The sequence below is a fragment of the Phoca vitulina genome, unplaced genomic scaffold (genome assembly GCF_004348235.1).
Source record: "Phoca vitulina isolate PV1807 unplaced genomic scaffold, GSC_HSeal_1.0 scaffold56, whole genome shotgun sequence".
NCBI lineage: Eukaryota > Metazoa > Chordata > Mammalia > Carnivora > Phocidae > Phoca > Phoca vitulina.
In genome coordinates, this window is record NW_022589759.1 from 3,941,619 (window position 1) to 4,076,551 (window position 134,933).

The 134,933-nt window shown below is 53.7% G+C and overlaps 1 protein-coding gene across 1 annotated transcript; it reads right to left on the reverse strand.

Moving 5' to 3' along the window:
* Positions 1-53,335: 53,335 nt before the first annotated feature.
* On the reverse strand, positions 53,336-114,296 carry CRISPLD2 (cysteine rich secretory protein LCCL domain containing 2). The gene is made up of 15 exons (XM_032389935.1): positions 114,140-114,296; positions 98,896-99,210; positions 94,378-94,496; positions 91,745-91,877; positions 91,182-91,297; positions 88,047-88,147; positions 82,738-82,881; positions 81,300-81,360; positions 78,708-78,774; positions 78,118-78,248; positions 76,258-76,301; positions 74,249-74,321; positions 71,561-71,636; positions 64,871-65,004; positions 53,336-53,887 (listed from the first exon to the last, which is right to left on the reverse strand). Exons 2-15 carry the CDS (start codon positions 99,133-99,135, stop codon positions 53,833-53,835), a joined length of 1,494 nt encoding a protein of 497 aa, XP_032245826.1. The 5' UTR covers positions 99,136-99,210; positions 114,140-114,296; the 3' UTR covers positions 53,336-53,832.
* Positions 114,297-134,933: the final 20,637 nt, after the last annotated feature.

Consider the following 134,933-nt stretch of genomic DNA (forward strand, 5'->3'; position numbering starts at 1 on the left):
CCTTTGCTGTGTCCCAGGCATGACCTGCAAGATGGCCTACCAGCTCTGAAATCCCCTCTTCTGACAAGCGCCGGGCTCAGCATGCCTGTGTGGATGGACGGGGACACTGTCCACCTACAGACTGACCCTCTGACAAACCAGCTCATCTTCACCTGGCCAGTAGAATTGGCTTGAGTTCCAATAAAAGCTCCCAGGGCAAGGTTTAATAATGACAGTGACCACCAGGACACCATTTCGACACTTCCGGTTTCCAAAATGCCCTCCTGTCCATGATCTGATTGCATCTCACTATAGCCTTGAGGCAGATAACAAAATGCCCATTTCATAGACCAAAAGACAGGCTCCCTGAGGTTACTGAAGTGCCCCAGTCCTCACAGGGAGGGCAAGAGGAGGATCCCATATGGGCATTCCGGCTAGAATAAAACACTTTTTCTAATTTACCTCCTCCTCTGTTTTTATTTTCTAATTACTGAGTTTAAAAAGTAATTTTAAAAAACCCTTTTTGAGTAAATAAGTCAAAAACAGTAACATAAATTGCAACCTTCACTGAGGTTATTTCAGTAAAATATTTTTAGTAGCGTTAGAACTGCAAAGTATATCCTGAAAACTTCATTGTTGTTTCCAGGCTAAATCATGTCCCCCTGGGCACTGGAGCAACGCCTGTCCGTGTCCTCGTGACCCCTTCCCTCCAGGGAAGCCTTTGTGCTGGTCTTTATACGTTTGCAGGTGCAGGGCCCAACCCTGAGATTTCTGGGCTCCGCCCTGACATTCAGACCCTGGATTTTTAGTGTCTGGGATGTGTGTGTCCACAGCTGAACACTCCCTGGCTCAGACTCTAAACCTGCCTGATCTTTTCTCCATGAGCTTTAATGCAAATCCTGGGGGGCTGGGGGGATGGAGCTGGGTCAGTGGCCAGGACATGCCCACCACGGTGTCCGTCAAAGCCTGGAGGAGCCAGCTGCGGAGAGAGGGAGGGAACTCAGGCCCGGAGGGTCCCAGGCGATGACTGGGAGAGGCTGGTCTGGAGCCCACAGGTGGCACAAAATGACCATTTTATGTTTAATGTTAACATTGGCAGTTTAATAATAATGTGAGAAGCTGGCTGACCTCGCAACTCACCTGCTCATCCAGAAGCAGCTCACAGAACTCCAGGAGGACCAATTTCTGCCACTCACAGGCTCACGAACGTCACCTTGGTGGCCAGGGCCCTGCGCCAGTGGGCGACCCAGGGGTAGGGAAGCTGAAAGAGAAAGCGGTTGGCGTTGGCCCTCAGCCTGGCATCAGCGTAACGTCCACCAGAGGGCACCACCAGACAGCACATGTCCACACGCGGCTCTGGCCAGACACTCCTGCAGCCAGGGCTCATCCGGCCAGGTGGTCCACTAATGCTTACTGAATGCCTACTGTGCGCCCGTGAGGCCTCTGCCCTCAGTAGACACGGATACAAGAAATTAAATGTATAATTATATCCTGTGATTCGTGCTATAAATGAACAGCAGCAGGGAGAGGGAACACCAGGGTGGACATCATGGAGAATGAGGAATCAGGGAAGGGCCCTGGGGGAGGGAACAGCCTTCCAGGTGGAGGCAATAGCACATGCAAAGGCCCTGGGGCAGGGAAGGGCTGGCTGGTGGTGAGTTTTGTCTCTTTAACATCAGCCTGGAATTGGAGCTGCTTAAAACAAGAGAATGCTCTAGTGGAAGGAGCTGACAGAGCTCACGTGGCCCAGCCTGCTGGGCTCAGAGAAGGTGCCGGGGCTGCTCACACACGCACACGCCACCGGTTACCAGCCGAAGTAGGTTTCGTAAAGATCAGGCTAGCCATCTCCCCCAGGGCCCAGGAGCAAAGCAGATGGGCTTCTGAAGATGAGGGACTTCAGACATTTCCCTCCGGGTGGGTTGTTAGGGCTCCTCGGGTGGACAGGGGCGGGAGCAGGGGTGGCAGCTGCTGTGGAAAGCACCCTGGAGGTACAGGGGAAGGGGTCTGAGTAGCCGGGAGGCGTCTGTGCGTGGCCTTTCTCGGCACCGGGGACAATGGTGTACTAGGTGGCCTTGACAGCTATCCGGTCAGGGACTCTGTTCAACACCCCAGAAAGCTCAGCCATCAGGCGGCCTCCGGGAGGGTTACTCCACGGGCAGGTTTGGCTCCGAGTGCCCATGGGATAGGGCTGAAAGAGCCTGCCAGACGCGGCTGCAGTTCCCACACCTGCCACCCTCCAGCTGCGTGACTTGGGGCAGGCACCTTCCCCTCTATGCCTCGGTGTCCTCATCTGCAAAGTGATGCTGTCACAGTCCTCCCCTATGCAGCCCGCGGGAGGTGTAGGGCCGTAAGGGCTGGCCGGGATGCCCATGCGCCTTGGTGTCTGTTAGGGGGCGCAGGGCTTCGTGGCCACAGCAAGACCTCACGCCCCGCCCGACGAGCCGCGGGTGGTTGCACTCCTCGTCCGTGTCTTTTGCCCTTTTCTTGGTTTTTCTGGACTAACACAGTGTTCTCAGTTAAGATGGTCTTGCAGGCTTTTTTTTTTTTTTTAACACAAAAACTTAACCAGCTAAACAAAACCAAGTCCATTTATAACAAAGTCCCACCAGAGCAAACATTTGCAATCCCCCACAAATTTAAACAGGCTGCAGCTCATGTCTTTAAAAGCCACCAGCGTCTTCATGTTTGTCTAGGCCTTTCTCTCTGCTGGGAGGTACTTTTCCATCTGCCCTCCTTTCTCCCAGCAGAGCCCAAGGAGGTGGGGGCGGCCGTCCAGGCACTGGACCAGGGGTGGGCAATCTGCCCCTGGCTACAGGAGAGGCTGCAAGCTGGTGGTGTGACCTGGATGTGTCCCCGTGGCATTGGTAAAATACCCTGAGTCAGTCACTCCCATGTACAAATCAGGAGAGTTCACCTGGAAATGCAGATTCACGGGTTCCCTGGGTCCCCATTCCTACCGGCCACCCCGCCTGTAGCTGGCGGCCACCCCCCTAAATGCACGCACGCCCAGAACAGCATTTGCATCTTTTTTTTTTTTTTTTAAGTAAGCTCTGTGCCCAACGTGGGGCTTAAACTCACAACCCCGAGATCAACAGTCACACGCTCCACCAACTGAGCCAGCCAGGTGCTCCTTGTTTTCCTTTTTTAAATAACCTATTGAAGCGAGATTCACATAACCTAAAATTAACCACTTTAAAGTGAACAGTCAAGTGGCAGTTTGTGCCCTCAGCGTGTCGGGCACCCCCCCGAGAAACCCCGTGCCCACGAGCTGTCACTCCCCACTCCTCTCCCCTGGCAGCCGCGTGTCTACTTGGCCTCTACGGAGCTGCCTCTGCCGGGCATTCCTTACAGACGGGATCACACAAATGTGGCTGCCTTCCCTCGCTGAGCCTGTCTTCGGGGTTCATCCAAGTTGTAGCCTGGGTCAGAGCTCCCTCCTTTTCATGGCTGAGCGGTACCCCGGCCCGTGTGTGTGCACATGTTACACGCATCCACCACAGTATCACACCACTCCCGTTTGCCCCTCTGGGCCTTGCTCCCACCCCACCGAGACTTGCTGGCTCTCTGCAACCCTGAGGGCCACTCGGATCAGCAGCCAGCATCCTCCCCGGGAGCAGAGTCTCAGACCGGGGTCCACAGAGCCACTTCTCGGCCAGTCCCTGCCCTGGGCACCTCTCACACCCATGCACGCGCACGCACGTGTCTGCTGCATCACGGCTGCCCAATGCCGCTGGGCACTTTGCTGTCCTTCCCATCCGCACAGAGAGCTCCATCTCCTTCCCTGCTGCACACGACACCACGGCACGGCCCCGCAGCACCATGACCCTCAGGTGTGGGCCAGCCCGGCCAGCACTCCCACACGTGGCCTGGCCAAGCCCTGGGCCCCAGGCAGGCCTGGAAAGGAATATCCTCTAGTTTCCTGGCCTCTGACCTCCCAGAGCCAACACCTGACAGTGTTGGCCGCCACGGGGCCTCATGGACATGGGGGAGATGCCTGTTAATCGAATGAATGAAAAAGTGAGTGGCTACTTCTCACTCATTGTTTAAGGCCTAGAGCAGATGTCGCCTCCTCCAGGAAGCCTTCCCAGGGTCTCGGCCCTTCCTCTAGGCCCACAGGCCCATATGCACAGCACATAAGCCCACTGGCTGTGGCTGACGGGCACTGTGTTGGCAACCACCACACTCGCCTCCATTCCTCCTGGTACCTCCAGGAGTGGGCAGGACCCCTAGCACAGAGCGGTGAACAGTGAGCCCACAAGGCCTGGCACACAGCCAGGGGATGAACAGATGGCAAGAGTCATCTCTGCCATCATCAACGCCAAATCTAAGCACACCTAACAGTTTGTTTCCACACAGCTCTGCAATCATACCCATTTTGCAGATAAGAAACTGAGGCTGAGAGTCAGCATCTTACCCAAGGCCACACAGTTCGTAAAGTGGGAGCTGCCGACTCCAGCTCTTCCCCACTCTGAACCTTGCTCCCGCCCTCCTGTTGGGGCCGGAGGGGACACACAGGAGCAGAGTGTGCTGGGAAGTCTAGGGGGTGAGCTGAGGTTCAGGGGGAAACATGGCCTGCGTCTCAGAGATGCCAGCAGGGAGGGTGAGGACAAGGGGGAGAAGTGACCCTGAGGCAGTGTTCTATCTGCACACACACTGTGTGTCCAACCAAGGCCCTCGGACAGTGGGAGGGAAGAAACCCCCACTGGGCCCTCCCCAAAGCAGTGGGCTAGCCCCATAGCCCCCAGTCCCTCCTGAGGCTGGGGCTGCCATATTGGCCGCAAAGTCCAGGTTATGATCTGCCCCCTCTCACCTCTCCCTTGGGGAGAGGGAGGGAGACACATGTTCTCTAAGGGGAGACTCTGAAGATGTCAAGGGCTTCAGTTAAAAGAGGAGAAAAGCTGAGAGGAGCCAGGGGCTGGTGAGACGGGGACACACACACGTGAAGGGGCCCCCCACCAATTACAGGATGTCTTGTCTTCACCCACTCAGCTTCCTCCTTGCTTTCCAAACAGAATTCTGTTGTTCCCAGGCTGGTGCCAGGTCCTAGGCAGAATTGGGGAGAGATGGAGGGAGCCAGGACCTACAGAGGCAGGAGAACTCAGGTGAGAGCTCTCACCCTTCTTGCGGAGAATCTAGATCTTAGAGAAAGGGATGAGAAAACAAGCAAAACTGGGGACAAGAAGCTCATCTTCATCAGAAAGCAGGGCTGAGGCTGGGAGGGGGCGAGAGGTAAACACGAAAGCTGGATTTGGGGGGTGAAGTCTGGGGTGAGTGAATAAGGGAGGCATCCTGGGGTCGCTGCAGGATTTGGGAAAAAAAACTGTGGGTGAAAAAGTAGATTCCTTTAATCTTTTAGGGAATTGCAAGTAAAAATCCAAACTCCTTTGTCTCCCGTCTCTAGATCACACTTCTCTCCAACACTCTCTAGACTGTGCTGCCAGGAAACCTGGGTCATAGTAGGGTTACATCCACAAAGCCCATCTCACAACAAGGAAATAATTTAATCCTCATCACGGCTCAGAGGCCGGGGCTGCCATTATCCCACATCAAAGATGACAGAACAGAGACACAAAGAGGTCATGTGAGTTGCCCAAGGTCACAGAGCCAGAACGGGGCCATGCCGGGACAAAGCCCGGATTCTCCTGCCTCCAAATCCTGACCTCTTTTCTCTCCCCAGCTCTGCCCCTGGGGAAGGATCCAATGACACTGAATCGTCTCTTTTTCAGAGTTTAATATTTTGGGCCAAATCTGAGTGAGGTTTGCTGTTTCCTCTGAAAAGTTTGGCCTGACCTCAGGGCACCGAAGCCTGGTCACTGGCAAGAGTCCTCCACTGGCAGGGATGGGCTAGTGGGCAAGCTGCTCTGGACACGATTCAATAGAAACTCAGATAACCCAATAAAAGCTCTTATTTACCTTTGTGGTCAAAACACACAGGACAGTTTAAAGGTGTCAAGTAGGATAATGCCCACTGCGGGCATGGAAGTGGGCACCTCTAGTCTCTGCCGGTGGAAGGTTAAATCCGTACAACTTTTTGGAGAGCAACTTGACACTATGAATCCAGTGTCTTTAAAAATACAAAGTCTTTGACTCAGCCACTCCACTTCTAGGAACATAGCCCAAGGAAATAATCCTGTACAATGCAATTGTTCTCATTCACACACTGATGGAGTTCAGATGGAGGGTCCTATGTGGTCAATGGAGTTCACGTCTAATTGGTTAACTAGAACATTTGTTCTTCCACGGACATTTTGTTTCCCCTCAAAATGGAAGAGCACTTGGGCTATTTTTAAAAATAGCACCTAATTATGCATATAAATTTCTACTGATTTCATGGCCTGGCTTCCAATTCCAAAAGCCACAGGATTCTCAGTCTGGAGAGGACCTTACAGGTTTCTGAGTCCAACATTTCCCAAAGGGTATCACATAAGAGGTTAAAGCGTAGGTGAGAATGAATGCTTTTGCACTGGAATGCATTCAGGAAAATGGAACATGCTCTTCCCTGCAGGACTTCTCAGGGCCTTTGCTATATGATGGGCATTGCAAGTCTCCGCCATGCAGATAGAGGGTGCAGTGTTTCTGTGCCATGTTTGGCCACTGCATTCATTTTCTGGGGCTGCTGTAACAAAGTATCAAGAGCTGGGTGGCATAAAATAAAAGACATTCTTTCATAGTTCTGGTGGCTAGAGGCCCAAGGGCAAGGTATCAGCAGGGCCAAGCTCTCTCTGACAGCTCCAGGGGAGGATCCTTCCTTGCTCTTCCAGTTCTTGGTGGCCCCGGGCATCCCTTGGCTGTCTTCACATGCTTATCTGCCCTCCGTATCATGTCCAAACTTCCTCTTCTTACGAGGACCCCAGTCATCACGCCCACCCCTCTCTAGTAGGACCTCATCTAAATTTGACATCTGCCAAGACTCTGTTTCCAAATAAGCTCACACGCACAGGTTCCAGATGGACGTGAATTGTGGGGGGACACTATTCACCCCAATACAGATGGAAAGCCCTCGGAGGCTTCTAAGCAGGGGAGGCACGGGAGCATCCCTCCACCTGCTGCACTGGGACAGACCACAGAGGTGAGGGCGGGCACAGGGACAGCAGCGAGGAGCTCCCTGCAAGGTCCGGGCGAGAGGACGCGTGGCTCAGGCCAGGTGGAGGAGTACAGGTGGGGGAGGTGGTTGGCCTTGGGCTGCATTTTGAAGGGGGAGTAACAGGCGGTGACCCAACATTTGAATGTGTGACTCAAGGAAATGAGGCATCAATGTCACCCAACTTTCCGTGCCCTGCTGTGTGCCCTGCAGGACACACCTGCCTCCGTGTCACCATGGGAGGCTGTAAATACCAGGACCTTGAGCAAGCCGCCCCTCCTCTTGGGGCCCTGTTGTCCTCTCTTGAGATACGGGGCTCCAGGGCTCGAAGGTGGTCATTTGGCGGTTGCCCTCCCAGCCCCCACGGCTCTGCAGAAACAGCGCCCCGCCCACACGCACGATGCCCACGGGGCCCTCCCGGCAGCCGGTGTGTGCCTGGCGCATTCGAGGGAGGGGAGGCCGGACCCGGTCTGACCCTCCCTGGGATGGGCGCCGCTGTGGGTGCTCGAGCAGACTACAGGGCCTGCACAGTGCAGGAGAGGTCACCTGGGTGGGGAGACTCCTGTGGCTTCTGGTGGCTTTCGGTGGCTGTGCGGCTTGGGCTGGGCTGACCAGCGGGGCTCGAGGAGTCCGGCGGCCACAACCTCAGGCCTGGAGCCTGCTTCTGTTTCGACAGGGCTAAGGGTGGTTTGCACTCATGGAAACAGGTCGTGCTGCCCAGGCTCAAGTCACCTCCCAAGCTCTCCACGAAGCAGGTCACAGAGCCAGGCAACTGTCCTAATTTGAGCTCTGAAATTTCTTGCAGACCTCTCCCTTCTGCCGGGAATTTGGAGGACTTGGTCCAACATCTGGGCAGGAAGGACGCTGACCTGCTTCCATGCACCGGACTGGCCGGGCAGCAAGAGACGAGGCGGGGAGGTGTGGAGCGACTGCGTGGGCGTTGGGAATGCTCTGAGACTTGGTTTTTCCATCTGCGAGATGGGCCGTCGCTGACCACCTTCCCTTCACAAAAGGACAGCTTAACCGCCAACAACGAAGGAAGCACATAAGCTGTGAAGAAAGGCCACCCCTTGAATCTGGACATGCTCCATTGGGAGGACGCCGGCCCATTTTCTCGGGTTCCCTCAGAGCGCTGACTGTGGGGAATGGGAGACAGAGGCAGTGAGCATGTGTCCCGGGGCTGCTGTGAGAAAGTGCCACAAACTGGGAGCTTAACACAGCAGACATGCAGTTCCAGAGGCTGGAAGTCCAGAATCAAGGTGTGCGCAGGCCGCGTTCTCTCTCAAGGACCGTCGCCTGTTGTCCTGGCTTCTGGTGCCACCAGCAATCTTGGCGTCCCTTGGCTCACGGACTCATCCTCCCACCTCTGCCTCATCACCACATGGCCTTCTCCTGGGGTATCTAAGTTCCTCTCTTCTGATAAGGACCCCCGTCACTGGATTCAGGCCCACCCTCATCCAGCATGACCCCTAATTTAACTTGACATCGGCCAAGACCCTATTTCCAAACAAGGCCACTTACAGCTTTGGGGTAATGGATCTTTTCACAGGGCGTGTCCTTCCCATGCTGCCAGTGAGGTGTCAGAAAGGCTGGGTGGAGGGACGATTCCCTCTTGGCCATGTCTGGGGTTGGGGGACCACCAGGCACAGCTGGGGAGCCCTGGGCTGTCCCACCGCCCTCACAGATGGAGGTTCCCCATTTCTCCCCTGCAAGGGGCAGCCAGCCTGAGGTCAGCCAGCTGCCCATTGGCGAAGCTACGCCAGAATGCAGAGCTCCGGTGCCGGACCAGGGCTGGGCTGTGACCTGGGGAAGGAAGCTCAGCATCTTAGCCCCAGCCCTGCACACAGGCCCAGTGGAGAATGGGCGGCTAGAGTGGAAATTCATGGCGGAGAGAAATCGGCGCCTTTGCCTGTTGGATGGCAGAAGGCCTTGACCTTGCATCAGGGCCCCATGTAACTTCCCAGGCCGCATGCACAGACCCACAGCAGCTGCCCCCCTCCGGCCAGTCCTCTGGACGGGGACCGAGGACTGAGTTGGCTCACAGGCTTCCTGGAGGCTGGCTCTGCAGGGAATGTTTGCCAACCCAAACGACACACTTCCCAGAGAGGTGTGGGGACCTGCCTGAGGTCACACAGCCATCAGTCAGGGCCCACGTGAGGGGCTAGGGGCCTTGCCTTCCGTTCTGCCAGTGGGATCCTCATAGCCTTCATCCATGGAGTTGGCATCTGTCGGGGAGGTCTTCGCACAGGGGAAGCCAAGATGGACTTGATAACGGCTCCACAGTGGCAATCGGGAAGAAAGGATCACCCTCGCACGCCCATCCTACCTGTGAGCAGCCGGGTGCTCTGGGCAGCTGGACTCAGCCAAGGGTTCTGTCCCCAGTCAAGCCTCTCGGGTGTCCTGTCCTGTCACTGAGCCTCAGCTTCCAGAGCTGTGATAGGATCGCAAGTTCAATGTCATCGGTGGTCATGAGGATTCGGGATTCCCTCCCAATAGCACCAACACATAGTAGGTGCCCGAGAAAGGTGCCATTTCCATTTTTTATTGCTGCTGTAATCAATTTCCACAAACTCAGCAGCTTAAACAGCACAGATTTATTGTCTTCAGCCTAGAGGTTAGAGGTTCAACACGGGTCTCCTTGGGCTCAATCAAGGTGTCGGTGGGGCTGCGCTCCTTCTGGGGGTTCTGGGGGACAACCTACTCCTTGCCCTTCCAGCTTCTAGAAGGGGGTATTCCTGGGCTCAAAGCCCTCCCCCAGAGCTCAGACCCAGCTACACTGTATCTCTTTGAGCCTTCCCCTCTTCCTCTGGAAAAGTTGAGCCCATTTGGGCAACCCAGGATAACCTCCATATCACAAGGCCCCAAACTCAATCCCATCTGCAAAGTCCCTTTTGCCACGCGAGGTCACATACGCACAGGTTCCGGGAATTAGGGCAAGGACGTCTGGGGGGTGTTATTTTGCTGACCACAGGTGAGTGGAGCTGAATTCCATCAAGCAAGGGAAGCCTGGCCTGGTCTCTGGCAGTTCTTTTTGGACCAAGAGGATTCCACTAACACCAGCTCATTCCAGAACCATTTCCCATCGTTCTGCTGTTTTTGACTCTCTTCAAAGAGGTACTGTCTAGCCAAGGAGACTGGGTCAGAGCTGCCAAACCTTTGCTTCAAAATAAACCCTACTAGGAAATTTCCATGAGATCGGGCCCTTTTCTGCCCCCACAAACCTGCCTGAAATCCCAGACCCAGCAGGGCTTCTTGTGGAAAAACTTTCAGACTTCAAGCTCTCCCAGATGGGGCTTGCGTTGTTGTTTGGTGTTTATTTTCTTTTGTTAGTTTTCCCCTATCGAACTAAAGGGCACCAGGTACATCACCATGCAGGCAATATGAACCTGATTTAGGACATCACCAACCCGGAAAGGGTTCTGCAGCCCTCCTCCTCAAAAGGGCCTAAACCATCCCCACTTAAATTCTTCGGGGGTCCCTCCTCCTGGTCTTCAAGGAGTGCTCCGCCATCTTTACAGGGAGCGGATCTTATGCCAACACGGAGGCAGGCACACACATCCCCCCAGCCTAATACCCAGCATCTTTTGACCTTGATTTTCCCGGAAGTATTTATACACAGGCTCAGTTTCAGACGCTTCCACATGGAAGAAGGCCATTTGTTTTGGATTTCAAACAGCTTGCAAGGATAGACATCATCTCATGAATTCTCCCCATGATACTGGTGTCCCCACTTTCCTGATGAGGAAACAGGGTGGGACAGGGGAGGGGACTGGGTCATGGTCACTCAGCCGGTAGGTTGGCAGGGCTGGAGTTTGAAGCTGAGTCTTCTGACTTTACGTCTTTCCAATTTACGATGGCAACACGCACTCTCTATTGTGATAAGAAATATATATGTGGTCTTCGTCCCAGGTTCCCGCCACAAGAGCTCCTCAAACCCTGGTAACTTCCTCATAGGGGTGAGAGAGGCGTCTTTGTTCATCCGGAACAAGACCCCTTCCACCACACCTGAGTCGATGCTAATGAGGTGACCCTTGGTGGCCCTCAGATAGCTTCAGCATGGGGCTGGTGACCAGAGGAACCAACTGTGTGATTAGAGCACTGGAATTTGCAGCCCCATCCCCAACCTCCAGGGAAGGGAGTGGGGCTGGGGATGGAGTTGATCACCAGCGGCCAATGACTGAGCCCATCCCGCCTACGTAATGGAACCTACATAAACGCTCTAAATGAAGAGGTTTGGAAAGCTTCTGGCTTGATGAATGCACCCATGTGCCAGGAGGGTGGCACACCCCAAGCCCCAAAAGGACAGAAGTTCCTTCGGGACCTCCCCCGACATACCTCTGCACCTGGCTGTTGATTTGTATCCTTTATAATCAACCAGTAAATGCAAGGCAAGTGTTTCCCCGTGTGCTGTGAGCTGATACCACAGATTATCAAACCTGAAGGGGTCATGGGATCCCTCAACGTATAGCCAAGTCAGAGAAAAGTGTGGGAAATCTGGGGACCCACTACTTATAGACTGGCCTCTAAAGTGGGGGCAGTCTTGTGGGTCTGAGCCCTCACATGAGGGGTCTGTGCTAACTCCAGGGACTGTGAGGATTGAATTAAGTTGTAGGACACCCAGCTGGTGTCCACAGTGACCCGGGGAATGGCTGGGTGTGAAAATCCCACACATTTGGTGCCAGAAGCGTTATGAGTAAAAAACAGATCTTAGTCGTGTCTATAGTCATTGCTGCATTAACTCGTTCAGGGTCTGGTAGGTTTGTCAGGTCAGCTGTGTGCTGGTGACCAAGTGATGGACAAGAAATGTGCATCCCTTGCCCCATGGCGTACGGAGGAGAAGGGAAGCACCAGGACCCTGTGCACCAGGACCACTGTGGAACTTAGGAACAAAAACAGCAGAGCTTCTGGCTCAACTGGTGTGGGGTGGGCCCATCACACTGGGAATTCTTAATATATATATTTTTTTAATTTAGGCATGTGGCAGGCTGAGTAATGGTCCCCAAAGATACCAGGTCCTAATCCCTGGCACCTGTAAATGTTTCCTTCCGTGGCAAAGACTTTACAGATATGACTAAGGCTCTTGAGAGGGATAAGCGGGACCCTGGACTATCTGGTGGGAGCACCTGTGTCCCCACAGGGAGGCAGAGGGAGGTGTGACACACAGAGGGGAAGGTGGCATGACCCCAGGAGCAGAGATGGGAGGGATGTGGCCACAAAGCCAGCACCACCAGCAGCCACCAGAAGCCAGAAGAGACCAGAGCTTTCAGAGGGAGCACGGCCTTGACACCTAGATCTCACAATTCTGGCCTCCAGAACTGAGAGAGAATCAATACTGTTCCTTTACACCCCAAGTTTACGGTAATTGACGACAGCGGTTGCAGCAAACGCACACGAGGAAGATGCACAGCCTGATGGACGGTTAAAGGCACGTACACCTGTGTGGTCCCCTGTAGATCATGGCAGAACATCCCCAGCACCCCGGAAGGCACCCCAGAAATAACCGCTGTCATAAGAGATTCGTTCTGCCTGTTGTACAGCTTCATGCACAGGGGATTGTGCAACAATCATAATTTGCTCATCTATTCTCCATTGATGGGCACCGACCTGCTCTCAGTTATCTGTTATTATCAACCAAGCTGATCGGAACAGTGGCCTATGGTCTTCTGTGGAAGTATCTGTTCATCTGCCTCGGGCACACAGCTAGGAGTGGACGTGCTGGGTCTGGATCAGGAAGTTTCTGCAGCTTCCCAGGTGATCCAAATGTGTCATCAGGTGCTGAGACCATTGCTCTAGACCAACGGTTCTCAACTGGGGCCGCCTTTGCTCCCCAGGGGGCACGTGGCCAGGTCTGGAGACATTTTTGGTTGTTACAACTCAGACTGGGGGACGCTAATGGTCTCTAGTGGACAGAGGTCGGGGATGCTGCTAAATAAACATCCTGCCGTACATAGGGCAACACCTCCCCGCGCCCCCATGGCAGTGAATTATCTGGCCCCGATGGCCAAAAGGCCCGAGAAACCCTACTGCACACGGATGAGTCACGACCCTGTGCATGAGTAACCCACCTGCACGGAAGCTGCAGCTCCAAGAGCCCAGTCCCCACTGCGAGAGGTGCACCGGACAGGGTCAGAGCTGCGGGGGAGAGAGCAGGCTGTCTGCTGAGAACATGGCCTCCCCGAGCTGACCGCAGCTGGGGGTCGTTAGCCGGAGCTCCGAGGCAAACTCCTGCCGCACGGCTGCGCACAGTGGTTTTCCGACCTCACTGCCCTGTTCTGCAGTTCCTTCCTGGGTCTGTTGGCTCCAGAGACACAGAAGGCCCCTGGGGGGGAGGGCGCACGGTGGGAACCAGTCTGAGCCACGCTGCAGATGTTTGCTCAGTGAGGGGATGATGGTCCAGGTGCACGTCCAGGCAGCGTGGCCCAGGGAGCGCTGAGCGAGATTGGCCTTGTGCCCACGGGCCTCGGGAACGAAGGTCTAACCAGTGGGCTTCCACTCGGCTCCGTCTGCCGGGCAGTGTTTATGGCCTTGTACGGGCACTGTCATGGGGCCTCTGTGTGAGTGTGGGGGGCACTGGCTGGCTGTTCGCCATCCCCATTTCCTCTTCCTCCTGGGCCTGCTGGGCTACATTTCCCAGCATCCCTTGCAGTCAGGGGCGGCCCTGTGACTGACCGCAGGTGAAGTCCTGAGCTCCTCTTAAAAACCTCCCACACCCGCTCCTCCTTGCTGGGCGCCACCCAGGAGCCTGGAGCTGCAGGTGGGTGGCCGAGCCAAAGACAGGAAGAGCCTGGTCCCTAAGTCCCCCTGTGGAAAAGTCACCCACCACCTGCTTCGCACGATTGAGCGGAAAACAAACTCCAGTTAAGTCACAGAAACGTGGAGATTGGCTTGTTTTAGCAGGTCGCATGTCCTTAACTAGTACCCCGTGCTTCTCCAAACGGGGCGGGGGGGATAGGGTTCCAACTCCACTCCTGGTAAGAAGTGATTCCTCACCCCAAAAAGGACTTATAATGCGGAATGAGGAGGAGTTTGCAGAGAAAACACAGGTGCCAAAGGCCCGGCACAATGACGTAAGTCAGGAGCCGCGAGGGCTGTGACTGTGGGCGGGCGTTTCTCAACCTCTGTAGTCGGGTCGTCCAAACCTGCGGACGGGTATTCAGATGTGCAAACATGCGTGAATTATTCTTTGCTCTTGTTTTTTTACATTATAATATTTACACATAATTAAAATCATATTGGCTCTTTAGAAGTGCTTTCCACTCTCCCATTTCATGAAACCTCTTCAAACTGCTCTCAGGCCCCCGAGGCCGGACTTCGGCAGCCTCAGCACCACGCTGGTGTTCGGTCACTTGCGTTCCCTGATTTGAGCCGTGGAACTCTGATCTCAGATACTGTGTGGGTTGCTCCCCAGCTTGGTTGTTCTGTGATCCTCAAGTGGGGTCACTTTGCTCCTTGCATTGGTGACCCCTCTCCCCCACCCCAGGAGTGTACCAACCTGCCCGCTTGGCCATATCCCACTTTCCCCTCTGGGGCCCACGGAACTTCTAAAGCCCCACATGCTACACACACGCTGTGGGAAGCAGGGCTCTCCGGTCAGACTCCTTCCCGGGGCCCCACTCACGGCCTTTCTGCTCTAGCATCCAGGCCCGTGTGGAAGCGATGCTGGGCCGGGGGTCCTGGCCCTTCCCATCCTCTGCGTCACAGGATCCCCAGTGGCTGTGTTTGCCAGGTGCCTGGGTCCGCCGATGGAGGCCAAGGGGGGCACTGGAGGAGAAGCCCCTTCCCCCCTTGTGGCTACAGCTCCGGTGGCCTCTTGCGCTGGCTGAACTCAGGTCTCGGCCCAGCTGTGTGGCTTCTCAGCGTTCTGTGGACCGCACGGCCAGCTCCCTGCATTCGGTGTCCTCCGTCAAAGTGTCCAGAGGAGCGTGTTTCCCGGGCTGGACCCCAATGGCTACGCAAGCCTCCACCTCCCACGGTGCCGCCCCAGCCGGCCGCTCGCCTCTCCCGCTCTTCCCCTCCATGGACTTGTTTCTTCCCTCGGCTGCATCCTGCAGCTTCCCTTCAGATTCAGGCCGAGGTCGGTTCTCCACGTGTGGCTCTTCATGTGAGAACACCCAGGTCTGGGAATTCCAGAAACATTATGTACACTTGAATGCCCGACTTCCAAGACCACTGACTAAGGACTTAAGAAAACCTCAAAAAGTTATTTTGAAGCTCAAAACTGAGTGTTTGTCCGTTTGTATCTGTTCTCCTCCTCCCTGAGCGATAAGCTGCATTTTGTGGCTGGTCTGTAATAGCAGTAGGAGTGCTGATGGGGGGGAACCCCAAAAGAAAACCTCTGAGCTGTTTTATAATATCCTTCCCCTATGGAAGCAAAGCCAGCAGCCAGTAAGCGACAGAACGTGTTCACAGGAGCAAATTTTCATAGAAGCCAGTGATACGTTGTTACCCCTATGAGCCTGGCCTCTCTGGAAGGACAGAAGATGCTGCTAACTGGGAGGGAAATGGGGGTTTGGGTGAGAGGAAGGTGGGGTCCCTGACCGTCCCTTTGACTCTGTTACACCGGGCATGGGCGTTCCTTTCTGAAAATGGAGGAGGAAAAACATCTCATCCCTCTTTCCAAAAAGTCCAGTTGACTCAAGTCATCCTGTCTGAAATACAGAAAAAAAAAAAAAAAAAAAATGAAGAAAAACAGCTGCTAAAAGTCTCCAGCTTAAGGCTGTGCTCTGCAGAAATACCCAAACCACACTAACCCCTTGCCTGCCATTTGCGATAAACATTTGCAGGTTCAGGGAGAAACAGGTCACAAGTGTGCAAGGGAGGGCGTGGGCAGCAGACACCAGATCCCCGTCTTCTGGCTGGTTGGGGCTTATCTGCCTTGGGTAATGCAGAGGATTAGAGTTGCCATCATTCCATCTTTGCTCACTGGCTGGCTGGCTGGCTGGCTGAGCACTCACATGCCCACACTCATCTGAGGTCTGAAATCAAAGGTCAGAGATGACTAAGGGGACGGTGATCAGGACCCCTCCCTTCCCTGTCTCAAGTCAGACCCAGACCCGCACCAGTTGGAGGAAACCCAGGCCAGCCGGACCTGCTGTGTGCATCTGTTTCATGGCATGGTGGCAGGCCCCCTGGTGTCCCCTGGAGAGCGTGACTTGGTGGCCTGCCTTGGGAGGCTGGCCTTTATGAGCTGTTTCCACCAGCATGGACAGGGCGGACATCTCAGAAGGACCGTAAGGAAGACTTAGAACCAAGCCCAGGACAGGTCCTGGCCGCAGTTTCTACAGCCCAGTGCAGCCCACAAGCATTGAAGATGCCACCCCACACACAGCCACCAGAGGGCGCTGTCCATTGCCACATCACCACTCCCCTTCTGAAATCTTCCATGGCTCCCCATGGCTCTTAGGAGAAAGGCCAGATTCATAAAGCCATCTTGCAAGGCCATGAATGAGGTGACTGCTGGCCTTCCTGGCTTCTTCTTACCCTCCATGCTCTGCTCCAGCAATAAGGGCTGTCTCTCAGTTCCTGGGAAAGACGATACTTCCCGTGGCCACAGGGCTTCTGCAACCCCTCTCTCCCCAGCTAGGCTGGGCCAGGAAGGCCGGCGGCCTCTCCCCCACTTGGGCTTCCAAGCATCTTCCCCGAGCAGCGAGGCCAGCCTTGCTGCTGCCTGGATGGGGGAGTGGGGGTGGGGGAGACTCAGTGAGAAAAAATCCACATAAACAAATGCCTCCAAACACTACCTGGCCACACATGAATTGTAACACCGGGTTAGAGCCATTAGTTCTTTGTTCTGTTTATGCCTGTGAACTCCCCCTTGAAAGCAAGGGCTGTCGATGCCTCCTGTCTGTGTGCCCCCTGGCACAAGCTGGGAAATAGAACCAGTAATGGTTGCTCACACACCATGCTCCCTGTCCCATTCCCCGGGCCATGGCAGACATCACGAATGGATCACAGCTCTCCAAACAGGCATTACTAATCAGTCTGGGCATGTGAGAGGATCTCTGGCCTTTCTGTTTGACCTGATGTGTGTGGCACGGTGCTCAGCATGTACATTAAGAGCTTGATTAATATTTGTTCAATGAATACAGGATGATGTTGCTTGTTCCTAAGACCTAACATCTGGTGACCAGGGCCACCTCTCCACTCCTACAGCTGTGTAGTTTGTGCACTGAACAAAAGCACCTGGCAGGGACAACGGGGACTGAAATCCAGCTGTGAGCGAGCAGGGGCCTTGGCCATGGGGGACGTGTCTGGCCCAAGCATGGCAATCCCGTCAGATGTTCTGGATCTTACCCAACCCTGCCTGCCTCCAATTTGGGGGACGGGGCCCAGAACCCCAAAGCCAGAGGCTCCAGACAGTAGCCTCTGCCCCCGAAAACGGACTCTGGGCGAGGAGGAGAGTCCCCAGGCCCAAGCAGTCTCCTCCATCCGTGGGGCTCTTCGCTGGGCTGACTGCCCCTCACCCTCTTCCCTCGTGGCCCAAGACATTTATTGTGGAGGGGACCCCCTTTCATGTCCCTTCATTTAAATGCCTCTTCCCTTTTTCAAAGTCCGGGAGGGCTCTGGTTCACCCATTCAGACCAAACACGGTAGATTCTGTTTCTTTCAAACCTGACCCTTCGTTTCCGCTATTCCCACCGTTCCTGCTCACCTGGCCCGAGCCAGAGCCGGGAGAAGCCTTGCCCAAATCCAGCTCCAACCCCGAGGAGCAGCCCTTCCAGGCTGAACACGCAGCCTTCCCTCTCCTCGGGCACACACTTCCTCCCATCAGAGAGGCACGTTCCGCATCCTTAATGTCTCTGGATGGGTTTGCAAATTTCACATCACTGCCCCACAGGCGGTGGTCCCCATGCAGGTGCTGTGGCCCGAGAGGTGCACCTACCGTTTGTCCCCAGCTCCTCCCCATTCCACATCTCTGAAGGCAGGGCGCGTCTTGCACAACAGATCATGGTGAAGAGGGTTTAAGGCTTTGGTCCTGATGCGTGGACTCCTGTAAGGATGGCCGCCAGCCCCATGCCCTTGGTGACGCAGAGAAATCGGGGACCTCCATCACTCGGCATCCAAGGGTGATCTGGAAGAGCCAGACTCTGTGACACGCAGATGCACAAAGCCGGCCTCAGCACGATCCCACTCCGTCTGTGATCTGCACGGTGCTTACACGATAACACACCTAAATAAAAGCTCTGGGAGGGAAGACACTTAAACAAGTGTGTCCTGAGTCAGGAGGGAGAGAAGAGAGGGAATTGCCTGGCTGCCCCCGTTAGGTCAGGCAAGAGCCCTGGGAGCCTCGGTTTCCCCCTTCATAAATGCGTGATGACCCAGGCCTGGCCTGCGAGGCCGGCTGGGAGCCTCACACGGATGGGAGCAGGCCGGGGTAGTCTGTCAGCTGTGCGTATTAATCCATACCTGGTACCCAGGCGGAAGGTGTGCACCTTCTTTCTGGCTGGTTTGTGGGCCCGTCCACAGTGTTACATTAACCACATTCCTTTCTGACCAAGATGAGGTAGAATTAAAATATGATCAAGACAAAGTGCCAGCCTCTGGCTGGGCCCATCCCCAGAGCCCAGCTCTGCCAGTCCCACTGAGGATCTCCCCTGCAGCCTGGCTTCCCACTCTGCCTCTAGTTAACGAGAGGTAGGCAGTGGGCTGCCAGCAGGAAATGGCTTACACATGCCAGGTGGGCCCCGGGCAGCCGAAACTGGGCCAGAGCAGGGGGTCGCTTAAATGCTCAAAGAGGATGACACGCCAGAGCTGGCCCAGCCGGGGCCCCAGCTGAGCAAGCAGCAGACAGGAAGTGTGCAATAGCCTTCTTTGGGCTGGACAATCTCTTTTTAAGTGGAAATGTCAATCGGCTTTGAGAAGAAGACTCAGTCCTTGGAGAGAGGCCAGGTCTTTCCCTGGCCAACAGCCTCGGGCTGAGCGTGGGCTGACCCACATTGGAGACCAGCTCTCCTACGTGGCAGTAGGAAGTTGGGGGGACTTGGGGGCCCTCAAATGGGGCTGAAGAAGCTTTGGCCGAGGAGGAGGGGAGATTTGTGATTATTCCTTTCCCTCTGTCCCTTCCTTCTTTCCTCCATCCCTCCCTCCCTCCCTCCCTCTCTTCCTGCTTCTTTGATTTTGCCAAATATTTATTAAATGCCTACGATGTCTCAGATACTCTGCTAGGCACTGGGGATTCAGCAGCAAATGAAAAGAACAAAAAATCCTGCCTTTGTGAAGTTTACATTTTAGTGGGAAAGATGGACAAGAAAATAAATAAATAAAAATAAGTTTCAAGGGGCTCCTGGGTGGCTCAGTCGGTTAAGCCTCTGACTCTTGATTTCGGCTCAGGTCATGATCTCAAGGTCATGAGATCGAGCCCCGTATCTGGCTCTGCACTGGGCGTGGAGCCTGCTTGAGATTCTCTATCTCCCTCTCCCTTTCTAAAAGAAAATAAATTTCAAAAAACACTCTGGGGGAAAAATAATAAGGAAGGGAAATGCAGTATGTCGGCAGGGGTGGGGGCAGCTGCAGGACTCTCAGCTGGGGTAGCCTGGGAAGGAAGGTCTCACAGAGGGTGGTGAGGAGGTAAGGTTACTGGCGGAGGGCATTCCAGGGAGAGGGCACAGCAGGTGCAAAGGTCCTGGGGCGGCAGTGTGCCTGGCATGTTTGAGGAACAGCAAGAAGGCTCAATTCACCCAGTTCCTTCCCCGGACCGTCCCAGAACCTTCCTTTGTCCCACTTGTTTCTGGGCTTTATCTCTCTAACCCAAGGACAAGTCCCGAGCACCCATTTCGTGTGTGACGCTGCTCTCAGTTCTGGGAACTTGGGTGGGGAAGCTGAGATGGGCCTGCCCTTGCATTGGTTACAATCCAGTCCCCATACAGAAACCTGGCAGCTCGTGGGCTCACCTGGACCAAACAGCTCATTTGCTTTGGCCAGCACTGAATTTTTTTTTTTAATTGGGGACTTTTAAATTGGGTATAATTTCAAACTCACAGAAAAGTTGCAAGAACAGCACGTGGACCTCCTGTGTGTTCTTCATGCAGACTCACCAACTATTTGGGTTTTGCCCTGTTTGCTTCACACCCACGTGTTGCTCTGGGTGGGTGTGAATGCATGTCCCCTCCCTGAGCCATGTGACCGTAAGTCACAGCCAGCAGACGCTGTTACCCGTACTCACTTCAGTGTGATAGAAGCAACCTACGTGTCCCTCAAAAAGAAAATGTGCAAATATGTGCCACGGACGATTACAGAGCCCGAAGAAAGAAGGAAATTCTGCCATTTGCAGCCACATGGATGAACCTGGAGGACGTGATGCTAAGAAATAAGCCAGACGCAGAAAGACTAATGCTGCAGGTGACCATTTGCAGGATGAATCCAATAGTCAGACTCTTAGGAGCAGAGAGAGTCATCAAAGGGCGCGTAGTGTGCGCTCTGTAAGATGAGTCTGTCCCACAGCCCACCGCACGGCATAGAGCCCGTCGTCAAAAATGCTGTGCTGTGTGCTAGGAGGGGGGATCCTATGTCAGCGTGCTTACCACTGAAAGAATGAGTGAGTGAATGAACGCATGGATGGATGAATGAATGGAACTTTGAAGATGACGCGTATGTTTATGGCATAGATTATGGGGATGGTTTCGTGGGTGTAGCCTTATCTCCAAACGCATCAAGTTGTGCACATTGAACACGGAGAGCTTTTTGGATGTCAATCATGCCTCAGTAAAGTGGTTAAAAAAAATACTTTGTGTGCGATTCCCGAGAACAAGAACATTCTCTCACTTAATCACGGTGCGAAGATCGAAGTCAGGACATTCACATGGATACCATCCTCGTATCTAATCTGTATCACTTGTGGTTCATATTCAAATCTCACCAACTGTCCTGCTCGTCTTCTGTGGTTGTATTTGCTTTTTCTAGAACAAGACCCAGGACCTTGCACTGCATTTACCTGCCAGGTCTCTTGAGCGTCCTTTCCTTGTGAACGGGGTACTTGGCCTTTTCTTCTTCTTCTTCTTTTTTTTTTTGGTCTTCATGGTAACAGTTTTGAAGTGTATGGGCCCATTATTTTGTAGAATGTCCCTCAGTTTGAGTTTGTCTCACACTTATACCCCGGTTCTGCATTTGGGGTAGGAATCCTGCAGAAGTGATGCTCTGGTCCCCTGAGTGCGTCTCCTCCGGAGACATGATTGTTGGTTTGGTCTAATATGGATGACATTAGTGTTTTTCAAAAAAAAAGAAATTTAGAAGTTTATTAGTTCTAGGAAAAAATAGACTCCTCAAAATCAATTCTTAAGTTGCCTGTAAAACAGTAAGCTTACAGAAAATGTCTCTCTCATGAACAGAAAATCACTATACTTTTGGTCCAAGATATGTTGCATTTTTTTTTCCTTCTACGATGACAAACAGATGGATGTAGCTGAATCTGTGAATGAGCATACTTGCCCCAAATGTGCAACATACATACAGAAGCGATGAACAGAAGACTCACATTCCATTCCGGAGCAGGGCCAGCTTCAAGCCCAAGTGAACCTTCTAGATGGAACGGCCACATGCCCTGGGCCTGTGCTCTCCGATCCACAGCTGGGGCGTTCTCTGCCCGGGGGGCAGTCCCGCTGGGCTGGGAGAGTGCTCTGCAGAGCCGCATGAGGGCCGCCGGGCTCGGACCCCACCTGCCAGGGGTGGCAGGGGCTGGCGTGAGTGACTGGGAGGTTGCTGATGTTAGTTTCAACCACTTGATTAAGCTTGTGTCTGCCTGCTTTCTCCACTGAAAAGTTACCATTTTCTCCTTTGTAAATTATAAATAATTTGTGGGGAAATACTTTGAGACTATAAATATCCTGCTCCTCCAAACATTGTCTCTCGTGAGGCTTTCCGCATCCACTGATGATCTAACCGCACCGTTCCTAATGCATTTATTTGTTGGCGGATCCATTACTTGGCAGATTTATGGTTGTCAGAGAGCTGCTTTTTTTCCAAAGAGAGCTTTCTCTTCTCCCTCATTTATTCATTTATTCTTTCCTTTTGTTTCTGTCCATGCGGCATGCATGTTTCATCCATTGTAGCTGCTGTGGGGGGAAGGCCTGGCTGTGGGTGGGTGGATTAGCCAGACATTGCTGTGTAACAAGTCACCCCAACACTCAGGTGTAAACATTTATGATCGCTCAGAGTTTCTGCGGACCAGGTATTTGGGAACGGCTCAGCAGGATAGTTCTGGCTTGGGGTTTCTCAGGGTCAACACGCAGGCCTGAAGGCTCGATTGCGGATGGGGAGCCACCCATGGCCACCATGTTGGTGCTGGTTGGTGGCAGGAGGCCTCAGTCTCTCAGGCTGCTCCAGAGCAAGTGACCCAAGAGAGGGAGAGGCAAGCAGAGGGTGTCCTTCCCAGGAGCTAGCCTGGGAGGTGGGACAGCATCACTTTCACCACATTCTACTAGTTAGAAGTGAGACTTAGTGAGCGGGTCCACACCGAAGGGAGGGGAATTAGCCTCCACCTTTAAAGGAAGGAGGTCAAAGAATGTGCAGACACACATGGGCTCCTCAGAAAGTTACACACAGAGTCACCTTATGACCCAGCCTTCCCCCTCCTAGGTATATACCCAGAAATAGGAAAGCAGGGCCCGGAACCAGTGCTTGTACATGGATTTCACAGGAGGGAAAGTTGGAAACAGCCCAAGTGTCTGTCAACCGATGACGGACAATCCACACACGGTCTAGCCGTGCGGTGGAATTTCATTTTGTCACAAAGAAGAATGAGGCAGTGACGCAGGCCACAACGTGGATCAACCTTGAACACCTGCTGCCACGTGAAGGAAGCCAGACACGGGCGGTCACGCGCCCGCCTGACTCTACCTGTGTGAGATGTGCGGAACAGGAAAATCCAGAGACAGGGCCTGGGGGGAGAGGGGATAGGAAGCAATGCTTCATCGCGTGGGGCTTTACGTTGGGGTGACGGACCCATTTTGGAAGTCTGTAGAGCTCACAGCCATAGAGCATTGTTAATGTACTAAATGCCTCCAGAAGGCTCACTTCAGATAGTTAATGATACGTTATGTGAGTTCACCTCAGTTCATTATTTTAAAAAACAAAACAAAAGCCCCACATTGGGCAAGCCTGAACTCTGGGGAGACCGGCTGGAGCTGTGCAGTCTATCGGGGTAGGGATGCGGGCAGAGGGAGGGCCTAGGAAGGAACAGGGGTGTGCAGAGAGATTTTCACCTGAACGGGCAAGGAAAGGATAGAGGGGCCCCAGCTTCTGGAGGACTGGCGGGGGGACAGTGAGGATCATCAGGGTCCAGAGCACAAAGGCCTCCAGAAGCTTCTGGAAGAAGAGCAATGAGCTGTTTGTGTGTTGGGTTTGTGGTGCCGGGGGCGCCTCCTGGCGGGGCTGCTCACGGGAGCGTCTGCCACTAAGTGAGTCAGAGGGAGGGCATGCTCAGCATCTATCTGGGAAAACAGGCGACGTGTCTTGTCATCTGAAACCAGCCCTCCCCACCACATCCCGGGGGCTGATCCCCGATGTCAGAGCGGCCGGCGCCTCAGCTCAGCCTGGCGGCAGACTGGTGAATGTCTCTGCGTGGGGTGGCGCCATGTGGGGCCGGGGGGTCTCGTGGGCTGCAGGGGGGCTGTGCCACGTCAAAGGCATGTCCCGGAATCCTCTGCGCTTGGTGCAACTGCAACACGACCTCCCTCGAGTTTGAGGGATTTGCCTCTCTATTTCTCTTGGGGGCTGGAATCTGGGCACTTGGGTGCAGAACAGAACCCGTTCCTTACCCCCTGAGCGGGGAGCAGAAATGCTACGGAAGATACCCAAGGCTTGGAGAGGCCTTTGGGGATCAGAGTGGACGATATTGTAATCAACACCGAGCCTGGGATGTTACTAGCCCAGGCAATGTTCACGATTGTGTGAACCTGAGTCTCTGTTTAAGAAGGTGGGCGAGTGGACCATGGTAATCCCCGTGGCGGGTTTTGGGGGATTATCGCAGGTTACAAACTTGGGCTCAGGGTCGGATGGACCTGGAGTCAAGACTAGCTGTGCCACTCACTAGCAGTTTAACTGGGGGTCAAGTCGCCTGACCTCTCTGTGCCTCGACTTGTCCTTCTGAGGAATGGGGTGATAGCAGTCCCTGGAGGATAGCGCTGTGAAAATGTGTGTGATGAGCTGGGCCCTGCGCACACGGCCCCTGTGATTATCAACCATCATCTTTATATCACTGCGATACGCCCAGGGTGTTAGCCAAGCTTTATCTGACCCTCCTGCCCCATCACCTGTCTGGATCATGACCATTCTCCCCATCTTATGAATGGGAGAGACTGTTCGGTTGAGGGGTAGTTGGGGTGGGTCACATCCACATGATTTCAAATCGCACACGCTTTTCTTTCTTTCATGCTTAGCTTCTTACAACCTACATCTGTACCTTTCAGAAACACATTTTAGAAGGGTCCCCTTTTAAAACGGCCACAGGGTTTGGGAACTTACAGAGCCAAGCCTCAGTTGTGGGAACAGCCCTCTGCACAAAGCAGTGGGCTCTCTCTCTTGCCAGTGATCCAGGTTGGAAGCGGGTGGTCATGGAACAGGACTTCCCTGGGTTTGGCAGAGTGAGAGCCACTTCCGGGACAGCGGCCGGGCAGAGCAGCTCCCGCGGGCTTGCCCCCATCAGGATAACTGGGGGGGGGGGGCGGCGGTCCGGGAGCCATCTGTGCTCAGCGGGTAGCACGGGGCGGGAGGAAGGAGCCATCGGCCAGCCAGGGAGGTCTGTGTGCAGTGCCCAGATCTGCATGCAGTTGGCCAGGCCCCAAGACCCACGGGGAGGAAACTGGGGGAGTGAGTACCCACTTATCTCCTCCAGCTCCTGCCGGTGTCTCCCACCGGCCAAACCCCACAGGACCCGAGGGCGGCTGGTCCCGACAGGTGGGCCCCGGAAGGCAGAGGGTGCAGGATGGATGCGGAACAAGCCCCGCATCCTCAAAGGCAGCATTGGCCGGCCGGGCACTCCCTGGCTCCTGGCCCCGTCACGTGCAACCTCACGAGGGAGAGGAAGGGAACCTCATCCTGCTGTTTGTAAACCTCAGAAAGCCAAACAAACTGTCCTTCTTAGAAGCCAGGCCTGGATTTGCCTTGGACATCTGGAAAACCTTACCCGATTTCCCAATCTCCGCTGGCAGCGCTCGGCTAACTCGGGAAGGGGTCCAAGCGGACAGGGGCCAGGGCACCTGAGGAATGTCACATCTGATGGCCAGAGGGACAGCTGAGAGGAAGATCCCGCTTGGATCCTGTCCCACATACGGCCGGAGACGAGCAGGACGGGCAGGGTGTTCTGGAACCTTCTCGTGGTGCATGAGGCCTCATCTTATGCCATCTCACCAGACCCTCTACTGGCTTTGTACCCTAATATGTTCCAAGCCCCTTCCTACCACAGGGCCTTCCCTGCACTGTTGCCCTTGTTAGGAATGCCAGCCCAGCCCCCTTCACTCCACTGCCCGCCCCCTTCAGCTCTCGGGGGACACAGGCCCCAGCTTCCTAAACTGGGTCACAGCCCACTGTGAGCCCTCTGAGCCCCTGGTTCCATAATTTATCACACGGGGTGTCTCCCGGCCGTCGGGCCCCAGGCAGGCAGGGGCATGGCTGGCTGGCTCCTGTCCATCTGTCCATCCGGGTCTGCGTTTCGTACGTGGTAGAAGCTCAGAGAAGGGTTTGTTGGACGAGTGGATGAACCATGGGAGCCCCAGAGAAAGGGTTTGTCCTGACTCCAAGGGTTCCTTCTATTGTCTGTGCACTCAGAAACACGTGGATGACAGAGTTCCTAACTTTTCTTAGACATTATTTTTGATGTTTTGAAGGAAAAGGAAGTGGAAATGGGCAGAAGTGACTTCTCCACGCTGAGGTGATGATGAAGGTGGTCGTGGAATATTTGGAATATTCTCCTTTGTTCCCAAATCAACAGAGGTTTGCCCTGGGGTAGGCGTGGCCACCCAGCCAGCCGGGCCAGGGGTGCTGGAACCCTACACCGTTCTGAAGAACTGTTTTTTCGGGTGAACGAACCTAGGTGGAGGCCTCAGCAGAGCCTTCTGTCCACCCCGGCTTCCTCCCGGCGGGGAGCAGTGGGTCTAATGCGGGGCCAGGAATGCAGATTCCTGGGCACTGTGGCTTCGGGAGGTCTGGGCTGGGACCCCTGACAGCAAGGGGCTTGGCGGAGCTCAGTGGGTGCAACGGCCTGCGTCCCCTCTGTGAACCGCTCCCATGTGGACACCCCTCCTGGCCACCTCAGTGTGTGTGCCTGAATGAAGATACTCAGGAACCAGGGTGGACCTTACTGGCATTTAGATAAGCAGAATGGTTTAACTCATCAACAACACCACAGAGAGCCAGGTCTAGAAAATGTGCGTAAGAAAAAAAAAAAAAAAAGCTGAAATAAACAAGAAAAAGAGAGGAAAAATTTGTTTTTTGTTTTTTTTTTTTTAAAGGCTGGAACCAATTTCGGGGTTAAACCAGCTGCCCACACAGATTTATTTCAGCTTTTCAAGCGTTATTCTATATGATTTATTTCCTGCTAACGCATTTGACAACTATTGTGTAAATGGTTTCCATTTATTCTGGAAAGGCATCTCCTCCTGCTTTCGGGAGGTCCTACTAGGACCCAACTAAATCAAAAACAACAACAACTGGTTTTGATTTGGGAAAACAAAACCCACAAGAAGACAGAAGAGTACAACAAACACTGATTCCAAAAGCAATCTTCAGACACTCCAAAATGAATCACCAGGGGCCCCTCTGGCCCTCTCTGATAGATCTAGGTCTGAGTCCTACTGTGTGTCTTTGGGCAAATCACTTAAGCTTTCTGAGCCTCTGTTTCCTGATCCATAAAATGGGGACAGCCGTTGGAGCACCTCATGGGGAGGTTGAGAGCATGACGGAGATTGGGCATGGCACTTCGAAATCACTTAAAAATGGTCACAGTTACTACTCCTATAACATGGAAACATTCTGAACCACAAAGGGCTACTCCTCACTGTGCTTTAATATCTCGGCTCCGAGCGCAAGGGCCCCAGAGGGACCTGGGCGACACCTGGATTCCTGTCTCGGAAGCGGAAGTGACTTATTACAGAACAACGAGAGGCTGCAGGAGGGATAAGGCGTCCGCGGGCTCCAGGGCACACAGTCCACTGAAGGCAAAGTTGTCTTTTGAATCTAAAAGAACCTTTTCATCTAAAGGAAGGAACGGGGCGGGGGGGGGGGGGGCCACCTTTCAAAGAAAGCAGTTTGCAGACCTCACAATCGAGTTACTCTTGCCTCACTATGAGAGAAAAAAAAAATCTTGATTTGGCCAAGTGTGTGAAGCTAGTTGGAGAACAAAAGAACTCTCCGCGAGCTCATGGTAAGGCAGGACGCACTTCAGGCGTTGGGGGAAAGGGGTTTCCGGAATGGTCATTAGAGCGGAAAGGGCAGGTTTCCTTGCGGCCACCAGCACTGCGAACCCAGACTGGGGCAGTCGCAAGGCTTGGGTTTTGCCATGAGCGTGGGGAGGGGGCAGGGTTGCTCGCCGCCTGACATGCATCCAGAGGACGCGTTTGCGCTGGGAGCTGCACTCCAGCAGCTGCCATCCCATGGGAGGCGATGCAAGGGGAGTCCCCTGGCCTTGGTTCAGAGCAGCCGCAACCACCCGGCTGGCCCGAGAGGGTCACACCGGCCCGAGCGTGCGGGCGCAGTCAAAGTCCCTGCAGGTCAGAGCATGGGGAGGGGCCGCTGCAGCCCTAGGAAGGCCGTCAGCACATCTGGGCATCCCATGGCAAGAGGACTGGAGAGGCCGGGGCTGGAGGCCAAGAAAGGGATTCGAGGTCAGCACTAGCAGAGCCAAGTGAAGGAGAGAGGGAGCAAGGGCAGGCCAGGTCAGCAGGCCAGTGTCAGCTCCTGGGCTCCAAACCAAGCCACGGCTGAGCACACAGGCCAGAGTCAGCACGGAGATGCTGACTGGGCCTTAGAGAGCCTGGCAGCGGGCAGGGAGCTGCCTCTCAGCCCAGGGGTTCCTGGCAGTGACCCTGCTGCCTGAGGACAAAGACCACTCACCCTTGGCCACGAACTTGGCTGCCTCCTGCTGAGAAGGGACTGATGAAGGGCTGTTGGGGAGGCCAAGATGGCAGAGCAGCTGGGATGACCTAAGTGTCCGGGGAGGCAGCACGTGGTTCCGGCTTCTCAGCTGTAATGTGCGCTCTGACTCAAGGCCAAGCTCAGCACAGGCCTGGAGGGGACTCAGGACAGGGACAGCCCCAAATTCCAAGATCCTTCCCCACAAGACAGGGGCAGCTCAAAAGGGTGGCTTAGTCTCCCCACAGTATTCATTAGCCCCTCTGCCTTATGTTTCAGGTTGCATCATCCAGATGCAGAGCTTGAGACGAGGATTTGGTACAAATAGTTGATGGGGTATGTGTTCCCAGGAAGCACAAGGGAGGGAAGTAGAAGGGAGGTGGGGCAGGGGAATGACAGGCGTCCCGAGTGGGCATTCTGCTGGGGACCCCAGGGGACAACTTGGAGTACCCCGCATGAAGGGCAGGGAGCCAGGGTTTATATACCCACGCTTGTCCTTCCTTGCTAGAGGGCTGCTCCCAAGACATTAACTCCTCCATACGGTGACCAACCATCCCAGTCTGCCTGGGACTAAGGTGTTTCCTGGGCTCCGGGACTTTGAGCGTTAGAGACAGGAGTGTCCTGGGCAAACTGGCACAAGTTGGTCACCAGTTCTCTGGCTCTTCTGGGGCCCCTGATGCATGGTGAACTTACTCCTGCAGCCAGAGAATGCCTCAGACATTCTTCCCATGCACCGCAGCTAAGAAGCTGTTGGCATGAACAGCAATGGTGAGTTCAGAGAGGACACAGACAGGGGGTATCCAGCAGATCTGCTACACCAGCCTAGCCACCCCCATATACCTGTGATTGCTCCACCTCCATGCATCCTTCCTGCTGCCTCCCCTCACTCACAGCACTCCAGCCAGCCACAATGCTCCACACACTCTCCTGGCACCTCTGACCTCAGGGCCTTTGCACTGGCTATTCCCTTTGACTTGATGTCTCTTTCCTGGACACACATGTAGGAAAATGTGACCTCCACGAGGTAAGTTTGTTGGGTATAAACAGTGCATTATTCCCAATGCATAGTGTTTAACACACAGTAAACATTTATCCACTAAGCAAATGAATGAAAATGATCTAAAAACAACACTACATAGAAATAAGAATCTCAAATGCACCGGGAGATGAGACTCCAGGCCTTGCCACCCATGGAGATGGCCTCCTCCAAAGGAAATGGAGAAACTGTCCAATGAGGCCCAAGAGAGCCCTGGGAATCCAAACTCCGCTGTAGCAGCCTCTCTGCTGCCTCATGCCCTGGCACCTCTGGCAATCCCTGCAGGGGTCATCGGAGGGGACCCAGCCCAGGACCAGGACTTCCAGATTCTTCCGCTTTGGCCAATTAATCTATGCAGAACCTCCTCAAATGAAACAAAAAATGTGCTGTTGACTTTTTAAAGCAGGGGTGGGGAACCTAGACCCACCTGCTTCCCATTTCCCTCATGAGGAGCCCAAAGGACAACCCTAGGGATTCAGGGGCAGCTTGAACACAAAGCCCTGAAGAGCTAATATCAGACGTCCCAGGGTCTCGTTAAGTGCAGAGGCGGATGCAGAAGATGTGAGCATGTCTAACAAGCTCCCAGGTGATGCCAATGGCCTGTGGCCAGGGCTTTGAGCATGCAACGAACATTTGGCCACATCTCCTCTCTGCCGGAGTCAGGAAGGTTTGATGATCTTGCCTGTAGTTTCCACAAACTCAGCAGTGGTGAGGTATAAGACAGAGGAGGCAGAGGCCCTTGGGGTCACTGGCAATGTGAGGGTTGAGGCAGCCTCTCAGATATATAGGTCCATGTATCTAAGTTAGGGTACTGTGTACCCACAGCATTGAGACCCCCTAATACCTTTGGCTTAAACAAGATAGTATTTCTCTCACCATCTAGAGGGAGGTGGGTCCAGGGCTAGGAGGGCAGCTCTGCTAGCTTCAGCACAGGGCTTTTATCTCTGGATCCAAAGTGGTTGCTGCAGATCCTGCCATCATGTCTACATCCCAGGTAATGGGAAGGAGGAAAAGGCAAAGGGAGCCACGCTCATTCTTTTTAAAGGCACCACCCAGCAGTGCCACAAACCACCCCTGCCCCCGCTCCGCGGGCCAGATGAGGCTAAGAAATGAGCAGTCTTAGGCCCAGTGAAGCAGAGGCGTTCTATCATTCAAGGAAGAAGGGGGTGGATAGTGGTGGCGTCTGTAGGAAGAGAAGTTGTTACGTTCAAACCCTAAACTTGAAGTTATGTGAATAATATTCCGACAACTTTATTTGGTATGGACCATGCGGATAGAGAGTATGTGGAAGGTGGAATAATGGCCCCCAAAGACGTCCACATTCCAATCCCCAGAAACCGTGACCCAGAAACCATGTGGGAGCCAAGCGCAGACTTGGACCAGGCCTTCAGGGGTCATAAAGACCCCTTTTTGGAACCACCCTCCACCAAGCACAGACTTGGCTTTCCCCACGGTCAGCTAGTGACAGTGATATGTAACCAGATAAATCCGCAGACCCCTGGGGCTCCCCAAGTTGCTCCCTCCCTCAAAGAAACAGTCAGACCTTCCCTGTAGCCACCGAGGAGCTTTGAGAGTGCACTAAAGTGGACACGCCCCATCCCCCACTGTACCAGTGCACAACACACACTTCTGTCCTGTTCTCCCACGGGATGGGCTCAGCCATCCAAAACGGCTCGCTCTCAGTGACTCCCCCGGACCCCCCAAAAACCTCTCTCACCGGCCCCATCCCCCCACTCCCCTGGTGCCCCGGCTTCCAGCAGCACCCTGCCATCCACATCCTCCCTCACACAGGAACCCCTAATCCTCCCCATCCCGAAGCTGCAGCTTTCTCTCACTCTGCCTCTTCCCTGAGGACTTCGGAGGAATTTCACAAATAAGCAAACTTTTTATAAATAAGGAACATTAACCAAGGACTTCTGCGTCCAGGACTGTGCCCAACACTTCCCCCCATGACTGGCCTTCAGAATAAGGGCGTCATTATGCACCTCTTGCCCCTGTTTTGGGTAGGGACACGGGTGGAGGGAGTCCCTGCTTTCCCAAGGTCACCTTGTAGGGAGCAGCCAGGCCCCACTCTCTAGACCATTCCATTGCCCGGTCTGGGCTGTTGCAGGAGTTGGCTACAAAAAACCACGTCCTCTCGCCGGCCTAAACAGCTTGTCCACGTTTGCCTCCAAAAGGGTGGCCCTCGGGGTCCCCTAGGACCTGATGTCCTGCCGTCGGAGATAAACAGAGCAGGCGCGCTGGGTCTCAGGCTGGGCGGGGAGGCAGAGCGGCTGGTCCAGCCCTGGCTGGCTGCTCGGGGCCAGCACTGATCAATCAGCAGACACACAGCCTGAGCCCAGGGAGCAGGTCTGCCTCCGCCAAAGGACACGTGACCTCTTGCCCTGGCCGGGCCTGGCGGCTTCGCTTAAACGGCATCTGAGGAGCTGTGCCAGGCGCTACCTTGCACCCCCGGCCGGTGGCCCTGTCCCACTGTCTCGGAAATCCCAGGAGGCTGAGGAGGAGGAGGCCGGCCTTCAGCCCAGTCCCCTGAGGCTCAGTTTCTCAGTGGTCCACAAGGACTAATAGCCTGTTTCCTGCCTCCAGGGACTGGTGAACACCCAGAGAGATAATGGCAGAGAGAGTATTCTGGAGACTCACTCCAGGGAACACCTTCACAGAGAGCCCGCAACAGGCCAGGTGCAGGGAGGCAGGGCATGCTGGGGGGACTGCAACGGGAACCCAGCCCTCCAGGGGTGGTCGCTGTGACCAAAGAGCAAACAGGCCACCAGACTATCATAGATGAGCTTGGGAGCCCCACTGTGCCTGGACATTCTGGAAGGTTCTGGGGGTAAGGCAGGGGGGAAACTCCAGCTGGAAGGGAATGGGTGGTCAGCAGGCCGAGTCTGGAGGAGCCACCTCGTAGGTGGGAGCCAGTCAGAGTCATGTCCATCTGGGCATGCTTTACCAAATGGGTTCTTCACAAGCAGCCTGCTGAGGCTCCTCACCCTGCGGTGGGGACCGAGGCCCTGGAGGGAGTGACTTGTCCGAGGGCATGCAGCCAGGACCTGGTGGAGCCTACCCATGACAGTCCGTGCAAAGGCCCAGGGGTGTGGGCAGCGGGGAGAAGCGTCAGGGCTGAGGAGAGTCTGCATAGGCAGACAGGGGCAGGCTGCAGGACCTGAGCCCCCTGCCCCCAACAAGCCCGAAGGCCGTGGGAGGGTGATGGGAAGCCAGGGGAAGCTCTGAACAGCAGAGGAGGCAGGGAACAGAGCATCCTTCAGCCCCCGTGCCAGGAGCCCCTCCTTTCCCTGGTGACTTTCCCTCTGGCCCACAGCGGCTCCGCTTGGACCCTCTCCTTCTGGACAAACACTGGAGCAGGGTGGGGACATTTCCTTCTGGAGATAAGGTCTGGGCAAGCCTCCCTGCACTGCCTTCAAGGACAGCTGTGGATCTGGACTTGCCTTCCTGGGTCAGGACATGCTGGAATTTTCTGATACGTTAACCCCAAGACCCTGAAGATCCTAGGGGCTTAACCCTCCCTGGTCTGCACGGTGTTTACAGACAAAATGCAACTGGATGGTCCGCAGCCTTTAAAAACAACTCACAATTTGAGGGGCTGTTTCGCTCTGCTGTTATGGGGGCCTGACCTCGAACGAGGGGCCCATGACAGAGCCCTCTCCCTTGGAGACAAAATTGAGCTCGAATACCTTTTCTAAATTTTTTTGCTTAGCAATTTGGGAAAAATTAAAATGTTCACAGGATACCCGCCCCCCAACCCCCAATTAAGAACAAAAATAGCTTTAGGACATCTCATGGGGAAAATGTGGGGTTTTTAACAGCTCTTGTGAGGTCTAATGCACACACAACACAGCTCAGCCGTTTAAAGTGTACGACTCAATAGTTCGGGGCATATTCAAGAGTCATGCTAGCCGTGCCATCCATTCTAGAACCTGTCATTACCCTGTCCCCTTAGCTATCCCCTTCAATCTCCCGACCCCCAGCCCAGCCCCTGCAACCACGAATCTGCTTTCCGTCTCTGGATCTGCCTGTTGCGGACACTCCGTATGAATGGAGGCCTGGTTTGTGACCGGTGTCCTTCACGGGGCGGGCTGCTGTCCAGGGGTGTCCGCGGTGGCGGGCCTGCCTGCTCCTCACTCATCCTTACGGCCCAGGTATGCTTCCAGCAGGAGGGACCTCAGACCTCATCCTTGGGTCCCCTTGCTGGCTGCTCTGAAGAGCTCCTGGGAGCATCTGGAGGTGGGTTTCCGTGGGGACCTAAGTGGGTGTCTCCTTACACATGGAATCGCCGGGTCATACGGGAAGTCTGTTTCACCTTGGAAACCACCGGACTGGGAAAACACAGGTGTTTCCAACAGACATGACCTGTTTATTAAGAAGATTCACGGACACTTGTTGAGTGTCGACTATGAGCCCGGGGTCCCAGGAATTATTTAATTCCATCCTCACAGTCAGCTTATTTGGCCATGGGTACTGTTATTGTCCCCACTGTTCAGGGACAGGGACGGAGGAATCAGAGAGGTTGAGTCACTGAGCAGCAAGGCCCAGCTTGTAGGTGCGGAGCAGGAATTTGAACCCTCTCTTCCTGATGCCTCCCGAAGGGCGGGCTCTACTCGTTCTAGCTCCTGGAAAAGGCCCTGCAGCTCCTTTTTACTCCTTTTTAGCCGCATCTATGCTCATCGTGGAGAACCAGAACCCCGAGGCCACTGTCTCACTCCCCCTTCTGGAACTTGCTTGGGCTGGGTCCCGATGCTGTACGACCGTAACCGACTCGCTCATCCATCACAGTAACCGCCACCGGTGGATCCCCTGCTCTAGACCAACCACCTTGTAGCACGCTGCATCCCACCGCGTTCTTCCTCTCCTTCCCAAGGCCACATCGACATATGTCTGCAAATAAACCGCTGCTTTATTTGATGATGATCAGTACTGCTCCCAGTACTGATTCATCGAAAGCAGTACTTCTCAAGGCTGAGCTGCCTCCAGAGAGTCCCCGGGGGAGGGTCTGTTTAAACCCCCACGGCCAGGCCCTGCCCCCAGAGATTCTGAAGCTGTCAGTCTGGGGCGGGGCCAGAGAACCTGCATTTCCAACAAGCTCCCAGGTGAGGCCGGTGCTGCCGGCCGGGGTTCCCCGCTTTGAGAAAGTCTGCGGACTTGGGCTTTTCTGGAGGAACCTTCCTTGACTCACGAGTGAGGTGCTTTGGACCTTTCTGGACCTCCGCCTGGCATGCTACGGAGGATACGCTAATGAAGCACACAGTCGTTTGGAAGGAAGAAGAGGGGCTACCCAGACGGGCGTAGGGGAGGAGTTTTGCAACTTATCCAAGTATTAATTTGGACCCCTGGATTTAGATTTATGAATTGATTCCCTGGTGCTCTGCTGCCCCCTGGTGGTGGGCAATTCTGCACCCCCTCCTTTGGGAGGTGCCCCTTGATTGCTGACTGAAGCCAGGGGACCTGCTCCAGGGCCCCCCAGGCCAGCCTCCTCGTACTTGCTCTTTCTTGGTAACTCATCTGCTGTCAGTCATTTGTACTTTAGTACGAGTAAGTTCAAGTCCCTGATTGTCCCCTCCGGGAAGATTGCTCCTCAATCCCAGAGCTCATCACTGAAGGGCAGGAAGGCTCCCCCTTGGCTTTGTTTCATGGGCTGGAGAAGGAAGGGGCAGGGGTGTCTTTCCAGACCCCTGGAGGGCAACTCTCTCCTCTGAGCCTGGAATGTGGGGGAACCTGGCCGAGGTCCTGCCTCCCAGCTGCCCTGGGCTCCTGACCTGGAGGCGTGGGGTGTGGCTTCACAGCTGCCCAATAAGACACCAACCTCCGATTCTGAGTGCTTACCCTGTGCTCAGCTTCACCGCTTTATCTTCCCGTGAGGCCCTCCCAGGTCAGAGTTTCCACTAATCCTTATCTCGCGGACATGGCCATGCAGGTGCAGACAGGCTAGGAGGCTTGCTACCTTGACAACCGGTAAGCTGAAGGGTCAGGAAGGTGTCCAAGGGGACAGGCCAGTGGCCTGCTGGTCCTAGAAGGCTACGGACCTCAGAAGAGACAAGAGCTGAAGACGGTGTAGGGGTGACTCGCGTCAAGGGCACCTGAAGCCAGGGATGCGATGAGCTCTCCTAGGGAGGACAGATCCACCGAGGAGGGAAGGGACCCCGGGTCAGCTGTCAGAGGAGACAGCAGAAGAGCAGGAGGAGAGGCCGGGGAGGGAGGGAGGCCGTGAGGGTGGAGACGGAGCTGCTGACAGGCAGACACCAGCTGGAAGTTGTGGTCTTTAAGGGAAATCCACCATTTGATCAAGCACACAGCCGACTGCAGGGCATGGCCGGTCCGGTCCTAAGGGGGGCCAGGGGCGGAGCCGGAGGCGCCATCCCAGGGGGGGACCCGAGCTCAGGTGCCTTTCCTGTCCTTCAGCTCGAAGGCCAATTTGTGAGACACTTTGCAATTTGTATGTATCACATCCTGACCCCCAGAGCCCGTGAAGGTGCCTGATTTGGCAATAGGGTCTCTGTCGTTGTAACTAAGGACTCAGGACGAGATCATCTGGGTGGGCCCTAAACCCAAGGACAGGTGTCTTCCTAAAACACAGATAAGGGGCAGACATGGCCAAGGGAGAGGCCGTGTGAGGACAGGCAGGGATTGGAGGAAGGGGCCACAGTCCACGGGACACCTGGGGCCCCCGGGAGCTGGAAGAGGCAGGAAGGACCCTCCCCTAGAACCTTCAGAGGGAGGTGACCCTGTGACACTTGATTTGGACTTGTGGCCCGCAGAGGATGGGAGAGTATACTTCTGTTGTTTTAAGCTGTGTGGTTTGTGATCCTTTGTTATGGCAGCCATAGGAAACTCATACAATACGTATCAATATATCTACATACGGCTAACTACATAAATGTATCGAGAGAGAGAGAGATAAAATAGTACCCTCCCCCGTGTATCTATCACCTGTCATGTAAAGGGAGAATGCACCATCTGTGTCCGTGTTTCTCCAAGCGTGGCCTGAGGAAGACTTGCATCAAAACAGCCTGGGGACATTGTCCAAAATAAAGATCCCGAGCCCACTCCCAGACCTATGGGATCGGACTGCCTGGGTAGGGGCCCCTGAACGGACATTTTATTATTCTATTATTTCTTAAAAGATTTTATTTACTTATTTGAGTGAAAGAGCATGAGCAGAGGGAGAGAGAGAAGCAGACTCCTCGCTGAGCAGGGAGCAGGACGCGGGGCTCGATCCCAGGACCCCGAGATCACATCCTGAGCCGAAGGCAAACGCTTCACTGACTGAGCCCCCAGGTGCCCCCTCAGCGGGCATTTTAAACCCGCTTTCCAAGGATTCTGACCGACCTGGGGGTCTGGAAACCCATGCTCCCTGGACGTGGCCCTGAAAATGATTTGAGTGTAGGCAGGAGGAAGCTCATCACACAAGAGGGAACAGGAACGTGTCCAGGCAAAACAGGAGGGACAAGGGCGGACTGTTCCAGTGAGGGGAGGTCACCAGCGTGCCTTCCTCGAGGCTGGTCTGTGCTATGGGCCCAGATGTCCGGGGTCACAGGGACCTGGCTCTGCCCCTGGGCGCAGTTGCTCTCGGGGAGGGGGGGGGAGCACACAGAGGCTCTCAGGGGGCTGATGTGCGCACTCAGCACGCCTGCCCCCCCCCACCCAGTGTTTCAGCAGCTGCTCTGTGTCACACCGCTCCAGGATCTCCGGGCCCAGGAAAGTGGCCAGGGCCGACACCCGGGGAGCAGCTGGTAGGGTGGGCCGCACGGCCATCTGGAAGCTTCCAGCCTCAGGGAACACTTATGTAACTGGTTCCGAGGGGAAGTTTGGATGATGGGGTAGGTTGGAGCCAAGGATGAACTGAGTGTTCCACAGAATGGGCCAGGGGGCACCAGGCCTGACAAGGAGAACCCTCCCTTATTCCTCAGCCCCTTGACCCCCACAAAGTGCTCCACGTCCTCAAGGACAGAAGCGCAGGAGAAGGCAATTTAAGCTCTGCGAGGCTGGAGCATCTGCGTGGCTTTGTCCCGCACGGCGCTGGGCTCGGGGCACAGCGCACAGCGGTGCTCGGTGACGCGGGCGCGCTAGCACTACTCCCGGGGTACCGATCGGCCCGCTGCCCCGCGCAGTGGTTACCCGGCCGCTCATTACCACGCCCGCGCTGTCACTCCCACTACCTTCACTGCGTCTCTGGGACCGTGACGGGGCCGACAGCGGTCACTCCTCTCTCCCTGCTAGTACCCCAGCTGTTACTGCTGCGGCTGTGAATGCTGCTGCCGGTGTCACCCCACGGCCCTTCCACTCCGACCGCCAGTGTTGCCGCACCCGAGTCTGTGGCCAGCGCCGCTAGTTACTACCCCGTTCTTCCTGCAGGTTCTCCTCGGATCGTTCCCGTCAGGACTCCTCCTCGTAGCATTCCTGCTCCCATTCCTGCTCCTATCACCGTTTCAGCAAGGCAGAAGGACTTTGTCCTCCCAGCTTCTTCAAGGAGGGACGGTCGCCTCTCGCACCCGCTGGCTGCGTGCCGGGCTCCTGGCGCGGGAACCCGGCTCACAGCCCTGCACCCCCAGAAGCAGAGGCCGCCGGCGCAGGGCAGAGGGGGGCCCTTTCTCACTGTCTGGGGGAGCGGCGCGGTCCCTCTCCCCGGAGCGCAGCTAGGGCTTCCCCAGAACGTTCCCGAAGGTCATGGCCCCGAGGCGCCAGGCCCCGTCTCAGGCTCACGCTTTCCAAGCACCCCAGCATCTCGTGTCCCTCCCCCAGCAAACACGTGGTGCCTCGGTGGAGGTTTCCTCCAAGTGGCTCTTCCCACCCAGACCCTATCTCGTCGGGGCCAGGGATGAAACAAAACAGAGCTGTCTCCCGGCTTTGGAAGCCAGGGGAGGGAACGCCTCTCGCTTTTCAAAAGGCCCAAGAGCTGTGGGAAAATGTCCACCACGCCAGGCTATGGTTGGCTCTGCACGTTTCTTTGGGAGAAAGGAAGAAAACGTAAGGAGGAAGTTAAAATGCCACAGTTACACTGAGCTTTGGGAATTCAGACTGCAGTCGGCAGACCCGGATTGAAGGGCTGGAGCACCGTGAGGGCCGAGCCTGGTGGACAGGGGTGAGGTGCCACCGACGGCCACCGTGTCCCTGCTCCCGGAGCCCCTCTCCCGACTCCCACCAGCCAGTTATTCTTGGGGGGGGGCAGAGGGAAACACGACCTCCATCGGCAGCATGGATTTCATGGAAAACATGTATGTTTTCATGTGGTTCTTCCCTAATCATAGTATTAGCACATGATCATCAAAGACTACTCGGGAAGTAGAGAAAAGTGAAAGAGGACGATCTCCTGTTCACAGAGAACCCCTGTTAACCGTTAGCGAAGTTGTTTTCTGTGTTTTTTCTACATGCTGTAAAGGAAAATAATACTATACTGCAGATCACACTTTCTTTTTTAACTTATGATGATAAATGTGTTTTTTTTTCCTCTCCCTCCCCAGCCTAGAGTTACCTGGACTGACAGACACGACCATCCGTCCAGTTCAGCTAATTAAGTCAGACCCGCTGGAGGCGGCTTTGACCCTATTTCCTCCTCTCCCCAAACCCCGTGTACCCCAAGTCCTGTCACGCTGCCGCCCCAATCTCTCTCAACACACCCACTTCTCTGCACCCCCACGGCTGCCACCCCAAGTTGCCTACTGCCGGCTCAGACACAGAGGGAAGCACCTTAGAAATTCTTGGCTTTGGCGTCTCCCCAGGGCTGCGCAATGGCCACCCACTTGTTTTCTGGCTTCCATTCCTGATCCCAACAATCCACTTTTCACACTGTCGCTGGAACGTGCTTTCAAAATGCAAATCTGATCCCATCACCAACCACCCCCCCCAAGACTGAAGCTTCGGTGTCTGTAGCTCATTGCTCCTAGGATCTAGACCAGACTCCTCCTCCAGGAAGCCGCCCTGTCTGCACACACAAACGGCCCCCTGTGGCACCATGTGCCACCCACCACTGTGCTTGTCGGTGTTTGTGGGCCCGCCATCTGCCCTCCCCCCGTCACGGTGCCTCTGGGAACCACTCTGTCCGTGCAGAGAGCACACACTCTGAAAACGCACCGTGGATGGAATGAATGCCAACACTCAGCACCGCCCATAAACACGGTGTTCGTGTGGCCTTGTAATTCACATGGTGGAGGCATGGCTGCTTTCTTCAACCTTGCCTTCTCGGGAGAATTTGGGATCAGTGATCACCAAGCAACAGGCGATCACTCGACATACCCACGAAATTTAGGTGTTTGCCACCCTAAGTGCTGAGGATGGCGTGATCACCCCAATTTTCTTATCAGGGAGACAGATCTGGTGCTTGGTCTAGCAGATTCGGGGGACACAGCTCAGCAGGAAGTGGAGACTGGGGACAGCGGTCCCCCGAATCCCCGCTGGGTACTGTGCGCTCCCTGCTCCTGGGAATGGGAGGGTATCCGGGTTCCAAGCGGAGCCCCGCCGCGCTGTTCTCGCTCCTGGCTCGGTTTGGAGACACACTTGTCCGTGCCACGACTACAGCAGTCACTGGCTGTCGTTACCAGTGAGTGAGCTGCCTGGGGCCCCCATCTGGGCGTGCACGCGCGTGTGTGCATGTGCGTGCATGCACACCCACAGTTGACCCCACCTGGGGCCATTCTGAAAGACAGCTGCCGGGTCGCCTGAGGCCACAGGCCCAGCCCGACAAGGAAACTGCTGGTCTCTTCCACGTGGCCAGCCTCTAAGCCCCCTCTCCTTGGCTATACTTGGGGGTTAGGTCACGGGGCCCCCGGAGCCAGTGTCCAAAATGACACAGGAAGAGGCCACTGGGGGTGACACGTGGAGAGTGTGAGGCTGTCCCAAGCCGGGACCCATCGCTGCCCCCACCTCAGGGTTTCCTGCTGCAATCAGTGTTAAAAAAAAAAAATAATACTTCTCCTCTTACCAAGTGGCAGGTGGTGGAGTTTGCTACTCTGGCTTTTGGCAAAGCAACAGGAGGAAAAACAAACCCACACAGTCTGGAAGGAAAGGAGGGGGCCAAACGGTAAGATCTGGACCCAGTTCCGTCGCATCTGGGCCACAAATGGAGAGAATGATGAAGTGTTTCAGCCCCGAAACGATCGTCACTCTGCTCAACACCGCTGCTGTCGTTAGAACGCTTGTCGAGCACCCAGCCAAGGCTCTGTGCACTATCCGTGTCTGTTCGAGAGACAAGACCAGGGAGGCTTAGCCTCACCATCCGGGGCTTATACACCACGGAGCTGGGCCGGGCCACACCCAGACTCCGCACCTGCAGGTCCACACCTGCTGTGCTCCCCGCTCCCAGGACGTCTGAGCTGCTCCGGCAGGTAGAAGACCAGAGTCGAGGCGGCAGGTCAAGGGTGGAGCCCTGGGCCCAGTGCCCCCTGCCCTGGGCACTAGTGGGCTCCATCTCCCCGTAGACGTCACCCCTCCTTCTTACAAGAAGGGGGGTGGCAGCGTTCGGGTGCGAATCCCAGGGCTGCCCCACCCTAGCCCCGAGACCACCGGCGAGCGAATTACACACTTGGAACCTGTTTTCCCACCTATAAAAAGGGCTAATAGTACCTATTGCACAGAGCTGCCGGGATACACGTTGCCCCCTTCCGTCCTCCCCTAGCTTTCCCTCTCCTCCTGCACAACTGTTCCCACCCAGAAGCCTTCCCAACTCCCACCCTGCCCTAGGCCGGCGGGTCCCCTCAGCATCTGCACCTCTGCCTTGGAGCCTCCTCATCCTTGTCCTGTGTCTGTTGGTCCTTGGAGGGCAGGGGCGGGTCTGTCTCACTGGCCACGGGGCCGCCGGGGTCAACTCCAGCGCCTGGCACCCAGGAGATGCTTTTGTTTCCACTGGAGCTGGGGGGACGCGGCGAGGGTGTATGGGGCACCTGCAGCCTCTCGGACACCGAGCAACAGGCTGCCCACCTGAGCGTGATGATGTCCAGCAGGCGGGCTGAGAAGGTACAGACGTGCCTCCCCGTTGGGGACGTCCGTGCCCGAGTGAGAGCTCCAGAATGCACTTGTGATGACACGGATTCGGTGCCTTTTTTGGGGTTGTGCTTGGTTATTATATTCTGCAACTTCTTATTTTGGTAAAATTTCAAACTTACAGACAAGTTGCAAGAATAATAAAGGGAATTCCTGTGCACCCTTCGCCCAGATTCACCAGTTGTTTGCATTTGTCCTGTAGCTATAGCACTTTCTGTGTATGTGTGCGGGTTTATTCACAGCCCATTCGAGAGTCAAGTGCAGACACCAGTCCCTCCTGTTCCTGAATCCCTTACCTACAGTAGCACGATCCACGTCGGGACACCGAACATCTCATGGGGACGATGGGCCGTCAGAGCGTGACGGCGTCTTCAGTCTCCCGTGATGAGTATGATCACCCAGCCCGAGGACCGGGTCGCGGTGCCCAGGGACTCCGGGAGGCGCTCCATGGCCGTCCCTGCCTCTGGGGTTCAGGGCCCAGTCTCTCTCGTCCCCCTAATTTGGAACAGTCCTTCGGCCTGTCTTTGTCTTTCTTGACTTGTTGGTTCTGAAGAATGTGTTTCTTGTTTTGACCCACGAGTTGGAAACTAGGACAGCCATTCTGAGCCAAGTTTGGAGGATTAAGTGCGTGATGAAGTTTTTGCCCCCACATACGGTCAGCACTCACGTCCTGTCACGTGATTCTGACGGGTGGCCGTCACGAGCTCTTGGGCTCTTGGGTGAGGGTTGTGTGGACCCCCGGTGAGGGGCATGCTCCTCACCTGACTGCTCTAGGCTGTGTGACATGGGCTAAGTCGCCTACCCTCTCTGTGGCAGTCTCCTTATCTGTGAAATGGGGATAAAGACGGAACCCGTCTCATGGGACTGTCATGAGGATCGATGCGTTCCTATTTGTGGAGAGCTGGGAACGGCACCCAGCGCGAACACGTGACACAGGGAGCTTTCTGGAACAGGCTGTCTGGTTTCACTCACTGGTTTCATCACTCACTCTGGTTTCATCTTCAAGCTGCAGCTGCATCACACCGCTGCTGGGGACAGTGGCTCAGTCACGGGGGATGTGTTCACGCGTCTCCCACTTCCCTCCCCCGGGCTCTCCCTTTACTCACACGCACCCGCCCGCACAGGCACGCGCCCCCGGGCGCCCACACGTGCCTGCACAGCCCGGAGAGCAGAACCAGGCTGACGGCACGATCCTCGGGGCTGCCCGCCCTGTGCTCGCGCTCGCACACTCATCAGTTACCGGTATCGTGCTCGTTGTTGCACCGCTATTTTTACGACTCTTCGCGTGTTACTGTAATGTCAGCGGCACATTCGCAGGGCTTTGCCGTGATGACTCGGAGGCATGCACGTGCCCACGTGCTGTCGTAAGCACTTCCCACACACTCGTAGGATCCCCGTCACCACTGTCTGAGGCAGGTGCTATTCCTGCCCCCCCGGGACAGACACGGAAATAGGCACAGAGACGTTAAGGTTAAGGAGTGTACCCAGGGCCACACAGCTAGAAGGGGCCACGCTGGGGCTCTAACCCACGGGCTACTAGCTCTTCAGTTAGCCCCCCCCCCCCCCGATGATGTTGGATGAAGAAGAGAGTGCTGATGGCACAAGCTTGGGACGTGAGGATAGCATCTTCAGAAGGCAGCGCACTGAGATTTGAGACAGTGAGGGAAACTGAGTCTCAGAGGGGTCATGCCCCATGGGGGTGAAGCCCAGCTCTGGCACTTACCAGCCATGTGATGAGTCTCCGAGGCAGGGAGGTTCCCCACTGGGGCTCTGGGGGTTGGGGGGTACTGAGGCTGAGCGCACCCAACAAGGCAGGCGTGCTGGTCCCTGGCAAGCCCGACCGCCATGTTCACAAAGGGCAGCTGGATCTCTGGGGAGGCTTAGCCGGGATCTTGGTTCTGCGCCTTGCCTGCATTTCCTTGACCAAATGATGGAACTCCAGCTTCTTCCTGGACAAATGGGCTATCGCGAGACCAGATGGGGTGGGTTAGCAGGCTCGATTCAGCAAAGAGTAGCAAAGAGGCCCTTTGTTTTGACCTTGCACCATGTTTGCTCTCTTCCCCAAGTGAGCAGGGGAGGCCCTGGGAAGGAGCGGAGGGAGGGGGAGAAAGGTGGTCTGGTTCCAATTAAGCTGTTTATATGCATCCTTGTCCAGTGACAAATGGCTGCAGTGACGGAGAATCATGGTTTCAATTTTCCATTTGGGATCAGACGTCTCGTGGCGCTGCCAACCTCCTCCGGAAGTGGGCAGGTCATCCCAGCGGCCTTGGGAGCCAGGGAAGGTGGCTCTTGACCACGATGCGTGCTCCAGGCCTGGCCTGGGTCGGCCAGGGGAGGAGGACGGTCCTTGCCGATCTCGGCCTGGGGCCGCTCTGGACCTACCAGCTGTCCGTGCACTCCTGTGCTCCCCCCCACACCCCCGCATGACAAGACCACCTTATTTTTTGGGCAAAACCAAGTTAACACATGTCCACGCCCACCCGCAAATGCTTCCTTCTCAATTGACCCATTTGGCCAGAGCAGGCTGTTTCCAGGCCAACCCGAACAGGGAGGGTGGAGCGGGGCAGGCGGGTGGAACGGCCGGCTGGGCTCCTGGTAATTTCCATCTTGATTTTCAAAGTCCCACAGAAGGCGAAGGCGAGCCAGGGGCGACTCAGGTTGGAAGGAAGCTTGACAAGGGAGGTGCTCCGTGGGGAAGGCGGCCTGGGGTGGCCCCGGGCGCCTGGCAAGGCACTCAGCCTCACCGGGCCCCAGCTTGCCCACCTGGCAACGGGGACACCAGCACCTGCCTCGCAGGCCCGTGACGAGGAATACACGGGAGGAGGAACCTGAGCCAGCCGCCAGGAGTTTCCAAGGCACACGCCCAGGTTGCAAGAAAAGGCACACTTTTATTTCTCTATAGTGAACCTTGACCTTTAGCTCTCGAGGTTCCCCCCTCCCCGGCCCACCCCAATAGCTGACAAACTCAGAAGAAAACTGGCCATTCTGCAAAAAGCACCCTGGTTTTACTTGTTTCTGATTTAAATCAGTTCATTCTGAGAGCCCTCTGCCCCCTCCTTGAGCTCACACTCCTTGAGAAATGGAAGTCAAGGCCCATCTCTCCTCAGTCCAGAGCCCTCCATGGCTCCCCAGTTCCCTGGACTGGAAGCCCAAGTCCTCCCCGAGGCCTGATGGCCGCCCTCACCTGCCCCTCTGTCACCTCTCCCTCCATGCTGCCCTCCTGGGCTCCCTGGGGCCAGGCACACTCCCTCTGACACCCTCTGGCTCCTCCCACACCTCCATCCCCCCTTTACAAAGACCTGACCTCACCTTCCCTGAGCACCCTGTTGAACGTATCAACCACCTCTGCCTCTGGTACTCCCAGCCTCCTTTGTCTGGGTTCTTTTTCTCATAGCACTTCTTACACCTGACACAGAAGATGGTTACGCGCTCTCTTGTTTCCTGCCACCCCCCTACACTCCACCCCCACACAAATGTAAGCTCCACGCGGGAGACCACGCATCTGTGTGTTTTGTCATTTGTGGTACCTCTAGGACCTAGCACAGTGCCTAACACACAGGAGGTGCTCAATGACCATCAGACGGTTGGATGGATGGATGGATGGAGAATGGAAGGGAGGAAGGAAGGAGGGAAGGATAATGGATGGATAGAAGGAAGGATGGATGGTTGGTTCAGCCTGTGGGCTGGGGAATCCTGCAAGTTCTGGAAGGAAGCAGGAGACAAGTCCATTCTACTCTCTGGTTTCCCAGACCGATCTGGGGGCTTCCTCCCCTCTTCCCCACCTGGCTTCAGCACAGAGATGGGCACAGGTGGCCGTTCCCAGTGCTCTGCACTCATTTAAACAGAAAAGGGATTTGTTATGAGAACAGTGAGGATACCACAGGATCTCAGGGAGGGCTGGAGGACCAGGTGGGAAGGTTCTGCAGCCTGAAACAGCCTCCAAAATCACACCACAAAACTGGTCTGGTGGGACCCCCCCTGCTGGGCGGCTGAGCGCGGGCATGCAGCCCCCGGGGTGGGAGTCTGGACGCTCCTGTCAGCCCCACACCCAAGGTTGCCAGATAAAACACAGGAGACCCAGTCCAATTGGAGTTGCAGATAAACAACGAATAATATTTTAGTAAAAGTAGGTACCACACAATATTTTATTGTTATTATTATATTTTATTTTCTTTAAATCCGTCATCCCTACCCACTGCTCCCAAAGCTCCCACTGTTGCTCTGAGAGAAGAATTCTGGACACCAACTTCCTTGAATCAGGGGCTCCCAGTTCCAAGTATGGGAGGCATGCCACTTGCGTGCACCCTAGCTGCAAGGGAGTCTGGGGAAGTGGGTATCAGATGCTTCTAAGCCTCTCCAGGAGGAGGGGGCTCCAGCTCACGGGTTGGGGAGCCCCGTAGACGATGGCCGGCACCCGGCTTTAGGCTTCTCCTCTCCTGTCATCTGCAGAGCCCAGGAAGGCAAAGAACCAGACTCTCCCCATATCTGTTGTGCGATCCCTGAGATGTGGCTTTTGAGATACAAGCATCCTTTCCTTCAATCGGTTTTCTCTGTCAGAGAGTTTTGTGTCTGTTTAGATACAATCTCCACTAAAAGGAACCAGGGCTCCTTGGGGAAATTACTGATTCCAGGGTTGGGGAGAGGAAAGTACAGGATGAGCCGGGAAACATCTTGTTGTGCCAGAGCCGATGGGGCTCATGTCAAAGGCACTGAGAAGCCGGCCGGCCAGCCTCCCTCTGCTCCAGTCTGGGAGGGGCGAGCACCGAAACGGAAAATGTATAAGGTGGTGTGATCCCCTGCATGACACTAGAATCAGCCATACCAACGTGTGTGTGCAGGTATAATGTATGGACATCATATACAAAGTATATACAAATATATAACTTATTCATAAAACAGAAAATACAACATTTGTGTGTGTGAGTAAATGAAGAGGGGACGTGCCAGGGTTGTGCCAACTAATAAAGGTGGAAGGCAGAGGGTAATCAGAAAAGTTTCCATTTGACAACCACCCCAGAATACTTGTTTCAGGCGAGAATTATCAATGGAGGCGAAAACTAGTGAGTGAAGGTTTCATGGGGAATGGGATATTTACATAGCCTCAACCTATGTCTCCCCAAGATAATTATTTATTACAAAAAAAAAAAAAAAAAAAAAGACCTTGGCAGTGGAGAAATGTGGCAGACACCACCTTTACCAAGTGATCAAAGTTGACATCCATGGCAAGATCACGAACAGACGGGTGCCTCCCGCAACCCCCCGCACTGAGATAGGGACAGCACCACTTGTGGGAGATTCCTGCCCAGAATGTCTAACCAGAATCTCCTAATGAAGACACACCCAACAAACTCAATGGGAGGGATGCTCTACAGAATATTTGGCCAATAATCTTTATTTTTTTTTAAGATTTTATTTATTTATTTGACAGAGAGAGATGCAGCGAGAGAGGGAACACAAGCAGGGGGAGTGGGAGAGGGAGAAGCAGGCTTCCCATGGAGCAGGGAGCCCAATGCGGGGCTCAATCCTAGGACCCTGGGACCATGACCTGAGCTGAAGGCAGATGCTTAATGACTGAGCCACCCAGGCGCCCCTGGCCAATAATCTTTAAAACATCACAAAAGGTGAAGATACAGGGAGGTGCTTGTCCAGAGTCAAGGATACTAAAAAGACATGGAGGCTGAAGGAGATTTGTGATTTGAGAGTTTCTGTTACCACAGGGATGTTCCTGGGACGGTGGGCTCAATCTGAGCAAGGTCTCTATCTGTAGATTCGGTCACAGAATGTACCCACTTTAATTTCCCAATTGAGATAAATATACCAGGATTTATGTAAGGAAATCTCTCCTTCTAAGAGAATGCCCTTATTCTTAGGAAATACACACAAACGTGTTTAGAGACAAAGAGGGTCTCATGTCTGCAACTTCCTCTTAAAGAATCGAGGGGAAAAAAAAGGATCCAGCAAATGTGGTATATGTTAATTCATGTCTGGGGAATCCGAGTGGAGGCTATGTGGGAATTCTGGTAACATTCTTGAAACTTCTCTGCAAGTCTGAAATTATGTAAAAATAAAAAGCTATAAAACAAACAGAAAAGTCTGTCTAGAAACTTAAAAGCCAAAACTGACCCTCTGGGGCCTCCCTTCCCTGAGGTAGAAGCCAGGATGGTGGGGACTGCTGCCAGAAGGCCCAGGGGAGGGTTTTAGAGGGAAAAAAATCTTGGGGAAGCACAACACATTTGTTAAAATAATGGTATTTGTTGCAGTAACAACTAATATGTATAAAGCTTTAATTATGTGCCAGGCTTCCAAACACTTTTTTAAAAAATGATGTTAGGGACGCCTGGGTGGCTCAGTAGGTTAAGCGTCTGCCTTCAGCTCGGGTTGTGATCTCAGGGTCCTGGGATCGAGCCCCATGTCAGGCTACCTGCTCAGCGGGGAGCTTGCTTCTCCCTCTCCCTCTGCAGCTCCCCCTGCTTGTGCTCTCTCTCTGTCAAATAAATAAAATCTAAAAAAAAAAAAATTATGTTAACGTGTTTAAGCCTCAGAACAACCCTATTATCATCCCTAGTTTACATTTGAGGAAATTGAGGTACAGAGAGGTTCAGTAACCTGTTCGAGGTCTCTCAGATCATAAGTGGTAGAGCCAGGATTGGAATCCAGACCCGCTGGCTCCAGGTTCCTCTCCTGCCCCTCACAAGTGTCATATCAAAGGTTCAAGCCAAGAGAGGCTGAATCGAGGAAAAAGGGGATAGAGCAGAGACTAGACATTGAAGCCACACTACTCAGCAATCCTGGGAGCACGGCTCTGATGGAGAAGAGCTGCAAAGGGGCTCGAGCAAAATCCCAAAAAGGGAGCAGCAGTGCATCTACCAGCAAGGTGTCCAGAGAGATAAGATGCCCAACAGCTACTGTCACTCAGCCTGCAGGATAGGTTTCTACCTGTTGGATTGGGTTGAATAGTGTCCCCCTAAATTCATGACCTCCTGGAAGCCCCAAATGTGATCTTATTTTGAACTAGGGTCTTTGCAGATATAATTAGTTAGGGAGCTTGAGATGGAATCATCCTGGATTTAGGTTGGCCCTAAATCCATGACTGGGAGAAGGTCATGTGAAGATGGGGCAGAGACTGGAGGGGTGTGCTCACAAGCCAAGGAATGTCTGCAGCCACCAGAATCTGGAAGAGGCAAGGAAGGATTCTTCCCTAGAGCCTTTAGAGGGGGGTGCAGCCCTGCCCACATCTAGAGTGCAGATTAATGGCCCCTAGAATTGTGAAAGAATAAACTTCAGTTGTTTAAGCTGCCAGATTTGTGGCCATTTGTTACAGTGGCCCCAAGAAATTAATGCACCTGTGATAAGTTCCCAGGAGGGCTGCCCCTTGCTCGCTCAAGGCCCCTTCCCTCCTTCTCCCTCAGTAAGACCCCTTTCCAGGAGGAGCTACATTGTGCATGGTTAAAAATACACATATCTCCAAACTCCTTTATAGCTGGGAGCGGCTGTGGAACCCAATCCAGACCAATGGGGGTATAAGTCGAGATTTATTGGCCAAGACATCTGGGAAAACTATTTCTAAGTCACAGACTCAGGGGTTCTGCTTCCAGCAATGGCAGAAGGGCTATAGTCCAACCAACCATCCTATACATGGAGACCATAACCTCCAAAAAAATGTAAAATACAACTCCCTGATGCTTATCAAGAGAAGCAGACAGGTGGAAACGTAGGAGTCAACATTTGGAGGAAAGGAGATAGCACTGCATGAGTCTCACAGATTTTTCAACTTTTTGCCTGAAGACAGGCCCAGTCAGCACCATGCAGGGTTGGCTAAATGTCTGCTAAGAGCCTGAAGTCTTAAAGAACCAGAAAGCATAGCATCTAGAAAGGAGAGGGGAAACCCCAGAAAGGAGAGAGCCACAGGAGGGGAGCGTCCAAGTCTCTTGCTGACCCGTGAACCAGGCATGCAGAGAGCAGACTCCAAGCAGAGCAGCGAAGACCAACAAAACCTGAATGATTTCAGCTGCCAGACGTTGCAGTGGGGCAGTGTCTGGAATTTGAGTCCAGACAAGTTAATTTCCTACTCAAAGAATAACCATCTAGTCTCCATGATGCATTAGCACAATGTCCAAGATATAATCTGAAATTACTAGACATACAAAGAAATGTTTTTACAATGTCCATACTCAAGAGAAGGGGTCAGCAAATGATGCCTTGCAGGCTGGCCATCTGCTTTTAAAAATGAAGTTTTATGGGCGCCTAGGTGGCTCTGTTGGTTCAGCGTCTGACTCTTGGTTTCAGCTCAGGGCATGAACTCAGGGTCGTGAGATGGAGCCCTGTGTCGGTCTCCATGCTGGGTGTGGAGCCTCCATAAGATTCTCACTCTCCCTCTCCCTCTGCCCCCCCCCCCCGCCACGTGCACTCTCTCTCAAAAAAATTAAATTTTACTGGAACACACTCACGCTCATCCATTTATGCCTATCTATGGCTGCCTTCACACCACAAACACTCGGTTGAGGCTTCACGACAGAGATGCTACAGCTCATGATCCTAAAATATTTACTGGTTGGGTCCTTTAACAAAAAGTGTGTCGACTCTTGCTCAAGAGAAAATGCAATCAATGGTGAGTGATCCCACAATGACCCAGACATAGGAATTAGCTGACATATCTATGCTGAAGTCATAAAGGAAAATATCTTCAAAATAAATGAAAAAAAAAGAAAAATTTCATGGAGAATTAGAAAATTAGGAAAAGAACCAGATGGACATTCTAGGATGGAAAAATATCATATCTGAAATAAAAGGGACCAAATCAGATGCAGGAGGAAGAGGCTGCAGATCTGGGATGGGGGTGGCAGGAGAGGTTCCCCCCCCCCCAATGCCCTGCAGGGAGCTGCCAACAGGGTCATTTCCGTGGACTTGACCATGCACTTGTCAGAAACCAGTGTGCACCAGACATCAGTCATCCAATGTCTGTGATTTTTGCAATCCAGCTGCATAAGTGCTCATGCAATATTTTTAAATCCACATTTTCAAAGCCTAGGTATACACATTACAGAGAAAAGCTATCCTCACCATCAATGGAAAGAACATAAACGGGGTGCTGGGAATACAAAGGCTGAAGCGTTAATGGTAAGACGTAAAGATCAGCCAAGACCCTGAACCTCCCCCCATGGCTACAGTGACTTGGGACACCCGGGGACACATGACAGCAATCACCAAAAGAGGCTGATGCCCCCCCCTCCCCAGGTTCAGATGTGGAAGCCCTAACTCCCAACATGATTATATTTGGAGACAGGACCTCTAAGGAGTTAATTAAGGTTCAATGGGGGTCATAAGGGTGAGGCCTTGACCCAGTAGGACTAGGGGTGCTCGCCCAAAGTCCAGGACTCAGGGAGAAGGTGGCCATCTGCAAGCAAGAAGCGAGGCCTCGGGAGAGACCGACCCTGCTGCCACCTTGATCTCGGACTTCCAGCCTCTAGAACTGGGAGGGAATAAATCTCTGTTGTGGAAGCTGCCAGGTCTGAGCTGCTTTGTTGTGGGCGCCCGAGCAGACTCCTCGCTGACACACACGGTATGCTGGAGGGCCAGCAGCACTCGCGTCACTAGGAGCTCGTGAGAGATGCAGACTCTAGGGCCCCAGACCAGAGCCGCTGGACCGGAATCTGTATTTTTTCTGTCTTTCTTTCTTTCTTCTTTTTTTAGAGAGAGAGGGAGAGAGAGAGCGTGTGTGAGCAGGGGAGGGGCAGACAGGGAGAAAATCTCAAGCCGACTCCACGTCCAGCACAGAGTCTGACGCGGGGCTCGATCTCACGACCCTAAGATCATGACCTGAGCCGACATCAAGAGTCGGACGCTCAACCGACTGAGCCACCTGGGCACCCCCAGAATCTGCATTTTGACAAGCTCCCCGCCCCCACCCCATCCATACATAGTCTGCACACATTAAACAACATCTCTTCATCTCTTCCTGCTTATCGGATGGAGGTTTCCCCGAGGCGCCAGAAAATACTGCAGGGGTCAGCATCTCCCTGCCTCGGTGTGACATTCCTGGTAGAAGTTCCGAAAATAAAACAGCCAAGAGCCTTCGAGGGGGGTTGTAAACGTTTTATTTCGCAAACTGTTCAGATTTGTCCAAAAAAGATACGTCACAGAAACACTTTAGAAATCAAACCAGTTTTATTGAAACAACAGCAACGTGGTCCCTGTTCATGCAAAGCACACACACACACACAAATTTACAATAAACTTTTGTACATAGGAAGTAGTAAAATACATCATTTTTCATAGAAAAAAGCACACATGTAAGCTGTGGGCTGAGTGAGCCTACAGACAATATGAAAACCAGAACGTGATGGGGTAGAAATCTGAAGGAAACGAGAACTTTCCATTTTGGGGGCAGGAGACCCAGAAACAGTGTTGGCCTGATTTGTCATCTTTCTATGTGGGTTACGTGCCGATGGCATGATGGGTCCTGTTAACACACAAAATGAGAGGTGGTCTCTAATTACAGGGGGATAGACTTTGCAGCCTTGTTTCCATTTTCAGAAGAAAAATGGTTCCAGTTGCAAAATGTTGGTGAGTACGGAGAGGAGAACGAGTTCTGGCTCTGGGTGAGGACTGCCGATCCCGTGAGACCGGCTGGTTACTGAGGCGTCCAGCAACCGGGGGACTTGAGTTGAACGTGATGGGGTCCGCTCACACCAGACGTTTCAGGTTCTCCCTTGGGAAGGATGCTTCTGGGAAGAGCCCCTGGATGGTCGCGAATTCTAAAAACCCCAACCCTGCAGTCCCAACAAAGCCACAGACCACAAAAGGCTGGTGGCAGAACAGGGGCTGAGGAAGCAAGCGTCCAGCAGCACAACACCTAGGATCCAGAAGTTTCCAAGTACTCAGATCTTTGGGCTGTCACGAGACACATAACTGACAGGCTGACCAAATTCTTGTGCTCTGACATTTGGGGCTGAATCGTCAAAACCTATGAATTACTACGAGCCCACAGTGCACGAAGGAAAAACAGCTCTGCTAAGTTCAGCTCCGTTCAGCTAAGGGTAGCATTGCTCTTACCCAATTCCTAAAGGTGGAGGAAGGAAGCTATTTACCTCCAGTGTGTGCACGAGGGAGGAATGCTCTTGAGAACACATCAAGCTTACTTCCCCAAGTAGACTTCCTTGTCCGGACCATCTTGGTTTTGCTTTGTTTGGTTTGGTTTGTTTTTTTTTTAAACCCTCTGCTAGTTCCTTTGCCTTTGAAATATCTTGACGGAGGGTGAAATCAAATGTAAACCCGGCGTTCACAAAAGTGAGAGATCGGCCAGCCTCGTGGCGGAGGGTAGAATTTTACCTTCGGCAAAGCAATGCTATTTACAAAAAGGTATTTTATTTCACTGTGGGTTTTTGGTCTGGGCTCATGAAGAACTTTTATGAAGTGGGACCCAGAGAGCACCGCGCTCCTCGGAGCCCGAGGAGGATTTGGCAAGAATTGTTCCACAAAAACAGGAAGAGAAATCCTTCTAGAGTGTTACCATCTCTTGCTATTATACCGCAGGCTGGTTTCATAACCACAAACTGTTCTTCTTCCCAGAGCTGCTAACCTGGGCGAGGAATGTACTCAGGAATCCATTCCTCCCACTGCTAAAAACTAGGTCATCCGACGCATGGGGACTCTGCATATTTCATTGTTGCTTTTTAAAAGCAGCAACAAAACAGCCCTCCTTTGGCTGTTTGTAGACACCTCAGTGGAACCAACAGACACTAAGAGTTGAGAAAAAAAAGGGGGGAGGGTGTTGCCAACTGGCTGTTTGTAGACACCTCAGTGGAACCAAGAGATACTAAGAGTTGAGGGAAAAAAAAGGGGCGGGGGAGGGTGTTGCCAACAGAACCGCTGGCAAAGCAAAGACCCTGGTGGGGAAGGTGATGCATAAACCAGTCTGGGCTGGGCCAGGAGCCACACGGGGAGGGGGCAAAGAAAGGATCCTGGTTCATTTGTCCTCAAGGAGACCAAAGGTCACGGCAGCAAACAGACGGGCCACGTGGACAAAGGGAAGGACAAAGACAAGATAAATCTCTGGAGTTACTGTGGAACTCTAAATAAACCAGCACTGCTGTCTACAGAACCAGCCTGCTGGAGGCGGGGTGCTGGCGGGGGGGGGCGGGGGGGGGCCCGGGCCTCGCTCCCCCACCCCCTGGTTCCAGCCCATGTGTCTGACCAGCAAACATTACACCCATTTTTCTCCATTGGTAGGGATGGACTGTGTTTTCAAAGTTTTTAAATAACCACCTTGTACTCCATTCCTGAAACTCACCTTGCAGGCTCTCACTCTACCTCTTCCCGCCCCTGCATGCCTCCCCGGCGTGAGCTCCGAATCCCTCCATCTCCGAGGGCCTGGAACCCTCTCCCCACCGCCCACCTAGAAGCACCAGGGAGGAACGCCTTGGTGACCGTCCGTGCAGAGAGGGCACACAAATGGAGACCCTCGGCCTCAGCAGGACCAGTCACCAGCTGTCCGGCCGGGACCCCAAGGACGCTGTTTCTCCATGTGGTTCGAGACAAAGGCACAGAGGGTGTGACACCGAACGCCATTCAAAGGAAGTTTCCTGCCTCTCTATATCCCCAGCCCACCCCCCTCCCAAAATGACAAAAATAAAAAGCAAAACCCTGAAGCCCTCTTGAAGACGCACGCCCCCTTCTCCCCGGCGCTGGAAATTCACTGCCTGACAGCAAAGATCCGGAAGGCCTTTCCGTCTCGAGGGGTCCTCAAGCTGAAAAAGAAGGCAGAGGGCACATTACTGAAAGATCAGGAGGGCCTTCTACAGAGACCGGCTCTGGGAAGGGAGAGCGGGGTGCCCCCCATCCCCGAGGTGGGAGAACCGTGGCCGAGGGACAGAGGGACACCTCCCCGCGGCTGCTGGAAACACAGCTCCTGTCCCCGGGGCCGGGAAGAGCCGGCAGATTCCATTCTCTTTGCGAACGGGCCTGGGTCTGAATCTGGGTCAGGCCGGGCTGTGAAGTTCTTTTCTTTGAGCTCCATCTGGGTTTCGCTGGCCCCAGTCCGTCTGAACCGAGGGCACCCTCCGAGGCCTCTGCCTGGCGTTGGCTACCACCTGTCGACCTCCACGGTGGCCATCTGGCTGACGCTGAGCCGCGGTGACTGAAACAGCGCACGCCGACGGGGCCAGGACGCCGTGCCGAGCACCGCGCAAAGCACTGTGTACACGCCTTTTCACCTTCTTCCTCTGGTGGGTGCCATCAGTGACCTCGTTTTGCAGGTGAGAAAACAGCAGCAGTAGAAAGCAAGGACTTACTACCCAAGGTCACGCAGCTGGTAACAGTCATTCTCTCAAGGCAGGAGTTAAAGCCTTCGGCTAACTGAAGGCTTTAAAAACAAACAAACAAACAACTCTACTGATGGGGGCAGCTGGGTGGGTCGGTCGAGTGGCGGACTCTCGATTTCGGCTCAGGTCATGATCTCAGGGTTGTGGGAGCGAGCCCCGTGTCGGGCTCCGCGCTGAGCATGGAGTCTGCTTGAGATTCTCTCTCGCTCCCTCTGCCCCTCCCCTCCCAGCGCATGCACACTCAATACAGAAATACATAAATAAAAATTAAGAAACCCCAGCTCTACTGAGGTATAACATGCCATGAAATTCACCCTTTTTAAAGTGTACGATCCAGTGATTTTTAGTTATTTTATAGGGTTGTTCAGTCACCTCCACAAACCGGTTTTAGATGATTAGAATCACCCCAAAAGACTGTTCATGCCCAGTTTTAATCTGTTCCCCTCCCACTGGCCCCGGCAACTTCTGTCCGTGCAGATCTGCCTGTCCTGGACGTTTCACGTGAACGGGATCATACGATATGCAGTCTGACCGCCAGGCTTCTTTCGCTCAGCAGGATGGTTCTGAGGCTTATCCCATTTGGCAGTGTGATCCGTACTTCCCTCCTTTTTATGGCTGAATAATATTCCATCATAGGGATAGCCCACGTTTTCTTTAGTCATTCCCCAGCTGACGGATATATAGATTCTCTCCACTTTGGGCATCTATGAAAAATGCTGCTGGGAACGTTTGTGGGTGCACACTTGTAGGGACATGTTTTTCTTTTCGATATAGAGTGGCACCGCTGGGTCCATAGGTGAAACATATGTTCGCCTTTTTAAAAAGCTGCCCAACTGTTTTCCAAAGTAGCTGCACCATCTTACCTCCCCACCGGCCACACGTGAGGGGCTTGTGGGGGCTCTGCGTCCTCGCCAGCCCCCGTTGTGAGACGCACAGCTTGCGGTACACGAAGAGCCTCCCCATGCTTTGTATTCAGCAGCACAGTATCCTATCATATTAAAGTATTCCAACAGAGCTAACTGGGTCCCTACTCATGGAGCCTTAGTAGCTCCTAATATTTTGCTCTTGCAAACAATCCTACAGAGCGCAGCCTCGTCCTTGGGACTTTCCACACATGTATGAGAGCACCTGCAGATCGGCCCCGAGGAGTGGGATGGCTGGATCACAGGACACACGCATTTGTGATCTGGACAGCTTGCCAGACTGCCCTCCACAAGGGCCCCACCAATGGACAAGTCCTATCAACAGCGTGTGAGGCAGCCAGGGCAGCCCACGAGCTCGCCAGCCCGGCGTGGTATCCAGCTTTTGGTGCTCAGCCATTCAAAAGTGGGGCATGGTATCCACACAGAGTTTTCACTTGCATTTTGCTCATTATGAATGAGTTTGAGCATAAGATTAACAGCCGAGCCTTGATTTAAGCATGATTTCCTGTAAGAGTCTCCCCTCCAGCTGCAACTGCCAGACCAGACAGATGGCCTTTGCCCTCTCAGATGGCTCGGGAAGGGTAGCAATCCTCGGGAAGCAGGCTGCTTGGAATTCCTGGTTGTTTTCCCCCTCTCCCCATGGCAGCTCTGTGCTTCTGGCTACCCTGGGACTGAACTTTTGAAACGTGTATCAGATGGGAGCACTTGGCGAGATGGGGCCGTAAGCAAGAGCCAGGCGTCCAGACAGAGCAGAATGCTGGGCCGCCGGCCTCCGCACCCGCAGCTCCCCACCAGACCGCGGACGGAGGGAGTGGCCGTGCCGGGGCTGGGGTTACCCCGGCTGCCCTGCTGGTTTCTGGAAAGCTCAAGTTCCAGGGCCCTCCTCAGGCCTTTGGGCTGCAAGATTTCCCCAGATTCTCTGCCCGAATGAACAGTCTGGGAGAGCCACCCAGAGCCACAAGGTTCTCAGCTACTCCTCACGGTGGGCAAGCCACACTGGGGGAGAATACCAAGGTCTGTGTCTCTGACTTACTACTGTAAATTCTAGAGATGAGGCAGCGGCTTCTCCCCATCACAGGGCCCCAAACCACCCAGGGACCAGACGGCCAGTCAGGCTGTCATCCGGACAAGTGCCCCAAGCTACCTACGAAGCATCCCCATTGAGCAGCCCATCCACCTCGGAGGCAAAAAGCAGAGCCTGCTGAACGGGGTGTGTATTTCTTAACACATCAGACCAGTGGGCTGACACTGCCGAGGGTGTCAATGTGACAAGTGTCAGGCTCATCCACTGTCTCAGGCGGAGAATTCCTCTGGGTTTGGGCTACTCAAAAAGGCCTTCGGGTGGGTCCCCATTCGTTTGTACCTCAAACGCCGACTGAGCCCCGTCCTGCCGGCCGAGTCGGCGGCTGTGCGTGTTTGATGAAGAGTGGGTGTGATTGATAAACTGTAAGCCAGCCTTCCCACCCGCCATTCCTAAGCCTTGCCCTCCAGTCCCGATTCTCTCCTTGGGTTGGTTGTAACTACCACACACACAAGAAGGGAGTGTCTGTTGGCATGGCATTGAACCATTTTAATAAAGGGTTTAAATAATTTTCATAAAAAGTTTTGAAAAAAATCATTCAATGAGTTCTGAACAAATTTCTGAACTCGGCAATCTGTCTGTCATCCAACCGGTGTGCAGCTGAGCACCTACTATGTGCTGGGCTCTGGGCTGTGTGTTGGGGACATGGGTTAACAGAACTGATGAGGTTCTTGCTTTCACAGACCTTAGGCTGGGGGTGGGAGATAACAGCTAAATATGGGTAAGAGATCATCTCAGAGAGTGACAGGTCCTGGAAGTAAAACCACACAGGGAAAGGGGACTGAGGTGAGGCAGGGCAGGGATGAGGGATGCAGAATAATGGGGCCAGAGTAATGGGACCGGAGCAGGGCAGGGGTGAGGGATGCAGAGTCATGGGACCAGAGTCATGGGACCGGAGCAGGGCAGGGGTGAGGGATGCAGGGTGATGGGACCAAAGCAGCGTGGGGAGGCAGCAGCTGTGAGTCAGGCTGAATGACCAGGGGACACCCCCAGCAGCTGGGGGGGGGGTGGGATTCAGGGTCAGGTGACAATGGGTGCAAAGGCCCTGGTCTCAGTGCAACCCCGGAATGGAGAGGCGAGCCAGTGAAGGGTCTCAAGGAGGGACAACGCATCGAGAAGGTGGCGGGACAGGCAAGGATTGCATCCACTGTGACCTTGCGCGGTAAGGGAAGGGGCTTTCATTCTTGCCGCCAAAGAAGCCGCTGGGGGCAGATCTAACCCGGAACAAGCCATACTTCCCCGCGGAAAGAGACCGTCTGGCGCTGTGACCAATCTACTAAAAGGAAGTTATCTTAAGAAACTGTTGGGAAAGTACAGGGCTTGTGCAAAGATGTTCTCTGCCGTGTTGTTTATCACAGCAAAGCAAAAAAAAAAAAAAAAAACACAACCCAGCCCGGATGTCTGTCAACAGATGTGTGTCTGCCCACACAAGGGAAGAGGATGCAGCCACTGAAACATTGGGTGGCTACATGGGTCGTGGCCTGGGAGCACATTCAAGCGGTTACTGACTGGGAAAACCAGTTAACCTAACAATACACAGAGTCTGATCCCTTTTGGGTAAAAACAAAAACAAGAAGGTGTTTGTGAACAGAAAAAAATCTGGAAGGAAACACACCAGAATGTTGACACTGGGTGTGGGATTTTCAGTGATCGTAATCTCTTGAAATTATCTTCTTGAAGTTTCTTAAAATTAAGATTTTAATCTCTTAAAATTGATTTCTTAAAATTACTTTAAAATTAGAATTATTTATTGAGGTCTCCCAAATTTTAAAAAGAAGAAAAGGAAAGAAGGGAGGAAGAGAGAGCCCACACAGAAGACCCTCGCAGAGCTGGGGAGAACCAGCACTGGCCGGGAAGCCCCGAGGGGGGCCCCTCCAGCTGACTCCAAGCACGCAGAGTGCTCATCTGTTGGGGCTGAGCTGTGACAAGGGCGCTCTGGGAAACGTCCAGTGTCTGCAGCCTCAGGGGGTCACAACTCAGCCCTGGTGAGTGGTTTGCAGCGGGAACGCACCCCTGGGAGCCGGCAGCTCTGCCCCCCCTCACTGCCCGCCGGATGCCACCTAGGTCCTTATGTAATCTCACCCTGTGCACCCCTCGAGGCCATCCTTTGAGATCCCTAAGGTTCTCGCCGCTTACAGAAAGGGAACCAAGGCTCTGAGAGATGATGCGATTTGCCCCAAATCGAACACCTTGTTCCAGGTGCAGCTGGGATGTGGACCCAGGTGTGTCGAGGCCCCTAACCATGATCCTGAGCAGTCAGGCTGTGGCCACGCCATCTCCGAGGGCGACATCGGCCCACCCCAGGTCCCGGAGGGAGAGGGGAGGTTGCAGGTCCGCAAGGAGCAGCAAACATTGGACTGCGTCCCGGAGCTGCCGGTGAAGGTCACTCAGGGAGGGACTGATGGCCCTTTGGCGCCAGACCACCCAGACTGCAATGACAGTACAGCATGGAGCTCCCAGCGTGGGGCGGCCCGTCCTGGGAAGGACCTCGGGCTTGCCCACGAGCTGGCAGCTCGCTCCACAGAGTCACAGAACCCAGCGCCCAAAAGACTGCAAGAAAGGAACCCTTCACTGCCCTCCTGGCTTTTTAAGTGTGCGATTTCTTTTTAATTAAGAAATATCATTTCTAGGGGCGCCTGGGTGGCTCAGTCATTCAGCGTCTGCCTTCGGCTCAGGTCATGATCTCAGGGTCCTGGGATCGAGCCCCGCGTCGGGCTCCCTGCTCGGCGGGAAGCCTGCTTCTCCCTCTCCCACTCCCCCTGCTTGTGTTCCCTCTCTCGCTGTGTCTCTCTCTGTCAAATAAATAAAATATTTAAAAAAATATATATCGTTTCTACATATACGTGTTCATATACATATTGATACGTATATATGTATGTGTATAGATGTTTATGTGTTGTGTAGGTATTTTGTTTGTTTCAAAGATTCAAACCCTGTTCTCCCAGAGTCTCATCTGTTTACTGAACTTCTGAGAATTCAAGAGTCAGACAGACACAGCTTCAGATCTTATCTGTAGGACCTTGGTTATTAGTCCATTTCCCTGAGCCCGTTCTCACATCTGTAAAACAGCGTTCGTGGAAGCCCCACTCCTTAGGGACTGGGAAGAGGACGCGAGCTCGTGCAGGGCAAGCACCGGGGTCGGTGCGTGCATTCAGCACGAGCTGTTTCATCCTTCCTACGCGGTTTAAACCATGATCTCCCCTCAGGGAAAGGATGGTGTGCCTGGTGTGCGGCGGGGCCATGCACGGAGATGAATGCACTACACCCACAAAGCCCAAACCCCGTCAAACCCCTTCCCCTTATTTCATGAAATATAAAAATATCCTTTAGGGAAAAGAGTTTCAGAACACTGTGTGCAGCATGATCTCCGTCTTGATTTTTAAGCGTGTTGTATGTGCCCCAGGGGGAAAAGGCTTGGAAAGCTGTAAATGAGCAATTAACAGAGGTTAACAGGGCACCTGTGGGGGACTCTTATTTTCTACTCCTGAGACTTATTATTTAAATAGTAAGTACGTATTTCTTTTCTAATAAATAGTTTAAAGATAGAAACAAGTGCACCCTCGTACTGAATGCTCCCCTGGCCCCTCCTGGGCAGGGCCTGTGGCCCAGGCTCAGGGACCTATCTGTGGTGTGGAGTCACGTGTGCTGGGGAAGAGCACGGGGGCTGGGGTAGGTGGTCTGGATTCGATCATGGCTCTGTGGCTTGCTGGCTGGGTGACCTTGAACAAGTCACTTAACCTCTCTGTGCCTCCCTTACCTTGCTGATAAAGTGGGGCTAACTGGGGTCCCCACCGCATGGGGCTGTTGGGGGGATTCGATGAGCTACTGCGTGTGCAGATCTTAGAGGGTGCGGGAGGGGGCAACCCACCCATTTGCACAGCAGAGGGAACCTGACCCCCAGCCGCGGTCCAGCTGGCTTGGCGGAGAGGGCAGAGCTCATGCCATCTGGAAACAACAGCTTAATGGTTTCTGCTTCTCCGAGTTTCTGGATACACAGAGATTTTTAGACACCCAACCCTTAAGAGTCCCAGAGCTGGGCTGCCCAGTAGAGGAACCAACCAGTCACAGTGGCTACTGGGCACTTGAGATGCGACTCGCCCAAACTGAAAATGTGCTGTGTGTGCACCATACACACTAGATCTCCAAGATCTTATTTATTAAAAAAAAAAAAAAAAAGCATATTTCTTATCAATAACTTTCTATTAATACGCATTAGAATGGTAATATTTTTGATACACTGAATTCAATCAAATATATTCTAAATTTTCCCTTCTTTTTACTTTTTACTGTGTCTACTAGAACATTTAGAATCCCGTGTGGCTCACAGTTAAGTGAGTGCTGGACGTGTCCCAGGAGGTCTGCGCCTGCCACACAGAAGCTGCCCCACGAACGTGACACGAATAGCCCTCTTCTGGATGGAAGTCCACCTACATACAGACCTTCTACCTCTGTATTACGTTTGTTAAAACCAAGTGACCAAGAATGCTATCTGTCTTCGTTGGTCTATTTCCCAATCTCCTTATGAAATCGGTCTTAAAAAATGGTCCTGGTCTAGGAAAAATTCCTGAACTGATATTCATCCAGATATCCAGCTTCTTTATGAGAATATTCCGGCAAACCCTGGTCCCAATGTCAAAAGCTCTTCTTGACAACCTTTCCTTTCCTCTGCTATCCTTTGCGGATATGTGTGAGAAAGAAGATTCCTGTCCTCCCACAGTGTTCCAGCTCTGCATACTCGTCTTTCAAAACTCTCAGGATATCCTCTTCTAGAAAAAGACCACTGCTAAACCAAAGCCACTTTGCAGCCGGACTGACTTTTGGCCCATGTGCTGAGAATTCTTTTCAGGAGGCTTTTGTTTGCTCGCTTGATTGAAGGATTCCCTAAATTTAGAATGAAGTTTGCTGTGCACAGGTCCCAGAGTGTCCAGCATCCACAACTCCCTTGGGACCGACTGGGACCGCTCTCGGGTACCAGCAGACGTTGGGGACAGAGCCACCCTCTAGCCCCAGGCTTGGTTCCCACAGTCCCTAATGGGAACAGGCTCTGGGGAGATTTCTCAGTCCTGGTCTCGGTGCAGAGGGCTGCTGAGGTCCCCATCAAACAAGGGGCGGGTGGGGCATGGGTGGAATCACGTCACCAAGGAGGAGACTCCAGCTAGTGAGATTGGGCCCTGCTTCATGTGCTCAGCTGCCTGCCCTACCCCAGAACAGTGATGCCCGGGGCCCTGCAACGGCAGTGGTCATTTCTCTTGTCAGCTCCAACCCCACTGGGTGACACGCCCCACCTGGGCAGAGACCAGCTGCATGTTCCCTGCTGGATCCCGGTGCCTGGGACATCGTGCGTGCTCGCCAAGCGTATGACCCCTGATGGGTGAGCGTGCAATGGAAGGATGGATGCAAGGATGAAAGAGTGAGATCCTGCAAGATGTTTTCCCCCTTGTCCCAAAAGACAATCCACGCAGCCTATTTCTTACGTACAAGTCACTTGGCCCTGCGTGCAAGAACCACCTGCGGTGCGCAACAGACCTTGTAAGTGCTACCATAGCCAAGAGGGCCCTGGATTCATCGGGCACTTACAGTGAGCCACCAGGCAGTGCTCGGCACAAACCATCTCAGTGATCCTCACGGCAACCATGTGGCAGAGGAGAGACCAAAGCTTGGGGAGACTGCCTGCCCAAGGACACCCAGCTGGCGAGCAGGGGAGCAGGCTCCCAAATGCCTGCACCCTCCTGGCCTAGCCTCTCCCTTCTGTGTGTGCAGGGTGGCCTGTGTCATTTCGACACCCATGGACCCCAGCACTGGTCCTGGTAGCCCATGAGAATGAGTCCGAATTGCAGAGTATCAGAGTCCCCCACGGTGCCTGTGTGTGCAGGGGATGCGACCACCCTCACGTCATCGTCCCGCCTGCACCAGGACCCCTGGGAGTCGTGTTCACACAGATCGCAGAGCCCAGTCCCGGAGCTTCAGACTCCACAGGTCTGGGGAGGGCCCGAGAACCTGCTTTTCTAGCAAGCTCCGAGCTGATTTGGATTCTGCTGGTCTGTGGGGGCCGGTGTGAGACCTACTGCCTTACCACTAACCCCAGGGCGTAGGTGTTATCACCTTCCCCTTTATAGGTGGGGAAACTGAGTCACAAGAGAGCGAGTCCAAGGAGGAAGGGAAGCGGGATCTCAACTCTGGAGATGCTGGAGAAACTCCCTAGAACCCTTCTGAATAGCGCAGTGGGCAACGCCACTTCTGGGCCTGGGAAAGCCTGCCTGGAAGGTGTTTATAATGATGATGGCGATGCTGGGCGGGTCACTTGGGGAGAGAGAAAGAACGACGGGTCTCAGGGGGCAGGGAGGCTGACAGTGGGAAAGAAGCCACTCTGTGGACCCGTCTCAGACACCCACCTGCGGGGGCCACACATTAAGCCGCGTGGCTGCCCTCAGGGAGCCGCTCAGGGATGAGCTGGGCAGTGAGCCCGGAGGCCAGCCCGCCACCTTTCTCAGCAAGACCGTTTCCTCTTCGAGGGGTACAGATAACTCAACAGAGTGCTGTCCTGGGACTTCTTCCCAGCCTGGCCAGGAAATGCCACCTAATCAGCTGCCTCATTTCCCTCCCATTAAATCAGTGGAATTTCCCTTCATTAAGCTTTTCCCAAACAAAGATTGCCCATGCTGAAGAAGATGCAGACGCTGCTCGCTCTAGCGTCGGGGCTCAGGACAGAGTTCCTGTGTGGGCCCTGGGGGGGGTCTTCGTGCCACTATGCAGCGTCCCCATGAGCAGCACCATCCTGACGGGAGGATGGGGGGTGCCACGAAAGCCTAAGCTTCTGGGGGCCTGGCACGTTTTGTGTTCTTGATTTTATACTCCTTTTCAAAAGAAGGGCCCTCAAATATAAAATTTCAGCACTCCCCTCTGTTATGAGCTCAGCTGTGTCCCCCAGACCCCATTCCTGTGTTTAAATCCCAGCCCCCGATGCCTCAGAATGGGGGGAGACAGTAGTTGGAGAGGGTCTTTGAAGGGATAATGAAGTTAAACATGAGGTCACGAGGGTGAAGCTCGATCCAATCTGACCAGTCTCCTTAGAGGAGGACAGTAGGACACCGAAGAGCACAGAGGGAGGACCTTGTCAGGACACAGGGAGAAGGCGGCCGTCTACACACCCAGGAGAGAGGCCTCAGGAGGAAGTCCTCCCCACCCACGCCTTGATCTGGGACTTCCAGCCTCCAGCCCTGCAACGTCTCTGTACCTTGCCCCACCAGCCCTGAGAACAACTCTACCCCCAAGAGGGATCTGCCCCGGGGAAGGCGAGTCATGAGACCCATTTCACAGACACAGGAACTGAGGCTCGGGAAAGTCTGGTGCCTTGTGTGAGGTCATGGGGCTCTCAAGAGGAAACCCCAGGACTGGGGCCTGGATCCCTGGGCTGTGAGGCCTGGGAGGTGCTTCTGTGGACAACAGGGACACAGGTGAGGATGAGCAGCATGTGCCAGAAGATAAACTGGCAGCCTGAGGCCGTTCTGGAAAGGCATATGAAGCCTCAGACGTTTGCACGGTCTTTGATCTAGGAATGTCACTTCCAGGGACTTCCAGAAACAAGCATTGGCAGGTGCAGACATTCCCCCGTGAGGATGGTCATCACAGGGATGATCAGCCCCCCAGGATGGAAAAGTGCTGGGCTGCCCAACCAGGAAGTGAGGTGCAGGGGGCCCACTGGATGCGACTGTGTGGGGTCACCAGCAGGGACACGGGGGTGGGGGGTGGACTTAGGAGCAGCCTTGATGATCTATTCAGTGAAAGTACAGAGTACTAAACTCTCCTCTCCTTAGGGCCTGTTGCTCTCAGCTACCAGACAGCCACTGGATTAATCCTCAGGCAATCTGTGAGGCCGAGACCAGTGCTGTCCCCATATCACAGGTGAGAACACTGAGGCGCAAGGAAATCAGGTGGCTGGCTCTCGGGCACAAAGCTGGTGAGAGGCGGAGCTCCAGGCCCCTTGCTTTTACTTCTGTAACAGATGTAACTATACTATCGTTAACTACAGAGAACCACTGTGTCACCATAAATTGATCCCATTTGTTTTCTTTGCGTACACGCCAAGTAAAAGGACCAGAGGAAGACACACCACAAGTCTCACGGTAACTGCCCCAGGTGACAGGTTATGGATGATTGTTATTCTTTGGGCTTATGGGACGCTTCTAAATCTTCTACAAAAACATATATTGTCACAGAAAAAAGTTCTTAGTTTTAAAACAGAAAGGAAGAGAAAAGAACAGGCTCGTCTTGGGTATTCTGGTAGGAATGAGCGCAAGCCTGCCCAAGTTCTACTCCCAAGGTCAAGGTCATTGGCTTCCCTCCCGGCTGCCTCAGGGGCACCCTTGGTGGACCCTGGGTGTCAAGAGCCAGAGAACGCAGCCCTACCTTTCAGACTGGACTCCATTCCTGAGCGAGCCCACGTAGGTCTTCTTCTTATCCACGGGCATCACGTCCACATAACCCCCGCTCTCGTTCGGGATGACTCCCGCATGCACGGCCGTCTTGCAGACGCTTGAACTCTGAAAGCGCCAGAAGAGCCATGGTCAACGTCAAGGATGCCGCGTTCCCGGGCGAGGCCCTGCTGCTGCCAACCAGTTCTTGGTGGCCTGGTCGGGGATGAGGGGGAGTGTCAAGTCACCTCTAGGAAATACCCATCATCCCCTTGATTCCTTAGGGGTCTCTCCAGAGAGACCTGGCCTCCTTCATTCGTTCATGCATTCATTTATTCAGCAAGTATTTTGTGAGCACCTACTAGTGCCACGCATTGTGCTAGATGCAGGAAGACTCAGCAGGGAACACAATAAAGACTTGACCTTCATGCAGCTGAGGGAGCCTGACAAGTAAATACGCAAACAAGCAACTCTGCCTGTGAAGAAAATAAAACCAGCTCATGAGATAAAGTGACTGGGTGGAGACACTCTTAGAACATTTAATCCGGGAAGACTGCTCTTGGTGTGACAGTGGAGCTTAGATTTGGAGGACAAAAAGGAATGGGTCACCGCCTAGGAATATCTCTGGGAAGAGCATCCCACGCAGAGGGGACAGCCTGTGCAAAGGGTGTGGGGTAAGAGTGAACTTGTCATGTCCGAGGAACGGAGGGCGGGCCAGGGTGGCTGGAACACAGAGGCAGGTGGAGTGTGGCGGGACAGGTGGGAGAGGTGAATGGAGCCCATCCCGTGGGGCTGTGAGGACCGCAGGGGGAGTTGAGGCTTATTCTAGGGGCCAAGGGAGCCGCTGGCTTTCAAGTAGGGGCAGGGTGTGCTGTTTTCCAAGGTTACCAAGTAGTCCAATTCCTGGGTAATAAACCCTTGAGTTAAATTTTCATTAGGGTCTTTAGTTATCCAATAGAAAAATGATCCTCAGGATGGAATGTCTGAGACTAATTAATCACCATTTCTCAAACTGGGGAGATTCATTCAGGGGTTGGGCAGCCGGTCCCCACTCACCCTGACGGGCTGATTCAGAGTCACCCCCGACAAGGGCCAGGTGACTGAGGCACACTCAAGGTGAAGTACCACGTGGGGGACCCTCTCCTGCCACTTCTACGATCCTGTCATCCAGCCTGGGGTAAAAAGCCAACCCTGGCCTTGGCAGGGGGAGTCAGTCTTTACCGCAACCCAGAGCCCCTGCAGCATCTTTACATGGTGACGGCGCCCGATGCCACAGGGCTGGCTTTGCAGATGCGGGGCGGGGTGGGGGTGCACAAGCGGGGACTGTCGGCAGCTTCCGGAAAGTGGGAAAGGCACGGAAACACAGGGGGGGGCTCTCCAGAAGGAATGAAGCTCTGCTGACAGCCTGACCTGCGCCCAGGGAGGCCTGTGCTGGGCTTCTGACCTCCAGACCGCGCGAGAGAAAGGCCACGAAGTTACTAAGTCTGTGCTCATCTGTCACAGCGGCCATAAGAAACCCATACAGCTTCTGACCACTGTCTCATGACCAAAATGTTCCACTGATGAGGCCCCTTAAGTGTGATGACTTCCAAAGAGTCAGAAAACAAAGTCACCAGGAGAATGGCCCCTGAGACATCGATAACATGTTGAGTCACACTGACGGAACCAGCTGCTCAATCTAGCTCAGCAAGTTGCCAAATTAAAGTCAGACGGACGTCTGCAGGGCAGACTCTAGTCCTGCCTTCATTCATGACCTAGTGACCTGCAGCCGTGACCGTGGCCATCAGCAGGGGCTCAGCCTGCAGACTCCGTGTGTGTCGAGGAGGGGGCGGGGGGACGGTGCTTTGTGCAGGGAGTGGAGGCGAGGCCACGGCGGACCATGACCCAAGTTTGCAAACACCAACAGGTGATGGTCACTCTGTAGGAGGGGGGTCTGGGCTTGGCTGTCTCTCAAGGCCACCCGTCTGCACAGTACCTGGGACCCTGTAATCACCTGTGGGGTGACTCGGGTCCCAACCACTGGTTAACCCAGCCAGCACCTCCTTTGTGAAGAGAGTAGGCTGAGGAAGAATCCTGTATGATTCTGCTCACATGGGGCATCAGAAGTGGTCAAGTCCGCACCCTGAGCTGCACTTTGAGCGGGACAAGCAACCCGTCGAGCAGGTTCTTAACACCAGACGGGAGTGAACGGATTCAAGTGGGCTCCTTGAAAATCCTGATTTGAAATCTCACATGGATTTGAAATCTCACACGTTGGGAGCCCGGGGCAATCCCTCTCAGGGACCCCCTCCAGGTGGTGAGCTCCTGCCCCCTTCCTTCAAAACCAGGTCCTGCCGGAGAAGCCGGGTCCCTGGGAAGTGCATCGTGCTGTGCAAAGTGCAGAGTCTGAGAGCCCGAGCGAACTCTCACACCGAGGACCTAAGAACGGGGATGCTTGCTTTCTGTGACTGAGTCGCTTGAGTCACTGAAGGCAGGTATGACCCTGCGCCAACGCATCTTTCCTTCTCCGATAAACAAACGAATGAGGACAGGGCTCCTTAGCGAAGTGGGCTCTGGGGGATCTGGGAGGCCCCAGAGTTGCAGGTCAGCAAGAACTTCCCTGATTTTAGCGCCGAATGTGGGAAACCCCAGGGAAGTGGGGACAGTTGGTCACCTTGTCTGTATGAGGAAGCCTTTTTAACTATCCCCCTGGAAAAAGGATCCATAAGTTTCCAGTCCTCCAAAGGATTTGTGCCCCCCAAAGATTCGGAAGCAATCCATTTGCGGGCATCTCAGAGAGAAAGGGAGGCTTGAGAATTCCTCTAAACGCACTTCTAGGGGCGGTGAGCTGTGTGGGTACAAACGTGCTTGCTGTTCTCACCGGCAGGCATTTCTTCTGTCTCTCTGGCTATTGCTCACTCCGCTGACTGAGTTACCAGACAGGAGGCCTGGGGCCATTTCGGCTGCAGCACCCGGAGGGACCCGAGCCCGCCTCCAGCAGGCACATCCTCAGGACTAAACACTGCCAAGAGGTGCTACACTCTGGTTTTGTGCCCTCTGGGACAGTCCTTTGCCTCCTGTCCCCAGAGGATTTCTGGACACCAGTGGTACAGAAATTTTCTGTGATACCATCAAGCTGTGGGCCATGAGTATGAAAACCTCACGGGGACAGCCAGATCTTTCTCACGAGATAGGCACGGCTATCGTCCATTATCAACACACACCTCTTCAAGCAACTGCAACATTGGCAAACCCTGTCTTCCCCTTTCTTTTTTTTTTTTTTTTTAAGATTTTATTTATTTATTTGAGAGAGAGAGAATGAGAGAGCACATGAGAGGGGGGAGGGTCCGAGGGAGAAGCAGACTCCCCGCCGAGCAGGGAGCCCGATGCGGGACTCGATCCAGGGACTCCAGGATCATGACCTGAGCCGAAGGCAGTCGCTTAACCAACTGAGCCACCCAGGCGCCCTGTCTTCCCCTTTCTTACCCCTCCTCTCACTTCGTCCAACACATGAGGAAGCAAGCTTCCACAAAGATACAGGTTGTCCACTTTCTCTTCTTAGGGCCTGAGCAACGCAAATTTATTAACAGTTGCCATCAGCAGAAGTCTGGTCTGAGAGAGACTAGAGCCCATCCTGTCTCCACCACTTGTCTGCTAGGTGGCCTTGAATGACCTGTTTTAACCCCAAGAGCCCCTATTTTCTCAATACAAAGGGGGGGTCATCATAGGTAACATTTTCGAGCATTTACCAAGGCAGGCCCTGTTCTATGAGCTTCCCGTGTAGTGATGAAGAAATCTCTCAATAACGCTGCAAGGTAGGTATTATTATCCTCTCTGAACAGATGGGTGGAACGAGGTTCAGGGAGGTTAAGTGACTTCCCCCAAATCACTCAGCTGGCAAACAGCGGGGCCCAGACTGCCCCCACCCCCGAGCCAGCAAGCTGCCCACCATTCCTTATGGGACAGCAAGCGCCCAAGAGGACTATCTGGAAGACGCGACAAGCTCAGGGGCTGAATGCAGGCTTGCTGAGGCAGCACTCAGTAGATATTAGTTAACTTGTCACCATCACTCTCACCGTCACCATTATTGAAAACGCTCAAGGGACTTCCGTCCCGGAATACCAACATCAGCAGCATCTGGGAACTTGTTAGAAATGCAGATTCTCTGGCTCTGCTCCAGACTCCCTGAGTCAGAAAGGCTGGGGTGGGGCCCAGAAATCTGTTTGAACAAGCCCTCTGGGGGATTCTGATGTGTGCCCAAGTGTGAGAACTTATCCAGCCGCCGAGAGATAAGAAAACCGAGGCTCAGAGTAGGAGAAAGGCTCACCCACGATCTCACAACCGGGTCTTAAACTCACATCTTGTGACCCAGACTTTGCTCTTTGGGCTACACCCTGTTGCTTCTCCTGCCTGCAGCTCACCACGAAGGGAGCGGGCTGCCAAGTAATGCACTCCCGGTAAGCAGGCAGGAACGGCAGCACTATTAGGCCCTTCGAAGATCTGGAGACAGCTCTCCCAAAATAAATCTCTTAGCTAAACAGACATTTCCCAAAAGGCATCGTCATTTCCCAGAATACAGAGTGACCTAGAAACCAAGGCCAGAAAAGAACCTCCGAGATGGATGGAACTCCCTTCCTTCTCTCCGGACACCTCCCCTCTCCTCTCCCTGTCTCCCCTCTCTTTTCTTCTTTCTCCCTTCCTTCTTTTATTTTCTGAAGAGCTTAATATTTAAACATTAAGTATCTCATGTAGTATCTTCATTTATTTATTCCTTCAACAGTCATTAATTGAACAATCATTATGTGCCAAGCCCTGTGCTGAGCACTCTAGTTGCAAAAGCTCAAAACCCTAGTGAAATTAGGGTGCCTGGGTGGCTCAGTTGTTAAGCGTCTGCCTTCGGCTCAGGTCATGATCCCAGGGTTCTGGGACCGAGCCCCGCATCGGGCTCTCTGCTCCACGGGAAGCCTGCTTCTCCCTCTCCCACTCCCCCTGCTTGCATTCCCTCTCTCGCTGTGTCTCTCTCTGTCAAATAAATAAATAAAATCTTAAAAAAAAAAAATCCTAGTGAAATAAGTTAAAGACTGCACACAGGTCTTCACTTCCATGCCCACTCACATCAGTATAATTATGAGTGCAGGTACATTCAAGTAAGGAAGAACAGGGCAGGGAAAGAACAGAATCTAAAGTAAGACATAACCCTCATGGCATCTCATCCTGGCTATGTATTAGCTGTGTGTTTTGGGGGCAGGTTATTCTAAGCCTCACTTTGTTTTCCTATAAGATGGGGACAACAATACCTGAAATGGTGTTCTTAAAGAATGTAAAAGATAGTAAATTATAGTTTTATATTATTGTTAATTCTTATCAAGTTCTCCTTGCATTTCTAACTTTTAAAAAAAACTTTATATGTTTGGCTGCTACGTTGTTTGGTGCATACAGATGTGATCTTATACCTTCATAAACTTTTTATGCCATTCCACAATGAATGGTGGTGTCCCATTCAGTATGTTTAACCTTAAATTCCACTTTATCAGATAGCAATATTGCCACTGCTGCTTTATTGTTTCTCTGTATTTTGCTAGAATCACTTGGCCTATCCCTTTATTTTTAAGTCATTTTAAAATCAAAGTTTGGCTCAAACATTTAGTTTAACAATTGGTATACAATATTTTACTCCATTAAGCTTTTAAAACTCAATTTTGGCTGAATGGCTTCTGAGAAGAAAAAGACTCACTTAAAGAGGAAAGAAAAAAGATGGGGAAAAAAAAGGTTAGCCATGAGGGTTGCTTTGACTTTACAGAACTTAGTGACCTCAGATTTATGGGAATCTGGAACAAATGAAGCAGACGGAGACAAAGACGGTGGTGGTGGGTGGGAGAGAACAATTAAAATGAAGATGGAAAAAAGCTGAGTAAAAATGTTAGCTGGGGATGGGTGATGCTGATCTAATCAGGAAATGTTAGGTCTCGAAGATTCCTTGGACTAGAAAATCCCAGCTGGCTCATTCTACAGAGAGGTAAGCAACTTGACAAGAAGGCCACACAGCCTGGTGGGCAGGGCTGTGACCACATTCCCATCCTTTGGGACACCATGCCCCTTCACCCTGGGCAACTGGAGGGAACAGACTACGTTCTGGAAGATTCACTCAGAAAAATCAGGCTAAAGCTTCCTTGCTAAAGTTAGTAAGGAAATGTGGAAGAACAGACTCCAGCGTGATAAGAGTGGTTATGAACAAGTCGTCCATTAGCGTAATTTGTATTTCCTTCTGCGTGCTTTTAGCTAAGTGTGGACATAGCCAAAAAAGAAATGCAGTGAGTAGAGTGGACCAGTTCTTTAAATGTATCAGGAGAGCTGGAAAGATGATTAAATAGCTGGGGAAATGAAGTGTTAAGTATGTGGTACCTAAAAGCCTTCACATTAAAAATGCACATGAATGGGGAAGCAGGATTCCATTTACCCAACCATGAAAACATTTGCTAATGACGAGGTCCACCTTGCATCCGCATCCACAAGCACACACCAGTGGAAGTACTAATGCGTCTACACATGGGGAAACTAGGGCAAGGGTCGCAGAAAGAAGTGATCTAAATTTAGCTCAAAGCACAGGAATGAGATCTCAGGTGTCTGGTACCCAGACCTTGGAACGTGATTTCTGAGGTCTGAGCGTGCTTTGAGAGGCGGTCACTGAAAATGCCAGCATACTCACATCTGCATAGATGTTAGTTCCAAACACAGGAGCCCAGTAGGATGGCTCGTCTCTGCAGCGTGCTGGACAATGAACTCTGGAAAACCAGAAACATGTGTGTGATGGTTATGATCAGCAGAAGACAAAAGTTCTTGAGAGGGCACCTGGGTGGCTCAGTTGGTTGGGCGACTGCCTTCAGCTCAGGTCATGATCCTGGAGTCCCGGGATCGAGTCCCACATCGGGCTCCCTGCTCAGCGGGGAGTCTGCTTCTCCCTCTGACCCTCCTCCCTCTCATGCTCTCTGTCTCTCATTCTCTCTCTCGCAAATAAATAAAATCTTAAAAAAAAAAAAAAAAGTTTAAAAAAAAAAAAAAAAAAAGTTCTTGAGAAGCAGCTGGCTTTCCCTATTTGAATTTCAAGATTTAACTACTTTCACGGGAAAGGAAACTACCACACAGTTTACTCTTTAAGAAAAAAAACACACCTCTCCCACCTTAGCAGTGGTACAGATACTGTCCCTCTTCGTAATCAGTGCATATAGAATTTTCAAACTCCGTACAAAGGAGACATGCAGAAATAACAAGGTGAAAGAGAATAAATATGTAAGAGAGATGAATATGGGATTGTAAGAGATTGTACCTCCGGTTCTTGAGTGTTGGCCAATTCATATCATGGGTACATTATGGAGATTATAATTAATAGACTTTGTTAGAGGCCACTTTCCTGTGTAAGGGAGGAAAGGGTGGAGGGCCCTCACCTCAGTGAGTCAAACTATTACAGGGACGGGGCACTGATAACCTGAGGCGGAAGGGGTTAGATCACCACTGGTCAGTCACCACATCCCCGCCGTAGGCATAGAGGAGGAGGAGAGCACCTCAAACTGGAAATGGGTGGGCCCTAGCTGGTGTGAGAGATTCAAACCAGGAAAAAGCATGAACTTAAGAAAAGGCTTTTTGGGGCACCTGGGTGGCTCAGATGGTTAAGGGTCTGCCTTCGGCTCAGGTCATGATCCCGGGATCCTGGGATCGAGCCCCACATCGGGCTCCTGGCTCAGCGGGGAGCCTGCTTCTCCCTCTGCCTCTCTCCCTGCTCATGCTCTCTCTCTCTCTATCTCTGTGTCTCAAATGAATAAATAAAATCTTAAAAAAAAAAAAAGAAAAAAGAAAAGGTTTTTTGCCTTTATCTGGAACAGTACACCATGTTACTGGAACCAAGATGGCAGCCGGAAACCATCTGGCCCCAAGACAGACAGGATTCTGGCAGGGAAGCGAGCTCAGACAAAGGCATTGGGAAGTTAAAACAGTCTGGGGGTGGGCAGGAGGGGACAAGGGTGGGCGGAGAGGAGGAGGATGTCTGCGTGAGATTTTAAAGGAATCTGGGCAAGAAAATCCTTTCCTACTTTTTCGAGAATGGCAGGTCAGAAACCTGTATTTTCTATACTTGCAGTATGTCAAGTTTTTGTTGTTCATTTGTATTTTCTGACGTAATTTCCTTCTGCTTCTCTTTAAGATTTGGGTTAGCTATTTAATATTTAATATTTAATAAAAGGTTGTCATCCCTGATTGAACATTCAAAGGGGATCAGCGTGGTGGTGGCAGTGGGAGCCGTGAGAAAGCCCCAAGAGAAATGTGAGCCACAGAGGGGAGGAGCCGGGGTCCCCGCCCAGGGTCTTGTCCCTCACTGGCACCCTCCTGGGGCTCTTCCTTGCTCACACTTTGCGGGTGTCCACATGTTAGTTTTAAGGTCAGTCTGTAGGAAAATCCATAGGCCTCGACACCCAGGGGAAGGGTTCACAGCTTCCAAGAGGACCTAACAGGTACTTGAGAGGCAGATGTTACCAAATGTCACTTTACGTCATGATGCATCCTCCTCCAAAAATCAGCCAATTAAGGTTTGGGTAGACGCATGTAAGACCTTCTCCTCAGACAGACTGTGGTCCGTGCACAGACCAGAACCCCGCAGGGCCACAAGAGGGAAGGCACCAGCGACGGGCTCGCAGCACCGATGATCTCAGAAGCATTACACGGAGGGCAAGAAGCCAGACACAAAAGTCTACACCCTATGACGGCTCCGTTTACGTGAGATGCTAGAAAATTATAGTGACGGCACGTAGACCAGTGGCTGGCAGGGACGCGGGCGGGAGGCGGAGGGAGGGGGGTGACTCAAGGCAACTTTCTGGCATGACGGACACTCGATTGTGGTGGTGGCGGCCTGACGGGGTGCGTGTGTCAAGACACATCGAATTGTACACTTACAGTGGGTGGATTTTATCGTGTGCAAGTTACACCTCAGAAAAGCTGGGGTACAATGAGCCGGTTCTAACGTGACCCAGAGAAGATGGGGCACAAGAATCAAGGAGCTGCTTTAAAGGGGACAAATGGCACCATGAAGCTATTACGGGGATGCCCCGCTGGGCCACTCCCCGAGACTCAGATCCCAGTGGTCTGGGCGGGGGCCCCGGGAATCTGACCTGTTGATGCCCCTCAGACACTCCCACCCCACAGCCAGGGTTGAGAACCAGAGGTCGAGGGAGAGGTCCAGCGGGTCTGTGGTTCTGAGCACAAAGCGGTCGGTTTTCGGAGTGTCCGCACAAAGGGGCCGCACCTAGAACTCGGCTGTGCTTCGCCGCATGACATGACCCCCAACTCAGCACGATGCCTCCTCCTCCCCACCCCTCTGTTTGCAGAACCAGATGCCGGTGAGCCTTACCTGGGGCAGTGGGTCCCCGCCTTCTCGAACGGGCAGAGCTGAGCAACCGTCGTGTAGCAGTCCAGGTCCTGCACTGGGGACAGGAACATGGCGGGAAACGGTCAGGTCGTTGGCAAGCCTGGGTCTCAGGCCTCCAACCTGTGAGACGGCCCTTCGGACGACCAGGTCCTCGGGGCTCATGGGATCCTTGAACTGAGGTGGGATGAGAAGCCAGCAGGTGCCGAGCCCTGGCGCCGCGGGCACCTCACCTCCAGGCCCTCAAGGGATGAGAAGCCCCATGGCCTGAGCGTGTCTACAGCTCAGGAATGTTATCACCCTCAGTAGTTTCTCCACGGGACCAATGATACCTTTTATTTGCTCCCCTACCTTCTCCTCATGGCGAGTATTATTCTAATTATACAGAGGAGGAAGCAGAGACCCAAAGGCCGGAGACCACCCTGGGTCTGCACGGGACATGGTGGGAGGCTGGGTTTCTGATTTCGGGTCTAGAGCTCTTCTTCAAGGCCACTTGGTTTTAACAACAGAGGTAAGAAAGTGGCTCTAATACTGGCCACCTGTGGTCTCTGAGAGCATGTCCGCAGCTAGTCCAGGGCTTGGCAAACTTTTCCTAAAGGGCCAGAGGCTAAATATTTCTGGCTTTGTGGCCCTATGCACTATGTTGCAACTACTCAACTCTGCTGCTGTAGCAGAAACCAGCTAACAAGGACGCGTAAATGAATGGGTGCAACTGTGTGCCAATAAAACTTTATTTACAAAGACAGACGGCAGGAAGGATTTGCCCCTGAGGGTGGTCGTTTTCGACAACCCCTGGTCCAGCCTATCATTTGGATGGCCAGGGATCTATGCAGCAATCCAACAAAGGGGATTGGTTCTGTATACCACGGGACGCTATACAATGGAAGGCAGGGGAGGTCATTAAAATTAGGTTGAGAACACCACTTAAAGGCACAGAAGTATCTTCCTGATACATTATTATTTTTTTTAAAAATCCGGTGACCAAATTTACGTAATTCTATTTCAATTTTTAAAAGTGTATCAATGTATTACCAGTACAAATACTGTTAATCATAGGGAAAATAAACTATAAAGGTATCCACCAAAATGTTCACAATGTTATCTCTGAGTGGTGGAATCTGGGCCAAATCCCTTTTTTTTTTTTTTTTAATGCTTCTTTGTATTTTTAAATTATCTGGAATAAATAGGCATTATTTTTGTAAAATGAAAAAAAAGCTGCTACATGTTTTTATAGATATCTAACTAGATATTCCTGCAACCAGGGCCTATGACGACAAGAACTGCTTTCCCAAAGGAAAGGAAGGGTCTGTAGGTCAATTTCCTGAGGAAGGGGCTGGGCAGTGTCCCCCCGCATCTCCGTTTGCCTGAAACTTCCAGTCAAGTGCCAAGTCTGGGCAACCAGAATTCACAGCTCCACCTCTGCTTATAGCATGCTCTCCCATGGATGTACCCCACCCTGCCAAATGAATATGCCCTAGGCAATAGGCAAATACATAGGCAATATAAAATACAGGCAATAGAAAAACTAGGCCAGAGATGGCAAGTATGTGCCACAGGCTTCCTCATGTTTCCCTTTGATGTTCATGGCTGACATTACTGGTCTACCAAGCCCTGTTTTCTGATGAGCCAAGAATGGGGCTTCAGCACCCTTCTCAACACAGGGCTCCAGCTGCTACTGTCGACCAGTAGAAAGGGACTCTCCCTATCAGGTACTCTAGACCCAGGCATTAGTATTTCTGTGACACTCAGCTGGGAGCCCTGGTCCTGTTTCTGGTGTAGCAATTTAGGGCCAATATCAAGTTCAGATATGTTTAGAAAGTAGTTAAAGAATTGACTTCGTCAGGAACCCCTTTAAAAAACCTTTATAGTGCTGAGAACAGCAATATTAACAGGCATCAAACACATTCAATCAATAGCTAAGGAAAATGAAATGTCCAGGGAAACCCAAGGTAACCTGTGTATTACGATCACAAAAGAATGACTGGCCAGCTTACCTTTTACTTTTGATACCACGAATGAGCTGGAAGGCTTGTATTTGCTGGAAAAGAAAACATGAGGTAAATGCAAACATAATCATCTCTAAAAGTTCAAGATTGCTCTTGCGTTTTATTTTCCGCCTCAACTTTGTATTTTCCTACTCATTTCCCATCAGCCTGAAAGCCCCTTCCAGAGTGGGGCTTGTAACCTTCTCTGTGCCAAGACCCCCTCTGGCAGGCTGGGGAAGCCCATGGACCCCTTCTCAGAATAATGACTTTAAAATGCATACAATAAACTTAAAAGATAAACAGGGATCCGGTTATTAGTGACATTGTTATCCAAGTATTAAAATAACTTTGCAATAGTTGTGGTTCCTTGTGAATGCAGTAAACACACGATCGAGAGGCGAGTCTTCTAACCACTATCCTTTCAGGGTAATGATGGCAGAAACCGTGTTTTCAGATGTCTACAGCACAAGATTTCTCCCAGTGAGAGAGTCGCTGGCCCTGCTAATGCTACTCTGGTTTGGGGCCAACATTCATACCGGCAGGAAATACTACATTTCAATTAGAGGTTAGAGAAAATAAAGCTTTGATTTGCTTTGTTTCAATGTTTGCAGACTCCCTAAAACGCGAAGAACCCTGCTCCAGATACAAAGTTGGCTGCTGGGAGGGCCCAGAAGCGGCTCCAGGACAAGCGTGTCAGGCCATGTGGGGCCCAGACCCTGCCAGCCCGCTGAGCCCTTGGTGCCCGTGCTGAGCCTTGCGTGGCCCGCGTTAGGTCACTCGGCCTCCGACAATATGTTCTTTGCTTCCGTTTAGACTTCCTTGCTCGTGTTTACACAACCCCCGAGTCCCTAGCTAAGATGAAGAGGGAATTTTGCAAGACCTCTTGAAGCAGGCCTTTCAAAGGGGAATGACTCATGTGGTTTCTGAAATGTCCTGAGTGGAGCTCCTTGGAACACACACAGGGGCTCTGGTCACCGTGGTCCTTGCTGCAGACCCTGGGATGGGCACTGACACGGGGAAGCTCTCTTGAGGCGATGCGCCATGGCCCCAGGCTGTAGGGAGCTGAGGCAGGGTCCCCAATGTCCCTGCTGGGCTGGGCACTAGATCCTGGATGGGGCGGGGGCTCCTGGGCATGGGGGCGGCGCACGTTCTCAGGTCTCTGGGTAACAGAGCTTTCCTAGCAATGGCGGGAGAGTTGCATCATGTAAAAAATTGGCTGGCGGTAGCTCTGTGGACTAGCTGGGTGTCAGCCCTGGGTCCTACCAGGGCCCTCTTTAACAAGTGAGGTGCTGCACCCAGAAGGGATGAAGAAACTGCCCCAAGGTCATGGGCGTGGCGGGGGGGCGGGGTTAGTGAGAAAAGAGCCAGGTCTGTTTGGCCACTATTGGGCTCCATGCTCCCCGGTTCCTTCATGCCTCCCACTCTACAGAGAGACCACGATGTGGCCTCCCCCACCGCTCCCCAGAAAGTCAGGATGGGGAGGACGGCCTGCCCTGCATCCATCTGCAGACCTTACCTGAAGAACAGAATCTTGCCAATAAAAAAAAAAAAAGTCAATATATTTAAAAAATGAAAAGCCTCATTCTCCAGAAAGAAAAAAATGCTCATCAAGAATAAACCTATAAACTTAAGGATGGGAAGAAAAGCAAGGGTCAAAACTCGGCCCAAATGAAACATAGGAAAACCCACTCAGGGGAGAGATGGTAAATCGTCTGCGGGGGATAAATTCTGAGCTACGGAGTTAAGTTCATCTTTATAGTTTTTTTCCCCTGCTTCTTTATATTGTTTGGTGCTTTTCGAAATTTTGACAACAGTTTCATAACCAGAAAAAAAAAAGTGTTAAGGAATCCTCCATCCCACAGTAGTTACCTCAAAGACTCCACGCCATTCCTCTCAGACCTGACGAAGAAGGGGACCTTCCCGTTCCTGGTGACGTCCACCAGGCCACCTTTGCCGTCCAGGATTCCGTAGTGAATGGCGGCCCGGCATATGCTGGACGACTGGGGGCAGGGAGGGGGGCACCATAAGTACATCTGAATTCATCTTTGTCCGGGCTTCTTTTGAAACGACCGGGGTGTTTGTCCTCAACCCACAAAAAGCCGAGACGTCCGGCCAAATCTCAACCCACTTCTGACTCACCTTTCCCTAGAACATGTCTTTGTTCCCGGGGTTGCTTATCTCAGAAAACCCATCCAAGGGGCTTTACAAACTAAGAGCAGTGACAAACAGCCCTTTCTCCCCATCCAATGGAGCATGTTAACGCTCTGTCTAGGACAGAGACTGACCTTCACAAGGGTGAGCCCCAGGTCCCCGAAGTGGCTTTACTAGTCTGTGCGCCCAGAGATAGGCGCGGATTGGCTCTGGGACTGAGGGGCGGAAAGAAAATCCCGTCGTGTGAAAACCCCCAGCCTCCCTTACAAATTACAAGTGCACGACGGGCGTCCACACAGGGCACTTACACTTTCATAGAACAGAGTTCCGAAGACCTTTGCCTTGCTGTCCAGGCAGCCTGCAGGACACTGGTACCTGATGGAGGAGAAAGCAGACGGTTTTCAGAGGTGAACGTGGTGAGGGAATCTCACCAGGAATTCATCCGAGTTCGTCTCCTTCAAGAGCTCTACTATTACATCAGAGAGAAGCTTTGGTGACGCAAAATCCACGGTGTCCAAACAAGTCGCGATTTACCCAGGCTGGAGTTCACACCAACACCATTCCAGATTCAACCTGACCTTCTTTTCCCGTGTTTAAGATTCGTGTTGAAGGCAGAGATGCGAACAGAAGGACAATTCATAGAAGAAAGAAAAGTGGCTTTAAAGGCACCAAAAAAAAAAAAAAAATCCTCAAATATCCATCATCAAAGAACACACAACTTGAAAGAATATGCGTCTTTCTAGGTGTCGAACTTCAAGGGTTTGTTTTTTTTAAATAGAATAAAATCCAATGATGATGCTCCTGCCCATGAAATGCATAAATTAATCTTTCCAGAAAGCCTTAAAAATTCATATCCTCCCATTCTTGAACTTTCCTTGTGAGCGTATAACCCAAGTCAGAGGTTGGAAAGTCAGACTCATGTGTTATTTCAAGTGCTTATAATCGTGAAAAACTAGAAATGAACCAGCACTATCAAAGGAATTTCCCTTAGAAATGAAGTCTTTGAAAAATATTTGACTTTGGGGGCCCCTGGGTGGCTCAGTTGTTAAGCGTCTGCCTTTGACTCAGGTCATGATCCCCGGGGTCCTGGGATCGAGCCCCGCATTGGGCTCCCTGCTCTGCAGGAAGCCTGCTTCTCCCTCTCCCACTCCCCCTGTCTGTGTTCCCTCTCTCGCTGTGTCTCTCTCTGTCAAATAAATAAAACCTTTTAAAAAAAAAAATATTTGACTTTGGAAAATCTTAAATGAAAACCATCACGCACAACCCCACGGTGCACAGAAAGCACAAGGGAAGGGACTACATCAAATTGCCACGGATATCAAGGAGATGCCGCGACATTTATTTATTTATTTTTCCTTTAAACTTTGGTGGTGGTGTTGTTTTCCTGAATTACTTATCATGAACAAGAATACCTTTTAAAGTCAGTGGGGGAAACAGGCCCAGTAAATACTATTTTATTTATGGGCTGCCTTCGAGGAGACAGGCTGTGGACATGCTTGAGTCTGCAGGTGGGGGAGTTATAGGTCTTGACTAGAGGCCTCAAATAGTCCTTCTCCCTGTTTGCGGGGGGTCCCAGCTACCCCCGACTCTGGAACTTTCTCAGTGCTATCTGATGGATGTTCTCTGAGCCTTATAATTTCTTCCCACTGACTGCTCAGGGGTGATGCTCTCCTCTCCAGCTTGTGGTACAGAAATACAGAAAGGCACGTCATCACGAAGGGACCACTCCGCGTTCCAGGTGCCCTGGAGCCGTGCACGGGGACAGGTAAGCCACCACCCCTCAGTGCCACATGTTGCTGATCTCACCAGTAAGCTGGCTGCTTTTACTTCTGCAGGACATGCCGGCCAGCTGCTTGTGGGATGCGCCAGCCCTCGAGCGACCTCAGCCCGGGTCGCTCCAAGTCAGCTTCCGGACACTCCTGCCAGGGTCCAAGGGGGGCGCTCTCCCAGCAAACCAAATTCCAATGCCCCGTGGCATGAAGTGGGAGCTGCTACCTTCTCTTGTAAATAGCACGGTTCACCTTTAGAGGAACGGCTCCCAGAAGCCGGAGGCAGAGGAGTAAGGACCGCTCTCTACCGCGGACATGGTTTTCCGACCGTGAGCCCGAGGCTCTGCGTGAGGCCACCACACATGTTGGCCCTCTGCTGCCGGAAAGAGCAGCCTAGCAGCTGCCTGGCCAAAACCAAACCCGCCCTTCTTGGCAACCATTCTGCAACGTCTGAACGGACAATGCTGAGTGGGTCCATCAGCGAGCTGACCTCATTCGACTACCAGGGAACACCCGGGCAGGTCTTCCTCCAGCTTTGGGAAGATCAGGTTATATAGTGGGCCCGCCCTAATGTCCCCTGCACAGCACCCCGGGCCACTCTGTGACCCTCTCCACACACACCTCGTGAGGTCTCTATGTCTACAGCATCCATGATTCGGGCCCCTCCTCCCCACTGGGGACGAAACACTTAACTGCAATATATGTCCAGGTGAACGGAGACCCAGAGCCTGGGCCAACTCCCTAGTCAAAGGTTATTACCACCTGGGGGTGATTTTACCCCTCCAGGACGGGGGGGGGGGCAATTTCTGGCACCATTTTTAGTCATCACAGGTGGAGGTGGGAGTGCTCCTGGCATCCAGTGGGTTGAGGCCCGAATGCTGCTCAGTACCCTCCAGGGCACAGAACAGCCCCGCCACCGAGAATCATCCGGCCCTAAGTGTCAGGAGCGCCGAGGTTCCGAAGCCCTGCTCTGGGCTGAGACACACAGATCACCTTCGTGAGCCAAGCTCTTAATAAATGGTGGCAGTTGGAGGGACCTCGGAGACATCACGGTCAGTCTAACTTATGATCCGACCCACAACCCACAGCAGGCCCTTCAAAGGCGCCAGAGGGGCCCAGCCCAGACCTTACCTGTTGCACGTGGACCCTTTGCACTTGTCCTTCATCTTGGTGTCACATCGGACAACTTGGGCTAGGAGAGAAGTTCAAGAACGCATGTCACACAAACAGGGGATCGGTCTGAGGTAAAAGATACCAGCCCGCACTCCGACGAACTTTCCGGAACATCCTGGAATCCATGTCATAACCTGAGTGGAAGCACTGCCCAATGGCTGCAGGCATCAGCTGCGAGGTTCGAATCCCAGACCCGGCCCTTCAGAGTAGCCGTGTGACCTTGGATGAGTGCCTTCCCCTCCTCTGAGGTTCAGGGGAGCAGCGGGGACAAGTGCCGTGGGTGCTCTTTCTGTGAGCATTCACTGAGAAAGTCAGTGTGGCCCTGGAAAGGGGCCTGGCCCACACCACATACCCCGAAGCCCCAGAGGGTTCCAGAAGGCTGGGACTCACAGGCCTTCTCCAACCGAGAAGAGTTCTGTCGAGCTCTCCTTGTTTGTTTTCTAGTGACACATCAGAATCTTGGCATAGCGTTACAGTTTGATAGAGTGACACTGTCAGGCCCACGAGGACAGAGACTGGTCAGGCAGGGCAGGGACAGAGCAGCCCAAAAAACTAGGGGGGTGTGGAGAAACACGAGCACGAGCTCGGCCTTGCTTGGGATGGGGGAGCCCTGTTTTATGCTATTGGAGGCTCAGGGGACACGGAGAATCCCAGGCGGACAGCCCAGGCCTGTGTTGTGCCCATACAAAAATGCCCCCCGGAGCCCCGAACCTTCCATAAAGGGGCTACATCGGGGACATGGAACACTGCGCTCCAGCTGGGGCAGGTGAGGGCAGAAAGAAGGAAGCTGCGAGGTGAGCGTGCATGCAGGGCAGGGGAAAGCCGGGTGAGGGGTGAGCACAACATTCTGCATCTGGGGGCCTCCAGGAGCCTCGAGGGGAGCCCTGAGAGGCACCGTGGTGAGGAGCTCAGAGCTGATACTGGGTGGCCCCCACGACTGCACATGATCCTCACAGCAACCCCACATGGGCCTTATTGCCCCCTTGTATGGATGAGCAAACCAAGTCTCACAGAGGCTAGTGGGGGTCCGAGTCACCAGCCAGTATGTGGTGAAGAAGAGCCAGAGCCCACCAGAGCCGGCCCCGGGGATGCTCGTCCCACTGGAACCTCCAGTTTTAGCCCAGGCCCCCTTTGAAAGGCACTAACCTTGGGCTAACCTTGAAATGCTGCCGGGGGGCAGGGGGGAGAACGCCACCCAAGCACCACTCCTATGATGCTTGCTTTGGAAATGACTTAAAAATATCATTTTTTTTAAAATGTCTTAGGGCTGTGCTTTTGCAGCTACACCCCCCCCCACCCCGTTCCCCACTGTTTGCTGACCTGGAGACCTCTCAGGCCTCCCCCCAGCCCCCCCAGCAGAGGCAGCCCGAGGGCAGAGGACGGAGCCCCGACTCACTCATGTAGGTCACCGCGGGTGCTTTCTTGGGCTTCGTGGGTCTGACCACCCTCGGCTGGACCCAGACGTGCTTCTCATCAGGAATGGGAGCCACCTCCACCTCATTCATCTCGTCTGTTTCGGGTTTGGGGCTGTACGTCTCTCCTTAAGAGTGCAGAGGGCGAAAAAGAGAACATGGTGGGGGGAGGATTCAACAGAAATGCACTTTACGGGGAAAACGGCAACTGGGAAAGTGGACTGGCTTGAGGTTCACGGTCACAAAGGGTCGGTTCAGCGGCAGAGAGAAAGTTACACTTCAGAGCAGGGCCGGCCAGGGGGAGTTCTACAGCCAAGGCGAGGCGGCCGGGCTCTCTGCGCGCCGTGTTTGCCTTGGACCCAGGAGCAGCTGGGCCGCCCGGAGGCGCAAACCCCAGTGCCGCACCTGGGTGATCACAGCGGCTTCTCGTCCCTCCTCCCGCACGCCACCACCTGCCCGAGGAAGCGGCTTCGGGAGGCTGCCTCACCCTCTGACCCCAACCTAGCACCGTCTGCCCTGAGGTCCCTCTGGCCCCCGGTATTCACTGGGGGAGGGGTCTTCCTCAGTCCGATGACCCGCGTCAGTGTCCTTGGACCACGCTGCGCCCCGGCGCCGGGCACACTCTGCTCCCTTCTGCACCCCTGTGAGTCATCGCTCAACCAAGCCAACGCCTTTCTCTGCCCTGAAGCTTCGCTGCCCAACGTGTACAACCAGCCAAAGACCCAACTCCGGGTTAAAAACAGAGTTACTCCATCGGGTCCCAGTATGTTTCCCGCCCCCAGGATTATCTCTTCTCCAACCATGACCACAACCCCCAGGTTTAACACATGTTAATTAACCAAACAAATTCCATTTCTCATGAGCATCAGGGCATCTTCCAGTTTTTCCCCTGAGACACCTGTGGGCACTCATCAGCACCCACCTGTAGGCCATCAGGGTACCCAACTGTAAATTCAGCCAACGCACAGGAAAGTCTTGCTGTTTTTATCTGCCTGCATGGCCTTGCCAAGGACTAACTGATGCGAACCTTTGTGGGGCGAGCGGGGGGAGCCCTCTCACCTTTAGTGTGCACACCCATTCCCCAAGGGTGTCTGAGGACCAGAGCTGGTAACCCCTGCCTTGGGAGCCCCTCCTGGGCCTCTCTGTGGCATGGGATTCAAATTCAAGCGGCAGCAAGTGCTCATGAAACCCCTAGCCTCACTCCCACTTCTCCTTAGGAGCAACGACCTCCCTTCTCCAAAGGGGGACCAGGTGTTTTGTGGCTCTGCAAAACAAGGATCCAAATCGAGGGCCAATTCTCCAGGGCTTTTCAAGGCTGGGATGTGCTGCATCTGTTTCACGGGCCAGTGCCCCCGACCCCACGCACAGCCGCCAGCCCAGGTGAGGAGAGGGGGTGGGATTTAAGTGGGAGGCGGATGGCAGTCCTGAGCCCCAGTGCCATCCTTATCAGAGCTCTGTTGATAGCCATGAGGCCACCACCACCTGCCCCTCCCACCAGCTGCAAACTCCCTGGAGCCAGGAACCAGCCTGCTTCACCCACCCCCCTGCCCCCACCCCAGACACCCAGCTCCCATCTACAGTTTTGCTCAACAAAATCTGCTGAATGAAGGATGAGCTAACCCTTAAAGAATTCTCTGAGTTCTTTCGGGGAAAAAAAAGCGAGAAGAAAAGAGTCCCAGCTGAGTTTAAAGACCTTCACGATAAGAATTCTGAAAGCACCATTTGGAGCCAAAAGCTATAGGCGAAATCTTTATGAAGACGCTGGGTTTGCAAACGCCGTTCGGCCCACATCTTCTGTCTCTGGTCTGCTCTTCCTGTCAATGTGGCCATTCAGCTTTGCCCTTCACCGAAAGCCAGAGCTATCTCTGGAATGAGCCGGGTTTTCTTCCACTGGCCTTTAGGATTTTTATACCTCATAATCGTGGCTTTATTCAGCCGAATATAGTTTGGTAAAGCCGTCTAAAGCATTTGAGGGCTCACTATTTAAGAAAATGGGCAGACAGTCCTTGCCCTCAGACACACACATGAAAAGTGGAATGCTTACCCAGAGGACAGGCTGTATTTGAGCACATCCTAATTAAGATCCCCTGTGTGGAGCAGCGCAGGCCTGGGGAAATTCCATGCCCAAGTTCACCGCAAGGTTACTGTGCGCACCATCCAGCTCCGGACCAGGGGTCTCGGGCCCCACAGCATTGCTTACATCGGCCTGCAGGTTCCCACCTGGTTCTGTAGGTGGGGACAGAGCTCGTGGCTAATGTGTACGGGGCCCACACTGCATGATTCCCCGCCAGCTCGACACTTCCTTGGTGTGCTCTCCTTGCTCCCTTGGAGGCCTGATCAGCCCCATTTCACAGACAGGAAAACCGAGGCTCAGAGAGGCTAAGCTACCTGCCCAAGCTCACACAGCTGAGTGTCGAGCTGCCCGTCCAAGAAGCCCACACCCTTGATCACCACACGGTTTCACGGTTTCACGGTTTCAGGCTGGAGAGACGGAAACGTCTCGAACGGTCTATCTTTAATTCTGCTCCATTTTCATTATAGGTCAAGGCCTTGCCAGGCACCCTCAGTTGGTGCTTATTAAGTAGCTTATGCAGATAAGCTGCTTTACGGGAGACTTTCCTCCTGGTTAGCTGAGAAAACTGGGATGCCTGCCAAGGGGACTTGGGTGTTTTCCACCAAAAATAAACAAGCACAAAGGCTTCATTGGGTGGGTAACCCAGCATCTGAGGTGACTTTGTGTGCGTGTGTTCTTTGAAAATGACTGTGTGTGTGTATGGGCAGCATATGCATTCAGATGGCCTGCAGAACACAGCTGCTCCATGACCCTAGAGCCCTCCGAGCAAACTGACAGCTGGAACAACAGGTGATCAGGGTTCCAGGAGAATCTGGGGGCAGAAAGAGCACAGAAGCAGGTGCACTGCCTGTGCAGTCAGGGAAGGCTCCCTGGAGGAGGTGTGACAGGCTGTGTTTCCAAGGAGAGGAAGGTATCTGCCAGGTTCACCACATGGATGAGCCCCCAGGCAGGGAGAGGGCCTACAGTCCCCACCAGGGGAGGAAGGACCCCGTGCAAGGTGCTAAGTGCAGTCATACCTCCCCACCCCCACTTCTCCGAGAGGGTAATCAGTGTGTTTATAAGGCACTATGTGTGGCTTGCCGTGTTAGCAACGCACATCCTTCTCTCTGCGTCCTCCCAGCAAAGCTTCTACAGATGGACTCTTACTGCCACTGTTACAGATGGGCAGACTGAGGCCCAAAGAGAGCACGCAGTTTGCCTGAGTACGCACCTCCGATAACCATGGAGAAAAGAAAGAAACCCCGAGCCCGAGCAGCTCTGGCTTGTGTGCCTGGAGCCCCTCGTGGAGGAGCTGACGGGCCCTGAAAACAGCCCTGCACCGAGATTAGGCTGGAGCAAAGAACAGCGGGAGACCCAAGGAGAAGCCTCAACAGGCCTCGCTCTCCCACGGTCCCCAAGTCAGCACTCGGGATCTGACGGGGGACTTGCCCCTCCCAGGGGACTGGACAGGAGCCACAGGCCCTGCCTGCCAGGGACACAGGGAAGGGCCCAGACACCAGCCTCCACCCACGATCTCGTCCTGCCCTGACCCCCACCTCCAGGCAGGGAGACTGAGGCTCAGAGAGAGGGGGCGGCCTGCCCAGGGTCCCGCGGCTGGAATGTGGCCGGCATGCTGTTCCTAAAGCAGGTGTGCCGGGCTCTAGACCCCGAGTCTCATGAATGCAGGCTTCGGAGCGGGGATATCCGGGGGGCGGGTTCACTAAAGACAAGCATGTGGAGCCCCGCCTCGGAGACAGAGAAGAGGGGTGGGCCAACGGGAGAAATTACAGTTAACAAGCCTCGCTGTCTCCGGGGCTCATGACCACGCCGCCCTCGTACCTACGGGCGCCTGCAGGTGCTCCGGCCCCTGTGGGAAGCACCCTCCCCTGCTCTCACCCCGAGGCTGCATCTCCCTCCTCGACGGCCACCTGCTCAGGGGGCCTTCCCTGACCCCGCCAGATGACAGCCAATGCTCTTGCTGTAAGCTCCCTGGGAAGACACATGTCACTGCTCGTGGCCATGACCCCACTTGACCCCAGTCTTATGAGGGTAGGGCCTTAAGTGTCAGGTCCCATGATCAGCCCCACAATTACCACCTGGCAACGTCCTGCACGCGGCAGGTGCTAATATAACACATCCACACCGAATGCGTGGACTCCCTCACTGGAGCCTGACGTACCCAACGGAAGCCTGGTGTTGTCATGCCCGTCTTTGGGCAGAGCGACCGAGGGGTCTGAGAACCAGCCTCGAAATCTGCCCCCGGGACACTCCACTGCCCGTGGATGACACACGATCCAGGGAGCAGCACGAACAGGTTTGTCTCACGTCCGGATCCTTGCACCTCCTGCCCCTCGGCCCCCACAATGGGCAGAACCAGGAGTGAACAGCTAGCCGAGACAACAGGGCCCCTGGGCCACGACCGGGTCTGGGACCCCCACCCTAGCCCACCCGTTTCTGTACCCCAGAGCCCACCGGACTGACAGGGAAAGCCCGGCGTGGACAGCCACCCTCTTCCTGCATGGCCGTGCCTCGGGGAGACCCTGCCTGCTGTCACAGGGCCTGCCGGGGCAGCCACAGGGACAACACGTCCCGAACACGAACACCTGGTTAGCCCCTCGGGCCCAGTTCCGTCCCCCTGGGACAGAGCCCGAGAAAATACTGCAAAACGTGAGCAACACTTTAGGCCCCAGACACGTTACTTCTAGTAGCGGGGACAGTGGAAACGTCCCGAGAGGCCGACTAGAAACAAGGGGTAGGATACGTGGCAGATACACAGCCCCTGAAAGCGGGGCATCTGCCCAGGCCGCGGCGGGGAGGGAACCGTGAACATTTACGGCAAATCCAGGCGAGGCGTCGGCCAGAGGCAAACAGGGTGGAAGGAAGGAGGCCATCAAGGAGAAAGGCCACCCCTGCCCAGCCTGGAGGTCACCTGGCACGGGCACAGTCTGGTTTGTTGTGTATTTAAGCCGTGAGCGCCAATGACAGCAGGACGCGGGTGCGGCCAGCACCCAGCTCAGCGTGTGGCCACGGGAGAGGCCTCCTCAGGGGACACGCCAGCGCAGCCCCGTGTCCCCAGGGAGCCGGGGGGCTGAACCCCGGGACTGGAGGGGGGGATCTGCCCACCACGCACGGCTGCACAAGCAGGGGGAGTGGGCGCCTTGACTTCAGTGTTCCGTTTTCCCGTTTGACCCACAGACAGAGGGGACAGCCACTCGGGGCGGCTTCGAAGTCACTTCCTACCTCGGTAACACAGGTTGTTCTTACAGCCGCCTCCGTAGCTGGGCGGGCACTCGGAGCAGGGCCGGCCGGTTTTGTATGGGGCTTCTCCGATCCAGTTGCCCCTGCGGACACACCAAACACACCATCAGGAGGGGCCGCCACCCGAGGGCCGGGGGCCCCTCCTCTCCCCCTTCCTGGGCCGTCCAGGGGAGGAAGGAGGGTGTGTGTGCTGGGTAAAGGGGGAGAGGCAACTGCACGGAGCCTAGAGAATTCTAGAAGAATGCTGGTCGGGAGCTGTGACACATCCTTCCTCCCCAGCACCTTGGTCCCCTCGTGTTGGGGTGTTACCATCCCCCGGGCCCCACATCTGCCCGTGTCCTGCCTTACACAACTCTGAACACTGTCCCCCACCCCAGCCCCAACCCCTTTGTACTGGAAAGCTGCTGAGCTCCCCCCTGTTAAGCCGTTTCTCAAAGGAGTAAAAGTCAGCATGTTCTAGGGAGTACCTCATGTTTACTAAGCTCCTACAACCAGGTCCCCCCATCCTTCCGACACCCAGGAGGGATGTGCTGGAATTCCATCCTTTTTTAGAGGAGGCCACTGGGGCTCAAAAAGGTTAGGTGACCTGCCCAAGGTCACACAGCAAGCAAGCGGAGGGGCTCAGAGCCTTTGAGCACTCTGCCCTCGCGGTTGGGACCAAGGTCCCTCCTGATGTCATGGACACCGTCCCACCTCCCTCTGAAGTTCCCAGGCAGGAAAACTGGAGGCTGGTCAGGGCCTGGTTCTCCGGGGGCCAGGTAGCAGGTGCGGAGCAGTATCCCCAAGCCCCTCTCCCAGAGCCTGGGCCTTTGGCACACAGGCTGGAGCCATGCGTGACTGGGGAACAGTCTCTGTGACTCCTTCTAGAAACTTCCTTCGGGGTTGACCTGGTTGGTCACCCATCTGTTCATTCAGGAAGGCAATCCAGAGCCCCGCTACTCAGCTCAGCCCGGCCCCGGCCACCCTCAGCCTCCCTCCGCTGAGCAGTCCAGAGCGACTCCCCACGTTGGACCCCAGCCATGCCTGCCGTGTGACCCCACCGCTGCCCTCAGCCCTGGCCCTCTGTCTCCTTCTCTGTAAGAGGGGCCCCATCGGGAGGTTGTGTGGTGACAGAGTGATGGCGTGGAGGCCCTCAGACCAGGGCCCTGCTCATGGTGAAGGTCGCGTGCCCTGCGAGCGTTTGCTGAATCAACAAGCTTGTCAGGTGGCGTTTCTGACAGCTTTCCAGGGAGGTCGGGGGCCTGGCTCAGCGACCTGCATGGCCAGGGGCGCAGACTCTTGAGGAAAGAGGCCATGGATACCACACAGCAATCAAAACGGCCCATTGAACAGGCAACACTATGCACAAATCTCAAACGCACGGTGTTGAGCAGATGCTGGGCCCGAAAGAGCATACGTGTCTGGTCCGTTCGCGTGAGGGTCCAAACCAGACACTGACCAATGCGGAGAGATGTCGGATGGTGGCACCTCTGGGGGACATCCTGGGCCCCTGGAAATATGCTCCATCTTGAGCTGGGGGTAGTTACAGGGCAATATACGTACCATACGGACTGACTGTGCATCTCCCCCCCCACCCGTTAATTCCTGCGTTGAAGCCCTGGGGGGGCTGTGTGCGGAGACGGGGCTTCCCAGGAGGTAAGTGAGGTGAAATGAGGTCACGGGATAAGGCCCTGATCCCCCAGGACTAGTGTCCCTAGAAGAGGAGACACGAGGGAGTCTGAAGAAAGGCCACGTGAGGACACAGGGAGGAAGGGACTCGCCGGCATCCGGCCCCGCCGTGCCTCCTCCTGAGACGCGCAGCCCCTGGGCCTCGGTCATGGCCGCCCGCGCCGGCTAGCCCACGCAGACACGTGTGGGATTTATCGGGCCGCACGCTTAAGACTAGTGTGTATCATCCATACGTTATTCTTTTTTTCAAGAAAACAGCTGGGCGCTGAGAAAGGCAGAACTCTGTTTCTGACAGGATCTTCAGGTGTTTTTTTTTTTCTTTTTTATACAGAGTGGAATCGAAATATCCCTCACGCCCCAGCGGCCACTTTGCCGGGGATCCCACCATCGTGGGCCAGTTACTGCTCGTCCACGGGGCTGGCGTGCCCCCCAGCCGCAGCGATGACCTCATCCGCCTGCCCTCACGCCGGGCCTGTGGGCTGCCAGACACTTGACGGAGAGCATCTATTTTCCTCCTGACCTCAGCAATTCCTTCTCATCCCACCTCCTCACAGCCACTCCTGACCCAAACCAAGTAAGTGAGGTCATCCTCATGTCATTCGGTCACTGAGCAAATATGCCTCAAGGGCATACTGTGTGCAGGGCCCGGTGCTAGGCGACGGCCGGCCCCATGGCCAGCATGCAAACCACAGGCCATACACAGGGAGGGCAGTGCTCCAAGAAGCAGCACGTTATTTGATGAGCAAAGGAGGTGAATGAGTCAATTGAGGGATAGATGGCACACTCATGATATCAGGATGCTGTGAGGAGGAAGGGGGCTGAGACACAGAGGCTCCGTGTGGCCTTTTCTAGAAGGGAAAACATAAAAATGCAAAAACTAGGTCTAGCATGTATACGTTTCCTAGAGTGCTATCTGCTGCATATTTTCAGAGAAAAAAAAGAATATCGCTGTGGCACACCCCACTGGTTGGCCAGCCAACAGCTATTCTGGCTTCTGATTTGCTCAGGGAGTCCCAGAAGATGACTTGCAAAGCCAGTTGGGCAATTTCATTGGTTGAAGCCAATTAAGGAAATCTTGTGCTCCGCCCCCAATCTGTGAGTGGTCTAGTTCTGGCCAATGACATTGGGAGAAAGTGGGCCAGGGCTGAGAAAGGCCCAAGAGAAAGCCCTTTTCTACCATTCTCTTCCCTTGAGTTCGGGAAGATGTGATGCCCGATGCTCTGCAGCCATCTTGGAACCATGAGGATAGGCTTGTACAGCAAGGAAACAGAAAGAGCTTGAGTCCTCACTGACACTGCTGAGCTTTTAAGTTGAACTGGATGCATCAATCTCTAGATGTCTTGTTATGTGAACCAATGAAGAGACCTCACCATTTAAGCCAACTTTAGTTGGGTCCTCCATGCCAGGCAAACGCATCCCAACCCATACAACCATGTTCCTTGTTCTTACTTTGGAGAGTAATTGCAGACGAGGTAGACTGCATTCTCCCAAACATCTCCCCAAACGTTCATCCTCTCGCAGGTGTTCACAGCACAGCCAATCTTGTTGGTGGTGGCCCAGACTATCTGAAAAGATGACATCCACGTGTCAGAGCCAGGGACAAGGCAGAGCGGGACAACATAGTCTGGCCTGGATCTCCAGGGTGCTGGCGCTAAAGGCGTGTATGTTGTGAAGGGGTGAAGGACCAGATTTTTTCTTAAACCCCCTGAAGATCCATGTTTGTTAAACACACACACACACCCCCCCAAACAAAAACAAACCACACACGAGGAAAATGTGCTAGCGATGGAAAATTGCCATACAAGTTTCTAGCGCTTACTCCCCGTTTCTGTGCTTGTGTCACAAACCCAAGCTCAGCCCAGCAGCCGTACTTTAAATAATACCAAATCAAAGGAAAATATTATGGTGATGACAGAGCAGTTTTCCAACTGGGTAGCAGTCCTGCAGGGCCAGGTGAGTGCTGGGGTCTGGGGGTGCTGGGCTGAGGCCTCAGCTCGGGCCTCGGGGGTTACCTGTGTGTAGTGGGTGCACATGGGCCCAGAGCACCTCTCCGGACACCAGGGGTTGCACTCGTGGGGGTAGGGGTAGGTGTAGTCCTTCACCTCGTCATACCAGGACTGGACATGGAAGCCGGGAGAGCGGTACCTGAGAGGGCAGATCAGCTAGTTACGTCCCAGCCACCACACACGCAATAGACCGAGACCACAGCTCACGGCACAGCCACCCACGGGGCGGGCTGGAGAAGGGGCTGCTGTGGGCAAACAGCCCCAAATCCTGCCCAGCACCTGCTGTAAGTGCCTATGACCCAAACTTGCAAGGAGCTCACCTGGGCATCCCCGGAGTGCCTGGGTTCCAGGAATTTCCCTGGGTGGCCCACACGCCACCTGTGTGTGCAGGAGACATTTGCCTGGCCCCCAGTGAGTCATTGTTTATATTACAATTATGTATTTATGCCCATGTACATTTGGGGAAATACATGTAGCCCACGAACCCCCGATTTCTCAGATATGATTGTTAAAACACAACTTGATTGAAAACGTGAGTCCCTTTAAAGTCAGTGCAGAGAAAAACAGTGAGTAAGTAACTGTCCAGGTAATGCACAGAAGGGACGCCGGGGAAGGTCTGAAAGCTGCAAAATAGCCGGCTATGGGGGACAGGGCACATGGGTCCCCATCACCCCCGAACAAGAGCCTAGAAGCTCACGTTTCTCTATCATCGTGACTGGCTTCATTTCTCAGCTGCTGGTGGGGGGACCCAAGGACTCAGATACAAGGTAGAAAATGAACTGAAGATGCAGAAACCTGCAGGGATGCAGAGCCCTGCTGTCACGTGGGCAAATCCTTTCCAAAACTTCCTATTTAGGATCTGATCCCCTGAGCCCTCCCTCACCCCCACCCTGGTCATCACCATGGGTGGCCACGGCCCCCTCGCTCGGCCCCATCCACCAGGTTGGCATCGTTGCTTTCTTCCCAGGAAAGAAAATAAACTGAACACAAATCACTGGTCAGCGTCACCAGCAAGTGTAAACAAAGCGGTTTCGATAAAGAGAGAAGACACGAGGGGTCTGGCCGTTTCTGAGAGCACTGTGGTGAGCCGGGCAGTTAGAGGTCTTGTAACAATTACCATCAGAGCCCAGAGCGCATGGTGGTGGTCAGTGACGTGGCCGGGGCCTGCTTGGAGAAGGACGCTGGCAGCCACGGAACCACGGAGCCACAGGGCTGTGTGGGGACACCCGTGCCCGTCCGATCCCCCAGAGTGCCACGGCCAGGCTGCTGCAGGGGCCCAGAGAACGAAGGGGGCTCTTTGGGAAAGCAGGTCGGCACTCAGCATCCCGCAGGGGCAAGCCCTCTGAGCCCCCCGCCATCAGTCCCAGTACTAAGCCTGATGCAGCAACAGCAAGACCAGATCCAAGAATGGCTAACATTCGGCCTGTCGGCTCGATGGCCCGAAGGCAGCCTTGACAATGATCACCATGACGGCTACGGAATAGAAGAACTGTCTGATACCATATGAGAAGGGGGGAAAGAATTAAAAGCTGTCCTGGCCACCGTTACCACGAAGTAAAAATATGCCGGCCCACAGCCAGATGCTACACAGGAGTCCAGGAATATTCTGGCTGCTGAGCCAGGCCAAAGGAATGATGGGTTTTTTCCCTGTAGACATTTTCTTTTCATGCTACCGGAAGACTGATTTTACAAAAAGCAGAATTCACCAGAAGACAAAAAAAAAACAAAAAAAAACCAGGTGTTAATTCACTTCCGTGAAGTCTGGACCCCTCATGACACCTGCTCAGGTTCTGTCCTGGAAAAGCACTGACCAAAAGGAAGCTGACCATTGGCAGCCACACTGAACGCAGGCGCTTACGGAGCTGGGGAATATCTGGGCTGCAAAACAGGCACCCTGTGCTTTGAGGGGATACTTCAAGTCCGGTCCAACTTTTCAACGATGCCGGCAAAGCACAAGTGGGCCTTGAGCCCCTGGCCAGCCCTGGGTTCGGCCCCAGAGGACTTGCGTCCACAGCATGTTGTCTGGCTGGTTGATGAGTTTGCACCAGCGAGAAGGCACGTTCCCCACATCCCCTAAGGAAACCAGCCCTCAGCCGGGTGGGTGCTCAAGTGCGTGCATCTTAGAGACCATGCTCAAGAGCCTCCTCCGGGCAAGGGGGCCTGGGTGGTGAGGGCAAGCCTCCCCATGGCCAGACGAGGAGGGGAAGGTGAGGGACAGCTGCTCGCCAGGTGGAACCTGGCTGGGCCTGGAGAAGGAGCAGAACCCAGATGTGCCGGGGCAGAGAAGACACTCTAACCAGCACTGCATAAGCAACATCCCCGTGTTCCCAGCTCACCCGGCCAGCTCCCTGCTGCAACGGGCTCAAGAATCCTTTCAAGGCAGTGGGATGGAACCCCCAAGCTAGAAACCCCGAGCCTGGTGATCAGTGTCTGGAGCCAACAAGCAGCCTCGCATCCGTTTTGCCACTTACTTGGAAGTGGCCCTGGGCACTGAGCCTGTTTCCCCACATTCAGACAGGCACGGGGGATCCTGAGGACTTAAACGTGACAACGGACAGCGAGCACCAAGCCCAGCACACAGCAGGTGCTCTGCAGGGGCGGCCAGTTCACAAGCGAGGGGGGACCGCGGCGGCTCTTACCTGCCCCAGTGGACGGCCAGGTTCTGCCCAAGGGACACCAGCAGACTGGTGGGCCCGTGCTCCCAGAGGCACTCGTGAGCCCACGCCGCCGCCGACCGCTCCAGCTCCTCGTCCCAGGTCTGCAGGGAGAGGAGACACGGGCCGCCAGGGTCAGGGATGGTGTAAGAACGAAACCTGCAGCCACGGGCCCCGCGTGGACCCCACACGGAGCCCAGGCCAGGTCTCCGTTCTCGGACACTGGGGTCCACGCAGATGTTGGACGGGCTCCTGACCCGGCAAGCGGGGAGGGGCAGGGCAGCAAAGAACTCAGGGCAGCCCAGCCCATGGCGGTCCTCGCAGTTCCTGCTCTGGGCTCCCCCTTGGCCGGGATGCTGAGACAAGCCCCTTGCCTGGGGGTGCCCTCGGTGCAGCCCTGTGAACATGCTGAACACCACAGAACTGTATGCTTAAAAGTGGTTGAAAGGGTGAATTTTATGTTTTGTGTATTTTACTGTTCTAAAAAGAAAAAGGAGCAAGAAATGCCTCCGTCCCAGCCCATCCTGCTCTCCTGCGGCTCAGGCCACCCGGACCCAGGGGGAGGGGGTGGGGGGCAAGGGCAGGGTCTGGGCCAGAGGATCTGAGACAGGCTGCACCTCCCGTCCTGCCTCCCCACCGGCCCAGGAACGCACATAACTCCCCGGGAAGGAACACGGTGAACAAAGCAGGGGGCTCATTGCCCTCCGGTCAGCTGCTGTCCGTCCTCCTCCCAGTCGCCAGGCGGGCAGGCGCTGTTCCCTCTCGGGGCCGCCCCAGCCCCCGGCACACAGTAGGTGCTCATGGGAAGACGGTCAGGCAGAGCCCCAGGACCTGGCCGGGAACGGGACACTGACGGCGCTAACTGCGGGCCCCCAGGACGGAACATCATGAAGCCGAGCACCTCCCAACCTCCTGCCCAGCCGCCTCTTTCCGGCCTCAATGCCGGAGATTGAGGAACATCCAGGGCGAGTCCTGGCCTAGGGCAGACGCCCCTGCGGACCTGGGGCACACCCCTGGACGCAACCCCCGTTTCGGTTGCAGTGGATGTTCTGGGTACACTCGGACATCAGACTCCTCTCTTGACGTGCCCACCAAGCACTGTGTCCCTTCTGCCTGGGATCCTTCTCCCAAGCCCGGGACAGCCTGAAGTGGGGAGGGGACAGGCTGCCTTCGGGTGGGCGATCCTCCTGCTGCTCTCTTTACTTAGCAGATCCAAGCCCCCGCTCCCACCAGGAGACCCCGTAGTATACCGTGATGTTGGACTTCCTCCTCCCTGTCTTCTGGACTTGTGCATCACCCGCTCCCCAATAAACTACCCGAACCAACTTGGTGGCTCCATCTCTAAGCAAGCACCCGCTGATGCTCCATGAAGGAACAGACGCCATCCACTGCGAGGGGAGGGCAGTGGGGACAGGAGGGAACACCAAGATCCCTCTGGCCATGGCCAGCTAAGGCCCTTCCCAGAGTCCAGGGAGGCAGGGCAGAGTGCGTGCAGGTGCTGACCCCACCCCGAGGCTCACTAGCTTCTCAGAAGTTCACTATTTATTCTGATCAACGTGAACCTTGTGTGCCTTCGGTCCGCGTCCATAACATTTTCTACAGCTCAGCGGGGATGGCTGTAGGGAGGGCCCTGGCAGATCTCTGGGGGTTAAGGCTTCCGAAATTCTGGCTAGAGGTAGAGGACGCAGCCAAACAAGGACCTAGCTCTCCCCTCCCTGCTTTCGAGGCCTTCTTTTGGGCCCGCCCTTCACCTCCCACCCTTCACCTCCCACCCTTCACCTCCCGCCCTTCACCTCCCACCCTTCTCTTGGCTCCAGCTGTGCCTGGCACGTAGTAGGACCTCAGAGAGGCACAGGTGAACACTCTCTACCCCCCAAAGGGAGGACTGGGGCAAGAAAGAGGGAAAGAGCCAGGCAGTGGGGGGCACTGGTGAGAGTGTGGGGCCAGGCCCTGCCCCTTGCTCGCTCTGTGACTGTGGACAAGCGGCTTCACCTCTCTGAGCCTGTTTCCCCACCTGGGCTCATGATGTCGCCGGAATAGGATGTGGGGGACGGTTGAACGAGCAGGCATCAAGCCCCCAGGCGAGGTGCCGAGCAGCTCTCAGTAAACAGTACCTGGATATTAAGGAAATTAACTTTCTCAAGCACCTACTACGTGCCAGGGGCAGGGTTAGGCCCTGTACCTGAACACCTGCCACTTGCCAGAGAACAGTATTAGCACCACTTTCTTATTTCATTCTCAGAATAAGCCCTTGAGGTTAAGTTATATTTTCCCACTGTTGCAGACAAAACTACCCAAAAAACAAAAAAAAACCCTTGAGGCTAAGAGAGGTTAGGTAACTTGCCGAAGGTTACACAGCAGGAAGTTAGAATTTTAACAACCCAGCTTTATCTGGCTTCCCAGGGTCTCATCTTGCTCTGCATGCTGTCACCAAGGGCTGGTCCCACTCCACTAAAATAATAAGTCACTAAAATAGTAACAGCAACAGTATAGTTAACACTTATTTAGCACTTAGGCATTATCTCATCGACTCCTCCGAACAGTCCTATGAGAAAGGTACTTTTATTGTCCCCGATTGTGCAGGTGAGGAGACATGAACACAAAGAGACTAACTAATCTGCCTGAAGTCACCCAGCTCCCAAGCGGCAGGCTGGCTCCAGAGCCCGTCCACCTATAAAACCTCAGAATAGGGTGTCTCAACTCTTTGGAGTTTTAATGTCCGCCTTTCAGGGCTACGGCTATTTCAAAAGGACCACGGCCAGAGCCCCAGCAGCCACGGCTGAGCAGGAAGCTGGATTTTCAAGACACTTTCTCAAATGAGTGCCCCTTGTTTGGGTGGAGACCGAACAGATAGGCAGGCCTGGGGTGGAGGGGCTGGGCCTCGGGCTACCTCCCCTGCCTCGGGGCCCCTGCTCAGAGGGGCCAACACCACCAACGAAGGCCCAGCTCCCCTGACAGGCAAGCCATTTAGACCTAAGGACCCAGATCCCAGCTCCACCCCTGAAATAACACAAAATAGACAGGAAAGCATGGCAGGCTCGTGAGAGGCTGCACTGACGTTCCCTGCTGCCTATGTGAGCCCTGCTCACTGCACTGAATCTTCCATACAGCCTGGACAAGCACAGAGTGGAGACCTGAAGACCAGCGTAAACTGAGCCTGTTCCCGATAGGAGGCAGGAAGCAGCCAGGATCCCCGGGCTTTGGGGCTCAGTCAAGCTCCCTGCTCCCTGCTGGGCACCATATAGGGCCTTGGGGTGGGAGGCGGCCCAGGAGGAAGGCCGACCTATACAGAGAGGTGGAGAGTGTCCTTTCCCCCCCGGGGACCGGGCCAGGTATCAGGAAGGATGGGGGAAGAGTCCACACCGAAAGCCACCAAGAATTCTACTCTAATTCTCTACGTCTTTAACCCTAAAAAGGCCTGCACCAGCTGCTGATGCATTAGTATTTTGAAAGGGTGCCCGCTCTTCCTAAGATTAGCACAACCCCTTCAGAGTAAATGCCTGGGCCATGTTCTTGAGGGAAAGAAGAAATGGTTTCATAACGAGTTCCCAAAGGACAGCCTTGCTCCAAGGGTGTTTGCCCAGAAGGGCAAGCCTTTCATCTGCCCTATAGCCGGTGACGGGCCACCTCGTGAGGGCAGAGACGGCGACACTGAGGGGCTCCCAGGCACTCGGGGTGCTCCCTGATCATGAGCACCACCTACATCAGAGCCCAAGGCACCATGAAACGGGACAGTAGAGTCCAGAGGAGGGAGAGGAGCTGGGTTCTGAGTGAGGCTTGCTTACGACGGGATAAGGCATGAGGTGGGGACAGGACTCCTGGGGGAGGGAGGGCCTGGCGGCATCTTCGGGGAACACCGAGTGGCCTCTCAGGACAGATGAGCTCGTGATCGAAGGCCTCCAGAGCCAGGCAGGAGCATTTGGGCTCCATCCTGGGCACAGAGGGCCCTGAGGCTCCTGAGCAGGAGACAGGCTTGCTGAAGGTCAGGAAGGGCGCAGGAGGCAGGGCTCAGGGCGGGCCAGCAGGGGACAACGTGGGAGGTGAGAAGCCCCAGGGCTGATCGAGGTGTTGGGGGGACAGGCTGGGCAGACAGGAAGCAGGCAGGGGCAGTGGGGGTGCCAGGGTTTAAACTGGGCGCGGGATGGTGGCTGCGAGCCTGGGTCCTGCGGTCCGTTCTGCCACTACCGTCTCTGACCTCGGGCCTCAGTTTCCTAGTCTATAAAACGGGAGAAAAGCAGCAGGTGTGTCACGGGGCTGGGAGGATGGGAAGCGGTCCTGGCAGAAACAGAGGGGCGTGCGTGGATGTGGGGCCGGAGGCATGGGCTTGGAGGGCCGGCTGCCCCTCTGCTCCTTACGCATGGGATTTCCCCAGGCTCACGGGAGACCCTCCGCTGTACCCTCTCTGCCAGCCCCTCGCTGACAGACACCCCATCTCTCATGGACTCGGCCCCGTTGCTGCTCAGACGGAGGAGGGCGGCGGATGGGGCTGGATGAAGCGCTTACCATGTACTCCATGTTGGAGGCCGGGGGGTACACCTGGCCCCTCAGTTTGTTGTGAAGCATGAGGATCTCCTCCTTGTCTGACCTGGGGATGGCCCTCCGGACCCGGGAGTGGGGCTTGTCCTGCTGGTATTTGCTGAGCAGCTTCTCCAAGTGGGTGACGTTGGGCAGGAAAAAGCCTTGGGCTCCACAGACCAGCAGCACCAGCCCCAAGGGGACGACTCTGTTCAGGACACAGCTCATGGCGCCACGCAGGGAGCGAGGACCAGGGGGACCAAGCAGGCTGGGCTCTTGAGGCAGCGCTGGGGCGCGGAAGCTCTGAAGGAAAGCAGAGGGCAGTGGGGGGAGAAGTCGATCAGTCTTAAACCAGCTCCAGCGTGAGCTTGAGCAGTGAACAGCTATCCCTCTCCCCACTTTGCAGACGTGAAAACCGAGGCTCCCAGAAGCTCAGTAACCGAGGTCCCACAGACAGGAGAGGTGGAGCTACCATGGTTCCTCTCTCCCTAGACGGTCACAGAGTGTCCGAGAGGACAAGGCAGGGCTTGAAAGAGTGTGTTTATTCACACATCTCGCCTCTGCTTCACCTCCAAGGGAGAGTCCGTCAGTCACAGGAGCTTTCCTGGGCATCTAGTTTGTGCTATAGACACTGCGCCTTGCCCCGGGGAGCTCCCACTCGGGCTGGGGCGAGAGACGAGGAAAACCACAGTCCCCACCTGCAGGGCAGTGCTGACCGCGGGCGAGGAGCTGGAAGAAGGGGCTGCGGAACCCCGCCAGGGTGCTGACCCGCCTGGGACCCCAAGGGGCCGTGTCCTTCCATCAAGGCTCCTTCGGTCTTCCCCCACACAAGCCGCAACCCGCTCTCATCAGTTGAGTTGGCTAGGTTTGCAAGACAACATCCAGCAGAGGCATCGGCAGGGGCACGGCGCGGAGGGGCAGGGAGGCAGAGTGCGAGGCTGAGCATGGCCAAGGAGCCATGGGAACCGGGCAGTTCCCACTCTGACCCTGGCAACTCTCCAGGGTCCTGACCGAGCTTCAGACAAAAATAGCCACCATCCAGCAGGGAGGCCCGGCATTCTCTGGACTGGATGAGATGCAGCCTCCCTCCGGGGGAGTTCCCTCTGGGGCAGAGTCCCGGGGACGGGACGGCACAGAAGGCCGTGTGTGCGCTCGCCTGCCCCACTGGGAATCAAACCAGTAATGCAGACCCCTGCGGTCCCGACTCCTCTCCAAGATTAGTCGCACCGCCATATATGAACATTTCCCAGCTGCAGAAGGCCAGGCTGACGGAGATGCCAAGACACTGACGCTGGACTGCCTTCGGTGACGCAGCAAGAGCAGAGACCCACGTCACGGAGCACCCACTGGGCGTCACGATGGCACGGGGTCTGCGGCACTCTCCGCCTCAGCAGCTTCAGGGCCAGGTACCCCCGAAGGCATGAAGCAGAACTGCTCCTAGGACTCAACTGTGATTCCACTGGACTAAAGCCTGGGTGGGGTTTAAATCACCAGTGGGCACCATTCAAACGACTCTCATGGGGGGACAGGTAAATAGACGGTGGGGCAGTCGGGTGGAGTATTACACAGCAGGGAAAAGGAACAACCTAGAGCCATGTGAACGTCAGCATACATAAGTCCCAAATCCAGTGTTGGGTTAGAAAAGTAAGTTGGAGAATATAACACTAATGGTCCTATTTACGCCAACTTTAAAACATACAGACCACAGTTTGTATAACTTACAGGTACACATGGATACAGACACACACACATATGTGTATATTACATGTGCATATCGTATACATATATAATACACACATATACATGTGTCTGTTTGTGTGTACATATGTGTACATAGGGGTGTTTATATAGTAAAACCACACCTGAACCCCAGACCAAGTTCGTGGTGCTGGTTGACTCCAGGGTGAGGGATGGGGAACTGGGAAGGAGAATATGAGGGACCTCATCTCAATCTTTAACATATTATTTGTATTTTTAAAATCTCAAGCAGATAGGGCAAACTGTCCACCTCTGTTCACTTTAGGGGGACAGGCTGAGTTGGGAGGAACGGCAAAGCGGTAGCCCAAGGAGGGTGGGTGCAGGGGCCGGACCTGGGTGGGGAGCCCATGCCATCCTTTGGACGTCTCTGGTTTTTAAAAATTTCAATTAATAGAAGAAAACAAAACGCCGAAGCATGAAAAGACAAGGAAGCAATTGCTGGTGCCACGTGCATCCTTCCGGCGTGTTCTCCTGAACTGGTGAGACCTTATTCCAAAAGACAAGACAAGCCGCCTTCACTGTGCACTTGATGGGGCCACCTGAGCCCAGCACTTGGAAGCTGGTCCTTGTCTGCATGGCCCCACAGAGAATTTGTAAAGCCTCAAGGGCAGCTTTTGAGTTGGGAGCACCGTTTCCGGGGTTTAGTCCCACGCTCCCCACAGAGAACACAAAGGACAGGAGACGAGACATTTCTCCAAGGGCCTCCTTGGCCTCACCTCAGCCAGTCACCACCCGGGAAACACAGATATGCCCTGGGTCGTGCCACTCACAGCGTCGCAGGGGAAGCATGCCCATCACACTGTTGGTTCTGAGAGTGGCCTGGCCTGGCGAGAGCTCAGGGGACCTGGGGGTCCTCGCTGGGTAGGAGTGAGGCCCAGATCATGCCGCTCCTGCTAAGTCTGGGCTGCAGGACGACACCAAAGGCTTTAGCAGAACCATGAGGACAAGGTGGCCAGAGGCTCTCCTCCCGGGACCCTGCGCAGTGCTGCTCTAGACTGAGCTGTGGTCCCCCAGATTCACAGGCTGGGGTCCTGACTCCCAGAACCTCAGAATGTGACTGTATTTGGAGACAGGGCCTTTAAAGAGGTCATTAAGTTAAAATGAGGTCACTAGGTGAACCCTGATCCAATCTGACGGCTGTCATCATAAGAGAGGGGATTGGGATGCAGACACCCACAGAGGGAGGATCCACAGGGAGAAGGCGGTGTCTACAGCCCACGAGAGAGGCCTCAGGGGACAGCAGCCCTGCCCACAGCGGGGGCTCAGGCCTCCAGAAGTATGAGAAAATACTGGATGAACAGGACTGCGGTCCCAATACCCCACTGGCCACTGTGGGAAGGAGGTGGGGGGGGTGCAAGGTAAATCAAGAGGCCAAGGCCCACTTCCCAGGGGCATCACCAGCACCCTGGGCCTGCGCGGCCCCTCCAGCCTCTGCCGCCCCAACAGCTCAACCAGAACTTAGGGCCTAGACACTCCAGCCCCTTTCCCACCCACCATCAGACAATTTAAACCCTTTCTTATATGAGATGCGTGCACTGTCCGAGGCTGCTCGGGGCTTCCCAGGGACAAGTACAGTCCCCGACAGACTGACCGGGGAGGCTGACACTGAGGGGGACCTACTGCACACCAGTCCCTGGATTTCTCATCTCACCCACCTGATGATCCAGAGGCTTGGGTTCTACTGCTTCCATTTTACAGAGGAGGAGACTGAGGCCTCTGCAGTGTCCGGAAGAGCCCAAAGTTGTACAGTGGGTGAGCAGAAACTGAGCGCTGGGACGCAGCCCATCCCGCCCCAGGACCCTTTCCTTACGCTGCCCTGTCTCCCCGAGAGTGGGCTTCCTGGAGTGCCCGGCACCAGCCTGCAGGGGAGGGGGCCCCGCAGCAGCCCCGTCCACGCTGGCCTGCAGGTCAGATGGTGGTTCCTGGTGGTTAGAAGACACCTGTGTGTCACCCCCAGGGGACTAAAACCTTACATCATGGTGACCTTTCACCAAAACACGCCTCCATCACCGGGCCTGCATGCATCCAGCCTCCCTCCATCGCTGCACCTGTGACTCCCACGTGGCGAGCTGACCTCCGACCCCGGACATCGACGGATGCTCTCTGAAGAGCACTCTTTGGACCCCTGGTTCTCCGAGGCTCGCCAAGGGCAAACCTCATTTCTAGAGAAGGCCTCCTCCACTCTGTCACCCCCGGCCTGTCTCCGGTGGCTGGAGTCACGCGTCGCGGACCACTGAACAGCGCAGCCGAAACGCTCCCCGGAAGCTCCAGCGCTCCTTTGCCACAGTTGCAAACCCAAGCCCGTGACCATAGACAGGACTCCTGAGAACGGGCCAGATGTCAGGCCCCCAGGGAGGTGGGGAGGGGGACCAAGGACGCTTTCAGGCCCCAGGGCCCGTGGCAAGACCCCAGCCTGGCTGACGAAAGCCACAGGGAATCAACTTCCTACAACACTGCCCAGGGCCCCTAAACGCACCTGGAGCCCACCAGGGAGGTGGCGGTTTCTGACCCCATTTTACAGGAAAGAAAACTGAGTCCAGGAGACACTGCCTGGTGTTGGTGAGGCCGTGCAGCCCGTTGGAGGTGGAACCAAGACGTGAAATCCAGCTTTCTGAAAGCGTGGGGGACTTTCAGCCCATGGCCGGGGTATCCGCTCTGCAGCCGCCCCGCCGCCCCGCCGGGGCTGTGTGGGCCCAGAGGGGATCAGCAGACCCCCATGTTCCCAATCTAGCAATGGCGCCTCCTCAGGGTCACCTCCTGGGCAAGGCCGCCCGCAACCCCGCCTCTTGGGAGCAAGTGACAGAAAGGGAGTGCGCGTGGGGCTCCGTGCGTCACGCCACCAGGGCTCTGCCCGTGTTTGGGAGCGTCTGCCAGGAAGATGAATCTCAGCAGTGCGTTTGTCGGCCGGCAGCTCTGAGCTGTGCCAAAGCTCTTCCCTCTGGCACATGCTGTTCTCACAGCTCATCCCACGGCCCCAACCTGCCCCCTCCTCGCCCCGGGCCAGCCCCACGGATTCCTGCTCTTCTGGCTACGATTCAGCTCCAGGGTCACGGCTGAATCACGCCCCAACCACACCTGTCGGGCTTGTTCGCCGCTGAATCGCTGACATCTGACACGTCGGTGTTCAATAAATATTTATGAAATGAATGTGTGGGTTGCATCCTCCTGAGGAAGTCAGGAGAGCCGTCTAAGGACGGTGCAGGGTGCAGGCCCTCCGGGAACACCGAGCTGAGTCAGCTCCTGACGCGGCCCCTCGCCGGCTGCGTGGCTTGGGCACGGCGTGTCCCTGCTCTGGGCCCGGGCTGCCACGTCTATACGGTAGACGGGAATCACGGGGCTCGTCTGACCTCAGCGATTCAGCGGTCAATAAGCCAGACAGGTCTGCGGACATGCTTCAGCGCCAAGAAGCTTCCAGAAAGCAGCATCCTTTCATCTGAGGAGCAGGGCTTCATCCGCCTGGCCTGGTTAGGGTCAGGGGATGAGCTGTGTGATGAGCAGTGAACGAGATCATGAACATGGGTGCTTCGTAAGCGTTAGCTCTATTAATGAGGATGACAACACTACGTGCACCGCAGAGGCAGTGTGTGAAGAAGTTTCTAGAAGCCCGGGATGAATGACGGGGAGTAAACACCATTCTCTCTTCATTACAGTATTTCACAGCCCCACCTCTGCCTTGATACAAAAATCTAATTTTTAAACATCATATTAAATGTGTAACGCGTGCGGGGTTTAAAAACTGTCCCCTAAATTCGAAACACACTTTACTCAAGACGTGCCTTGAGCCATGGCCACTTTCTCCCCAGCTTTCTGGGGAAGCAGGTTCCGAGACATCATGAACCGTCGTGAAGCCTGGCCGGCTCGGGGTCACGAGTGCGGGGCCCCACGTTGGACTTAAAAATTTTAAAAATCAAAACAATAAAAAGGAACCAGGTCTGGGGCATTAATGTTGACTCTCTGGGCAGGAACTGCTCATACGTATGTTCATGGTCATTTGCACTGATGACAATGACCCAGTTCACGTGCCATGAGGGCCGACGTGCTCCTTCCGGGGCTCAGTCTTAGCTGAGTCAAGAAGCCCTAGGTGCCCTAGATCTCACCACGGCCGCATCATGTCTGCTCATACTATCTGCCTTTCCCACCATAGTGTGCACCTGCTGAGGGCTGGAACCAGTGTATGCCGGTAAATGTCCAAACACCGAAACTCCAAAAAATAAAAAAAATAAAATCACCCTGATATGTAGTGTTTGTCAGGTCCCTCGGGACAAACATTCCCACGGTGGCCAATTTCAAGCAACCCGTGTGAGATCACTGATGGTGGAATTTCTGGAAAGACGCGAGATGGCACATCATTGTGTGGTCTTTCCGCCACAGGGATGGGACAGGCACCGATCACCTCACGGGCAGAGACGGCAGTGAAGTGTAGGAGAAGGCTGGGACAAGGTAAGTTCTGAGTTTTCATTACCTTCGTTGTAAAGAGGACTTATGTTAACTGTAAGTTCATGTCATTTGATGTTTAAGGGTGGTCTCTGAAAATTTAACAAAACGCAAGGAGCCGGTCCCAGCCCACCGCTGGCTGGCCCTGAGTCGTGTTCCAGTTCACAGCCCAGTGAGTATTAACTGCTCCACAAACATTTGTCACAAACACCATAGCCAGCCATTCTGGATGCGACCCTGCAGTGGGTCCTCCACTCCCGCACTCCACAGGCTGATGGGGTCACGGCCTCTATGGGCCCTGTCCTACAGGTGAGGGAACCGAGGCTCCAGACAGAGAAGCCACTTGCTCACAGTCACACAGAATGTCTGCGAGTGCCGATGCATCGTCACACTCTTGCCGCTGGCCCGAAGGTGAGGTCTCCGAAACGTCAGGGCAGCTCTAACCTCCCGCCCATGTCAGCCGGGCTCATTCAGGAACACGTCCGCCCCATGTGACAGCAGCTAGCCCAAAAGGCCAGGGGTGCCCCACGCTCTGCTCTTCCTCGGAAGCACAGAGGGGAACACAAAATGTGAGTGGGGCCAAGGGCAGATCACAGTCATACCCACAAACCACCCAAAATTCCAGGAATGAAGCCGTGGCTGGGAGGAGGGAGGAGGGACACCCCAGCATGTCTGGGGCAGATCCCGGGACTGGCCAGAACCTCCAGGGACGAGCATCTGGGTAAGCACCAGACACCCAGGATGTGGGGGGGGATCTCCCCTCCTCGATGGGATCCAATCGGTTTTCCTTAAACTCTTCCCCATGGAATTAGGGCTGGACACAGTAGGAGGCAGGCTTTTCCCTTCCCTGCAGCCTCCCCACCCCCAGCCCTGGTTGTCCGCAACTGAAGACAGATGGCCAGCAAGAGCCTATGCGAAACCCATCGATTTTTTTTTAAAGATTTTATTTATTTATTTCAGACAGAGAGAGAGAGCGAGAGTGAGAGCGAGAGAGCATGAGCACAAGCTGGGGGGAGGGGCAGAGAGAGAAGCAGGCTCCCAGCTGAGCAGGGAGCCCGATGCAGGACTCAATCCCAGGACCCTGGGATCATGACCTGAGCTGAAGGCAGATGCTTAACCGACTGAGCCACCTGGGTGCCCCTTGATTTTTTTTTTAAGATTTTCCTTATTTATTTATTTGAGGGAGAGAGGAAGAGCAGGGAGAGGGGCAGAGGGAGAGGGAGAGAGAGAAAATCTCAAGCAGACTCCACCCTGAGCATGAAGCCCAAAGTGGGGCTCAATCTCACAACCCCGCGATCATGCCCCAGGCCGAAATCAAGAGTCAGACGTTCAATCAACTGAGCCACCAAGGCATCCCTCAATTTCTTAAATACTATGTGGAGAATATACAAAATCTTAGGCAAAAGGAGAAGAGAGCTCATTTTGCAAAAAAAAAGAATTAAAAACCAGATGTGTTTAATATAAACCAAGATCATAAATAAGCCATTTTAAAGTGACTGGATAATAAATCAATATATTCTCAAAATACCCGATATCTGACTCCAGGGGCCCCTCGCCTGCCTTCTTGCCCATGTGTGGATGTTTAGCAAAGCTTCAGATAAACATCAGGAAACCACGGGCTCCCAAGGACTGCTCCAGGGCCGTGAGGAAAAGCGTGGATGTCAGGTCAGACCCAGGTTCGAACTGTGGCCTCACCATGTAGAGCCTCGTGCTGCCCAAAAGGTCCCTTGGCCTCTGATTTTCCAGTTCCTCAAGGGGGACAATGAGGCCCTGAATTGCTCACAGGGATAGAGGAGGGAGGGTAAGAAGAGGAGGAGAGAATTAGTGGTTCTGGAGCTGTCTACTGACGGTCCTTCCTTTCTCCTGGGTGAGTTCAGGCATCTCAGATCCTCTCTGCTCCGGTACGGGGCTGACAGCACCGGCACCAGCCTCCTGCCTGCAATCCCTGATTCATGGTATCCGGTGGTATCTGTAAGGGTGAGTCACGGCCCCTGGCTCTGAACCAAGCTCCAAGACACACGGCTCAAGAATCCTGCAGCACCAGGGGTGCCTGGGTGGCTCAGTCGTTAAGCGTCTGCCTTCGGCTCAGGTCATGATCCCAGGGTCCTGGGATCGAGCCCCGCATCAGGCTCCCTGCTCGGCGGAAGCCTGCTTCTCCCTCTCCCACTCCCCCTGCTTGTGTTCCCTCTCTCGCTGTGTCTCTCTGTGAAATAAATAAATAAAATCTTTAAAAAAAAAAAAAAAAAAAAAAAGAATCCTGCAGCACCAGGCTATGGACCCTCCACACCGCCGTGCAGACGGAAATCCCAGGGCAGGCCCCCGGGTGGCCACGGAGTCCCTCGCATGTGCAAGCAAGCAAGACAGTCTGCCTCGAGAGAGGGAGGGGACCTCACAGCTAATAGACAAAGACAGAAGGCGTGAGAAAACCGCCTGGGGAATGGGATGGTAACTCCAGGCAGAGAAAGGACAGGGACCGCTCTGGCTGGGGTGAACAGCAAGGTCTCGCTCAAATCTCAAGGAAGGGGAACCCTAGACAGCAGGAACCACAAGGTCAAAGGCTCCAGGATGGTCCCCATCTTGGCATGACCGAGGACAGGCACAAAGCTGTGGAGCTGGGAGGAAATGGGGTCACACAGGAGGGCAGCGCCAGGTGGCCAGGGGCCTGGAAGACCATGGTGAGGAGTCCTGCTTTTACTCCAAATGCAAAGAGGAGCGTCAGTTGGGGGGGGGGAGGTACAGCCGAGGTGACAGGGTCTGACTTAGGCTTTGAAAGCCCATCAGCATGCAACGACACAGGGCAGAGCTCAAGACCGAACAAAAGAAGCCAGACTCCAATGATTAAACAGGCTCCGTTCTGTTTACGTCAAGTTCAAAACAAGGCAAAACCAACCTATGCCATTAGAAGTCAGGAAATGGTTCCCCCCCCCGGGGGGGGGGGGCAGGGCCGGGGGGGGGGCCGGGGGGGGCAGCTCAGGCTCCCTGCAGCTTGTGCACTTAGGGAAAAGTCACCCGCCAGCGCACCAGTGAGCGCGCACTCCTCTCTGGTAACGTGAAACTTGAATACAACTTTTTTCAAGTTTGAAGTCGCTCTGGCTTCTAAGAACGGACCAAGGGAAGTGTGAGACGCAGCAAGGAGGAGGAGATCCTCGGGGCTGTCCCCACGGAGTCTCAGGGCTGAGGCAGGTCCAGGGCCTGGCCTCCGACAGCCCTTCAGACTGCAGCCCAGATAAAGCCCCGCGCCCGGCGGGGGCCTCCCCCTTGGACCAGACAGCGACTCTCCCAGACAGGGCCCGGTTCATCCCGAGTCTGAGAGGGCACTTTGTCCGGCGGTGCCAAAGCTGCAAATGCCTTCCGCGCCAGTGAGGCCCAAGCCTTGAAGGTTCCCGGGAATAAACAGGGTTTTCAGCGGCCAGGCGCTTCCCCGGCAGAGAACAGACGGGCTGTGTCGGAGCTGGTGTGGGGCAGAGAGGGGGTGGCGGCGACGCTGGACATACACTCAGAAGCATTTTCAGCGCTGTTGAGGGAACTGCTCATTGTTCCAGAGGGGGCGTTTGGGGCTTACAAACAGATGTATTTTGAAAGCTCCTGGGCACACAGGGGCAGGGAATGTGCTCCGAAGGAAGATGCTAGACTCCTCCGGACACTTGCTCAGGCCCCAGAGCAATGAGTGCCAACAAGCTGAGTGTTCTTCTGCAAGAAAAGCCATGAATCTGCCAACAGCTTGTGAAGGGGCCTCTCGACCCTGCACGGAGGTGGCCATCCCAGCCCCCAAGGCTCTTACTCCCGTCTGGCCGTGTGACCTCTCTCTGGTCGCACCAGGCCCTATATCCAAAACCTTCCACACAACTTCACACCCACCCCCACCAGCCAGCCATCCCCACCCCATGTTGGTGCCGGGGCCCCAAGGCAAGTCTTCATCAGCTGTATAGGGTGGCAGGGCTCACCTTCAGGCCTGAGCCAGAAAGTGCCGGAAGCCTCATTAAAACAGATTGCTGGCCCCAGCCTCGTAGCTTCTGATTCAGGAAGCCTGGGATGGGGCCTGGGAATCGGCATTCCTAACAAGCTCCCAGGTACTGCTGAGCCCCCCTTGGAGGGGGGCCCCACTTTGACAGTTGTGGCCCCAGATTGTAACGGTCTCAAGTCTCACGCCCCACCCGAACACAGCACTTCCCAAACTCCCACCCTCGGCACACCTACCTCCCCCCCCGCCCCGCCCGGCTACCTGCGCCAGTCCATACTGTGTACTTTCATGTAAGGTGGCCCGCACCCTCAGTGCGGACATTTCTCCTTGGAAAAGGTAACTTTCCATCCCCACCATTTGCAAAGAACGTGATCACTTCTGCCTCGAAGGGAAGGCAGGAGTAAAACGTCACGTGTTGAAAACAGAACAAAGCGAGGGCCTCCCAGCTGGCCACGGACGCCAGCCACAGACTTTTATGCCGAGGGCGCTCTGTCTTTGCCACAAGGGGGGAGCATGGTGTGGGGCAGCTGTTGGGCTCAGGCAGCATGCCCGCATTCGCCTTGACTTAAAAGGTCAGCTCCTGGAGGGGGGGCCTCTGCGGCTGGGTCTGTGCACAGGCTCGGTCGGGACCAGTGGGGATGGCTCCCCACACTTTGGGGAACACTGCTCATTTCACGGTAATCTGTTCTCAAGTGCAAGCCCCACAGCCCGTGACAGGAAATCCAGACCCAGGGGGCACCAGGGTGGCTCAGTCAGTTAAGTGCCTGACTCTTGATTTTAGCTCAGGTCATGATCTCAGGGTCGTGAGATCGAGCCCTGCGTTGGGCTCCGCGCTGAGCTTGGAGCCTGCTTGGGATTCTCTCTCTCCCTCCCCCTCTGCCCTTGCCCCCCAGCCCCCCCCCCAAATTGCACACATGCTCACTCTCGAAAAAAAGAAAAAAAAGGAAATCCAAACTCACCCTACCCTCAGGGCAGACCCTTGCCACTCTGGGCCTGGGGGCCTGATGCTCAGACTCTAGCCATACGGAACTCCTTGCCATTTTCCACGGGTGCAGGCCCCTCCCCATCTCCAGGCCTTTGCACACACATGGTCCCTCCACTTGGGGCACTCTCTATCACCTTTCCTAGCCTCTGCTCTAGAAGGATTTCTCAGGCTCTTATCAAGTTGGTCCCAGCAGGTGCCATCCAGCTCCCAACCCTAGAGAGATCAGAGTGGGTTTTTTCCAGTCTGGAAGAACTTTAGAGCAGGCTCGATTCCAGGACCATTTGACTACGAATGAAATGGAAGCTCTATTCTTTTTCCTTCTGGGATACTGCCCTCCCGCACTCACAATGGGACACGGTTCAGAAATTTGGGTTGAAAATGTGGGATTTCCTAATTTATAATATTTTTTAAATGATGGTCCAGAAGTTGCATGATCCGCATTATGAATTTCTTTTTCCCCGGAACCTGTGGTTTTTGTCTAAGCTGACACAGCACTTGAGACAATCAGAGAAGATAAATCTCCCTGGGGCTGAACCACGAGAAACTGTCTGTCCTCATGGCCATGACGGGGGGTGGGGTGGGGTCTGTCCAGGAACACCCACAAGTACACAGCCTGGGGCAGAATGCCTCAGACGGGATTCTCCACCAGTTGCCCTGGGGAGAATGCCAACACCTCCCCCAGAACACCCAGATTTCCCTGCGTCCATGGCGGAGGGCCCTGATCTGTTCTGCAGTGAGATGACCTGAGTCTATGCTTCTTCAAGAAGGAAGCCAAGAAGGGAGAACACGGTTTCCTCCATAAGTTAACTATGAAGTGACCATGTGACTTGGCAATCCCACTTCTAGGTGCGGACCCAAAACAACACAAAGAGCTGTTCCAACAAAGATGTGTCTACACGTGTCCACAGCAACGTTGTTCACAACAGCCAAATGGTGGAAACAACGCAAACGTCCATGGATGGAAGGATGGATAAATGAAATGTGGTCCATCCACACGGTGGAATATTACTCAGCCATGAAAAGGAGCAAAGCGCTAATACATGCTACAACATGGAGGGACTCTGAAAGCATCACACTGAGTGCAAGACGCCAGTCACAAAAGGCCACATATCACATCATTCCATTTATATGAGATTTCCAGAATAAGCAAATCCACAGAGATGGCAAGCAGACTGGTGGTCGCCGGGGGGCTGGGGAGGAGAGACCGGGTAACAATGGCTACGGGGTGTCCTTTGGGGGTGATGAGGACATTCCGGAACCAGACAGGGGTGCTGGGTGCACAGCATTGTAAACATGCACAATGCCACTGTGCTCTACGCTTTAAAATGGTTAAAATGGTAAATTTTGTGCTTATGCGTATTTTACCACATGAAAATAATTTTTTCAAGGAAAGAAAGAAGAAGAAAGATTATGGCGGGTCCTACCAACCACCACCCAGATCTGCCCTCGCCTTCCTGTTCCAGAACGCGGTATACCTCAGTTAGGACTTTCAGAGAGGCTCGGGGTCCCTGTCCTCTCAGAAGAGCTGAGCAGCTACTCAGCTTCATTAACTGAAGATGAAATGAAATGATGCCCGTGTTGTATTTTCCTTTCTTGACAAGCCATCAGCCCCTTTGAGTGATGCTGGGTTTGCACATCTGGGACTGATCAAAAACCAGTGAGTTTACAAAAAAAAAAAAAAAGCCTCCTAGGTCTGGAGCAAGCAGACACAGAGGCACCTCCCATACGTAGTAAATTACACTGGTGACAGAGCAAAGAAATGTTCCAGCTCCCACAAGGCCAAAGAGGTCAGCATTTGAGGGTCCCGCCTCTAAAAGCCAGTTTTCAAATGCAACCTACAAAAGGCCAGATATCCAACGAGGGGTCTTGGAGGGAGGGATGAAGTGTGGGACTCCCAGAGGCCTCGTGTTCTTCTGCCAAGGCTCCAGGCCCTCCCCTGCCAAGCCAGCTCTCCTCTGCAGTCCAGAGGCTGATCTGGGTCCCAGAGCAGGGCTGTCCACACGCTGACACTTGTACCTGTCAGCAGAGTAGAGCCCCGGCCCCTGTGTCAGGGCATCCCCTGTCCAGGCCCACCCCTAAGTCGGACAGGGATCCGGATCCCACATGGCACGAGAAGCCCTCTTAGCCAGCTCTGCTGTGACAAACAGTTGGCCAGTGGGCAAACGCCTTCTTCCAGAGTCTGGGGTGGGACCCAGCCTGGAGGGCCGCTCTCCCCTGCCCTGCCTGTGTCATGTCGCATACATGCCTTCATCACTCCGAGACTCAATTTCCTCCTTGTAAAAAGGAAGACAGCCCAGTGTCCGCCTCCTAAGGAAGGCCGTGAGATGACCCGTGTAAAGCCCGGGCACATCTGGCTCATGCTGAGTGTCAGGTACACGTCAGCTGCCGGTATTACTATAAATGTTACTCCCACTCCTACATCTGCAGAGACTCTGAAAAGAATCCAAATCGCTCTCTTTCTCCTCCCCGGGTGCATATTATTGGGAACCTGGGGGCTTGGGCTTAACTCTGCTGAGAGGTTTTCCTGGAACCCCTCTCAGACAACACGAAATTTTGTGTGCAGGTCAGGTCCGGAGGTGGAGTTAGTGGTTGGGCAAAGAAATGTCTTAAAGGAGGCAGGACCCAGCAGTTAAGAGCACAAGGTCTGCAACCAGACAAACCTGGAGGTGACAGCATGGCATATCAGCTAGGAGACCTTCTGCATGATCTTTACCTCTTTGAGCCTTGGTTTACTCATCTGTGAAATGGGGATCAAGAGGCCGACTGCCCAGGTGTGTGCAGGGATGAAAACGCAGGGAAGTGGCATGGCCTCACACCTGTCACACCAGCAATACAGCTCCCACACCTTCTGCTCCTCCTTCCCGTGTGGAAACAGCCAGATAGAGGCAGAAGCAGAAAATGAGGTGCACAAAACACCAAGAACCTTCAAAGGCCCCCTCTCAGTCTATTTGGAGAAGAGGGCATGCCTCTCATCTTGTTCTGCTGGACCCTGGGCTCTCACCTGGCAGATTTAGACCCTAGATGACCCTACTGGGGAAGGCAGGGACGCCAGATTCTGCTGGAACATGGCACCCAAATGCTCAGGGTGGAAATGTACAAACCCACTTTGCCAGGCAAGCTGGGCATTTGCACAGGCTCCCAGCTGCTCCTCTCAACCGGAGCAGCAGCTCAGCCTTTGGATAAAAGATGCCCAGCTCAAGTTAGATTTCAATGAGCAGGCATCAGCTAAGCCTTTTCTGACTCGTCCACCAGCCAAGTCCTGGGCAAGGGAGGCTCTGAGTCTGCACCACACAAGGGGTCTGCCCTGGCCCTGTCCATCTAGGGCAGCTGATCTCCCTGGGACCACAGAGCCAAGTCCTCAGCTTCCAGCACAATTCTTCCCCCACAAGGAGTGTATGCAGATGTCCAGTCTGGCTGAAGAGACCCAGCATGTGTTCCCAAGCCTGCAGGAACTCTGGCATGCCCCACACCTGGACACGGAGCTTCAGAGGCAGAGAGAGCTGGGTTGCTGCCCTGGCTCTAACTGGACAACTCACCTCCCCTCTCTGACCCTCAGTATCTTCATCTGAAATATGGGAAGAGAAAGGCTACCTCACAGGTTTGTTGCAAATAAAATCATAAAGGGGCGTGGCCCTGTAAACCCTAGCAGAATGCACACACCGTTAGGATCACCCTGACCATCCACACGTGGATAGACACATTCAAACCCTTGCCACATTCACACCATCAGTTTTCCATTTATTGACGCCCACTGTGTACACAGGAATGCAACAGATGCTAGCGAACTGCAAAGGGAGGCAAGAGTACCCAGGCTCAAGGAGCAGGAATCTGCAGTTAGACCGGCTTTGAGTCCCGACTCCCTTGCTCCCTGGTTGTGAGGTCTTGGACAAGTGCCTTGGTCTCTCTGAGCCTCAGTTTCTCCATCTACGAAGGGCCATGCGGCTGAGCCCGGTTCTGAGCCGCAGGGAGCGCGCCCAGCACAGTGCCTGCACAGAGTAAGCCCCAAGACATGGTATCTGCTCTGGTTAACTCAGCTCAGAGATTAGTGGAGTGGATCGCAGCCTGGAGAGGGGAGGAAGCGAAGTCACACTTACCTCCGCAGGGCTCTCCAATCACCACCACGCCGGTGTCTCCCGTGTCGTGCAGCGGCAGCAGCGCGCACACAGTGGACACGGTCGGCACAGCGGGTCGCACAGGGGGTCTGTCGCAGGCACCACACACCGGGGGCAGCGGAGGGATGCGGTGGATGCAGGGGCCTTGCGCGCAGCCTCTTATAGAATCTCCGCGCCACGCCCCCGGAGGCCGGCGGCGCTGATAGGGCCGCGAGGCGTAGTCCCGCCCCCGGCTCCGCCCTTCTCCCCTCCCCGCCCCCCGGGAGTCCCGCGGGCGCCAGGAATGGGGGTGAGGGGGCAGGGGGCGGCGCGCGCAGGGCTGGACCAGAGCGTCCTGAGATTGGGGCTTGAGAAGAGGACGCGCTCGCTTTCCTCAGCGTGACCATGAAACTATCGTTTCCTCTGAGCGCTTACTGTGCGTCCGGCGAGGTGCCAAGCACTTTCCACCAGGGGTTGGCAAATTTACCAAATCCCATCTCTCTGTGCCTCAAATGGAAAATGGGAATAGGGAAGTGACCTCCCGGGATTGTAGCAAATAAAACCGGGAAGGGTGTGGGCTCTGTAAACTGTGGCACAGAATACACACTTGCTATATTTACTCCCATCCTCTACACGGTGGCAGAAAACTCCACTCGTCACACACACACACGCACACACGCACACGCGCATTCCCAGTGTGCAGACCAAGAAACCGTGCTCCAGGCTAGGCGCTTGCCCCTCATTATCCCAGTACGCCTACACAGGAATCTGCTATGGGGGAAGTGATCCCATTTCGCAGATCAGACACCTGAGGCCTGGAGAAAAGAGTGTCTGTGGCCAGTCCCACAGCTGGGGTGCAGCAGCCTTGCTCTAGTTACATTTTGCCCACAGGCATTTAGCATCCTTAACCTGTGCGGGCAAATACGAATCCATTTAGAGCCAGAAGGCACTGCCTTTGAAACACGTAAATCCAAGGCCCTTGCTGGCAGGTGAAGAAACCAAGGCTAGAGGGGGTGAAGGACTAGAGGAGTGTGTGGACCCCCCGCGGGCGGACAAGGGCAGGGGGAGCCTGTCCTCACGTGGCGCGTCCCTGCATGAAGACCGGGAATCATCTGCTCCTTCCGCACACTCCGACCGGGTCACTCTGCACCAGCCCCTGCGCTCTGCAGCTCCGGCAGGGCGGACAGGGCCCCTCTGGAATCTCAAGCATCGGGGGCATCCAGAGGGTCAGAGCAGATGGGGAGCCAAGATGGACAGCGAGTGGCCGGGAAATGCATGGCTCAGTTCCGAAAGCCCAAACGCTTGCCAGGGTTTCGGTGCCGCTCAAACGCCAATAAAAAGTGGCACAGGCACCTTTATGGTTGTTATCTCTGTCTGTTCCCTTTACTTTTTTTACTTTTGAAGCTTCATGCTAGCTCCACATTCATGCAGAACTTATTAAGCACCTACTGTGTGCTGGGCTCTGTTCCAAACACTGGCGTATCCCGTGGTCCAGAACAAGTCCCTCATTCGACAAAGGACAAACCCGGACGGAGAAGAGATGCTCATCAGGCACCGGGCTTCACATGCATTATCCTGTCAACTTCCCCCCACACACACAACCCTCCCCCCGCCCCCACAGTGGTGCTGTTATCATCAGGAAACTGGGCACCCGGTGCAAGTAGTTTCCAGAGGCCACACTGCTCCTGAGGGGAGGAACTGGGATTTGAACTCATGCTCTCGTCCACTCAGCTGCCACTGCCCATGTACCAACAAGCTTTGGGTTCGGGGGAGTGGAAGAAACTGGGTCCCCACCCAGGAAAAGAGGAGAGGAAGGAAAGCTACACAGGATCAGGTTTCACATGGGGGTGGGGGTAGTTCGTACTTAAATGTCCAGAGCTCTGCTAACTTGAACCCCCACCTCCTTACCGTTGCTTTTTATGGTAACTCAGTGGGCTCCCTGTTGGTCCAGGATGGCTCTGGGGACACCCTTCCCGGGCCAGGCACTCCAGGGGCACCGCTGACACAGCTGCCACCGGGGGGCACCTCTCAACAGTGTCATCCCCTCACCAGCCTCCCGGCTCCTGTCCAGCCTGGCAGCCCCTGCCCCAGTACCCTGCACACCACGGAACCTTCCAGACCCTTACCCCTCTCCTTTCCCTCTGTGGTCCTCTCCTTATCTACCCCCCCCACCCCCGCTTCTTATCTGACCCACTGAGCCTCCAAGGCCTGGCATCTGACCATGCCCACCCCTGCCCACTGACGTCCAGCAAGCACTTCCACGTGCCGGGCCCTGTGCCCAGGGCTTCCCTGGCATCTGCCTGTGACCCTCTTACAACCTGAAGAGCAGAGGAGCTTTAGTTGGCCTTGTTTTATAGATGGGGAAACTGAGGCTGAGGTAGGTGAGGGTCACTTGGCTATTGAGTGCTGGGGTTGGGACTCCAACTCAGGCGGTGCAGGACCACAGCTCATGACCTTGGCCTCTAAACCAGGTGACCCGAGGGGATTAGGGAGTCTGGGTTTGCTGCAGGGTGGATCCACTGAGCGTTTCTGAGCTATTTCGTTTCTCTTTGACATCCCAGTCTGGCAAACATTTCTCAGATGGGACATTATGGTTACTCTTGCTTTGTAACAAATTACCCAAAACGTTGTGTCTTAAAACCACCATTGTATTTTGCTCATACTTTTGTAGGTCAGGCATCTGGGAAAGGCCTGGTTGCATGGTTCTTGCTTAGGGGTCTCTCGTGTGGTTGCCATCAGATGTTGGCTGGGGTGGCAGCATCTGAGGGCTCAGTTGGGCTGGACATCCAAGCTGTCACCCACGTGGCGGGAGCTCAGCAGGACGGCTCGACTGATCTGCCCCCACGTGGTTTTTCCTGGAAAGCAGTCTCGGGATAGTCAGAATTTTACTTCCCCCACAACAAGCCTCCCAAGAGAAGCGGGTGGAAGGTGCATGGCCTTTTATGACCCGGCATTGGAAATCAGAGAACATCACTTCAGCTGTCCTCCTAGTTGAATCACAGAGCCTGCCGAGGGTCAGGGAGAGAAGACACAGATCACCCTTCTCAACAGGTGAAGATCGAAGAATTTGCAGACAAGATACGTGGAATTTGGAGACACAGCCTGGCACCGAGCAGATACTCGATAAAAGATAATCCATCCTTCTTATGGGCCTAAGCTAGGCAGTCCAGGGGAGTGAGCATCATCCTTGCATGTCCGTGGAGGAGTTCCGATCCTGACTCCACCATGCACCAGCTGTGTGTGTCTTTTCTCAAGTCACCTGACCTGACAACAGCCTCCCAGGCTCCAAAGGGGCAGGCTGAGTCTGCAGCCTGCTGGTTGGTGCCACCGTTTGGCACCAGTCAGGATGGGACCCAATCCCAACTCCTCTACCTCCAAGCCCCTGGCCTGTGCTCAGCTCCCCATCTGTGAACTGAGGGTAACGACAATGGCGTCTTTCTATGGGCTGCCTTTAAAACATTAAATGGTTTAAAGGCATACATTAATTAATGAAAAATTAGAACAGGGTCTGGCACATGGCAAGAATTAGTTAGTATTATTGTTATTAGAGTCAACAAACTAAGAGACAGATAATTTTAATCTTGATCAACAATTTTCCATCACTGTGCAATCTTAGAATCCAATTTCCAGAAAGTAATATTTGAATTCGAGTAAGATGATGTGTCACGGGGAATGTGGGTTCCTGAGAAGCTCTGAACATGGGAAAGGGCCAAGATGCACCCAGGAGTCCTCCTGGGAAGGGAATGGCCACTTGGATCCTTGGAAATCCCAGTAAAGGATCCTGTCTGCTGGCCAGGCAGGAGTCAAGTCATGGAGCGTTTGAGACAAAGGAAAAGGTCTTTGTGGTTAGAACGCAGCCCCAGCCTGGAAGGGGGAGCACACAGGCCTGGTCTCGACATCAGGGAGAAGTTCCAGCCCTCTGTCCACCTGCTGCCTCAGAACCGGGGCGGGAAGCTGACAGGAAGGCCACACGAAGAAGTGCAAAACAGTGGGTGACACCAGATGGTCCCGAGGATTTCACCACTTGGAGCACAGACCAGGTCTTTCTCTCCTATCTCGATGAGGCTGCCACAGGACTGGTGGGTCTTGGACGCACACCAACATCTTCTTCACCAGCTGACCAGCTATTTTCATCAGAAGATCTTGGGCTGGACATCAAGTTCCAGCTTCTCTGTCTATTCCTGCCACACCCATTCAGCAGCTACAGAGTGTTGGTGAGCCTTCATTTGCATGACTAACAATGTGAGACAAGGAGACATGGGTGGGGGTACCATTTTGTGATGGGCATGGTGTAGAAAGAGGAACCAAAAGTGGGAAAGAGGTGTCACCGTCAGGAAAGACGGTAACACCTCTGGGTTAACAGGTACCAATCATGGGGTCCTCCAGGATCTGAGTGGGATGGGTTTGCTTGACTTGCTGCTGAGGAACGGTACGGGGTGAGTTCCACATCTTCTACTGGTGGGCAACTCTTTGGGGGCAGTGTGGGCCCTGCTGGTGGGGAGATCTGGGGCAAGGTCTTGATCGATTGAAGTTGTAAAAGAAATGCCCCCAAGTTAGTGTAGGCAGAGAAGAGGGCTTCTGGAAAGAAGGTAGCTTAATGTGGAACCCAAGGACAGTCCAGACCCTCAAAGAACTAGAATTAGCTGTGGAGGGTGTCAGGACTTCTGGCAGTCCTTTGTGGGCATTTCTCCGCACTGATTTGGGGTCCCTTCCTTTTTCCTCTGTGGCCAGGTCTTGCCCACTCCCTGTGGACATGACCATCCCTCCAGCATGACTTCACAACCGCCTAGTTCCACGGACCAGCTCAGGCTGTGCCCGGGCACCTCCCAGTTCCGGTTCCTGGACACAGAACCTACTTGGCCCTGTCGGTAGCTGATGTCCACCCCTGGTCAATCACGTGCGACCCAGGGGGCATTGCCAGGCAACATGAGCGTGACGGAAGGCACTGTGAGCTGGGGAGGAGGGGACGCACCCAAAGGTCAGACTGATGGAGATGGCTCAAGGCTGAGTCTTCACATCCTTACGAAAGGGCAGAACCCCACTTTGTAATTTCATGGAACTCCTTGCTCACGCTGCTTTGAAGCCATTAACCTGGGTCAGCCCAGACCGATGTCCAAAACACGCCCGCGTTCCCGCGCTCCCAGGGGTTTCTGCACCCTCTGGTCTCCCCGATCTCCAAACACAGGAGCCAGAGAACACCGAGGACCATGACTGGAAACTGCTCAGGAAATCCAGCTCTTTTGGCAAACGCTGCCACGGTGATTGCTTTCTCCCTCAGTGACAAGCAGGCTTTTCCAGAGGAGGCCTGGCCCTGAGTTTCACGCCCAGGGTGTGGTGTTTCCGGAAGATTCTAAGCCTTTCTGTCTGCCTGGGAGGAAGCCAAGTCTCCGGATGCTGCTCATTCTCCCATGTCCCCCAGGGCATGTGCTGGGTCCTTCTGTGAGCTGGAGCCCTCCTCGCTGAGGCCAGGAATGGAAACACAGCACGACTCCCCTCCTGCTGGGGAGGGGCCCTCACCCCCCTCCTCACGGCACTGAGCTTGCAGATCCCCTGTGGGGCCTCGAATCCAAGCTCTGTCACACCTGCCTTGACCTCTCTGTCCCCCAGGGTCCTCCCCTGTAAATGGCAGTAGCAACAGGCCACGTCACAGAGCTGTGGCGGGAAACAAGCTAACTGCTGAGAATCCTTAGGATCATCCTGTCCATGTTTGCTCTCCAAGTTGTCCACACTCCTGTTTCTATGAACACTGCCCCTGCCAAGCATGACCTCCTCCGGGGCACCCTCCCTAATCACCCCCGCCCCAGGAAGCAAGCAAATAAGGAGTTTGTGGTCAAAGACTGAAAAGCAGGGTACATGGATGCACTGGTTTCCTGGGGCTGGTAACAAATGACCACCAACAGGGGACTGAAAGCAACAGGAATTTGTTCTCTCCCAGAACCCAGAGTCTGAAATCAAGGTGTTGGCAGGGCCATGTTCCCTCTGGAGCCGGAATGGGAGGATTCCCGCCTCTTCCAGCTTCTGATCTGTCCATGTCTCCTCTTCTTAGAAGGAGCCAACAGCCAGCACCAACGTGCAGTTTTGAGTGCACCATCTTGGAATGGGTCCTCTGGATCCAGTGGACACATGAGCAAAATAAAAGACTGCTGTGCTCCAAGCCGCCAGGGGCTGGGATGGTCTCTTGTGCAGCAACAGACAAAAGAATAAGAAGGATGAACACCCTGCGGGGCACACGGCAGGAACTCACCGATGCTTGCTGACTAGAACAGAGCCCTCTCCGACTCCCGAGAAACTAGCCAACACTGGCAATAACCCAGAGCCATTAATAAATAGAATGTGCCAGCACTCTGTCTTCCTTCTCACCTAAACCAAGGTAAACTGAGACTTTTATTTCCAAGTGATGGGGTGGCACCAGTGTTCCTGTTAAATAGGCCATACCGGCCCCTGATGGAGCACAGACCTCCCACGGCCAGTGGCCGGCTTTGGCTGGGTAAGTGAATTCATGAGACCTGCAGACATGCAAGGCCTAGCAGGTGCTTCGACCTGGGGACACGTGGAAGAAGGACCTCATCCTGTGTGCAGGTATTTCAGATCACTGCCACCAGCTCAATGACTGGGGGCTGGTGCTCATTAGGTCCTGCTTTCACCCCAAGTCAAAACTGAAAATGTCTCTTCAAAAGAGAAATGCCCGTGTAAATCATTACAGATAATTATAATGACAGCTCCCAAGGAAGCCCACATCCCCGTGCCCTGCCCCTTGTAGTGTGACTCTGTCCCTTGTCTCATCAGGAGGTGGACTCGATCTCCCTTGTACGTGGACTGGCCGTGTGATTTACTTTGGCCAACAGATTATGGTGGAAGTGAGGAGTACCCGTTCCAAGCCTGGGACTTAAGGGGTCTGCAGCCTCTGCTCTGCTCTCTCAGACCCAGGGACAGCTGTGCTCTAGAGAGGCCCAGTCTAGCCTTCTGGAGCACGAAAGGCCACATGCAGGCAAATGAAGGCACCTGAACTGACAGCTAGCACCAACTGCCTGGCGTTCAGATGAGTGGCCTTGGACCTTCAGCCCTACTCAAGCTGTCAGCCACCTGCGGCCACAGGAGTGAGCCCAGCAAGATCACAGAAGGACCATCTGATCGCCCCCTACAGAGCAGGAGAATTATACACTGTCACCGTTTGAAGCCCCTCCAGCTCGGGATGCTTTGTTATGCAGCAAACACTAACAGATCATGTCCTGGGATGACAAACATTGTCAAGGAGAGATGATTCTGAAGGCCAAACATTTCTCCTCTAAACAGCCACCTGTCTGGTAAAAATTAGCCTGAATTGTGCCCCCCTCCACCCCCAAAGTCACATTTGAAGTCCTAGCCCCCAGTGCCTGAGAGGGGCACCGTATTTGGAGACAGGTCTTTAAAAAGATAATTAAGAAAGGCACCTGGCTGGCTCTGGTGGAGCCTGGGACGCTTGATCTCAGGATTGTAAGTTTGAGCCCCACATTGAGTGTAAAGACTACTTAAAAATAATAAAATCTTTAAAAAAAAAAAAGTAATTAAAATGAGGTCATCGTCATGACCAGTGTCAAATAAATTTCTGTTGTTTAAGCCCCCAGTCTGCGGGACTTAGTTTATGGCAAAACAAGCCAATACAAGTTGCTAAGCAGCTCAGGCCGAGGTCCCCCCTTCCTACTCATCCACACCTTCGAGTTGGAAATTTGCATTGACCTTGGCTCAACCCCGCTTTGTCATCAGAGGACAGGGAACCGTTCCCTTCTCTGAGGGCCCTACTGGCCTCCAGCTCTGAGCCCCCATCTGATGCTCAGGTGCCCACTCAGTACTCGTGGAATAAGAACTTCTAATATGACCCGTGTCCCCTGTCGTGCAGTCCTCACACTTACTGCAGGGCATGTGCTGTTTTCTGCCCTCTCACTTGAAGGAACCGAGGCCCAGAGGGGCTGCCCAACCTGCCCATGCATGCATAGCTGAGGTTGTGAAGCGCAGAACCTCCAGGCCACAGTCTCCAGCACAGCCGAATGGTGGCCCCCAAAGGCGTCCCCTCCTCCTCCCGGGCCTCTGTGAATGTTCTGTCACATGATGCGTTCGTTTCCTGGGGCTGCTGTGACCAAAAGCCACAAAGGTGGGGTGCACAGAGGCGGTAAACAACAGAAACGTGTGCTCCCCCAGTTTCAGAGGCCAGAAGTCCAAAATCAAGGTGTCAGTGGGCCTTTCTCTCAGCTCCTGCTGGTCGCGGGCGATCCCTGGCATTCCGTGTCTCCTCTGCCCCCAGCTTCTGCCCCTGTCTTCATGTGGCCGTGTTCCCTGTGCATCCTGGTCCCCATGTCCCTTCCCTTACAAAGATGCTGGTGCCTAGATCAGGGTGCGTCCTAATCCAGCACGATCTCACAAGTGTGCAGACCCTACTTCCAATAAGGTCACATTCTGAGGGTCCGAGTGGACAGGAATTTTGGGGGGGGGGGAGTCAGGAATTCTGTTCCACCCACTATACATTGTAAAAGGGACTCCGCTGATATGATTAAGGATCTTGAAGCGAGGAGATTAGCCTGCATTACCCCATGGGTCCAATGTGATCACGGAGGTCCTTATAAGAGGGAAGCAGGGGTCAGAGGTCGGAAAGGGGAAGGTACGTGGTGACAGAGGCAGAGGTGGGAGTGACATGCACTGAAGGTGGAGGAGGGGCCACGAGCCAAGGGACACCCGGCGCCTTTGGAAGCTGGAGGAGGCCAGGAAGCAGACTCTCCCCTGGCGCCCCCAGAAGGAACACAGTCCTGCCAACACCTTGACTTGAGCCCCGTGAGACCCATTTCGGACTTCTGACCTACAGGACTTGAGATAGTGAATTTGCGTTGTTTTGAGCCGCTAAAGCTGTGGTGACTTGTCACAGCAATCGCAGGACACTAACACAGACCCAGGATCAGCTGCATCCATGCAAGGGCTTGGGTGGCTGCAGAGCCGGGCCAGGGGCCCCTGCACCGCCCCTCAAGGGGGAAACCACCATGAATCAGCAGAACGCCGTGGAAGGCCAGGGCAGCCAGCCGGCTCGCAGACCACACAGCGCTCGGCGCAGCCCTGAGTCATCTGGCTCCGAGAGGCGCCTCCTTACAGCCTCTTTACCAGAAATGCCCTGGATTTGCCCTGATTATTTTCCTAGTGATCGAGTAACACTTTCCAGATGCAACGCGGACAGTGGCCAGTCTCAGAATTCGCGTGGTCTGGGAGGTCCACGCAAGCCACGCTGGTGGGCTCTTCAAGTCCTCCTGGCCATCACGGCACCCCCAGTGCCCTTGAGTGCCTGCAGCATCCTGGTGGGCAGCAGCCGGCCCGCCACCACCCGGGGAGCCCGGACACGCCTGCAGAAGCCCTCACCAGGCTGGACTGGCAAAGGGGCCGAGGCTGTGGGCAGAGAGCCCAGCGCATCCTCACTGTCTCCCCCCGAGCCGCCATCCTCCGTGCATTTCTCACCTCCGTGGGACGGGGCAGCTACTCAGAGGTGTGTGTTTACCTTCTGCAAAGGGCGAGTGGGGTGGTGCCGGGAGCAGTACTTAACTTAAACCTGACAATAAGCAGTACCCCAGTTTCTTATCTGACCTCATCTCCATTCATGGGAAAGTCTCTGGTCCCAGGTCCATGGATGTGCCATCTGGAGCCTCTCACTGCTGTGTCTCCCTCAGCTCTCCCCTTCCTGAGATGCCAACTGGGGTGGGGGGTGGGGTCCTCATGGTTTTGATGGGGGACAGCCCACCCCCGGCCCTCCAGATCTGTTTACAAGACAGGAGGCAAGATTAATGTCCTGGGACTGCCGTAACAAATGACCACAAACTGGGGGTGCTTAAGACAACACCCCCAGTTTGTGTTTACTCTCTCCCAGTTCTGGAGGCCTCAAGTCCAAAATCAAGGTGTTGGCAGGGCCATGCACCCTCCAAAGGATCTAGAGGAAAATACTTCCTGCCTTTTCCAGCTTCTGGTGGCTCCAGGTGTCCCCTGTGGCCACGTCACCCCAACCTCTGCCCCCCATCCTCATGTGGCCTCCTCCTCTTCCTATAACGACACTCATCATTGCATTTAGGGCCCAACCAGGTGGTCCAGGACGAACTCAGCTTGGGACCTGCTACTGAATCACATCTGCAGACTCTTCCCAAACATGGTCACATTCACAGATTCTGGGAATTAGCACTTGGATATATCTTTTTAGGGCCCCACTCAACCAGGACAGCAAGCGTGGGCTCACCTCTAGCTGGTCTTGACCCTAACCAGGCCATACCAGCAGCTGAGGCTTACGCCGCCAGCCACCCCCCGCCTGCCGTTGGAGCTGGACCACGGTGCACAGAGGTCTCCCCTCCACATCACACATTGTGGGGTGGCTCTCACCACCCCCATCTCCTGTCATCTCCCCACTCCCTGGCTGGAACTGGGAGGGAAGGATTTCCCACCTTCTTGTGCCGCAAGGATGCCTCTTCCATGAAGCGCTGGACTTTATCTCCTCTCTGGCTGGTGATCAGCTTGACGGTCAAGTTCAACAGGTGTGATTCCTGATGCCCAAGTGGGAAGGGAGCTAAAGGGACTTAGGAAACTCTTCTTTTACCCACTTCAGCTTTCAGGACTCGATAAGGACATAAAAGCGAAACCCACACTCTTCGTCTCTTGCTGAGCTCCTGCTAAGGAAGCCCAGTCCCCCCAAGGCAGAAGCAGCCTCCACTGAGCAGAGAAAGGGTCATGTACCTCGAGACACAAAAGAGGAAGGCAGAGCCATGTGTTCTGAAGACCTGATCCCCTTCCTCTGGCCCCCCTTCTCACCAGCAGGAGGCCTCAGGGGCGGTTTTAAATCAACCCTACAAGAGGTCACCTCTATACACAATGAAGCGCACACAGCCTGAGGAGTTCTGACAAACGTCTCCACCCGCGTAATGGCAACCACCACACTGGATGTTTCCACCGCCTCGTGGCCCTCCGGAGTCGACCCCCCCCCACGCCCCCACCCCCGCCCAGCTCTGCCAGGTCTCGAATGTCAAATAACTGGAACCACACGGCGTGTTGAGAACTGCTCTTGATCTTTCCCTTCCCCTACAAGAGAGCACATTCAAGCCTCCAGCTCATCAAGCTTGGCCCATGAGGAAAGACTTTAAATAAAAATTCACAGACTTGTATGTTAAAAAAAACAAACACCCCAAACCTGTTTCGCTAGGTTGTTGTAAGGTTCGGATGCGATCAGGTGTAGGAAGTACCTGACACTTACTTAAAAGCTTATAAATGACAGCCGTCATTATTGCGCCTGCTCTTTGCTCACTTTGCAGCCAGAAGTATCATCAGAAGACCCAAGCCCAACTGAGACACCCCAGTGCTCACAGACCGCAGCTGGCTTCATTACTGGCAGCTTTCTGGTCATCTCCCTCTCCTGCACCCGACCCCTTACCCCGCCTGCAGATACTTACACCCAACTTCTTCCTGCCCTCTGAACCCACGGGGGCCTTTTGCACCCCTGGGCCTTTGCACATGCTCTACCCCCTCCCCCTGGGGAACACCACCCCACCTCTTAAGACCCAGCACAAACGCGACCTGCTCTGTGAAGATATGTGGCTGGTGGGCTGCAGCTGCTGACAACTCTGTCTTCCTTAGCATCGAGCGCTTCCTCTCTTTGTGCATTTATCATGCAAATTACTTTACTCAGCTGTGTAAGGTAAACTGAGTCATTGGTCCCAATTCTTCACCCTGCTAGATGACTGTTCTACAGCCCCATCACCTGGGGGCTTGCCATGGCCTTCTGGTAGGCAGAGAGTACTCTTCACCTCTTGACTTTGAATTTGGCAGTGTGACTTGTTTTGACCAATGGGCTTCTGCCATGGCCACAAGGAGACCATGCCCCCCACGTGACCCCTGGAGAACTGGGCACAGAACCAAGATGTGTGGAGTAGAACTGGATCCAACCTGCAGCTCAGAGGCAAGCCCTGCTGAACCTGGCCTAGACCAGCTGACCCCACTGTCCTCACTCTCAGCTGAGCCGCACACCTGGGAGCAAGACAGAGGCACAGAGTTATGGGTGCCTCATCACTCAGCATCACTATGCAACAGCTGCCTGTCCCCTCACCTCTTTTTATGACAAGCATGTGTAAGAGACCGTGTCTCACCCCCTCTGCCTCCCGAGCACCAGCACAGGGCTCACAGTTGAAGGGGAAGATGTTTTAGAAGGCCTTGTGAAGTTACCCATCACTCATTTCAGCCACTGGGAAGGAAAGATAGAACTAGGAAATCTAAGCAAGATGGGCCATCCCTGGGATAGCTTAGGGGTTAAGACCACAGGTTCTGATCAGTAGACACCCCAAGCTTAAATCCCAGCAGCTTCCTTAAGGGCCTGAGCCTCATAAAGTAGGGCTAATAACAGTGTGAATCCCAGAGTGTTGTTGGGAGTAGATGAACTAATGTGGGTAAAGAGCTGGACAGGGCCTGGCACACTGTCAGCCCCAAAATGCTCCCTAGAATTGCTATGGCAGAGAGATTTGCAAGCTCACCCAAGAACTGCACTTAACCAGGGTAAGAACTGGAAAACTCTAGTTGAGAGAAATATCCTTTGGCAAGGGCAGTTTTGGAGCATGCAATCTGCAGCTTCCCACCTTAGCATGAGGGAAGGAAGGAGAACCACAGGGAAGGGGAGCAGAGGTGAGAACGTCATTCCCGATGACCTAGTCTCCCCCTAATTTCCAGAACTCTCCACTTTGCTCCTTTGATGATTCCAATCACAGATACCGCAACTGTGAGCTTAAGGAATAAAATGCTTCTAGTGTTAAGTGTATTCGGTTTCCTAATGGTAACCAGAGGCAAATCCAAATATGCATCGTTACTGTTGACCTTTTCCTTAACCAATCTTCTTGTAATTGGTCTTGTTATTTTAGGGAAAACCTCTACTTTCTATACATCCCTAATGAACTTTCAACTTTTTAAATATCTCCAAGCAAATAATAAAGACAAATTGGAATCAGAGAAGCCATGCAATTAATCTAAAAGACAGGAAAAACGAGACCAAAGTAACAAAGAAGAGATGAGACAAATTGAAAACAAGGAGCAAGATGGCAGGTTCACCTTCAACTATGCTGAAGTTTGTATTAAATGTAAATGGTCTAGGGCGCCTGGGTGGCTCAGTTGGTTGGGCGACTGCCTTCGGCTCAGGTCATGATCCTGGAGTCCCGGGATCGAGTCCTGCATCGGGCTCCCTGCTCAGCAGGGAGTCTGCTTCTCCCTCTGACCCTCTTCCCTCTCGTGCTCTCTATCTCTCATTCTCTCTCTCTAATAAATAAATAAAATCTTTTAAAAAAATAAAATAAAAAAATAAATGTAAATGGTCTAAACAATCCAACTGAAATGCAGAGGTTATCAGATTGGATAAAAAGGCAGGGTGCGGTGAGCCTGGGTGGCTCAGTCATTAAGCGCCTGCCTTCAGCTGGGGTCGTGATCCCAGGGTCCCGGGATCGAGCCCCGCATCAGGCTCCCTGCTCCGCGGGAAGCCTGCTTCTTCCTCTCCCACTCCCCGATTGTGTTCCCTCTCTTGCTGTGTCTCTCTCTGTCAAATAAATAAATAAATAAGATCTTTAAAAAAAAAAAAAAGGCAGGGTACAACACATGTTGCCTATAAGAAGCCAACTTTAGAAAGCTACAGACAGGTTAAAGCAAAGGCACAGAAAGATGTAAGCCCACCGACATACATTCATCGAAAGAAAGCAGAGTGGTGGTATTAGCATCGAAGCAGACCTCAGAACAAGGAATATTTCCAGGGATGAAGAGGAACTTATTATAATGATAATAAGGCCAACTCATTAAGAATATATAAAATCCCTATTTCATAATGGAGCTTTAAAATACATAAAGCAAAAACTTGGAGAACTGAAAGGAGGAATCAACAAATCTAAATCACAGTTGGAAACTGAAATTTCCAAATTACCATTTATTATTGTTTATGAAATATGAAATACTTAGGTCTAAATCTCACAAAAGATGATCGAGACCTATAAACCAAAAACTGAGCTGCTAAGAGAGATTAACGACCTAAATAAATGGAGAAATACATTGTGTTCACAGACCAAAATTTGAGGAACTCGAATTGATCTATATGTTAAATGCAATTCCAATCAAAATCCCAGCAAGTTTTTGTGGTTTTTTGATAGAAATTAATGAGCACATCCTAAAATACATATGGAAATACAATGATCATAAAGTAGTCAAAACAACTTTGAGAAAAGCCCCAAGTTAGAAGATTTACACTGCAGCTCAACCCTGTAATTACAGGACAGGAAGCACGGCCGTGTAGTACTGGTGTCGAAAGAGACAAAGAGGGGCGCCTGGGTGGCTCAGTTGGTTAAGCGACTGCCTTCGGCTCAGGTCATGATCCTGGAGTCCCTGGATCGAGTCCCGCATCGGGCTCCCTGCTCGGCAGGGAGCCTGCTTCTCCCTATGACCCTCACCCCTCTCATGTGCTCTCTCTCTCTCTCTCATTCTCTCTGTCTCAAATAAATAAATAAATCTTTAAAAAAAAAAAAAAAGAAAGAGACAAAGAGGACAGAGAGTCTAGAAACAGATCCACATGTAAATGGTCAAGTTTTTTTGCAAAGATGAAAGATATATTTGATGGGGAAAGGAGGGTATTTTTGACAAAAGGTGCTGGAAGAACTGCCATATGCAGAAAATTAACCTTGATCTACACCTCGCACCACACACAAGATTTAACTCCACCCAATCTTAGACCTAAATGTAAAACCTAAAACAATAAAACTTCTAGAAGAAAACATAGGAGAAAGTCTTTGTGACCGTGTGGTTAGGCAAGGATTTCTTAGATACAATATCAAAAGCGCAATCAATAAACGAACATATTGATAAACTGGACTGTTTAAAGCAAATACTGTAACACTGCCTTGTGGGGCTTACAGTGTGTGGACTATAAGAGCCCAAAGTCAGGGGGAGGGATACGTGGAAATATACTGTTGCAAGGGCCCTGCATTTTTCTGGAGTAATTCAATAGTAACCCTGACTAGGTTGCAATAAGTTAAAGATGTACACCGGGATCCCTAGAACAACCACAAAAAATGATGGTTCTTTCCATGACCCCAGGGCGTGGGGGGGAGGGGGAGCTCCTGAAATATACTAGGCAAAAACACAGGAGAGCAGCATCATATCAAGGGTATAATCCTAAATATATAAAGAAATCCTACATATAGGGGTGCCCGGGTGGTTCAGTTGGTTAAGCAGCCAACTCTTGATTTTGGCTCAAGTCATGATCTGGGGGGTCCTGGGATTGAGCCCTGCCTTGGGCTCCGCACTCAGCAGGGAGACTGCTTGAGGATTCTCCTCCCTCTCCCTCTGCCCCTCCCCCGCTCACGCACACTCTCTCTCAAATAAATAAATCTTAAAAAAAAGAAAAAAAAAAAAAGAAATCCTAAATACATAAAAGGAATATAAAAAGGCCAAAAAGAAATATGCAGTCAGGGGCACCTAGAGGGCTAAGTCAGTTGATCATCCGACTCCTGAGCTGACTCAGGTCATGATCTTGGGGTCCCAGATTCGAGCCCTGTGTTGGGCTCCATGTTCAGTGGGGGTCTGCTTGAGGATTCTCTCTCTCTCTCCCTCTGCCCCTCCCTCCCATTCATGTGCTCTCTCACTCTCTCTCTCTAAAAATAAATCTTGGAAAAAAAAAAAGGGAAAGAAATGTACACTCATGTGGATGATGATATTATGGGGGTAGTTCTTTTCTTCTGTTCCATGCCTAACAAAAACGTTTACAGTGAGCATGTATTACTTCAGAGGGAAATGTGCAAAACAGGAAAATGAAAGAAAAATGAGTGGGAGGGACGAGGAGAACAAAAACAAGAAGGAAGAGAGGAAGGGACAGAGGGAGCGAAGGAAAACACATGGAGGGGATCTTGCAGAGCAGAGAGAGGAGGGAGAGGCTGGTGGGGCATTTGCATGCAAGCCAGGAGGCTCCCCCCAGCACCCCGCCAAGGCCCTGTTAAATGTAGGACGATGGCTGCATCCCGTGAACTTGGAGCAGAAGGAAACCCCCGTTAAACAGTCCACAGCTTATAGCTGCACAGTCCCTGCGCACTATGAACCGAGGGCAGATGGAAGCATCTATTTATTGACAGCAACCAAATCGACCTCCAGCAGCTGAACAAGTGTGTGAGCAGCAGACGAAGTGCACACACCCACAACCTCAGGAAGGTCGAGGGGCAGCCCCCCATGACCTGTTCCTGAGATTCATCCAAATGACGGAGTCGGGGAAATTTCTGGTTCCAACTCTAACTTAGAGTCGGACCTCTCTGAGTCAGTGTTGCTGACCGAGCCTGGGACGGGTCAGCGGAAGGGAAGGTTAAAAAGTTCCCATGAGTGACGTGCTCTTGCTCCATCTGGAGAAAGAGCCAACTCTGGTGGGGAAAATGGCAGCTTTCTCCACAGAAGGACGTCTCCGGCTTACGAGAATTCTTCATCAAAACGGAACGCCATAAATGTACAAACTTTTCAAGGTTAACTGTTCTTTACTAACATTTCCTGCCAATAAATTAAAGTCATCTGAGCCCTGGCTACTTCGCTTCTATCTGAGGTCGCTGTGGAGTGCCTGCTCACACATGGAGGCGGACGGGCCGATGAGTCAGTAGGAAACGGGAGCTCGGCCACCGACTGAAATTCTGGAAGTACGTCAGCAAAAGGTAAGCTAGCCTGCTGTGTTCACCTGGGAGACTTCGGAATTTTTTTTTTTTTTTTTAATTTATCCTGGCTAAGAGGCACCATAAAAAAGGGGCTGTGTTTGAGTCTTTGCCATAGTACTTCCTTGCTGTGTGCCCCAGGGAAAGTCACTGCCCTTCTCCCTCCTCATGCCTGTAAATGAGGACAGTAAGCCCGATCAACCGCACAGGGCTGCTGGGCAGACACATGAGAGAATCATCAGGTGCTTAGTAACTGGTGAGTGCCCAAGGGTCAGGGTGCAAGTACGTGTTTAAGGAGCAATGGCGCTTACTATTAATATTAAAAATAGAGATTCCCAGGGCGCCTGGGTGGCTCAGTCGTTGAGCGTCTGCCTTCGGCTCAGGTCATGATCCCAGGGTCCTGGGATCGAGCCCCACATCGGGCTCCCTGCTCCACGGGAAGCCTGCTTCTCCCTCTCACACTCCCCTTGCTTGTGTTCCCTCTCTTGCTGTCTCTCTCTCTGTCAAATAAATAAATAAAATCTTAAAAAAAAAAAAATAGAGATTCCCGGCTGTGCATGCTCGACCCAAGGGCATTTGCTCCCTGGATGAGTCACACTCTGTTAGCAAGCTCAAGGAAGGAAATAATAAAGGTGAGAGGCAAAAATCAATGACATTGAAAACACAAAAATGGAGGAAAGCAATGAAACCAGAAACTGGTACTTCAAAAAGACCAATAAAATTTGACAGACCTCTAGCACGACTGATCAAAAAAGAGAGAGAGAGGAGAGAGAGAGGAAGGAAGACACACAAAACCAATATCCAGAATAAAAAGGAGCTATGACCAGACCACACAGACACTAACAGGCTAATGAAGTTAATAGTTTGAGCACCTCTGTGCATATAAACTCAACAACACAGATGAATGAGAAAGTTTCCTGATAAACCACAGATGACCAGAACTCATCCAAGATGAGACAGACCATCTAAGAGTCCTCTATCTACTAAAGAAATTGAACTTGTTGTTAAAAACCTTCTAAATGGTGTTTATCCCAGGAATGCATGGCTGGTGAAGTATTTAAATTTTATTTTTAAAAAAGTATTTACTCAATCAGCATACGCCATCATATTAACAGACTAAAAAAGTAAAAACACATGATCATATCAAAATTGGTGCAGAAAAACATATGACAAAATTCAACACCCATTCATGACAAAAATGCTCAGAAAACTGATAGAAAAGGGAACTTCCTTAATTTGACAATGGACATCTACAAAAATTCCTTACCTAGCATTATAACTGATGGAGAAAGACCAAATTACCTCCCTTAAGACTGGAAACAAAGCAAGTATATATATTCTTACCATATTCCTCTGCTACATTTTACTGGAAGGCCTAACCAGTGAGATATTCCAAGAAAAGGAAATCACTAGCAGACAGACTAGAAAAGAAGAAAAAGAACTATCCCCCTTTGCATACATCATCGTCTATGTAGAGAATTTTAAGTAACCTATAAATGGATAGAATTAATGAGATTAGCAAGGCCACAGGATATAAGGTCAACATAGAAAATTCAACCATATTTCTATGATTAAACAACTAATAGCAGAAATAGACAACTAATAGCAGAAATCCTGAAAATAATACCCTTTACAATTGCTCCTCCAAAATGAAATACTTAGGTATAAATCTAACTAAACTTGTACATGACTTGTAGGTTTCATCAAGTGCCAATGAAAGAAATTTTTAAAAAAGGCCTAAATAAAGTGAGAGAGATACTGTGTGTATGGACTGGAAGATTCAATGTAATTAAGTTGCAAATTCTCCCCAAACTGATCTCTACGTCTTGACACATTTCCAAACAAAATTGCAGCACACCTTTTGTAGACAGAGGCAAGCTGAAACATGTGGAAACCAAAGGACCCGGAAGACAGAAAAAAATTTTGGGAAAGAGTAAGACTGAACTCACCCTGCACAGTCTGCCCTTGTCTGGGCTCTCCCACCCCCAGTCCTGTCCTGTGACCCGAGCACTCACACTGCGTCCTTCCCACTCCCTGGGCCCAGCGTCCTCCCACTGACCGTGAACTCATCAAAATGGTCAAAATTCAAAGTTGTCCAAATTCTCACCTCCCTTCACTTCTGATCTCCCCGCAACTACAAACCAAATTTAAATACCTGGCATGGAGTTGGTGCTCAATAATGGTTTGAAGAATGAATAAATACACTTGAAACTGACCCAAGATCTGATGCTGGTACTGGTTAATAGTGACTTCAGGCAAGATATTTTTTTTGGTAGTGGGGAGGCTGGTTTATGATGATGGAGAGATTGGCCAGGGCAGCGAGACCCTCAGACCCCATCTGTACCAGTACAAATCCTCAGTACAGATGTCTCCTTATCCATTTACAGTACTAAGAATAGACTGGCAAAGCCCCTACAGACATAGTTATTAAGTATCAATTAGGATTCAGGCTGGAACCATCCAGGGTTTGGAAAATTTTTCAGATTACTTTCCAAGTGTTTGATGAAACCCCAAAGATATTTTTCCCAGGCATACTTTCCCCAGAAGTTGGAAACCCATAAGTATTTAAAGGAGAATTTAATCCTTAAGTTTAGGCTTTGTTTGTGCTGAGCTCATCCCAACGGAACGGCACACGATGCCCAGGAGGCTCGCACGCCCCATATTTGAAACGTGCAATTAGACACTTGCGCTTCGGATGCACACAGTGAATCCCATGGTCCTTCTCAAACCAGGACTTGAATTCCAAGAGGGTGTAGACTTGGCAGATGTGCTCCTCAATTACTGGAATCAAAATAAGCCCCTTGGGTTGCAACAAAACCAAACTGCAGGTCTTGGGGAACCAGGACCCTTTGTCTTCAGGAAGCGGAGGACGGGGGCGCTCCAGCCATCCTGGGCTGGCAACTCAAGCTCAAGACAAAGTATTTTAAACTTAGAAAGGAAAGGGGCGCCTGGGTGGCTCAGTCAGTGAAGCGTCTGCCTTCAGCTCAGGTCATGATCCCACGGTCCTGGGAGGGGGTCCCACACTGGGCTCCCTGCTCAGCGGGGAGCCTGCTTCTCCTCTCCCTCTCCACCTGCTTGTGTGCTCTGTCTCTCTGTGTGTCAAATAAATAAATAAAACCTTTAAAAAAAATTAAATAACCTTAGAAAGTAAAAAACACCCATTGGGGAAAACTCGGAATACACATACAGATAGATTTTAAAAAGCAACCTAAAAAGACAAGCAGCGGTGATGGTTTTAGACGAGGGTATTTGCTTTCAGGGTTTTGCCCTGGGCTTTGGGACCTGGCTCTGAGGGTGGCAAGTGTGTCTCTGAAAGGGGTGCTACAGCTGCCCGAGCACCGGCGTGGGCCCCTCTGGGAAAGCTGTAGGCACAGGAGACGGGCGGGGCTGCCCTCCCAGTGGGCAGCGGGATGGTGAGCTGGCCGGCCTTGTCACTCACGCAAACTTCATCCACGGTAAGTGGACACCACTCTCTGCCCATCCCCCAGAGGCTGTGACACCGGGGTGGGAGCCAAGCACAGGACAGACGAGCTATGCCACCATGGACCGAATGTGGGGACTCTGCAAAGCCCCTCTAGCTAAGCTTCATTTTCCTTGTTTTCGAATGGGACGAATCCTGCCCCACCACCCCTAAGGATTAGGAAGATGTGTGTCAAGACTCAGTGTCACCTGGTTAGCCTGGCATCTGATTACTCAGCATGCCTTCAAAAAATGGTAAACGGAAGAAAAGGGTTTTATGTTGTTCTGAGCTATGAGACTTTATCCTTTGGAGAATAACTTGGGAGTGGACACAGCATTATTAAAACTGGCACACTCTGGATATATTCCTGTGACCTTAAATCCTCCTACTGTGAATTTCAACACAAAGTGACTTTGAGCACATCAGAAGGGTTGCGTTCACCCTGCAGTGCATTTAAAATCGGGACGAGAGCTCCCACGACTGGCATCCTCTCTCATGGCGGGGAGGAATAAAGATCGGTATAACTATTTTGGAAAACTGTGTGGCGCTGTCCACAAACGCTCAACACAGGCCTACCCTAAGACCCTGCACTTCCCCTCCCGAGTGCACACCCCGGAGAAACAAGCACGCACACATACAGAAGACAAGG

Excerpts from the sequence above, each read along its gene's own strand:
- CRISPLD2 (XM_032389935.1), bottom strand. The coding sequence starts at position 99,135 with ATGAGCTGTGTCCTGAACAGAGTCGTCCCCTTGGGGCTGGTGCTGCTG. Across the intron at positions 91,878-94,377 it reads CTGGCCGTCCACTGGGGCAG|GTACCGCTCTCCCGGCTTCC; the intron begins GTAAGAGCCGCC and ends CTGCCCTCTCAG. Across the intron at positions 91,298-91,744 it reads TGTGCACCCACTACACACAG|ATAGTCTGGGCCACCACCAA; the intron begins GTAACCCCCGAG and ends TCATCTTTTCAG.